Below are 144,179 nucleotides of genomic sequence, written 5' to 3'. Positions count from 1 at the left end.
GCTGAACAGGAGGGAGGCTCTTGTCCCGATCTTCACCCGGGGAGCCCATTCGGCCAGGGCGAGGGGCGGCGTGCTTTGAGCCCCTCCCACGCAGCCTCGGGGGCGAGGAGCTACTGCGCATGTGCGCATATTCTAGCGCGCATGTGCAGAGGCCCCGACTCCTTGTGCTGCGCCACGCCGAGCACAAAGACGTCTCGAGGAGACCGGAGAATCACAAGGTAAGTCTTCGGCGCCCTTTTTATTCCAGAATATGGAGGTGCACCATTTTTCCAGAGGGTGGAAACTTAGGCCCATACATCCCAGGCTCTGTTGCAATATAGGGAAATACAGTAGCCAATATGCACGCAACAAGGTACCGCACAAAGGAAGGTCCCATAAACAGTAATGAGATAAATGATTTGATAATCTATATTTGGTGATGTTGGTTGAGGGATAAATGCTAAAGCACTTGGAGTACAACCTGCTCTTTTTTGAATAGTGCATGGGATATTTTACATCCATCTGAGCATTTGAAAGGTGGCATCTTGGACAAGACTGCACTTCCTCAGTACTGCACTTAAGTATCAGCCTAGATTTGGTACTCAAGTTACTGGAGTGGGGTTTGTATTATTCACTATTCTTCTTCTTCTTAGGCTGTCCCTTGGAGTTGAGGATGACTTGCTTCCACACTAACGTGAGTTGTAAGGTGGCTGATGAGTCCAATGCGGTATAAACAGATTCTGTCACAGGTGGGGCAGGTGGTGGTTGAATGGACGGGTGGGTGGGGTACTTGCTTTGTCGCGCTCCTTCCGCTGTTTGTACTTGATTACTGCGAGCTCCCGATGAAAAGACTCAAAGTGTTCAACATCTTCCCGAATGCTTCTTCTCCACTTTCAGCGGTCGTAGGCCAGGGATTCCCAAGATTCAGTGGAGATGTTACATTTTTTCAGGGAGGCTTTGAGGGTGGCCTTGAAGCGTTTTCTCTGCAATCCTGGGGCTTGTTTGCTGTGACGGAACTTGTAGTAGAGTGCCTGTTTCGGGAGCCTTGTATCAGGCATGCGGACTACGTGGCCAGCCCATCACAGCTGATTGAGCGTGATCAATGCTTCGATGCTGGAGTTGCTGGCCTGAGAGAGAATACTGACGTTGGTACGCTTATCCTACCAATGGATTTGCAAGATTTTACGGAGACAACATTGGTGGTACTTCTCTAGTGCTGTGAAGTGCTTACTGTACATTGTCCATGTCTCTGAAGCATAAAGGAGGGCAGGAATCATTACTGCTCTGAGACCATGAGCTTGATGCCGGGTTTGAAATCTTGGTCTTCAAACACTCTTTTCCTCAGGCGACCAAAGGCTGCACTGGCATACTGAAGGCAGTGTTGGGTTCGTCATCAATGTCTGCCCTCGCTGCCCAAGTACGGAAAGTGGTACATGCTGTCCAAGGTCTTGTCGTGGATCTTGATGATCGGGGGCAGTACTGTGGGAGCATGTTGGTAGAGAACCTTTGTTTTACGGATGTTTAATGTAAGGCCCAGACTCTCGTACTTTATATGCTGCCTGATGTTGCATCCTGACTCTTACGGTTATTATTCATGCTACTTAGTGTTATAATTATGTCTTTTTCCCAATACCTTTATCATGTTTGTGGTTAGACTATTATTTCTATAAGCAGACCTAGTCCTTTCCAAACCTAAACCTGCAGCTTTATTCTCTACTGTATATAGCTTAGTGTAGCCAAGATCTAACATGTTAATCTAGAATGCGGTAAATCGCTTACTACAGAATAGTTGCAATGTCCAATATGTTCTCCCATCACACAGGACTAATCTGACAGCAGAATAACTGAACTTGCACTGAATAAAACTGGGTCAGGTCTTTCAAATAAAGATAGTGACTGTAATTCTTATAACTCCTTTCAGCAGGTTTTGAGAAAAATGGGCCCTGATTTTCACCTTCTTTGTAGCCCTGGGATTGCACAGTCACTGGGCCCACAGCAGACAAAAAAGCACAGAGACCCATTACCCTGAGTCTCCATCCCTTTCATGTTTCCATGAGAATGTGAGTGGGGGGCGGGGGGGTGGGGTGGGTGGAGGGGTGAGAGAGACCAGTTATATTCCAAGCAAGTACAGTCATGTAAATGAGGAAGGAGGCCTCGATGGGACCTCACACCTCATTTTCCTCGAGGTACACTGGAGTGGGAGCTGGTTTGAATGGCCTTCCAGAAGAAAATGGCAGGTCATCGAGGCCTAAAAACTGTCTTATTTTATTTTGCAGCTTCTCCGGAGATCATCAGGCTTGCAGCAGTGATTGGATTTCTGCCTCCAATTCTGGGTGTAAGCCCATGTCAAGAAACAAGCCTGAAGCTATTGTGCACTGAGCTTGTGAAAATGAAGTGAACCCACAAATACAGGCGGGGTCAGTTCAGGTCGAGTGCACTTCAGATGCACTCTGCCTGACTTGTGCCCAATTTCACTAGGGGAGGAGTTAAATCAAGGGCCATGATCTGTTGAAGGTACATAGGGAGAAAAATTCGGTCGCGCCTCATTTGGGGCGGTAACCCAGGCGGAGTGATAATTTTACCATCTTGAAAAGGTTTGCGCCCTCCGCCCAGAAATTCGTCAGGATCGGTTGAAGAGCTGACAGAGGCGCTAAATCTGCCATTTCACACTACAGCTGGGGATGCCATAACGAAAGTTTGGTCGGTAAATTTGGCAGACCCATTGCGCATGCGCCGAACTCCAATTCAGATCCCAAGAAAAGCCGAGTCTTAAAGGCACGTTTTCAAATCTTATTTCTGTCTGCCACTGCAAACTTGGAGGCTCACACACCGTGTTCTGTATAAACATTGCACTGACTGTGACCTCCGAGGGAAGCGCTTCCTCATTTCTTTAAGTAGCCACCAGTTAACGACTCTGCAAGCCTGTACCGACTGTTTTTCCAGACGTTATTCTTCGCGGTAACTAAACGAGGCAGCCGTACCTAATTTACCAACTGGTATGCAAACATGGGCGTTGCACCAGGACTGGCGTCAGGACGTACTGATTGTCAGCAGCCAGGCACTACTGGCTTGCTCCCCCGGTGAGCCTCTAATGAATTTTCGGTCAGGGCACTAAAAGCTGCGCTCCTGGTCAGTAACCTCTTACACTCCCATTAAAGCCCCCTCTGGCCGTTAACTGAGGCGTTAGACAACCGAAAATCTAGCCCATATTGTTTATGACAGTGTTCCTATTGTATGCTACACATATGGAAGCTAGGCAAGTAGAAGCCTTGAGACCCGAAGAAGATTCCTGGATTACATTTTACTTTTATGTAGAAGGAGTCCCTTTGAATATTATCTTTAACAAAGATATTCTAGTAGACACATATCAGAGTAAAGAATGAGTTAAAGGCCTTCTTGTTGATGCTCATACCTTCCAAGCTCAACCAGTTTTTGATATCCAACAGAAGAAATTACATTTCGAGTCAGCTATTGCCAAGAGGAACACATAATAGCAATGCCGAGAAACCCATATAAACAAAGAGTCATGTTTAGCCAGCTAGATATGAATTGAAGCAACAATTTAAATCCATGTATGATAGACGTTCCCATTAAATAACTTGAGCATAATTGAACTCCAGATATCCATGTAATGACTCCCTATGTACAAACTTTCTCATAAGATCAAGTATTTTTCACACAGGCATACCAGAGACACTGCTGGATTTGAATACTTATAGAGTACCCAAACAAATCAAGTTATGTATTTAATGTGTCTCAGCCAAGTGAAAGTTTTTCCCATCCCAAGTATAGTAAGGAAAAAGTAGACTCAATGGCATCTTAGCCTTATGCAAGCCGTTACTTAAACAAAATACCTTGCCCACTGGGACCAGACCCTGAGTCACAATGCCTGCCTTCAATAATATGATTCAATTATTGAAATGTTTGACTTTTACAGACCTCATTTCACTATGGGCTAGAACCTCCACTTTTGTGCTTATCACCCAAAAATGGGCGTTATTTCCAGCGTGGGCGGTAAGAAAGGGTTTTCAGATCACCGGCTTCTCACCCATTCTCAAAGCACCTAGTCTCCATTTTTGAAAATGAGCGCTACCGCGATCGATATGAAATGGGCGATAGTGTTAAATTTTTTTGATCTTCTGCCGTAAAGTGTGGCCGTCCTTAGCAACAACATGGCAATGTTCGATTCCTGCGATTCAGGAGGTCAAGGGTCATCATGACATGCGCAGAAGAGGAGACAGAGAGAGTGAGAGCTCAGAGCCACTGAAAGCGTGTGTGGCTGTGGTGCGTGCTTATCTAGCTGTTGTGGGAGGCATGAGGGAGATTCACCAGTAGCAAAAAGCCTACTAAGCACCAAGAACATAGTTGGCATCGAGTTTTTATCCAACAAATAAGATATAACATGGAAGGGATAGAGGAGGCCCTGGAGCTAGTAGCCAGGAACACTGGTGGCAGAGGGCTCCAAGTGGTCCCGGAGCGCGGCACTGCACCCCAACGTGCCGCACCCCCATTGTCAACCACACATGAGAGCCAGCAGCAACATCTTGCTTGTGGCTCGGAGTACGTTCCCACCTCGGGACCATCCTCTCCCGTATCCGTCCAAGCAGCGTTTCAGCTGTCATCCCCCCCACCTCCTCCCAATGAAGCATCACCTGAGGAGCTCTTCGGGCAGGCGGCTTGGAGTCAGGAGGGGAAGGGGAAGAGGGATAGAGGTGGGGAGGAGAAGCGGGGCGGGGGGGAGGGGAGGGCTAGTTTGTACAGAAATACTGATGATTTCAGACTAATGTTCAGTGTAAATGTTTTTTATTTAACAAAACCTTGTAGCGCATTGGCTCAGATAGCTGCACCGATACACGATGGTGATTCCTTAACATCAAAGGGTATAATGACATTTAACTTCAATCAACTTAAAGGTGATGACCACTATTGATGTATGACCTGCACATCCAGCAGTGTGTCAGCCTTGTAAATAACACCAACATTCTTTCAGGCAAAGCAATCATTGATGAGCTCCTAATGTAAGGCTCTTGCAGCTATGATGCCACCACGAGCCCTTTCATGCAGTCTACAGGGGGGGACGGGGGCATGGCTTTAGCGTCAGCCTGATTGTCTGGGCCGATGTCAGTGTCCGTCTCCTTGTCCTCCTTTTCCTCTCTCTGGTGAGGTAGACTGTCAGACTTATCAGACAATTCTTGTCCCCTCCTGATAGCCAAGTTGTGCAGCAATGGAGCACACCACCACGAATTGAGCTACCTGCTCAGGGCGGTATTGGAGCTCGCCTCCTGAGTGGTCCAGGCATCTAAAGCGCTGCTTCAGCACTCCAATAGTTTTCTCCACAATATTGTGAGTTGCTCTGTGGCTCTCATTGTATCGCCTCTCAGCTTCGGTGTGGGTGACACGCAGGGGGGTCATCAGCCAGGTGGCGAGGCCATATCCTTTGTCACCAAGCATCCAGCATTGACCTTGTGGCTGATTGTTAAACAAGTCAGATACAGTGCTCTCACGCAGGATGTGAGCATCATGGATGCTGCCCGGAAATTGAGCATTCACTGCCAGTGTAATTTGCTGGTGATCGACAATCAGTTGGACATTCAGGGAGTGGAATCCCTTGCGATTCCTGAAAACCTCTGCATCCTGAAAAGGTGCCTGCATCGCGATGTGCGTACAGTCTATTGCTCCCTGCATCTTGGGGAAGTTCGCAATTCTGGAGAATCCTAGAGCCCTCTCACTCTGTGCCTCCCTATTCATAGGGCAGCTGATCAAGTCCCTCCTGCGTGTGTACAGGGCTTCAGTGACCTGTCTAATGCAGCGATGTGTGGCATGCTGAGAAAGTCCGCAAATTTCTCCAGCTGTGGCCTGAAAAGGACCCGAGGCGTAGAACAACAGTGCTGCGGTGACTTTGACAGTGCAGTACTGATGGTGCTGGCAGGCTGCAGATATGTCCTTATCACTGGCATAACCTCTTTGTGGAAGCGCAGTCTCTGAAGGCAGGTGGTGTCGGACAAGTCGAGATAAGAATGCTTCTCCTTGTACTTGCAGCGGGTGTAATGTCTGGTCCTCCTCATCAGTCTGTCACGTCTTACATTGGGCACGTAATGCAGTGGAGCGTTCCTTCGGCGACGTCGAGATTGCTGCATGTAATTGGTCACCAAGAGGCCTATAAAGGCCCATCAGTCGTCGGAGAGGCGGGAGTTCGGAGCAGTGCGAGTCCGGGGAGTTCGTGAGGCCTATAAAGTCCCATCATTCATTGGAGAGGCCAGCCGGTGCAGCTGCAGGGCAGAAGGTAAAAAAAGAAGTAGAAAGAAATCGAAAGGTGATGTCACTGGCAAGGAGGTAAGTGATTAGCTGGTGATTGGTGAGTAGTTTTTCTTTTTCTTTTCCCTATCAGTAGGTAACCTTTAGCATTGTTGTTGCCAAATGAAGTTAATCTAGGGGTTAAGTCATGGTAGGAGAGCTCAGACATGTGTTATGCTCCTCCTGTGCTATGTGGGAACTCAGGGAAGCGTTCAGTGTCCCTGACGACTACATGTGCGGGAAGTGTATCTGCCTGCAGTACCTGACAGACTGCATTGCAGCACTGGAGCTGCAGGTGGATTTACTCTGGAGCATCCACGATGCTGAGGATGTCGTGAATAGCACGTTTAGTGAGTTGGCCACACCACAGGTAAAGGGTACACAGCCAGATAGGGGATGGGTGACCAACAGGAAGAGCGTTGAAAGGTGGGCAGTGCAGGGTCCTCTGCAGTCATCCCCCTGCAAAACAAATACACCGCTTTGGGTACTGTCGAAGGGGATGACTTATCAGGGGAGAGCAGCAGCAGCCAAGTTCATGGCACCGTAGGTAGCTCTGTTGCACAAGAGGGGAGGAAAAAGAGTGGGAGTGATAGGGGATTCTATTGTAAGGGGAATAGATAGATGTTTCTGCGGCTGCAATCAAGACTCCAGGATGGTATGTTGCCTCCCTGGTGCAAGGGTCAAGGATGTGTCGGAGCAGGTGCAGGTGAAAAGGGAGGGTGAACAGCCAGTTGCCGTGGTGCAGATAGGTACCAACGATATAGGTAAAAAATGGGATGTGGTCCTACAAGCTGAATTTAGGAAGCTAGGAGTTAAATTAAAAAGTAGGACCTCAAAAGTAGTAATCTCAGGATTGCTACCAGTTCCACGTGCTAGTCAGAGTAGGAATCGCAGGATAGCTCAGATGAATACATGACTTGAGGAGTGGTGCAGAAGGGAGGGATTCAAATTCCTGGGACATTGGGACCGGTTCTGGGGGAGGTGGGACCAGTACAAACCAGATGGTCTGTACCTGGGCAGGACCGGAACCAATGTCCTAGGGGGAGTGTTTGCTAGTGCTGTTGGGGAGGGGTTAAACTAATATGGCAGGGGGATGGGAACCTATGCAGGGACACAGAGGGAAGTAAAATAGGGGCAGAAGCAAAAGATAGAAAGAAGAAAAGTAAAAGTGGAGGGCAGAGAAACCCAAGGCAAAAATCAAAAAGGGCAACATTGCAGCAAAATTCTAAAAGGGCAAAGTATGTTAAGGTGACCAAGGCTGGGAACTCAACATCCAGGGATATTCAACATTCAGGAAAGATAGACAGAAAGGAAAAGGAGGCGGGGTAGCGTTGCTGGTTCAAGAGGAAATTGACGCAATATTAAGGAAAGACATTAGCTTAGATGATGTGGAATTTGTATGGGTGGAGCTGCGGAATATCAAAAGGCAGAAAATGCTAGTGGGAGTTATGTATAGACCACCAAACAGTAGTAGTGAGGTTGGGGACAGCATCTAACAAGAAATTAGGGATGTGTGCAATAAAGGTACAGCAGTTAGCATGGGTGACTTTAATCTACATATAGATTGGGCTAACCAAACTGGTAACAATATGATGGAGGAGGATTTCCTGGAGTGCATTAGGGATGGTTTTCTGGACTAATATGTCGAGGAACCAACTATAGGGCTGGCCATCCTAGACTGGGTGATGTGTAATGAGAGAGGACTAATTAACATTGTTGTTGTGCGAGGCCCCTTGGGGAAGAGTGACCATAATATGGTAGAATTCTTTATTAAGATGGAGAGTGACACAGTTAATTCAGAGACTAAAGTCCTGAACATAAGGAAAGGTAACTTCAATGGTATGAGACGTGAATTGGCTAGAATAGACTGGCAAATGATACTTAGAGGGTTGACGGTGGATAGGCAATGGCAAACATTTAAAGATCACATGGATGAACTTCAACAATTGTACATCCCTGACTGGAGTAAAAATAAAATGGGGAAGATGGCTCAACCGTGGCTAACAAGGGAAATCAAGGATAGTGTTAAATCCAAGGAAGAGGCATATAAATTGGCCAGAAAATGCAGCAAACCTGAGGACTGGGAGAAATTTAGAATTTAGCAGAGGAAGACAAAGGGTTTAATTAGGAGGGGTAAAATAGAGTATGAGAGGAAGCTTGCTGGGAACATAAAAACTGACTGCAAAAGCTTCTATAGATATGTGAAGAGAAAACGATTAGTGAAGACAAACATAGGTCCCTTGCAGTCAGATTCAGATGAATTTATAATGCGGAACAAAGAAATGGCAGACCAGTTGAACAAATACTTTGGTTCTGTCTTCACGAAGGAAGACACAAATAACCTTCCGGAAGTACTAGGGGACCGAGGGTCTAGTGAGAAGGAGGAACTGAAGGAAATCCTTATTAGGCGGGAAATTGTGTTAGGGAAATTGATGGGATTGAAGGCCGATAAATCCCCGGGGCCTGATAGTCTGCATCCCAGAGTACTTAAGAAAGTGGCCCCAGAAATAGTGGATGCATTGGTGATCATTTTCCAACAGTCTATCGACTCTGGATCAGTTCCTATGGACTGGAGGGTAGCTAATGTAACACCACTTTTTTAAAAAGGAGGGAGAGTGAAAGTGGGTAATTACAGACCAGTTAGCCTGACATCAGTAGTGGGGAAAATGTTGGAATCAATTATTAAAGATGAAATAGCAGCACATTTGGAAAGCAGTGACAGGATCAGTCCAAGTCAGCATGGATTTATGAAATGGAAATGATGCTTGACAAATCTTCTGGAATTTTTTGAGGATGTAACTAGTAGAGTGGACAAGGGAGAACCAGTGGATGTGGTGTACTTCGACTTTCAAAAGGCTTTTGACAAGGTCCCAAACAAGAGATTGGTGTGCAAAATTAAAGCACATGGTACGGTGGGTAATGTACTGAAGTGGATAGAGAACTGGTTGGCAGACAGGAAGCAGAGAGTCGGGATAAACGGGTCCTTTTCAGAATGGCAGGCAGTAACTAATGGGGTGCCGTAGGGCTCAGTGCTGGGACCCCAGCTATTTACAATATATATTAATGATTTAGATGAAGGAATTGAGTGTAATATCTCCAAGTTTTCAGATAACACTAAACTGGGTGGCGGTGTGAGCGGTGAGGAGGACGCTAAGAGGCTGCAGGGTGATTTGGACAGGTTAGGTGAGTGGGAAAATGCATGGCAGATGCAGTATAATGTGGATAAATGTGAGGTTATCCACTTTGCTGGCAAAAACAGGAAGGCAGAATATTATCTGAATGGCGGCAGATTCGGAAAAGGGGAGGTGCAACGAGACCTGGCTGTCATGGTACATCAGTCATTGAAAGTTGGCATGCAGGTACAGCAGGCAGTGAAGAAGGCAAATGGTATGTTGGCCTTCATAGCTAGGGGTTTTGAGTATAGGAGCAGGAAGGGCTTACTGAAGTTGTACAGGGCCTTGGTGAGGCCTCACCTGGAATATTGTGTTCAGTTTGGTCTCTTAATCTGAGGAAGGACGTTCTTGCTATTGAGGGAGTGCAGCAAAGGTTCACCAGACTGATTCTCGGGATGTCTGGATGGACACATAAGGAGAGACTGGATCGACTGGGCCTTTATTCACTGGAGTTTAGAAGGATGAGAGGGGATCTCATAGAAACATATAAAATTCAGACGGGACTGCACAGGTTAAATGCAAGAAGAATGTTCCTGATGTTGGGGAAGTCCAGAACCAGGGACACAGCCTAAGGATAAGGGGTAGGCCATTTAGGGCTGAGATGAGGAGAAACTTCTTCACTCAGAGAGGTGTTAACCTGTGGAATTCCCTACCGCAGAGAGTTGTTGATGCCAGTTCGTTGGATATATTCAAGAGGGAGTTAGATGTGGCCCTTACAGCTAAAGGGATCAAGGGGTATGGAGAGAAAGCAGGAAAGGGGTACTGAGGTGAATAATCAGCCATGATCTTATTGAATGGTGGTGCAGGCTCGAAGGGCCGAATGGCCTACTCCTGCACCTATTTTCTATGTTTCTATGTTTCTAAGAGAGGGTGAGAAAGGACAGGCCCCATTGCAGTAGCTTTCCACCGATTGGTCACAAACAAGGAATGTCCCGACGAAGACAACTATTCAATTCCAATCGGTCACTGTATGGTCAAGATGTTTTTAGAGATGTTCACATCAACTGCAACGACCTGCAGAGTACATCCAAACTCCACCGAGGTTGAAGCACAGCAGCCTTTTAAAAGATGCGACGTGATGTAGAACATGGCGTCCATAACGCTGTGATTAGTTCCGGTTAGTTCCACTTTTTCTGGGCATTTTTTTGGGCGAGCGATATTGTGGGCGATATGTGTGTGAGGTGGTGAAAGTGACGCTGGGCGATCTCATGGCTGCTAGTTTCGGTAACTATGTTCTTTACGACAAAATAAGTGGGCAAGCGTTAATATTGAATCTCGGTGTTAAATCAGTGCGGAAAGTAACGATTGCCGATATTATGGGTGTTGATTTCGCCCATTCCGATGATTCCGCCCAAAAAAAGGGGCCGGGCGGTAATATTTTTTCCCGCCGTTAAGCACATAGGGAAAGTAAAGCTTGGCGATAAGTTTCTTAAAAATGCCCGTCAGTTTCCATTTTGTGCTAAAATGGGCGATATATTGGCGTTATGTGTCATTTCGGCGGTAAAATGGGTGTTAAGTGAGCGTTAAGTATACAAAAAAAGTGGAGGTTCTAGCCCTTAATCTTTTGTATATAATAACCATAAATAAAAAGAACAAAAACATAGCTAAATGGGTAAATGCACCGTATGGTGTAGCACTGAGTCCTACAGACAAGGATCTAGGGTCCGAAAATCCACCAGAAGACAAGCAAGCCAACCTTTCTGAAAATGAAGAATTTATTCAAATTCCCTCTCATCTTGAGAATGCAAGTTGAACTGTAGAAAGTGTTCCCCTAGTTAATTTATTCAATTACTGTGTCTACATCTTAGTTGGGACAGAATGACTTCTGAGCAGCATTATCCTGAATTTCTGCAAGCACTGGATTCTTCTATGACTCTCCTCCCACAAAACCAGATGAGTTAACTCCTAATTGAAAGTATTAAAAAGGGGGAGGCTCTCAAAGAGCTTAAGATTTTGAAAGTAGATACAATTGCATATCTACTTGATGAATGGAAATTAAGGTGACCAATCATTTTCCTGTCCAACAAGGACAAAAACCATCGTGCTATCCCAATTTATTATGTGTTGCTGGGATTAGTGGAGCAGAGGTCATCATGCTCTAGGTTTAGAAATACTAAAACCAAACTATTAATATCATATCATACTGATATGAGACTGATCCTCTATTGATTTCAGTCATGTCTACTTGATTTCATAATCTGAAAGTAGACTGCCCAATAGATTTTATTCAGTTTTTGTAATATTGCAGCTCCTCCATCTTGGAAAGAATGCATCCTCATTATTTATACAATGCCAAATGATATCATACTCTCCCCAGAATAATTCAAGCAAACTTACAAAAAGCATATTGGGCATTTAAAAAAAATACTAAACAATTTTATTTTTTCCCCGCAGAACTTAGGCCTTGGTGAATTCAGCAGATTTACTTTGGAGGTTTTGCTGATGTGCAAATCCTGCTAGTTAGGAGCTATGAGCACAAACACTCCTCTAAAGCCAGTGTAAAACTCGTGTTAGAGGGATGATAACAGAAGGAGTGATCCACGGAAATGAAGAGAGAACCATCAATCAGAAGGTGGTTCCTTCAAATGCTCAGATCTGGATTCCAACTTGGTCTGAACATAATCAGACTATATCTGCGGTTGTCTCCTAAAAATGCTTTCTAGGTCAGGGCTAAGCCTGCAGATACCAATTGGTGGCTAGGTTTGGCTGCAGCATTGAGAAACAACATGTTCAGAATACACTTCATGAACTGCAGGAATAAAGGAGTCTTTTCACTATCAGCTGGAGAATTTAATCAAATTACAATATTAGAAGACCTGCTTTTGGTTGAAGGTAGATGTGACATAGATGTTCTTTTAAGTAAAAGAGGTGACACATCTCTCAGAAATGTAATTTTTTTAATACTACCTACCTATTTGATGGTGTGTTGTTCCATGTAAGAATCTTCAAGCATAAAGCACCTTGAATCGTGCAACTTAAAGTAAGGTGCACTCTTGCTTTGGCACTGAGGTCAATTGCAACTACTACCCACCTGAGATTAGCCAATTCACCATGGAGTAGGAATTGAACATGGGATTATCTTGGTCTGTATGTCTCAGTACCAGACTTGAGTACATTTAACCATTAAAACATTAGATAATACCAGAAATAAAGTAACCGAATGAAATTCACTTACACATTGGCACATGATTATGACAATGGACATAACCCTACATAAAAAACATAATGCTGATTACAGTTTACTATAAATTAATAGCTAGCAACAATTGTTCTTAAAGAAGTGCACACAGACTTGAGGAAAGGGAGGTGAGATGGAGAGAAGGAAGAAGGTGAGAGGAGGAACGGGGAGTATAGGAGAAGGACAAAAAGAGAGAGGAGGGTTGGGGAGAAAAGCGGAGGGAAGGATGGGGAGGTTGTTGGAGAGAAGGAAGGGGAGATTATGGGAGAGAAGGAAGGGATGGGAAGGAGAGCGAGAGGCAAGGAACAACAACTTGAAATTGAGCAGCGCCTTTAACGTAGAAAAAAGTTCCAAGGCACTTCATGGAAGTGTAAGGAAAATAGATGATGAGCTAATGAACAAGATCAAGAGAGCCGAGCAAAGTTTGGTCAAAGCAGAAGGTGTAAAGGAGACTTTTAAAGGAGGAGAAGGTGAGGAGGCAAAGGAATTTAGTGAGGGAATTCCAGAGAGTGGGACTTAGGTGTCTGAAGGCATAGCTACCAATGGGGGTGGGGGTGTGGGGGGGGCGGGGTGAAGGGTGAGGTGGAATACAGAAAAGGCTGGAGTTAGAGAGTATGTTGAGAGCTGTATGGTTGGATGATGTTACAGAGGTAGGGAGAGGTGGAGGGATTTTAACACATGGGTGAAAATTTTAAATTTGAGGTGCTGGGGGACTGGCAGCTAATATAGGTCGATGAGGGCAAGGGTGATAGTGTGGGATAAGATAAGGGCAGCAGGGATCTGGATACGGTGACATTTATGGAAGATGGGAGGTTGACCAGGAGAGTACTGGAGTACTTGGAGCATTGGAATCATTGAGTTTGGAGGTGACAAAGGCACGAATGAGGGATTCAGCTGGATATGCACTGAGGTAGGAGCAGAGGTGGGTGATGCTAGAGGTGGAAGAAGGCAACCTTTGTAATAGAGAGGATGTGGGGTCAGAAACCTAGCACGGGGTCAAAGAGGACGCCTAGAGTGCAAAGTGTTTGGTTCGTCCTGAGGCAACGACCAGAGAGGTCAGTGACGAGGGTACAGAAGGAAGGAAATGGGGGTGGGAGAAATTCATTTCTTGACCATTGTTCTGGTGGGCTGTGATTCCTACCTCCCAGCTGCTAAATAGCCTGCTGATACTCACTGTCTGGGGTCATGCATTTGAAAAATCACTATTTAAGCAAGATGGCAGAGGGGTTGCTGGTGCCTGTGGAGCTGTACCTCAAATTACATTAGTGCTTTCTTAAGATAGGAGAAAATTGAACACCAGTAACCCTGGGAACTGGCTGTTGTAATGACTTTGTATATTTTCTTCCCTTTTTTATCCTGCAAGATTTAACCTGAGTATCAAATCTTTTTTTTTTGCATGTTCCATATATGCAATTCCTTCACAAAGAAAAAAAGATTTATAGTTACATGCCTCCAAACTATTTGCATCATAGTGTCTGGACCCAGTTAATGTACATCAATGAGCTTCATTAGATCTTTTCCAGACTCTGAAGTATCTCTAGGCTTTGATGTCTGTTGCTGCTCATTTATTTGCTGCCATTCAAGAGGGTCTGTGTGCTAGTGGGAGAATGTATTTCTGAATCATAGCATCTTTAACATTTCAGAAAAAGGAATTCATCATAGAGACGGTCAGCTTGATTGAACCTGTGGGAACAAGTTAATTCTGGTTAATTATAGTGTTTTGTATGGGGAAGCAACATCAGGTTTGGAGTTGGAATATATAATGTTGGTCAACGTGCAGAAGCTGATTTGTCTAAATGGAAATTAGTAGAAGAGTGATTTATACAGTACCACATCATACATCACAAATGCTTCAAACAGTGAATTACTTTGAAAGGCAATGACTAGTGTTATGGAGGCAAATGAGGAGATTGTTTGTGCACAGCAACTTCTTACAAACAGCAAACGAGATTACTGACTAGTTAACCTATTTTTGGTGGTGCTGGCAGAGAGAAGAATGTTGGCCAGGACAGAAGGTGATCTCTCTGCTTCTATTCAAACCATGTGACATGAATAGATAGATGTTGGGGGAGCGGGGGGGGGGGGGGCTTTAGTTTAATGTCTCATACAAAGGATGACACCTCCATCAATGCAGCCTTTCCTCAGTAGTGCACTGAAGTATCAACCTAGATTATGAGCTTACATCTTGAGTAGGGCTCAAATGCTAAACCTTCTGACTCAGCTGACTCAGGAGCAAAAGTTTTACTAACTGAGCCAAGCTGATACTATGAGTGGTATGCACAATTTCTTTGTGCCAGTGGGAGGAGTAAAATAATGGACCAGATTTTGCAGTCAAAATAATGGTGAGGCTAATGGTGCTCGCCGATTTTTTATGCGCAAATGTTAGAGCTACTTCAGGCGAGGGCAGATGCGTGGTTAAAATTGAATATCCAAAGGTTGCTGTCTGAGTTGCGCCACTGTGCCGATAGCTTTGAGAAAATGGCATTCCGTTGTCTGCCTCACCATTGATATGCATTAAATGTTGTGAAGATGCTGTATTTGCTTGGTAGATATGAACTAAACCCGCCACAGATATTTAGGACTACTATTTACCAGGGTAAGTACCTTTATAACAACGTGATAAGTATTAATGACTGCCAATCAACCTCTTTGGGACCAAAAATAACTATTATAAGTGTGGAGTCTCATTCTTTCAGGTTGTGAATTGTTTTAGCAGATTTTAAAAATGTTAAATTTAAAATGTATGTACTTTTTCTTAATTTTCCTTTGTCTCTTTTTCTCTCCCTCTCTTAATCCAGTCTTTCTCTCCTTTTATTTATCGTTCTGTACGTGATTTGACATTGAATTCACCCCCTTTAATTCCACCTGCTCTTTATTTCCCAGTCTTTTATTCTCATTGGTTGAGGAGATACCCTGTTGGATGCCCTGTTTCCCTCACTGCACTGTTATCAGCTGGCACTTTCAGCAACTTAGTGGGCAAAACCTTTTGAGCTGAAGGGTGCAGGGGCAAATCTAACTAGCGGCAGGCACTGTTAGATGCCCCGCTACAGCAAAATCTGTGCCGCTATATATAACTTGTGTGTATTGACTTAAACCTGGCAGCCTCTAGCTAGGCAAGTTGTTTCACTTTGCTGACTGAAATCTTCTTCCTCCACAATCACTTTGTAAAATTAACTGATTGCTTTCCATAGGTAACTGGCAGCAGAGGGTTCCTTCAAATGCTATTAACAAATGCTCACAAGACAACAATAAAGGCACTTTTTTATTTTAAAAGTGCAACTCAAGGCACACAAACACTGTTCTCCCAATGTTGGATGCACTGGGAAATAGAAGGCACTTTTACTCTGCAGTTTCAATTATGGGATAGTGGCAGTATGCTGGCTTTTTGGCATCTCTCCTCCGGTTTATATTTCCACCTGGCGCTGTTCTCTATCAGGAGCTGGGGAGAAAGGGAGTTGAGGAATCTGGTGGCTGCACACAAGACCAGGTAACTCAGTATTTTTATACTGCTAGTGCAGCCAACAGCAACACAGTGGCATAGGTGATGTCGGCTACAAATTTATAACGCAAAAGAGCTGACTTATCTTGCTCTGGCTGTAGCAAAAAAGCCTTTTCATGGGTTTCTGCTTCTGCTTAGCATCTGATTGACAACAGTGCCAGGTGAGAATGCAAATGGGGGAAGAACAGTTCCAGGAGATTAGTATAGTATTCCTATGTTTCTAAATGTTTCAAAGAGTGTTATGTATGCAATAAAGGCTCAAACGGAGTACTGTTTAACTAAGCAAGGTACAACCTTGGCTGCGCTTTATCTGGTCCCAAAGTGTCTGACTCACAAAATGGCTGGCCTTTTATACCAGAGCAGCACCATGTGCGTGCTGCTCAGTGGCCTCTAACAATGACACCATCTGATGGCTACAAGCAGCTTGTACATACATGACAATACCCTCCTTTGAAATTTTATCACAGTCTTTCTTTCACAGGTTGAGACAGTCTGGTGCTTTATGCTCCCCGGTTGACCGCCTCAGTTCGATTCCGGCCTTGGGTGAATGTGCGGAGTCTGTTGTGGCTGGTGGCTGGATGGCTGACTTGTTGGGGGTGGCAGTGGCCATGTCAGGAATCGCAAGTCCATTTTTATTGAATAAGTCCGTGATGGAAATTCCAGGTTCACTGATGACCCTTGAGTCCACTGAAAGCTGCTGGTAGGTTGGTTGGTCGTCGACGGTTTCTTCGTCCGACTGCTCTGGCTCGTCTGTGTGCCTCAGCTTTGTCTGATCCCTGTGTTTCCTGCAAGTTTGCCCATTCTTGAGCTTAATAACAAATACACTGTTGCCCTCCTTGGCCATGACCGTGCCAGCGATCCATTTGGGACCCTGACCATAATTCAACATATATACAGGATCATTAACAGAAAACTTGCATGACACAGTTGCGCGATTGTGGTACACTTGTTGACTCTGTCTTCTGTATTCAACATGATTACTTAAATCCGGGTGTGCAAGTGATAACTTGGTCTTAAGACCTCTTTTCATCATGAGTTCAGCAGGCGAGACCCCTGTGAGTGTGTGGGGTCTTGTCCTGTAATTCAGCATTATGCAAGACAAGCGGGTCTGCAGTGACCCTTGGGTTACTCTCCTCATGCTTTGCTTGATAATTTGTACTACACGTTCTGCTTGCCCGTTGGATGCAGGCTTGAATGGTGCTGACCTTACATGTTTTATGCTGTTAAATTTTACAAACTCCTGAAACTCCTGACTGGTGAAGCACGAGCAACTCCTGCATCATATAGGCCGACGTCAAGTCCAGTTTTGTGAACAACTTCCATCCGGCTAGCGTCGCAAACAAGTCATCAGCCTTCGGTAATGGGTACTGATCTTGTTTCGAAACCCTGTTGATCGTAGTCTTATAGTCTCCACAGATTCTGACTGTACCATCACTTTACAATACAGGAACAATGGGGCTGGCCCATTCATTAAATTCGACCGGTGATATGATCCCTTCACACTGGAGTCTGTCCAGTTCAAATTCGACCTTCTCCCTCATCATATATGGCACTGTCCGAGATTTATGATGGACGGGTCTTGCATCTGAGTTCACGTGGACCTTTACCTTGGCTCCCATGAAGTTGCTGATACCCGGTTCGAACAGCGAGGGGAACTTGTTCAATACTTGGGCACATGTATCTTCCTCCGTCGACAATGCCTTTATGTCGTTCCAGTTGCATCTGATTTTCTCCAACCAGCTCCTGCGAGCAGCGTTGGGCCATTGCCTGGAACAATCCATAGCGGTAACTCGTGAACCGCACCATTATACGACACATTAATTTGTGCACTGCCAATCACCTTTATCAGTTCTTTGGTGTAGTTGCGCAGTTTGGCGTTAACAGGACTCAGCTTGGGCCTTGCAGTCTTAGTATCCCACAGCTTATTAAATGCCCTCTCATTCATGATCGATTGACTCGCCCCTGTGTCCAGTTTCATTGATACCGGTATCCCGTTAAACTTCACATTAATCAAAATTGATTTACTCTTGGTTATGAAAGAGTACAGTCCATACACTTCCTCCTCTGGCACTCTGGCATCTCGGATTGCATATCTGGATCTGTGCTAGTCTGACTCTCATCCTCCACGTGGTGTGTCACAGCTCGCTTGCTCATCTGCGGACACTTGCGCTGGAGATGCCCCACTCTCAGACCGCCTTTGCAACTATTTTGCTTAAATCGGACTGCCGGTGCTGATGATTTCCCCCACAACGCCAACACGGAGAAGTCGGATACATTCCCGCTGGCGGACTTTGGGCAGCCACAGGTTTCGCGAACGCAGCCGGATAGGCCCTGCCATGTGTCGCTCTGCCTAATGCCGAGTCATTTGTGAATGTAGCCGGATAGGCCTTGTCATGTGCTGCTCTGCTGAACGCCGAATCAATTGCATTTACGCTACTTGCCGAGGTTCGGTTCTTCACCGACATTTGCTTTAAACTCCTGTCCGTCGTCATACATGATTGAGCGATCTGGATGTCCCTTTTTAAATCCAACTCCTCCACCGCCAGAAGTTTGCACAGGATCACCTTGTGGTTGATACCGATAACAAAGAAGTCCCGCAGCATGTCTGCCAACCCCGTCTCGAACTTGCACGGTCCCGCTAGACGCCTCAGGTTGGCAACGAATTCCGCCGCGCTCTGGCCCTCTGATCGAACGTGTGTATAAAACCTGTATCTCGAGATGATGATACCATCATCTCGCTTGAGGTGCTCCTGTACCAATGTACACAACTCCTTGTACGTTTTCTCTGTTGGATCACTAGGCATGAGTAGACTCTTTATCAGACCGTAGATCTTTGAACCGCACACAGTGAGGAATACGACCCGGTGCCAATCTGCATCGTCGGCCCCCTTCATTTTGTTGGCCATGAAGTACTGGTTCAAATGGCAAACAAAGTCTGTCCAATCTTCTCCCTCCATGAATCGCTCTAAAAATCCAATCATGCTCATTTTGCAAACAAAGGTTCTTGTATTCTCGTCGCCAAATGTTATATGTGCAATAAAGGTTCAAACTGAGTACTGTTTAACTTAGCAAGGTACAACCTTGGCTGTGCTTTATTTAGTCCCAAAGTGTCTGACTCACAAAATAGCTGGCCTTTTATACCAGAGCAGCACCAGGTGCTCAGTGGCCTCCAACAATGACGCCATCTGGTGGCTACAAACAGCTTGTACATACATGACAAAGAGCTGGGGGCTGAAATTGCCCACCGCTGGAAATGGGGCACACCTATCCAGTTTCTGTTGATTTTACTGGCGTGGTGGATGCGGTGGCCTCTTGAGCGAAATTCCGCTCTTTGGCTTTTTTTCCCCGGTAGACCAGAAGTCAATCATATGGGAGCGGATGTGCAGTGGTAAGCGGACATTCGCAGTCTAGAGGGGCGGAAGTTGGGGGCAGGCAGAGTGTCTGCCGCTGTCAGTCATCACGGTGCCTCGTCACCACGGCTCTCTCCTTCACTTAAAGGGAAGAGCCTACGTGATTCGTTAAATTTGGTCCTCTGGGCCACCAGGGAGGGTTTCGGCTGGGCCAGCGCTGGACATGCAAGAGAGGGTGCCAGGCTGCCTGTTAACGGACCTGCCGAACCCGGGGGCATAATTGTCGGCCTGACATGGCAGTTGGTCGACAAAAAAAATCATAGTGGCAGCGGCAGTAGGTTCTCCCCTTTAATGGGAGCCGCACTGCCATTTTAGAAGGACTACAGTCTCACTGCACCGGCAGAAAAAGCAGCTTTTGGCACCGTGCAGCGGGAGCAAGATTTTTTCGGCGTAATTTCACTATCGGGGGGTGGAACATCAGTGGTGTGCGCTCTGCTGATGCATTTAGGATGGATCGGCAGCCGCACTGCGGTAGTGGGGGTAATGGGTCACTGCCCGGATCCTGCAGGAGTGGAATTTCCAAAATGGCGGCCATTACACGAGAAATTGGCGGCCATTGCACTCCGCAGCGTGGCCGCCGATTTCGGTAAGGGAAGGAGCAATTTCGGCCCTCTCAACTTTAATTTTTAAAGGGATGCTTATTGTGCAACCTGTAGTTTACCAATTTTAATCATTTAAAAACAAGGCTACACTAACTGAAACAATTGGGTAATTTGAATGAGATGTCAGTTACTCAGTCCATTTTGAGTTTGGTGCTCTGCCAATCACAGCTGTGTGTAGAATAATTTGCTTGCACAGGCAGAGATCTGTCTGGAGATCAGTAAACAAACTTAACAAATTATTGAGGAATGCCACTTGTCCGTAATGAGTTAAGCTCTTCCAAACATCTCTTGTAAACACTATCTGCCACTAGCGAGTACAGTTTATGGAAATTCAAATGTTGGCGGCAGCAACTTTTCCAGCAGTTTAAGAATAGATGACATTTGGGTTCATCCATATTTAACTGACCATCACAGCCCCAAATGCCATTTGAAAAATTACTTTTCCCCCAACCCACCGTTCAGAGAGGATTTTTCTGCCATAATCACAAGCTCTCTCCTTCCCCTCCCCACCTACAGTTTGTAAAAGCACTATTTTTCTCTTCTCACCGCAGCCAAGTTTATAGAGATACTCTCCCATCCCCCCCACCCCACCCCACACTACACTACAGTTCACCAAGGCACTGTAATTCCAAAACTGTCACTTCTAGGGGGAAATACAATCATCATAGGCAGTCCCTCGAAATCGAGGAAGACTTGCTTCCACTCCTAAACTGAGTTCTTTGGTGGCTGTACAGTCCAACATGAGAGCCACAGACCCTGTCACAGGTGGGACAGATATTCATCGGGGGAAGGGGGGGTGGCACTGATTTACCACATGCTCCTTCCGCTGCCTGCGCCTGGTCTCTTCACGTTCGCAGCGTTGAGATTCGAAGAGCTCAACGCCCTCCCGAATGCACTTTCTCCACCTCGGGTCTCCCAGGCGTCAGTGGTGATGTTGAACTTCGCCAGGGAGGCTTTGAGGGGTGTCCTTGTAATGTTTCCGCTGCCCACCTTTGGCTCGTTTGCCATGAAGGAGCTCCGCATATAGCAGTTGTTTAGGAAGTCTCGTGTCTGGCATGCGAACTAAGTGGCCTGTCCAGCGAAGCTGATCTAGCGTAATCAGTGCTTCAATGCTGGGGATGTTGGTGCGTCTGTCCTCCCAGAGGATTTGCAGGAACTTGCGGAGGCATCGTTGGTGATATATCTACAGCGACTTGATGTGTCTTCTGTAAGTCGTCCATGTCTCTGACCCATATAGGAGAGCGGGAATTACTATAGCCCTGTAGACCATGAGCTTGCTGGTAGGTTTGAGGGCTTGGTCTTCGAACACTCTTTTCCTCAGGTGGCCAAAGGCTGCACTGATGCACTGGAGGCGATGTTGAATCTCTGCATCAATGTCTGCCTTTTTGACAAGAGGCTCCCAAGGTATGGGAAGTGGTCAACGTTGTCGAGAGTCGCGCCGTGGTTCTTGTTGACTGGGGGGGGTAGTGCTGTGCGGCGAGGACAGGTTGGTGTAGGACCTTTGTCTTACGGATGTTAAGCGTAAGGCCCATGCTTTCATATGCCTCTTGAATACATTGACTATATCCTGGAGTTCAGTCTCCGAATGTGCGCAGACGCAGGTTTCATCCGCGTACTGCAGTTCAACGACAGATGCTTGGGTGGTCTTGGACCTGGCCTGGAGGTGGCGTAGGTTTAACAGCTTCCCACTGGTTCTGTAGTTTAGTTCCACTCTGGCGGGGAGATTGTTGACAGTGAGGTGGAGCATGGCAGCGAGGACCCTTGAAAAGAGGGTTGGAGCGATGACGCGGCCCTGTTTGACCCCGGTTCGGACGTAGAATGGGTCTGTAATAGATCCGCTGGTAAGGATCACGGCCTGCATGTCGTCATTGAGCAGGCGAAGGACGTTGACAAACTTTTGGGGGCACCCAAAACAGAGGAGGACGCTTCATAAGCCCTCACGGTCGACAGCATCAAAGGCCTTTGTAAGGTCGAAAAAGGCCATGTATAAGAGCTGGCGCTGCTCCCTGCATTTTTCCTGTAGTTGTCGTGCTACAAAGATCATGTCCGTTGTTCCCCGTAGGGGACGAAATCCACACTGTGACTCCGGGAGGAGCTCCTCGGCCACAGGGAGAAGACGGTTGAGGAGGACTCTAGCGACAACCTTCCCAGTGGTTGATAGTAGGGAGATTCCCAGTACGTTTGCCTCAATGCATTTACTGCCTTAATCAGCTTAGCTGTCTGCAGAGCTCTTCACAGTTGTGCAGTTTGATGTACAGCACTGTCATAATTTATGCTTTTTAAAACAAAATTAAAGAAATGTAGAAAATTAACTAAATTCACTGGTGAAATATCCTTATAAGTGTATTAAACAAACACATGTAATATCCACAGATATTTTGACTTTTATTCCATGGATGTTTTTATTAAAAAACTGGTGTTCTGGCTTTGTATGACCTGAATTATGGAACCTTGAAATCTGAATGTAAAGTCCAAATTTATACTAAAGCCAACTCCTCATACATATTAGCCATGCGCACAGAATTGCACTGTACACAACTTGGGCAACAGCTAAAAGTTGGTTAATTCTGCGTGCATGACCATAATTGGTTCTATGTTTTAGAAAATACAGTTCTGCTGTTAAAAATAGCTGAGACCCCAAGCAAGCTTTCCTGCTCAGACTAAGAAGCAATTCCAGTGAGCCAGACATCTCTGCAATATGGATATGATTCACCTGGCACATCCAGAAACTAGTAAAACTATAGAATAGGATAATTTCATCTCTGCAAACAAGTCTGACTATTACTTTTCCAATAGATACTATGGAAATTGTTACTTATGGAAAGTGCTTCTACAGCAGACATGAATACACTTCAATCCTCAAGCCTTCAATTCAAAAACCTATTGAGACACTACAGATCTACTTCCAAGTCAGGATGGTGTGTGACTTGGAGGGGAACTTGGAGGTGATGGTGTTCACATGCGCCTGCTACCCTTGTCCTTCTAGGTGGTAAAGGTTGTGGGTTTGGGAGGTCCTGCCAAAGAAGCCTTGGCGAGTTGGTGCAGTGCGTCTTGTAGATGGCACACACTGCAGCCACGATGAGCCGGTGGTGGATGTTTAAGGTGGTGAATGGGGTGCCAATCAAGCTGGCTGCTTTGTCTTGGATGGTGTAGAGCTTCTTGAGTGTTGTTGGAGCTGCACTCATCCAGGCAAGTGGAGAGTACTCCATCACATTCCTGACTTGTGCCTTGTGGATGGTGGAAAGGCTGTGGGGAATCAGGAGGTGAGACACTCGCCGCAGAATACCCAGCCTGTGACCTGCTCTTGTAGCCACGGAACTTGTGTGTCTAGTCCAGTAAGATTTCTGGTCAATGGTGACCCCAAGATGTTGATGGTGCGGTTGTCAAGGAGTGATGGCTAGTCTCTCTCTTGATGAAGATAGTCACTGCCTGGCACTTGTGTGGTGCGAATGTTACTTGCCACTCATCAGCCCATTCCTGAATGATGTCCAGGTCTTGCTGCATTCGGACATGAACTGCTTCATTATCTGGGGAGTTGCGAAGGGCACTGAACACTGTGCAATCATCAGCGAACATCCCCACATCTGATCTGATGATGGAGGGTCATTGATGAAGCAGCTGAAGATGGTTGGGGCTAGGATACTGCCCTGAGGAAATCCTGCAGTGATGTCCTGGGGCTGTGAAGATTGGCCTCCAACAACCACTTCTTCCTTTGTGCTAGGTATGACTCCAGCCAGTGGAGAGTTTTCCCCCCTGATTCCTATTGACTTCAGTTTTACTAGAGCTCCTTGATGCCACACTTGGTTAAATGCTGCCTTGATGTCGAGGGCAGTCACTCTCACCTCATCTCTGGAATTCAGCTCTTTTGTCCATGTTTGGACCAAGGCTATAATGAGGTCTGGAGCTGAGTGGTCCTGGCAGAACGCAAACTGAGCATTGGTGAGCAGGTTATTGGTGAGCATGCTGATGAATGAGAGTAGACTGATGGGGCGGTAATTGGCTGGATTGGATTTGTCCTACCTTTTGTGAACAGGATATACCTGAGCAGTTTTCTACATTGTCGGGTAGATGCCAGCATTGTGGCTGTACTGCAACAGCTTGGCTAGAGGTTGTGGCTAATTGTGGAGCACAAGTCTTAGTGCTAGTCTGTGGGACAATTTTGGCACAAGTCCCCAGTGGGGAGGACTTTGCAGGGTTGACTAGACTGGGTATGCCTTTGTCAACAACAACAACTTTTATTGATATAGCACTTTTAACATAGTAAAACGTATCAAGGCACTTCACAGGAGTGTTATAAGACAAAGATTTGACACCGAACCACGTAAGAAGAAATTAGGGCAGATGACGGGTAAAGAGCAATTTAAAGATGAGACTGCACACAGGGAGGTTAAAGTAACAATGACCTCAGTCTTTATTAAGATACTCCAGAGTGAGTAACAGGCCTTAGGGGCCGGCTTATATACAGTGCTCCCAAGGGATGCTGGGATCCCTTGGGACTTCAGGGGATGTGCTCCCTGGTGACGGAACATGGGAGTGCATGCTTTACAGATACACAACATCACTCCCACCAAAATCAAAATGAAAACTATTTACAAGGTGAGGCAGTCGGGAGCCTTTCTTTCCCTGGTGGACCGCCTCGGTACAAATGTCTGTTCTGGTGTATTGGCTGTGCCCTCACTGGGCTGGCGTGTTGTTGGCCCTGCAGGGCTGCTAGGTGAGCCTGGCCTTGCTGGGCTGTTGGGCGTAATGGGTTCGATTTCCTGGTCCGGCGTGGTGTCGTTGATCCTTTGGGTGTGTGTTGTGGGCTCGAAAAAGGTGGTGTCTGCTGTGGGTTGTTCAGGGCAGTCTGTGAACCGCAGCCTCGTTTGGTTCAGGTGCTTTCTGCAAATTTGTCCACTGTCTAGTTGGACTAAAAACACCCTATTCCCTTCTTTAGTTATCACCGTGCCCGCGATCCACTTGGGACCATGTTCATAGTTTAGCACATACACAGGGTCATTCAGATCAATTTCCCGTGACACAGTGGCGCGACCATCATTTACATTTTGTTGCTGCCGCCTGCTCTCTACCTGATCATGCAGGTTGGGGTGAACCAGCGAGAGTCTGGTTTTTAGTGTCCTTTTCATGAGTAGCTCAGCCGGGGGCACCCCTGTGAGCAAGTGGGTTCTCGTGTGGTAGCTGAACAGTACTCAGGACAGGCGGGTTTGGAGTGTGCCATCTGTGACTCGTTTGAGGCACTGTTTGATTGTTTGTACTGCCCACTCTGCCTGTCCATTGGAGGCTGGTTTAAACGGGGCCGAGGTGACATGTTTGATCCTATTGCGGATCATGAATTCTTTAAAGTTGGCACTGATGAAACATGGCATATTGTCACTGACCAGTAGGTCAGGCAGGCCGTGGGTGGCAAACATGGCCCTCAGGCTTTCAATGGTGGCGGTGGTGGTGCTTCCCGACATTATTTCACATTCAATCCATTTTGAAAAAGCATCCACCACCACCAGGAACAATTTACCGAGAAACGAGCCCGCATAGTCGTCATGGATCCTCGACCATGGTCTGGTGGTGCCTCTCTGGGCACGTTGGTCAACTAAGCATACACGCTGCATTGCCGTACACAGGACTCGAAGTCAGAGTCGATACCAGGCCACCACATATGGGATCTGGCTATCGCTTTCATCATTACTATACCCGGATGTGTGCTGTGGAGATCCGAGATAAATGTCTCCCTGCCCTTTTTGGGTAGCACTACGCGGTTACCCCACAACAGTCAGTCTGCCTGAATGGACAGTTCGTCCTTTCGCCGCTGGAACGGCTTGATTAGCTCTTGCATTTAAACAGGGATGCTGGCCCAGCTCCCATGCAGTACACAGTTTTTTACTAGGGATAGCAGAGGATCTTGGCTGGTCCAAGTCCTAATCTGGCGGGCCGTGACAGGTGATTTATCATTTTCAAACATTTCCATGACCATCAACAAGTCTGCGAGCTGCGCCATTTCCACCCCCGTGGTGGGCAATGGTAGCCGACTGAGAGCATCCACAGAGTTCTCGGTGCCTGGCTCGTGGCGGATGGTATAGTTATACGCTGATAGCGCGAATGCCCACCTCTGTATGCGGGCTGAGGCATTAGTATTTATCCCCTTGTTTTCAGCAAACAGGGATATGAGGGCCTTGTGATCAGTTTCCAGCTCAAATTTGAGGCCAAACAGGTACTGATGCATTTTCTTTACCCCGAACACACATGCTAATGCTTCTTTCTAATACATGCTATAGGCCCTCTCGGCTTTAGACAAGCTTCTGGAAGCATAGGCGTCAGGTTGCAACTTCCCTGCAACGTTAGCTTGTTGTAATACACACCCGACTCCATACGACGACACATCACATGCTAGCACGAGTCTTTTACACGGGTTATACAATACAAGCAGCTTGTTGGAGCATAAAATGTTTCTGACTTTCTCAAATGCAATTACTTGGTTTTTTTCCCCATACCCAGTTCTCACCTTTACGCAATAACACATATAGGGGCTCTAAGAGGGTGCTTAACCCTGTCAGGAAGTTACCAAAATAGTTGAGGAGTCCCAGAAACGACCGCAGCTCCGTGACGTTCTGTGACCTGGGCGCATTCCTGATGGCCTCGGTCTTGGCGCCTGTGGGCCGAATGCCGTCCGCTGCGATCTTTCTCCCCAAAAACTCCACTTCTGTTGCCATGAAGACGCATTGTGACCTCTTCAGCCGCAGCCCTACGCGATCCAGTTGCTGAAGGACCTCCTCCAGGTTTTGTAGGTGCTCGATGGTGTCCCGACCCGTGACCAATATGTCGTCCTGAAAAACCACCGTGCGTGGTACCGACTTGAGTAGGCTCTCCATGTTTCTCTGGAAGATCGCTGCAGCCAACCGAATTCCAAACGGGCATCTGTTGTAGATGAACAGTTCCTTGTGCGTGTTGATGCAGGTGAGGCCTTTTGAAGACTCCTCCGGCTCCTGCGTCATGTAGGCCGAAGTCAGGTCGAGCTTGGTGAACGTCTTGCCTCCTGATAGTGTTGCGAACAGGTCGTCTGCCTTAGGTAGCGGGTATTGGTCCTGTAGCAAGAAACGATTAATAGTTACTTCATAATCGCCGCAAATCCTGACCGTGACATCACTTTTGAGTACTGGAACAATCGGGCTGGCCCACTCGCTGAATTCCACTGGGGAGATGATGCCCTCGCGTTGCAGCCTGTCCAGCTTGATTTCCACTCACTCCCTCATCATGTGAGGTACCGCTCGCGCCTTGTGGTGAATGGGTCATGCCTCTGGGACCAAGTGGATCCGCAACTTCGCCCCGGAAAAGTTTCCAATGCCTGACTCAAAAAAGGAAGGAAATTTGTTAAGAACCTGGGTACATGAGGCCTCATCGACATGTGATAGCGTTCGGATGTCATCCCAGTTCCAGCGGATTTTGCCCAGCCAGCTCCTTCCAAGCAGTGTGGGGCCATCGCCCGGGACAATCCAGAGCGGCAGTTTGTGCACCGTGCCCTCGTAGGTGACCTTGACCATGGTGCTACCCAGGACAGTGATAAGCTCTTTGGTGTATGTTCTCAGTTTCGTGTGTATGGGGCTCAGGGCTGGTCTGAGTGCCTTGTTGCACCACAGTTTCTCAAACATCTTTTTACTCATGATGGATTGGCTAGCGCCAGTGTCTTGTTCGATGGCTACGGGTAAGCCATTCACTTTTACGTTTAGCATTATAGATGGACATTTTGTCAAAACTGTGTGCACCCCATGTACTTCATCATCTCTCTCCTCTCTCTGAGGCTCAAAATTGCTTAGTTCCACCATGGACCGATCTTCCTCAGCCACGTGGTGGTTATCAGGTTTTGCAGAGCTTGCAGCTCGTTGTTCCACAGCTCTTGCAAACATACCCTTTGAAGCGGCATGAATAGGCTGAATGGAAGCCTCCACAACGCCAACAAGGTGTGAATTGCCTTGCATTCATCCTTTGTTGCGGACTCTGAGTCATCTGGGTCACCTGAGGCCTGCTGGCAGTTGCAGACTCGTGATTTCTGCCCTGTACATTTCTGCTCGCAAACACAGTTCCAGTTAATTTAGGAACATTGCTAGCACTTGTGTGCTGAGAGATTTGTTTGGTGTTATCACTGGTGGACATAAACGCCTGTGCTATCGCAATGGCCTTACTGAGGGTCGGTGTCTCTACAGTCAAAAGTTTTCGTAGGATGGTCTCGTGGCCAATACCCAGTACAAAAAGTCTCTGAGCATTTGCTCCAGGTAGCCATCAAACTCACATTGTCCTGCAAATCACCTTAGCTCAGCGATGTAACTTGCCATTTCATGACCTTCAGATCGCTAGTACGTATAGAACCGATACCTCACCATCAGCATGCTCTCTCGGGTTAAGATGCTCCCGAACCAGTGTACACAGCTCCTCATACGACTTATCTGTGGGTTTCACCGGAGCCAGAAGATTCTTCATGAGGCTGTAGGTCGGTGTCCCGCAGACTGTGAGGAGGACCGCTCTCCGTTTTGCAGCGCTTCCTTCTCCGTCCAGCTCGTTGGCTACAACGTACTGGTCTAACCATTCGACATAGGCTTCCCAGTCCTCACCCTCCGAGAACTTCTCCAGGATGTCTACAGTTTGCTGCATCTTTGCGTTGGATTCATGTACTCGTCGCCAGTTGTTGTGTTCCTAAGACAGATGAGATGGCACACAGGGAGGTTAAAGTAACAGTGACCTCTGTCTTTATTAAGACACTCCAGAGTGAGTAACAGGCCTTAGGGGCCGGCTTATATACAGTGCTCCCAAGGGATGCTGGGATCCCTTGAGACTTCAGGGGATGCACTCCCTGGTGGCGGAACATGGGAGTGCATGCTTTACAGATACACAACAATTATAATCAATCGTGCTCAAGAGGACAGAATTTTAGGAGCGCAGACATCTCAGGTGGATGTTGGGCTGAAAGAGATTGCAGAGATAGGGAGGGGCGAGGCAATTGGAGGGATTTAAAAAGAAGGATGAGAATGTTGTCGTGTCCAAAGCTGGTGCCTCGGTCAATGCCAGGTGGTCCATCCGGTTTTATTCTTACTATTGTTTTCTGTCACGGTTTGGTACCGATTTGAAGTGGCCCTGGGAGTTTCAACAATGACTCCGGACCCCACGAAGTCTCATGGCTATTTCAGAGGACAGTTAAGAGTCAACCACTTTGTTGTGGGTCTGGAGTCACGTGTAGGCCAGGTAAGGATGGAAAATTTCCTTCCCTAAAGGGCATTAGTAAACTATAAGGGTTTTTACAACAGTCCGGTAGTTTCATGGTCACCATTACTGATACAAGCTTTTTATTAAGTTAACTGAATTTAAATTCCCCAGCTGCAGTGGTGGAATTTGAACTCACATCTCTGGATGATTAATCCAAGTCTCTGGATTCTCTAGATTACTAGTTCAGTAACCCAACCACTATGCTATCGTATCATTAACGTGTGAACCTTGGTTAGTGTCAGCATGCTATATGACTGTGGAGGGCAACACACCTAAGCCCAATGCTAGCTTTGGCCAACATCCACATATGCACTTAAGGTTCCTGGATCAATCCGTCTTCTGAAACTGTAATCTTGCCCTGAGTGAAATTGTCTTCACAGTTCCCAAGTTAAGGTGGGGAAAGTCGGCCAGGGTTCCCATGACTAATTATCCAGTGGTCCTGATGAAAGTGTATGGAACTCAGAGGGAGAGGGAGAGCAGAAGCAGGTATAGTGGAATAGCCTGACAAGGCTCGCAGGCAAATAATGGCTCGCCACTTACAGAGACAACATCATATCGAGGAAGGGGGACACAACAAGGACAATTCCAGAATCAAGGAGGGAAGAGGAGACATAACCCATTTCTTCACTCAGTGGGTGGTGAATCTTTGGAATTCTCTACTGCAGAGGGCTGTGAAGGCACAGTGCTTGAGTATATTCAAGACAGAGATAGATTTGTGAATATTGAGGGAATCAAGGGATATGGGGATAGTGCAGGAAAGTGGAGTTGAGGTAGAAGAGGTCATGATCTTATTGAATGGCCTGCTCCTGCTCCTAATTCTTATGTTTGTGGGAGCTTACTGTGTGTGCAAATTGGTTGCCGCAATTCCTACATTACACTTCCAAAAAAAAAGTTCTTCATTGACTGCATAGCGCTTTGGGTCGTCCTGTCTTGAAAGGTGCTATATAAATGCAAGTCTTTCTTTTCTTTCATACCAAAAAAATTGGGGGAAGGAAGGGGAGAAACCTGCTTCCCCCTCCTCCAACCAATGCAAGTTACAGTATTCCAGCAAGGAGGCAACGGTTTTAGGAGAGGAAGTGAAGTGCGAAAATTGCAAACAGAGATGAAAAAATATACTCCTGTAAGATCTGGCACTCGTAGCGTTGTCCTGCCAGGATCCAGCTGAGGAAATAGCCCCGCCTCTATCCAAACCCAGCATTTCGGACAAGGCAGCCACCGGATTTTTGATTGGCCAATTAGCATGTCCATCAAAGCACAAAACGTGACGCTGGCTCCAGCTCGCCGTTTTTAATTGGTGAGCATTGTTGCCCGTCAAGCGACGTCAACACTGGCCGTTGCTTCCCGCCCTCATCCCGTTGCTCCTCAGTCTCGCGATCGGAGGTTGTACAGTTGGAGGCGCCGAATTTCAAATCCTGAACGGTTTGGCGCAGCTCGCGGGTGTGGAGGCAGAAGCGCGAAAAGAACCAAAGGAACGGACCGATTTTTACAGGGGCTCATCGGCTGGCGCGGCACTCGTGCAACATGGACCCGTTCACGGAGGTAGGGTCCCGTGTGCCTGCGGTGGGGTGTCCTCACGGGTCACTTGCGGTTGTTGTGTGTGTGAGAGAGAGAGGGGCTGAGGGGAATGGAATTGAATGGCATGGCGGGGAGTGGTGGTGAAACTGTCCCTGTGAGTCCCGGAAATGCTGGTATCCCGACAGCGCCGGGTCTGTCACTCGGTGTTGACGCCGAGGCTCGCCAGAAACGTGCTGCCCGCATCTCTCCAGCTCTGCGGTTCAAGGAGCGCGTTTCCTTCTTACTCAGACTACTGTTTATAACCCAGGCCATCGGTTTGTGGGCGGAATGGGCAGAATTGTAAAATAAGATCTACCAAAACAGGGATTGGAAGCTCCTAATCATGCAGAATAGGACCCCCCCCCCAAAAAAAAAGGTTATACCCCCCTAGTCAAGAAAGAAAGACTTGGATTTATATAGCGCTTTTCACAGCCAATTACGCACTTTTGGAGTGTAGTCACTAGGAATCAAGCAATAAAAACAGATTTTTACTTCACACAATAAACCCGTGACCCAGATTACAGTGTATTTATGGGTGAGATGGCCATTCTGTTGTGTTAAATGCAAAATATTTTCCTGTGGATTTGGTTTCAACTTTTTTTGCTCTGGGAGAAACCCAAAATGATGAGAGACACCGTTTGTCTCAGTCCTGCTCACAGCGTTACGAGATTGTGATGGTGTGGGGATGAAGTGGTTGATGGTCATCTCTAGGCAATGCAGAGCATTACTTCAGGAGACAGGGAGCAGAGACACCCAATGCCTGTAAACTGAAATGACAAGTACACACCCAAGATGTCATAATCTGTCATCAGGACTGAACACACCCAAATGTCATCTGTTTTTTTTTGTCATTGTAGCTGCTGACTGACATGTCAGTTTCTAGCATTTTCAGTATTTTTTTTTTTCAATTCTACTTTATCTGAAATGCTCGTTGAGATAATATGTTGTGGAGTGCTACCCATTGAGGTCATCATCCTGATTTCTGCCACATTGCCTGCCTTTTCATTAGGTGCTGGGGGAATCAGGGATTGTTGAGTTAGGATCACTAAGAATGGTTTACCTCCTGAAATATTTTGTAATTAAGAATTGTTGGGGACAATTTTTTAAAAATTGATTCTATAATATAAAGTTATTAATTTGTTTCAGTCTTAATTGAACTCTCAGTACCTGATCTGGGGTGAGAGAAATTCAAATTCTGACTTGACAAGTGACTAGCTAACTATGTTGTCAGCAGACACTTTGAGGTTGAGTCATATTTCCTTAAATGGACACACAGCATGTTTGTTGCATCACAGTTTGATTTACACTCTGGCTCAAACTGAAATTTCAGTTATGTCTTGTGTCTGCTGGAAGACTGGGATCTTATCCAAAAGGTGTAATTGGAAAAACTATTGGTAGGGCACTTTTGCATTACAATATCTAACTGACTCTGACTCACTGACAAACTCTTACTGTAGGAATGCAGTTTGAATGTAAATGATTCATTTGACTGTCATTGTGCTAATATAACAAATTTGTTAATTTACTGCAAGACATGTGACATGCACCAGAACAATTACAAATAAAATACAGATATTCTAAAAGGTAGAGAACCTGTTCACAGATTTGGCAAATAAACTTATCAGTGTTCAGTGCTCTATTCTAGCTGTAGCGATCCATGATATTGACTGAACCAAATCAACTGTTTTACTGCTTGTATTTGCAAGATTGTGTTTCCAGTTAGTGTTTTGTTTCTCTTTATTCACTTGTACTTTCATTGCCGTTTGTACAATAATGGTTGGCAATGCTTACAGGAGTGTTTTCTCAGTAAACTTCTTTGCCTCCAGCAACTCTTGCAACTTTGATGTAAAGCTACATATCAAAGCTTTTACTGGATGATGAACGCTTCAAATATCATAATTGGGTTAATAAAAGGCCCAAAGCTGGAGATTCGTGGGAGTATCATAGCTGGGTCGAGTCTATGTTGTGTTAATCTATTTAAACAATTGCTTTGGAAATCTATAACCTTAAATATCTAGAAATATGCTAAGCATCACATTTGTAGCTATTTCTACAGTAATAGTAAACTGCTAAGTATAGATATAAGTATATATGCTAGTCATAGTGGAATATTACAGTTAAACATCTGATAATTTGTTTATGTCTTGTCATTCTTGAGTTCCTATTGGGCTCATTCGTTTGTGAAGGTATTTGCTATATTTTGGTATTGGATATAGAGCATTCTATTGAGATTATAAATCTTCCCTTTTAAGTCCCCACAGTTCTCAAACCATATGTGGTATAAAGAGAAATCAAAACCAGCAAGTTTTCACATTAGAGTTAGGGAAGCTCGGATAGTTTAAAGTTGTGAGTTACCAACATTTTTCTCGTATGATTCAGTGTTTGCTCCTAGGCTTAGTGTGTTGGTACCAATACGCGAGAGAAAAATAATTATCCTCGTGTTAACTATAAATTATCTTAATTTTTCACTTCAATTTACTCCCACCACTAGTACCTCACTCTGTGTTAAATAGCTCAAAAAAAACTCTACAGAAGCAACCCAATTTTGGAAAGACAAAAATCTATAATTCAATTTTTTTCAAGTAGATATAGTATGAATGGTTTATACACACACACCTTTACACTCCTGAATGCCTAGTGATACTGATTGAGTTAAACAATTTGTGTTTCTGTACACAGACTTGCAATGTATATAAATGAATAATTTAGTCTGTACGCCAGAGGGGAAAAAGATATATATCCTCGTATGCCATATATCTTCAACTCTTACATAAGGACTTTTTATTACTTCTTTTTCACCTGTCAGCCTCTACCCCATATTTAATCTTGTTTAATATTGACTCTAATAAATTAGTATGACCAAGAAAACTCTAACTGTAACCTATTGGTCAAAATGTATTATTTTTTCTGGCCCTGATTTTTATTTCAGTTCAGATTGAGTCCTGACTGAAAGCTATACAGTCCGAAGCATGTCAGTGTTTCCATTTCATTTCTACCCTCTGCTGTTTCCTCTAAACCAGCTTTTGACCAACACTCTGAGTTTGCTGTTTCCTGATAGTTTCACTGTCCAGATGTGGAGAACAGATAATTTCTTGTATAGATAAGTTTAGTTTTGAGAAGCCTTGTAATGGGGTTGGGTGTTGTGAATACAGTATTGTGGCTAACATGATCTTCCCCTTGTCTCAGACCAGGTCATTGATAGTATTTCTAGATGGACAAAATATATTAAATTTTTTTATAGGTGTGTGGAAAACCATTCTAATTAAATTTTCACTACACAATCTAGTTATGTTTTGTTTGCTACTGTAATAAAATTCTACTCTCCACCCTTCCCGACTAAAGGTGCTAACTTGTGATGAGGTATGGTTCAATGGTCACATTCTATTGCATTACTGAATTTTCCTCTCTAGGCTATTTTGCTTGAAGGAATCCTAGCTGATGCTAATCTGTCTTCACCTCATCTATACACTTTCTAGTAAGGGTCAGTAGATAGTGGGGAAGAGAGGGAATGCTCTCTGACTTTGATGTTGTTCACTGGCATTGAGCTGAATTATAATTGTTGTACTGCCACGCCAACTGAGACTAGCTACCAGCACGGATATGAATCAAATATACAACCTTCTAGACTGTATGGTATAGTTGTACATTGGGTGGAATTTTATTGGGTAAAGCCAATGATTAATCATTCATTATACTGAGGTACAATTTTAAATTTTTACAGGAATGTTCTCCCTTTCCTCTTTTTGTTCCAACTTTTTTTGATTAAAGAGCAAGCAGTAACTTTGCTTCAAGATTTTTTTTTACTATTTCCAGTGCTTTTAATGAAATATAGCTGTCGACTGCACCTAAAAGACTAATGTACATCGCAGGTATTTAAGGGATTAGAAAACGCTGCAGTGAATGGAACTTTTCAAATGTTGCATATTGCCCAATGTGTTTGAAGTAGTGGTACAGTATGTGAGTTGCTCCAATAGGATTTGAATTTTTTAGTCACGTGTCAAACTGTACATTCTTGGGGAATGAGATCCAGCTGTTTCAACAAAAATATTCTGGTGCAGTGTTGGCTAACAGACCTGGTATGTGTTTCAACATATTCAAACGGTGTCAATGCAGCTGATTGTTGGCTATCCTCCTGAATGAGTGGAAAGTGGTGTGTGCCAAATTGTAGAGTTGGAAAATGAATGTTTCAAACTGAAGTTTCTTTCAAATATCAGGTTGGACTTTACAGAAATGTTTAGTGTAGTTCCCTGTGTGTCCCCATTTGGCGGGAGTCCAAAACTAGGGGCCATAAATACAAAATAGTCACGCATAAATCCAATAAAGAATTCAGGAGAAACTTCTTTACTTGGAGAGTGGTGAAAATCTGGAACTCACTACTGCACTGAGTGGTTGAGATGAATAGGAGAAGCTAGATAAGTACATGAGGGAGAAAAGAACAGTATATGTTGAAAGGTTGAGAGGAAGTAAGGTGGGAGAAGGCTCGTTTGGAATATTTCTGTGTTGTAATTTCAACTACCTCGATATTAATTGAACAGAAAAGGTAGATAAAGGGGATAAGGGAATGGATTTCCTACAATGTGTACAGGACTCCTTTCTAACCCAAATATGTAAAAAGCCCAACAAGGGAGGATTCACTATTGGATCTAGTAATGGAGAATGAAGCAAACCAGGTTAGAAAAGTAAAAGTAGGGGATCATCTAGGCAATCGTGACCATAATATAATATGCTTTAAGATGATAATTGAGAAGGACATAAGTATGATGAAAACCAGGATAATAGATTGGAGAAAAGCTGATTTTTGAGGGGCTGAGAATAGAACTTGGGGAAAATAAAACGGGCAACAATGATGTAGCACAGCAATGGGAAACATTTCAAACGGTGTTCAACAGAATGCAGAAAAAATATATTCTGCTAAAAGGAAAGAACAAACTAAACACTAATGAGACTCCATGGATGAATAAAGCCATAAGGGAACAATTGAGGGCAAAGAAAGAGGCATATATTAAGTACATAGACAGCAGAGGAGTGCATGATAAGGGAGAATACGAAGAGATTAGGAGATAAGTCAAAAAAACAATTAGGAAGGTAAAGAGGAACTATGAAATTATTGAGGAACTATGAAATTATTAAGGAACATAAAAAAAAAAGTCAATTTTTTTTACAGGCACATCAATAAAAAAGGAAGGTTGAGATGGGAATAGAGCCATTAAGGGATTGACAGGATAATACCACGGGTAGCGATAGAGATGGAAGAAATATTAAATAATTATTTAGCTTCAATATTTAGCAAGGAGATAAACAGGTGGACATGACATTGGATGATGAGATAAGTGCATTTAAAATAAAAAGAGTGATAAATTAAATAAACTAATCAAATGCAAAGACAATAAAACCCCTGATCCGCATCCTCACATTTTAAAAGAATCTAGGGCAGAGATAGTGTTGATTTCTGGATTCTTTTCCCTCAATCTGTTTCAGCAAATACACTGAGGCGAACACCAAAGAAGCTTATAACAAAGCAGTCTTTATTATAAAAATTTATCGGCCGGGACTTTATCAGACAGAAGGAATGCTCTCTTGATAGAGCGCACCCACTTCCTACGGACAAAGTGCAGTTACATTGTGAAGGCACAACAGTTATACATTTTCGGTACAAGATAACAAGATACAATTAGAGTGACATCCTAGTTCAGCCTATTCTTTTTGATCCCTCCTTCCCTTTGTCCACTCATGAGCTGACATCTATATGAGCTGTTTTTCCCAAAGAACTTTCTCACACTTGGCTCAAAGAACTTTCTCCGGCATTGCTTCTAAATGTTACAATTTTACTGGTGTGACGATCGCCCCACGATTGGATCTAGCCCTATCTAACCCTACCTTCCTTGTCGCCGCGCGGTTTAAATCCAATCAGTGCCTAGACGGGCCAAGTGATATACAAGGTCGACATCGCACCTGACTTGGACACTTATTTCCTAAGTTTAGAAGGTATTCGCCAGATTGACCTGGATCTCGTTCAGACACTACCTGAGAACCAGCGAGTGGCCAAACTTTTCTCAGACATTTTAAACTGAAGGAAACTGCAGTGGTATTTTAAAATATACTCACTACAGTGGCCACTTTCCTCCCGTCTCGTCCAAGGCTAGTCTGGCTCTTAGTTCGCAAGTTTTCGGCAGTCATCCGTTGAGATCCCACTTCTGACACCAAATGTTGATTTCTGGATTCTTTTCCCTCAATCTGTTTCAGCAAATACACTGAGGCGAACACCAAAGAAGCTTATAACAAAGCAGTCTTTATTATAAAAATTTACCGGCCGGGACTTTATCAGACAGAAGGAATGCTCTCTTGATAGAGCGCACCCACTTCCTACGGACAAAATGCCGTTACATTGTGAAGGCACAACAGTTATACATTTTCGGTACAAGATAACAAGATACAATTAGAGTGACATCCTAGTTCAGCCTATCCCTTTTGATCCCTCCTTCCCTTTGTCCACTCATGAGCTGTTTTTCCCAAAGAACTTTCTCACACTTGGCTCAAAGAACTTTCTCCGGCATTGCTTCTAAATGTTACAATTTTACTGGCGTGACTAGTAACTTAGACCTTGCAAATCTGTTAATTGTGCTGATGTAATATTTGCAGACTGACATTCTTTTAGTTATTCTCCCATGATTTCTTTGTTCAATTTCACTTTCTTTATACATTTTCCCACATTCTCAACTTCAATGTCTCTATACATTTTCAAACATTCATATTCTATACATTTTCAAACATTCACAATAGCAGAGGCTTTACTACACATATTTAATAATTCGTTAGAAAAAGATGTAGCGCCTGAGAACTGGCGGATAGGTAACATAATACCTATATTTAAGGAGGGGGATCGAACATGTCCAGGGAATCATAGACCAGTCAGCTTAACGTCAGTGGTAGGAAAACTAATGGAATCCCTACTAAAGGAGAAAATAGAAGAACATCTAGAAACAAAAAATATAGTAATAGTCGGTATGCATTTCAAAAGGGAAAGACTTGCTTGATCAACCTCATTGATTTATTTTGAAGAGATAACAGAGAGTAGAAAATGGTAATGCAGTAGATGTAATTTATCTAGATTTTCAAAGGGCCTTCGATAAAGTAGCCCATAATAGATTGATGAACAAGGTCAGAGAATGCGGAGTCAGGGGACATGCAGTGGAATGGATAGCTAGCTGGCTTCAAGACAAAGCCGAGAGTAGGGGTAAAAGGTAGCTATTCACAGTCGCAGAAGGTGGGTAGTGGTGTTCCACAAGGATCAGTGCTGGGACCACTGTTGTTCACAAGTTATATTAACGATTTAGACTTTGGAATCCAAAACACAATGTTTAAATTTACAGATGTCATGTTTGTAACCTTCACATAACTGTAACCAATATGTAACAACACTGTACACTGTACACAACTGTGAAATACACACCTTGACCACAGGGGGTGAACTTGTGGGAGACACTCCTCACCTGGTCAGCCAGGCACTTAAAGGGAGGTTCCACGCAGGCTCAGCACTCCTTGGTCCTGGGAATAAAGGTGCAGGTCATGAGTGACCTTGTCTGCAGTATATGCCTTGTGTGACTTTATAATACAGTGCAGAGACACTACATTTGGCGATGGGAATCAACGACTCACGAGAATGGCCACCGGTAGTACAGATGAAAGGTACTGTGTTGGTGAGGACTGGGACGATTTCGTTGAGAGGCTTCAGCAGAGCTTTGTCACGAAGGACTGACTGGAGAGGCAGCAGCCGACAAGCAAAAGGCGCACCTGCTGACCAGCTGTGGGCATAAGACGTACGCGCTGATGAAAGACCTGCTCGCACCTGAGAAGCCGGCGGACAAAACCTTTGAGGAGCTCAGTAAACTGATCGGTGAGCACCTTAAACCGGCGAGCAGCATACACATGGCCTGACACCGATTCTATTCACACAGACGTCAGGAGGGACAAAGCATAGCGGACTTCGTTGCGGACCGTCGGCCTTTGGCCAGCCTCTAAGTTCACAGATGCCTGCAGGAGGGAGATATTAAGGGATTTCTTCATTGAGGGCATTGGTCATGCCGGGATTTTCAGGAAGCTTATTGAGACCAAGGACTTGACTTTGGAAAGGGCAGCATTGATAGCTCTCACCTTCTTGGCAGGGGAAGAGGAGACCAAGATAATTTACGCACGCAGCCCTGGTTTTAACGTGGCGATGAACCAGGGAGTTAATGTTGTAAAAGTGATACAGAACCCCGCAGGCAGGCAAGGGTAATTCGACACTATCCAGGCAGCAACAGATTCCAGGGTGGGACAGCAACAGAGACAATGGCAGGAGGATTGGCAATTCACATCATCACAAGGGACAATGCATCCTGGGATGGGACCATTGATATACAGCAACAGAGTGATCAGGAGTAATCAAAGAGACAATCAGAGAGGAATGCCTGGTAACAGTCTCTTTATCCACAACAATCTCCGCTCATGCTGGAGATGCTGGGGAAGACACAATGCGAAAACCTGCCGGGTTCAACAATTTCAAGGGACATTTGGCCAGAATGTGCAGAAAACCTATAGCGAGGTTAGTTTACGAGGCAGAGGAACCAGATGAAGAGTCTGCAAGGCAGTTGGATGCTTGGGGCACAGCCATGGACGCTGAAGTCCAGCGGGTTCACGTGGCAGACATCCATAGCTCATACACTAAAACGGTGCCTATGATGAAAATTCTATTAAATGGCATCCCGGTACGCATGGAGCTGGACACTGGAGCTAGCCAGTCACTTATGAGTGTTCCAACAATTTGAAAGACTATGGCCACTCAAAGCTAACGGGCCCAAACTAGAACGCATTGAGACGCAATTACGAACATACACCAAAGAGATCATCCCAGTGCTCGGTAGTGCAAATTTGGTGGTCACACATAATGGATCGGAGAACCGGCTGCCACTCTGGATTGTCCCGTGGAATGGTCCTGCGCTTTTGGGGAGGAGCTGGCTAGCCGAGATGAACTGGAAATGGGGGGGATGTGCACGCCGTTTCATCTGTGGAGCGAAGTTCATGTTCACAGGTCCTACAGAAATTTGAATCACTATTTCAATCTGGAGTCGGGACTTTCAAGGGCACCAAAGTAGTGATACGCATCACTCCGGACGCCAGACCAGTGCACCACAAAGCCAGAGCCGTACCGTATGTGATGCGTGAGAAAATTGAGAGTGAGTTGGACAGGCTGCTAAGAGAGGGCATAATATCATCTGTTGAATTCAGTGACTGGGCAAGCCCCATCGTTCCTGTCCTTAAAGCGGATGGCTCGGTCAGGATTTGTGGCGACTAAAAGGCCACCAGCAACCGAGTATCACTACAGGACCAAACCCGCTTCCGAGAGCGGAGGACCTTTTTGCCACGCTGGCAGGTGGCAAGCTATTCACCAAGTTGGACCTCACTTCAGCCTACATGACCCAAGAACTGGCCGAAGAATCCAAGCTACTAACCACCATCACTACGCACAAAGGGCTATTCGTTTACAACAGGTGTCCGTTTGACAATCGTTCAGCGGCCGCTATCTTCCAGAGGAACATGGAAAGCTTGCTTAAATCCATTCCTGGCACAATCGTATTCCAAGATGACTTCCTAATCACGGGTCGAGACACCGAGGAACACCTCCACAACCTGGAGGAGGTGATACGCCGACTGGACCGAGTAGGTTTGCGACTAAAGAAGCCCAAGTGTGTGTTTTTGGGCAGGAGGGTTGCCGCAGACAGGATCCAGCCTACCGAATCCAAAACTGAGGCGATCCGTCGTGTGCCCCCGCCCGGCAACACACCAGAGTTGCGGTCATTCCTGGGACTCTTAAACTACTTCGGGAACATTCTGCCGAACTTAAGTACATCGTTGGAGCCACTACACATGTTCTTGCGTAAGGGTTGCGAATGGTTTTGGGGGGACTGTCAAGAACGGGCTTTCAATCGGGCGCGGAACCTACTTTGTTCTAATAAGCTGTTGACCTTGTACAACCCCTGTAAGAAACTGGTTTTAACGTGTGATGCATCATCCTATGGGGTTGGGTGTGTGTTGCAGCAGAGTACTGATGAGGGCCAACTTCAACCTGTGGCCTATGCCTCCAGGTCGCTCTCCCAGGCAGAACGGGGATATGGGATGATTGAAAAGGAAGCACTCGCATGTGTCTGTGGGGTAAAAAAGATGTACCAGTACCTTTTTTGGCAGAAGGTTCGAGTTAGAAACGGACAACATCCCTGTTGTCCGACAGCAAGGCTGTCAATGCCAATGCGTCAGCTCGCATACAGCGATGGGCTCTCACGCTGGCTGCGTATGATTACACCATACGGCACCGGCCAGGCACTGAAAATTGCGCTGATGCGCTCAGCAGGCTCCCACTGGTGACCACTGAGGGGGCGTTGGAGCAAAGCGCGGAGATGGTCATGGCCGTTGAGGCTTTCGACACCGGAGGCTCCCCAATCACAGCCAGCCAGATCAAAATCTGAACCAACAGAGATCCCCTCCTGTCACTGATAAAGAAATGTGTCCTAAATGGGGATTGGGCGCCCGCACATGGAGCGTGCCCTGAGGAGGCCAGACCGTTTCACAGACGGATGGACGAGCTCTCTATCCAAGCCAACTGCCTACTATGGGGCAGCCGGGTAGTCATGCCCCAGAAAGGAAGGGAAGCTTTCATCAGGGAACTCCACAGCGAGCACCCAGGCATCGTGCTAATGAAGGCCATTGACGGTCACATGTATGGTGGCCGGGAAATGACTCAGACCTGGAACACTGTTCGCAGGTGCACGACGTGTGCTCAGCCCGTGGCCCTGGCTCACCAAGCCATGGTCACGCATTCATGTAGGCTACGCGGGCCCGTTTATGGGAAAAATGTTCTTGATTGTTGTCGATGCATACTTGAAACGGATCGAGTGCATCATATTGAATTCGTGCACGACATCCACCACTGTGGAGAGTCTGCGCACTATTTGCGACCCACGGCTTGCCAGACATCCTAGTTAGCGACAATGGCCCGTGTCTTACTAGCTATGAATTTCAGGAGTTTATGTTGGGTAATGGTATCAAACACGTCAGGACAGCGCCGTTCAAGCTGGCTTCCAATGGCCAGGCGGAACGTGCGGTTCAAATCATAAAACAGGGCATACTCCGGATTTAAGGACCCTCTCTTCAGTACCGCCTATCGTGCCTCCTGCTGGTCTATAGGTCCCGCCCGCATTCGCTCACGGGAGCCCCGCCCGCCGAACTATTCATGAAATGCACGATTAAAATGCGGCTGTCCCTCATTCATCCTGCTCTGTCGGACATTGTTGAGGGCAAGCGCCAGTCCCAAATCGAGTGCCATGATCGCAACTCAGTGGGGAGATGCATAGAAATCAATGACCCTGTATTCGTTCTCAATCACGCATTGGGACCCAAGTGGCTTGAGGGCACTGTAATAGGCAAAAAGGGGAATCGGGTCATAGTGGTCAGACTAAACAATGGGCAGATATGCTGCAAACATCTGGACCAGGTAAAGAAAAGGTTCAGCATGAACACTGAGGAACCTGAAATAAACCATGGAATGTCAACCACACCACTGCCAGTGAACGAGCAACAAGGACATTCAACAGCATGTACAGTCAACTCAGGCGACAGAGACACATGCCACGGCTCAACCACCAGAGCCACAACTGCGACGCTCCACGAGAGAGTGTCAACCGTCTGAAAGACTCAATCTTTGACCCAAAGACATTAGGGAGGAAGTGATGTCATGTTTGTAACCTTCACATAACTGTAACCAATATGTAACAACACTGTACACTGTATACAACTGTGAAATACACACCTTGACCACAGGGGGTGAACTTGTGAGAGACACTTCTCACCTGGTCAGCCAGGTACTTAAAGGGAGGCTCCACGCAGACTCAGCCCTCCTTTGTCCTGTGAACAAAGGTGCAGGTCATGAGTGACCTTGTCTGCAGTATATGCCTTGTGTGACTTTATAATACAGTGCAGAGACACTACAGCAGATGACACCAAATTGGGACAATAGTCAATACTGAAGAGGCCTGGAACAAATTACAGGAGGACATTAATAAACTTGCAGAATGGGCATATAATTACCAAATGAAGTCCAACACAGATAAATGTGAGGTATTACATTTTGGTAGAAAGAATAGGAAGGCCACTTATTACTTGGGTGCGAGTCTAGGTGTGGTAGAGGAATAAAGGGATCTCTGAGTTCAAATACACATCACTCAAAGTTGCATCCACAGATTATCAAGGCCATCAAAAAGCAAAATAGGATTTATTTCTAGAGGTATAGAATTGAAAAGTAGGGAAGTTATGGTAAACCTGTATCGAACCTTGGTTAGACCACGCTTAAAGTACGGTGTACAGTTCTGGTCGGCATATTATAGAAAGGATATAGAGGCACCGGAGAGGGTGCAGAGAAGATTTACAAGGATGATACCAGAAATACGAGGATGTACACATCAGGAAAGGACGAACAGGCTGAGGGGTGACCTAACAGAGGTCTTTAAAATTATGAAAATTTTTGATTGAGTGGATGGAGAGAGAATGGGCCCAAGTTTCAGCCTGAGTTGCTCCTGTTTTTTTGGAGCAACTGGTTTAGAATGGAGTATCTTAGAAATTGCAATTCTCGCCATTTAGTTTGCTCCAGTTCTAGTCAGTTAGAACAGTTTCAGTTTGGAACAGATTTTTTTTTTCAAAAGGGGGCATGTCCAGCCACTTACGCCTGTTTTGAAAGTTTAGGCAGTGAAAACTTACTCCAAACTAACTTGGAATGGAGTAAGTGTAGATTTTTGTACGCTCAGAAAAACCTTGCCTACACTTAGAAAATCAGGCATAGGGAATGGAGAGGGGGAGGTTTAAAGGGAAGTTTACAAACATTAAACACTTCAGTTTTACAACTAAAGAGCCATCATCAATAATAAATGATAAATCAATCAAAAAAAATTAATAAAAAAATTTAAAAAATCAATAACTAAAAAAATCTCTACTCAACCGACTGCAGCACCGGCCGGGAGCCCTCCAACAGCGTGCTGGGACGGGGCCCCCCCAGTGTGTGTGTATGTCTCTCTCTCTCTCTCTCTCTCTCTCTCTCTCTCTCTCTCTCTCTCTCTCTCTCTCTGAGTGTCAGTCTCTTTGTCTATGTGTTTCTGACAGCGAGGGGAGAGAGAAGGGGGAGGGCTGAACGGGTCCGGCTGACGTGAAGAAGCCGGGCCCAAGACTTCGGGCGGGGCCCGCCTCCAGCAAGATGCTGGGCGGGCCCCGCCGAAGGAGTTAAAGGTAGGTGGCTGGGGGGAGCGGTCGTCGGAGCTGGGGGGGTGGGGGGGGGTCGTCTGAGCGGGAGCTGGATGGGGGATTGGGGGGGGGGGTCGTCGGAGCGAGAGCTGGGGGCATTGAGAGAGCCAGCTGGAGCTGGACGAGGGAGGTGCAGCCTGATCCTCACAGCCCCAGTGAGGCCATTCGGCCAGGGCTAGGGGCTGCGTGCTTCGGGCCCCTCCCACACAGTTTTGGGCGCCTGGAGCTACTGCACATGCGCGTCCACTGTATCGCGCCTGTGTTGAGGTCCCGGCACTGATTTCAGCGCAGGGACCTGGCTCCGCCCCCCACAGCTCGTGCTGCGCTGAGCTCCAAACGACCTACAGGGAGCCAGAGAATCTGCAGGTATATTTTAGGCGCACTTTCGGGCGCGAAAAATGGGCATCCAGGTCGGGGCTGCGCCGTTTTAGGCGCGGCCCGAAACTTGGGCCCAATATTTCCAGTTGTGGGGAAGAGTGTAACTAGAAGCCATCAATGTAAGAGTCACCAAGAAATTCAATAGGGAATTCAGAAAAAGCTGCTTTGGTGAGAATGTGGAAGTCGCTACCACAGTGAGTGGTTGAAGCGAATAGCATAGATGCATTTAAGGGGAGGCGAGACAAGCATATGAGGGAGTAGTGGGGAATAGAGAGCAATGCTTAGAAGAGGAAAGACTGCAGGAGGCTGGAGTGGATCATGAACGCCGGCAAGGACTGGTTGAGCTGAATAACTGTTTCTGTGGCGTATATCCTATCTTTTGTAAATTTTGCATAATTGCTTTCCTGTTGAATCTCCTTTAAGCACCATATTTACTTTAGACCACGAGAATATATTTAACTTGCTTAGCAATTATCCAAGTGAAGAGTTGCCGTCATGCATTTAAAACACATCAGACCACATGCACTTGGTGGAGATAAGGGGGAACCAGTGGATGTAGTGTATTTGGATTTTCCAAAAGGATTCGATAAGGTACCAGACAAGAGGTTATTACACAAAATTAGGACTCATTGGATTGGGGGTAATATATTAGCATGGATTAACGATTTGCTAATGGACAGAACAACAGAGTAGGAATAAACGGGACTTTTTCGGGTTGGCAGGCTGTAACTCGTGGGGTGCCGCAAGGATCAGTGCTTTGGGCCTCAGCTATGTATAATCTATGTCTAATTAATGACTTGGATGAAAGACTGCGTGTAATGTATCCAAGTTTGCTGATGATACAAAGTTAGTTGGGAATGTAAGCTGTGAGGAGGCTGCAGAGAGAAAAAGACAGGTTGATTGAGTGTATTCCATTTGCCATGTTCTTGCACAATGTGGGAAAGTATGATATCTATTTTGGTAGGAAAAGCATAATATTTTTTGAATGGTGAGAGACTGGGAAATGTTTGCATTCAGAAGGACCTGGGTGTCCTTGTACATGAATCACAGAAAGTTAACATGCAAGTACACCATGCAATTAGGAAAGCAAATGGTATGGTCATTTTTGTTACAAAGGGATTAGCATATAAGAGTGAAGGATTCTTGCTACAATTATACAGGGCATTGGTGAGGCCACACTTGGAGTACTGTGTACAGTTCTGGTCTCCTTACCCCCATGGAAAGATATACTTGGAGGGTGTGCATCAAAGGTTCACTAGACTGGTTCCTGGGATGAGATGATTGCCCTATGACAAGAGATTGAATAGACTAGGTCTATATTCCCTAGAGTTTAGAAGAATGAGCGGTGATCTAATTGAAATGTGTAAAATTCTTAAGGAGCTTGACCGGGTTAATGCTGAGAAAATGTTTCCCTTGGCCACGGAATCTAGAACACGCGGTTACAGTCTCAGAATAAGGGGTTGGCTTTTAGGACTGAGAAGAGAAGACATTTTTTCACTCGAAGGGTTGTGAATCTTTGGAATTTTCTACCCCAAAGAGCTGTGAATGCTCAGTCGTTGAGTACATTCCAGACAGAGGTTGATAAATTTTTGGGATCTAAGGGATATGGGGATAGTGTGGGAAGATGGTGGAATTGAGGTAGAAGATCAGCCATGATCTTGTTGAAAGGCGGAGCAGGCTTGACGAGCCAGATGGCCAACTCCAGCTTTTTGTTCTTATGAGATGAAAGGTAGCCCATTATGCTTTAAATGCACTTCACTTGAGTTAACACTTTGAGTTAATTTGTTTAAACCTCAGATCAAACTAAAATTGGAGGTTCCAGATGTCTTCCCTTTTAGCATTGATAATCAAGGATCTCTGTTACTTGATTGGGAGAGGTGATGGGGAGAAAAGCAAATGGAGAGATGGATGCAGGATGGTCATGGCCCTCTTGAGCTTTACTTTCCTCCAGATCCATTTTATCTACAGCCTCTGTTCTTCGCCAACCTCCATTGTCTTCCCAATATTACATTTCACTGAAATCCTAGTGACCACCTTGACATGATATAGCATCATCATTTTTTTTCATCTCCCTAATTAAGAGCTTTGGGATGCCCTGAGACATAAAAGGTGCTACATAAATGTAAGTCTTTCCTTTCTTTTGTTAAAGTATGGTTTTTATTTATGATTAGATGTTCTACCTATTCCTCAAAATCAATAAGGTTCTTTAAACATTTGAGGTCAAACGTTCATGGGTTTATTAAATTGCAATAATACTGAAACATACTTTAAAATATGTACTTACAACCACACCTGATGGTTGGAGGTTTAAATGCTTTACCAGCTCTGAGCACTGCATACAAGTTGATCAAATCATTATGAATCCAAATACACATTACAGTCTACTACTTGTTATACATTTCTCTCTCCTCGACTGCATGACAATTTGAACATTTCTGCATTATCGATGATTATACCAAAAGTTAAAATAGAACTTCATATAAGGAGAACCTAATTGAACCTATACACTCAGTAATTTCAGTTAATAAGATGGTTTCTTTACTAACGGCCTATTTTTTCCGATAGGCTAACATGATCCGAGTAACTGTCTTACTTTGTTATCTTATAAATAATTTTACTCTTTTATATATATATATATATATATATATATAATTGCTGTTCCACCAAGTAAAACCTTTATGTCTTTGATTCTGTACGATCCAAAGCCAAATCTTTAGAAACCTGAATTAAAAAGATAATATTTACCCAGAGGCTTTCTAAAGGAAAACATATCCGTGGGCGCAAGGACTGCAGCTCCAGAAGCTTAGGAACCAGTATGCAATGGCACATCTTTAAGTTCCATCATTAAACTCATCATACTGAAACTTACCAGAGTGGTATGGACAATCTTAGTTCAAAAGTTCAGTAGTCACTACTTTAAAATTGAATCATTTTCTCCTCATATTTTCTTTTTTCATTCCCTTTCTTATTTTAAAGATAATGTGACAAATGGTAGTGATGTATTCATGCTGCATCCCCTATGGATGAATACTGGAAGGCACCCCTGGATGTACACAAAATCCAATTCTACAGGCAGAATGTCATCACGATAATAAAATATGTTGCTCAAATCCAATCAAACCAGACTCGGCAAATTCCTTCTTGGACAAGCCCATACTAAACCCCAACATGGTACAGCTTCTGTGTTTCTACCTCAACACAATTCAGCAATGCATCCTGTGGAAATGAACAGACCCCTCTCTTCACTCATTAAGAGTCAAAATTCACTTACTCAACCAGGAGAAATTGAAGACCAGGTCCCTGTTGCTGAGGACCAAATGACATACACCTCCCACAGTTATAAATACTAAACCTGAAAGGTCTACCCTATCCAAACCATTTGAAAGAAACCAAAGTTTCAGTTGTTACCTAAGCAACTGTTACAGCAATTTTGTAACTGTTCATTAGATAGTGCCACTGACAAAAGTTGCAGATTGTCTGCAAGGAATGTACATGACATTGTATCAATAAGACTTATTTAAATAAAAAAATACGTTTTGGGAAACTTTTGGTGACCTCCTGTATTGCTATTCACTTTATAATGAATGGGGAGAGGGAGAAAGAGAAGAGGGAGTATTGGTAGATTCAGCAGTTACCTACTGTGCTCATTCAAGGGACTGCCTATGATGATGATGATGATGACTCTGCTCATTGCTGATGAGTAAAACAAATGAAATGCTGAGCTATCATGCCAAATCAGTAGAGTGCAAGATTTAGGCCATTCTGTTCAAACTAGAGTTTTCTGGTACGAATATACCTTGGAAAACTGCTTGCTGCTGGTGACCAAGGCAGTTGGGAAAATTCCAAAACAAAAGCAGAAAATGCTGGAATCACTTGGGCGAGTTCTCGCCACAGATGCTGACTGGCCTGAGTGTTTCTAGTGTTTTCTATCTTTGTTTGATTTCCAACATCTGCAGCTATCTTTGCATTTTTTTGTAAAAAGCCTAGCCCTAATACTGGTGCTGAGAAGGCCCTGAAGCTGATTCTCTGTATCATAGGACTAAAATATTAAGGGAAGATGAGAAAAACTCTTTTGTTTGAAAGGACGTGGATGAGAAAGAACTTTTTACAGCGATAGAATATACTGCAGATAATAGGTTAATTTAGAGCACTATTTCAAGTTAAAACACGTTGGTCGGACATGGGGGCCATAGATACAAACTGTTAAAAGGCAAGTTCAGGACTGATGATGGAAGCATACCTTTGCATGCATACCTGGAATAATGATCTGGGTTGGATAGTGGAAGCATATGCTCTGAAATAATTCAAGATGCAGTTCGATGTTGTAATGGAGTCCATATGTGGCAGGATGGACTGAATTGCTTCTCATCTGTACTTTTGTGAAAATGAAAAGCTTGTGAGTTGTCATAGCCTGACATCTGGCGAATTTTGTAACCAACGGTAACTGGCGTGGTAGTGACCCGAATTATCGTGATTTTCAGGTACATTTCCAACAGGTACAGTGTCGAAAATCTGGAAGCCTCGGGACTGAGGCTGCTCTGGATGTTGGGTATTTCCTGACTTCGGAAGGTCTTTCTGACGTCCCCAATCCGGAAATGCCCGAGTCCAGGTTTGTGTATTTCTGGACTTCAGAACGTCTTTCCGACGTCACGTCCGGAAATGCCTGGGTCAGGGGCGGGTGGGGGGAGGTAAGGAGCGGGGGGTCGGGTGGGGGGGGAAGGTAAGGAGTGGGCGAGGGAAGGAGCGGGGGGGCGGGGTGGAGGGAAGGAACAACGGGCTGAGGTAAGGAGCGTGGTGGGAAGTAAGGTCAGGAGAGTCCGGCGGGCCGAGATAAGGAGTGGGGTGTCCGGCGGGCAGCGTGGCCTGTGGAGTCAGCGGCGACCTGAGGCGGGGGAGTCCAGCGGGTAGTGGCGGTGGGTCGGGATTCCGGAACATTTTCTGGATTCCGATGACCCTGCCACGGATTGTCCCGGATTCCGGAACACTATGGATTCCGGAACTCCGAATTTTCGACACTGTACCTGTATAAAAAAAATAGCCTTAATGAACGGAGAGTACCAAGTATTCTGTCAGCTCTTAAAGTTACTAAAAATCGGGCATTAGAGGATATTATGTACTTTGCTCTGTGCATAAATGTGCAGAGATTTGCCATTCCCGATTCCCATATCTGCTGCCATCTGCTTGTGATGCTTAATAGTGTCCTTACTGTGGCATTTGAACTTTACTTTTGTCCTTTTGTATTGGAATTATAACCCATTTAACTTTTTATTGTCATAATCTGTGAAGTGCAAATTGTAAAAGTTTCCTTCCCATTTATATTTCAGCATTCTTGAATCTTTCCTTCTTTCACATTCGGATATTTTGCTCTAAATGCTGGGACAGGATATTTTAAGTCCTATAATAATGACATTAGTGACAACACAGGGTATTGTAGAAAAGTAGCTGCATACATTGAGCAATATTTTTATGGAAAAAAACTGATCAGATCATCAGGCAGCAGCTGAAAGGGAAAATAGGTTAATATATTGGACGGTGCTCTTCGTTGGAACATACATGTATCCAGTGTTGCCACCTAGCTTATCTAGGAGTTTAGTGCCAGTATGCTATGCGAAAAATGGCATTGAAGCCAACCCGGTTAACATGTGATCCTCTTTAACTCATCGCCTCAAATTTATTAATGACTGCACTGCTGGTGGTTCACTCAAGGTTTAGATTGTGTCTGGAGAGGGCACTTTGACCCTGGAAGTTCAGAAAGCCAAAACCTATAATTGTTGCTTCACATGAGCATAGAATGGAAATGTCCTACACGCCTTTGCCGTTTAAGGAATTTCCAGTGACAATGCTGAATGAACTGTTGTTTCATTTTTGTGTTCAGGAAAAGTAGAGACCTATTCTACTTGTGCCATAGCTGTAATACTGTGCTTTTTCTTGACACGGCTACAAGGGTGCTACTAAGAGTAATCTGAATGCTCTAGCAGAGCATGACGTGCATTGATGCTTATTAGAATTTTCTGCCTCTTTCTCTTGTACTTTGTAATAATTCAGTTTTGCAGAGGTGAACAAATGAGTAAGACTGTTCGATTATCTACCCATTGGTATGGTTAATCATTTTCTAAAATTGCAGTTGCATGTCTCATTCACTTTTTCACTCCTCGTGTCTACTGCAGGTAGAAGAAATTAAGTTTAATAAGTCATTTGAAGTGTAAGATATCTCAAACCTAATGTTTTTGATGATTTTGTTAGAGTTGCTGCTTTTTACAAATTACAAGATTAATAGCAAGGCTTGTAGTCTCCAAGGCCTGTGAAACAGTTCATGTTTCCCAGCAGAAGTGTATTAATCTAGGAGTAAAGCTTTCCCTGCAATATTAATTAACATGTTGGGAACACATTAAATAAGGAACTGCTATAGACCCATATGCTAAAAACCATTTTAAATCCTAAGATTGCACACTTTTCTGCACTAATACAACATTAATATTAACATTAACATTAATACAGCAGTGAAATCTATGTGTAATTTTTTTCAGTATATACAAATTCTAATCAAGCTGAAAGGCAATAAGTAGCCTGACTCATCACATAATCGATAATTCTATACTTTGCAATTCTTGATGCGCTTGAAGAATTTAATTTTCCAAACAATATCCATGCTTCAGCCTAGTACATCTTGGCTTTAGTAGTGATAGTTTTTGTGCTCCACTTGTCTTCCCCTAATAAAAGCTTATTGTTTTAATTGAATGAAATGATGTAATTTGCTTAGTGTTTGTATTATGTAATCTGTGATTTTATATGAGGCTGTGAACAATACACTGAATTGTTACCTATTCTAGAAACTACTTGAACGAACTCGGGCTCGGCGAGAGAATCTGCAGAAGAAGATGGCTGAGAGGCCCACAGCAGCTGCTCGACAAATTGCAAAAAGATCCAGGGAACCTTTGTCTGAGGCCAGCAACCAGCCATTGGAAGCCACCGATGAAGGTAAGAGCATCCTTACTATGTGCTTGATTCTGAGAAAAGATGTCTTGTAGTCCACAAATGAATTACAACCGTAAATAGTTTGTTCTGAAGTAGCAGTAGTCTTTCTTGGTGTTTACATGTCCCATATACAGGGAGTCTATACTTGCAACTTTAAACGCAAAATTTGAAGGTGCTCTCTATTATACTATGTACATCCTATTGGCTGAAATGCTGAACAGTGGCGCTGTTTAACACACTTGGCTAGAGGTAGCGCTCATCTTCACCTGGTATTTATATTTTCTGAATAATTTGCAGAGAAAATTGAAGTTGCACACATGAAGGACTGTGACCACAGAACAATGAAGTTCATTCAATATGAGTTGGGAATCAGAATTACCAAAGAGCTGGGTAGATAACATTAAAAGGGCTAAAGTACTTGAATATTGGAGCAACTTAAACATGTTGGGATCAAGTTTCTGCTCCTTTACATCATCAATATTGGTGAAATCCAGGTGGTATCGGGGAGTTTAAAACTTACGTGAGTTACCCCCAAAAACACATGTACTCAACCACCCGCAATCTTTGACGCTGGTTCAAGATTCAATTCACTTGGATCAGGCCCTGCCCACAAAATTGGCAGTGCCCCATATCGATATTGCGAGTTTCTGCTGATTGTGCTGGTTAGGGCAGGCTTTTCAAATTGCGCTCATTTTCTTAGATGCGCAGACACTAGTAGGCACGTCGTTAAAGATATTTTAATAATAAAAAAAATTAATTTACTAAGAACGTGACTAATGAACACCAATGAAAGTTGTAAATGGTTCAGTGTAGTTTGTTTTGTGATTTTTAAATTGGGTTACTCACAGGTGGAGAACTGGACACGTAAAAATGTTTATTTTTAATGATAAACCCATTTTCAGCTGTATTAATAAAACAGCCTCTGGTTACCACTCTTGAATACATCAAGGAATACTTTTTAATGGAGGGGGGGGGGGGTGGGGAATTGCATTCTATTACACTGTCCAATTGCACTAGCTTATGGAAAATTCTACATTTTTAGTGGAAACTTGAACTGTGACCTAACCAACGCATTTTGAGCGCAATTTCCCGATTGTGGCCAAAGCGGAAACTCTACCCCAATTGATCAGGTCAGGTTGTTCAGTGATGGCTTCAGTAGAAAACAAGCGGAACACTTTAAAGCTATGTTGAGCATACAGGATAAATATGTACCTAAAAGCAGCAAGGTAAGACTAATGGGTATGATTCTAAATGGACTAATAAACAAATCAAAAATTAGTGAAAAGCCACCTTAAAATCCTCCAGGGAGAAAGGGGGTGGTGTTCTCGGATGTGCAAGAATATGTCAGAGAGTGATTGCAGAGACAAAGGGCTGAAGTTTCGGCTCGAGTTGCTCCTATTTTTTTGGAGCAACTAGTTTAGAATGGAGTATCTTAGAAATTGCAATTCTCGGCATTTAGTTTGCTCCAATTCTAGTGAGTTAGAATAGTTTCGTTTTAGAACAGTTTTTTTTTCAAAAGGAGGTGTTACCAGTCACTTATGCCTGTTTTGCAAGTTTAACGTAATAAAAGAGCCATCATCATTAATAAATGATAAATAAATCAATCAATCAATCAATCAATCAATAAAAAATTAAGTTTCTACTCACCTACTGCAGCACCGGGAGCCCTCCAACAGCGTGCTGGGACAGGACCCCCCCACCCAGTGTGTTTCTCTCTCTCGGTTTCTGACAGCGGAGAGGGGGAGAGGGGGAGAGGCAGGGAGCGAGGGGGAGGGGCTGAGCGGGAGGGAGAGGGGCTGAGCGGGAGGGAGGGAGTGGGGGGGGGGGCTGAGCGGGAGGGTGTGGGGGGGGGTGGGGGCTGAGCGGGAGGGAGGGTGTGGGGGGGGGTGGAGGCTGAGCGGGAGGGAGGGAGTGGCGGGGGGGGGGGGAGGAGGCTGAGCGGAAGGGAAAGAGTTGGGGAGGGGGGGGAAGGCTGAGTGGGAGGGAAGGGGGGGGGAAGGCTGAGGGGGGGGGAGGCTGAGCGGGAAGGAGGGAGGGGGGGGAGGCTGAGCGGGAGGGGGGGAGGCGGGAGGATGCGTCGGGCTGCGAGGAGCTACTGCACATGCGCGCACACTCTACCGCGCATGTGCAGAGGTCCCGGCCCTGTTTTCAGCGCCGGGACCTGGCTCCAGCCCCGACCCCTTGTGCTGCGCCACGCCGAGGCCAATGACGTCCTAAGGAGCTCTGAGAATCCCAAGGTAAGTTTTCGGCGCCCTTTTTATTCCAGAAAGTCGGTGCACCTTATGGAGGTGCGCCGTTTTTACAGAGGCAGGAAACTTGGGCCCAACACAAGAAGGTAGTCAGAGAAGTGAGAACCATAAAAGATGGCTTGAAACAGCAGAAAACGGGGTAAAAATTCTCAACAACCACTTGCTTTGAGTACTCCTGAGGGAAGAAATGAGCAACATGCCCTCCCCAAATGGAGTTAATCCGGGAAGAATTTCTGATGTTGATATAAATGAGCAGAAGTCTGAGACCAGTTGAAAGGGCTAAAATGCAATGGCCTAGAATTTGTGGTCAGCGGCGAAGCAAAGGCGTTCGTTGCTGGCCCCGAAGAAAGCTGCCCACAAAGATCTTGAGATCTCTGTGGCAAGAAGTAGTGGAGATCCCTAATACAATGTCAGTAAGCTGTCTGAGCAGCCAATCAAAATGCAGAATTCTCGGAGACAGCGAACTAGGAAGTGAAAAAATTGCTTTTATTCTGACTTTTTAAAACGGAGTGACTCCGGTCAACGACCAGAGGCTGCAAAAACATACTGTGCATTAATCTGAAACCGGCAGCGCTTTTTTTTCCCCACTGAGCATTTTTGACTGGCATTTTTCCTCACAGCCCGCTCTCTCCCGGCCCACTCCCTTCTGGCATTTTTGAAGCAGCCCGCTCCCTCCCGACATTTGTTCCGCTCCCTCCCGGCAATATTGAAGCAGCCCGCTTCCTCCTGACATTTTTCCTACTCCCTCTTGGCAGTTTTGAAGTAGCCTGCTCCCACCCGACATTTTTCCTGCTTCCTCCCGGCATTTCTGAAGCAGTCCGCTCCCTCCCAACATTTTTGAACCAGCTCGATCCCGTGATGATCTGGCAGCACGCATGAGCAGTTGGCTTCCGGTTCGTTGCGTCCTTTTTAAAAGTGTTACATAGTACAAAACAAAGATTGGGCTTTTGCATGGAGAGAAGGTAAACCAGAAATAAATATGAACAAACTTATAAAAAAAAATACAATATTCTTTTAAGTTTCTTATTTTAATTTTTATCATAATGGAGAAATTTGACAATCCACAAAATTAAAATTAGTTTTTCAGGGCCATAATGTCTGTTTCGCTGTCATATACGCTGTTAAAACCCCAATGACGCCTAATCCAACAAGGTCTAACTTTTAATGAGATATTTAACAGAGATGTTACTGTGGAAAAGTCCAAGTTTCACTGATTTCACTGATTGCCGGTTATGGGGATGGGTCCGCAGCACAGTCAGTGTTGGAGCAGTGAATGACTGACCCCAACTTCAGGACTTTCACGTTTAAATGCACATGCGTTACATCATGAAGTTGTAGTCAGTTTCAAAGTGATAATAACAGTGAACGCTGTTAGTTCACTATTATTCCACTGCAAATTTCGGGCCAAAAATTCCCTAGGGATCGATGATATTTATCCCAGAATGATAAAGGAAACGAGGACAGGGACTTCTGAGGCATTGATTATGATTGAGGAAGTCATTGGACACTAGGGAGGTAGCAGTAGATTGAAAATGGGTCAAAGTGGTACAGGTACAATGTGCCAAATCTGGAATTCCGAAAACTGGAATTGTCCAAAAACCGGACAATTTTGAGGTGGCCAAGATGGCGCCATCGGGCAGCGAGAGACGAGAAAACCAGTTTAAAAAATAACTGGGGGCCGTGGGTGGCAAGGAATGGTGGATCAGCAAGTGGCGGGCGGCGAGGAGTGCCAACAGTGAGGTCCGAAATCCGGCACAACCTAAAAAACCAGTACGGATTCGGTCCAGAGGTTGCCGGATTTCAGATGTTGTACCTGTACCTATATTTAAAAAGGATGAAGACTCAGCCACTGGCAACTACAGACCTTTTAATTTTATTTCAATCCCATCTTAAATAATCTAATTGATTATTAATTGTAAAATTAAAGGTTATTAGTGCAATCGTCATCATCATAATCGGTCCCTTGAAACAAGGATGACAAAAAAGGATAAGTTCACCGGTGTTCCAGTGAAGGACCTAAAATTCCAGGTCCTGAACTACATCCTGACGGGTGGAAGATGCCTGTGCCTGGATTTTTTTTTTAACGTGTGGTGGCCGTTGCATACCAGCCACCACACGGGCTTGACAAAGCTAGGTCTTGGTCCAGTGGCAAGGACCAAGACGACGAGAGACCAGCTCTGCTGCACGGACCTAGTGTGCACACATATCGCAGTGTGGGCTGGCCTGTGCTGCCTCTGGACCCCTGGCCCTGAACTCGTGCCTGCCCTGGGCCCCAATCACATACCTCCAAAGTCTCTCGCCGCTCCTTCGCCCGGATCTCGCCGCTCCTGCTGTATCTGCCCACGCTGCAATCACCAACCTGGACCTTGATGACGTCACTCTTCGCTGCCGTCGCAGCTTGTACTGCTCCCTGTAATGGCCTCCATGCTGCTCCCAGGCCGCCGCTCGCCGCTCCTTTTATGGCTCCGACCTGCCGCTGATGGTCTCTCACAGGTCGGAGCCACTTGGTTAATAGCACCCAACCTGAATTACGAAAGGAGAGGTCTTGCCTGACCAACCTCCTTCACTGCTTTGAGGAAGTGACATTGTAGTGAACTGTGGCAAGCCCTACAACGGGTTGTACTTATACTTCCAAAATTTTTGTCAAAGTTCTACATGAAAGGCTTTTAAGGCTAAAGCTGTGGGGATTCAGGATAAACCTTGTGTATGGTTAGGAAATTGGCTGGCAGGTAGAGAATAGTTGGTACTTGCTATAGGAGTTGAGTCAGAGAGGGAGAAGTGGGGAACCCTAGGGATCAATGTTGGGCCGCTACTGTTTCTAAATTATATTAGTGACTTGGACTCAGAAACCAAATACAATTTGGGCATTAAATCTCCCCAAGTGTCAATCTGGATTAAACAAAGTGCCCTATTGCAGCCCCACACATATGTATCTTTCTAGTTGAAATTGTGGGTTTTGAGCTCTGAGCCAGGATTAGTGTTTGAGGCAGAAACTCTCAACATTTATGATTTAGATTGGATAGGCGGCTGAAAGATAAGGGGTTGAAGGACGATGTAGAGTTATTTGCTGGGGCGGAGGGTAAATGCTGATATGAACTGGTTGGGCCAAATGACCTGTTTCTGTGGTATAACATCTAGGTATTTAAGCACCATTTAAAGGCAGCTCAGTCTTTGATAGGGGTTGGAAGGAGGAGCGAACCAAAGCTTTTTTGTAGGTATGGGGAATGATATCCATGCTCGAAGTAAAACACAGACTGAGTGATTGCATTCAAACTATTGCCAGTATTGACAGCTCCTGCATTAAACATGAAACTCCTTTTGCACAATATTTATAATTATAGAAATTGTGTTCAGACAAATGATGCTGCACTGTGCGTGGTAAGATTACAAAGGATGGACAATTCCCCACCGGGAGGGAAAGTTCATTGGAGGCATTTGTAGGTGGAGAAGAAGATCGTAAGGTGAAGGTTTTGTGAAGAGAATCACAGAGGCCAAGGGCACATTGACTGAAAGAATGTCCTGAGAGTGGGTGAAAAACAGTAAATAAACAAATGAGTATTCAAGCACATAAGTATAAATTATAATTTTAAATCCCTAAATTTATGCCATATTTATAATTCCTCTCCTCTTGCCCACCCCTCAATTTATTGTATATATTCTCTACTTGAGTGGCAACATTCTTCAATGTTATTTTGCAGACATACTAAGAGTCTGTTTGTTGTATGTAGTGAAAATATCGACCAAGCCTTCTCCATCTAAAAGACGCTGTTCAGATAAAATGGAAAACTCGGACCCTGGGATGGAGAATAAAGCGTTTGCTCCTGTTGCACAACCTCCTCCAAGTCAACCTGTCCAATTAGTTGGGCAGCAGGAAGAGCAAAAGATGAACCAAGATAAGCTCCCAATTACCTCTGTGAAGAATCGGATGCAAAGGCTGGCAGAGCAACTACGCCAATGGGACTCTAATGGTATGATCTAATTGTGTGTTAGAATGTGATTGTATATTTCAATGTGATTTGTTTCTTGCTTTCTCTTTTAAAACAATGTTTCATTCTGATATTCAGAATTGCTCTAATGCAGCAGAAGTGGAGAGCAATTGGCCTTTCTGTCTTGATGTCCCAACAACAACTTGGATTTATTTAGTGCCTTTAATGTAGTGAATCATCCCAAGCTGCTTCACAGAAGTTTTATCAAACAAAATTTGACACTGAGCTACATAAGGAGATAATGGCACAGGTGACCAAAAGCTTGGTCAAAGAGGTAGGCTTTAAGGAGCATCTTAAAGGAGGACAGAGACGTTAGGAGATTTAAGGAGGGAATTCCAGGGTTTAGGGCCTAGGCAACTGAAGGCACGGCCGCCAATGGTAGAGCGAACAAAATCGGGAATGCGCAAGAAGCCTAAATTGAATTTCAGTTTGGCTAGTAGCAAGGCTTGCAGGGTGATGGAAAGTCATTGATGGCTATTTGAATTTCAGAGCTGCATAGTACATTAGTTATGTTTAAAGTGACGAGAGTGTACTTACCTTTGAAATTCTATCCAAGTAGTCCAGACTTCCATGTTCAAATTTAGTGGTCTAAGAATTAATTTGAAGGGAAGTACTTAATTGTCCCATAATCTTAAATATTATTAAAGGAATATATCTATACTGTTATTGGTGTGTCCTGGTCCCATGTTAAAGGAAGAAAGAACTTGTATTGATATAGCACCTTTCACAATCTCAGGATGTTCCAAAGCGCTTAACAAGTAAATTAAGTACTTTTGAAGTGTAGTCACTGTTGTAATGTAGGAAATGAAGGTTCCATAACCGACAATGAAATCTATATGTTTTTATAGGCGTTGGTTGAGGGATAAATGTTGGCCAGGACACCAGGAGAATGCCCCTGCTCTACTTCAAAATAGTGCCGTGAGATCTTTTGTGTTCGCCAGAGACGGCAGAAGGGAATCTTGGTTTAATGTCTCATAAAAGACACCTCCGACAGTGCAGCACTTCTTCAGTATTGTACTGAAGTGCCAGACTGGAAGATGTGTTCAAGGCTCGAGTCGGGCTTGAACTCTCATGACCTTCTGACTGGGTTAAAACCCCATATTGATCAGTTATGATATAATAATTGCAAGTTTATTGATTCAAAATATACATCTGATTCCCTCCAAATAACACAACGGAAGAAAAGTCATTGGATGCAAAACTCTTTTTTTGATGTATGATATGTGAAGCTTGCATGACTGATTATTGGGAATTGTGAGCAAAAAAGATAAATGATGAATGGCTCAAACGGAAGCAACTTTAGAAGTTTCTGACTTCGAAGTCGACATGGACATAATACAAAATCCTTTTTTTTTAAAAAGGTAGCAATGCACCATTTTGGCCATTAGAGGACTCTGTACACTATTGCTACCACTAACATCGACAACCATTTACTCTTTTTAATGGTATCCCTCAAGTAGGAGAATATTGAAATGTTTACAAAGAGAAACACTGGGTGCTCTCCTTCGATAAAGCTGGGGGGGGGGGGAGCTGGGAGGTCCACAAAGAACACAGTAAAAGGGAAAGAGTTAAAATGACCATTTAAGGGATCGTTCTGAAGAACAAGAGCACAATGACAGAAGGAATGATCATTACTTGGATAGGGGGCAAGCAAAGGGTATGCAACAGTAACCTGGTGAGGATTTTCTCCTGGTTTGCGTCCCCAGATAATTCACATCTGACTGAGGATTAAGCTTGTATCTTGGCACACTCTGTTTATGCTCCACAGTGGAACATCATGATACCATCTGCAAACCGGTTAAGCTCATCATTAACTTGGGCAGAATTAGCAGGAACTTGAAGGAATATTCCTGTTAAAACTGTTACTTCTATTTGATAATGGTAACTAACGTGTACTGTAGTAAATGGTCTCATCAATCAATGTAAAAATGTCTAGTCGCCTTTTTATGAAAGCAGCAGAACAACGTGCATTAATAGGGTGCCTTTTAATATAGCAAGACCTCCCAAAGCATTTCATACTTGAGGACCCAGACTTGAAATGGAGGAGGAGACTAATAGAGAGAGATTTTTGAAGGTTCCATTTGAGGTAAGTTTTAAGGATGATTTTGAAAAAAGGTGGGGGGTGTTGGGAGAATGTAGCAACTTTTCAGGGAGTGTTTCAAGAGCAAAATGGCTGAAGGCTTTGGCGCGTGGCAGAGCGGAAGGTGGCAGAATGCACAGGCCAGCATTAGAAGGGCAGAGGGTGGCAAGCAGTGGCACAGGGTTGGAGGAGATCGCCGAGGTAGGAGCGAGAGGGCTTAAAGGGATTTGTAGACTGTGATTAGGATATTGACGTCAAAGCGCTGGGGGCAGCATCACAGGTCGTCAGTAGAAGTTGGTAAGGATGGATGATGTGTAAGCGGGACTTTACGCATATTCATTTTTTGTTAATTCATTCTTGTGATATAAGCTAGTTGCCCTTGAGAAGGTGGTGGTGAGCTGCTGCCTTGAACTGCTGCAATCTGTGTTGTGAAGGTACTCCCACAGTGCTGTTAGGTCGGGAGTTGCAGGATTTTGATCAAGTGATGATGAGCGTCCAAGTTAGGATGGTGTGCAATCTGTAGTAGAATGTGAAAATGATAGTGTTCCCATAAACTAGGCAGGAGAATTCTGGTTGCATTATAGTTCATGTAGATTTGGTTCTCACTAGGATGCTGAAGAGGGAGGCTAGAAAAGTTGAATCTGGAGTTAACAAACAGAATGCTTATTTCAGTGGCTGCTGGGGTAAGGTCGGCATGGACACGGGTGATATTTCAGAGGTGTAAGTAAAACTGGGTGAGGGGTTTAAAGATCAGCTTCAATCAAACAAGGCTCTGTCATGCAGCTTGAGCACACAACCATGGAGGAGTTGGGATCGGGGGCTAAAGCACAGAGTTTCTGATGGTAGCCAAACAAGATGGCATTGGACTTTGCGGTGTTGTGCTACAGAAAGTTTTGTAGTGGCCATGACTTGATGTCAGGCAGTCAGATAATACAGCAGCTGTTCTGAAATTGAGATTTGAGAATGGAGAGGTAAAATTGGGTATAATTAGCACACACATGGAAGCTAATCCCCTGCTTCTAGATCAATTGTAAGTCAAAGCCTTGTGTTTTAACCTCCTGGATGTGAATGAAAGCCTGGCATTCTCCTTACACACTTTTAACCCCTCTCCGCCCCTCTCTCCCCACCTGCTTTTTTTGATGCTACAGCAAAAATCAGTTTGAGGAATATATCACTAAAGCATTTAAAAGATAGACTGATTTTAGTGTTTTTATGAAGAGAAGACTTTGGATTAAATATTTTGAAGAATATGTTTGTGTATATTTGTCATGGAACTTTATTGGACATGCTATTTGCTTCATGCCAAATAATGTAGTGGATGTGCTCAGGTGACATTGGTGTTGGTGCTATTGGACTGGAGGATCTCAATTTTTAAAATGAAAAAAAAAATATTGAATAACAAACCTTGTGTTGGTTGGGCCTGCAGATACAACAAACCAGTCAGTGGAGTGGATGTGCTCCAAAGTTTTTCACTGAGCAAGTTGATTACTTGTAGAACTCCACAGAGGATTTATTACATCATATTTGTAGGTGGGATTTTTATGGGAGGGGGCATAAATTGTATCATATCTACAGGCAAGTACTTAATTTGAGCAGTGCTTCTACAGTCTGCTCTTTAACCCTTGGGTCACTTAGTGAGATAATGTAGGTTGCTGTGCCAGCTCCCCATAGCAATTGGCAGCCTGAGAAACTTCAAAAGTTTGATTTGGTGACTGGTTTAATTTTAATTGGACAGAAAATTTTCCTTTTGGAACTAATTTTTTAAATGATCAGAACTGAATTTTACTTGTGTAGGTGCATTGTTTAGAAGAGGTGGCAGATTTATTAAAAGCAAAGAAAAATGTGTTGGCTTTTTAAAATTGAAGAACTATGCTTAAATAAAAGTTCAAACAGAAATACAGTACAAATATATTGGGAGTGAAAGAACAGCTTTTAAAATGTAATTTCTTTTCATTTTTTGCAATAACATGAATGGCTTTCAGTGATATTTCTATAATGGGAGATATTCTGGTTTTGTGGTGTATGAACTAATTAATAATAATGCTGGCTTGAGGAGAGCAGAATTCCCTGGAGGTGCTGGCACTGTAATGGTTAAAGGAAAAAGTAATTACTGGGAGAGTACTTGCAGCTTAAAACGGAACCGCTCCCTCATTGGAGACCTGAAATGACAGGTCTCTGTGGAACTAAGGAAATTATTTTAAATTGCAAATATTTCCTGATCTAGAGGACTTGGCTTTTTAATTGGATGGGAATGGTTTACGTTACAAACATTCTTCCCTCTTTTTAAGTATTTTGAACACTGGTAGTGTGGTAATATTTTAGAATAATACCAATGTACTGTCAATATATTTGAATATCTAGTCTTCCAAGCATAAAGGAGATTCAGTATAAACTGTGGTGATAATATTGCCATTTATTTTGCCAACTTGGCATTGCTAGAATATCTTTATTTATCATTTATTAAATGCTGATTGTGAGCACTACTGCTTGGATAAACTATCTGCCAAGAACAAAATGATCAGTAATTGCATATATTTTAAAACAGAATTTGAACTTCCAAAGCAATTCTGTTTGTCATGGTTTGTGTTTTCTTCATAAACAGATAATGACATTGATTCGCCTGTATCGCCCGAGCAGTCATGGAAGCCAGCTTCTCCTTCACCTCCGCAGACAGTGAGCACTAACGAGTCTAAAACCCCAACTGGAAGGAGAGGACGCTTTGCGAACCTTGCCGCAACAATTAACTCCTGGGACGACGACTTGAGTCACCCGACTATAAAGCGAAACAAGTCACCAGGACAGCCTGGTACTGCTTGTTTACCAGTTTCCCCCACAGTAGACAAAGCAACAGCTACTGTCGACAGTAGCAGTGTTAAACAGCAAGCTGCAAAGTGCCCTAAAGGGTCTGTAGAAAGCACAGTTAATAAAACGGCCTCTACTGTTTCACAGGTAGGTGAAGACCTTAAAAAAAAAAAAGAACTCAAAAATTCTAAGTGAATTGTGATTCTTGGTACCTTTTTAAAAAAGTTATGTCTCTTACCCGATCAGATTTTCTTGTTTTCCTCTAACTTACTTATCCTATGGAGTTTGCCTTAACTGCTGTCGTATTGAACCGAAGTACTTTGCTGTATGATTAAGAAAAGGTATGGGCTTATTAACTAATGTCCATGTGAGAAATTTTTTTTTTCTTCTGTTCAAATTTTTTTTTGAATTAGACGGGTCGCCTCTTCGTCTTTTTGGATGGGAAACATTTTTTCACAGTCTCTTCAATTTTCTGCGATGAATACCATGCCTCATGTTGAGGTACAGTTCTATTGGCACCGACTGCCTTCCAGTTCATTGCCCCAAATGGTCAAAGCTATTTGTTAAAAATGCCCGAGCCTAAAAAGTGAGTGTTGGCAGAGTATTCGACTATGGATGAGTGGGATTGGGTTACTCACCGCAGTTGAACCTGTATTTATTCTCACCGGATGGCCACATATGCACTTTCTGACCGGAAACATTTGATAGTGATCAAGAAGGACAATCCCTAGCTTTTTTTTAAATGTTTAACTAGGAAGCTGGCCATTTGTAGCTCCCTGGTTTAGATCCAATAACTTAACAAACCTGGGACCTTAGGCTGAGTTATATGGTGACTTTGGTAAATCGGCCACTGACTGAGCTCTGCTGCAATGTTCAAAGAATATAATTACTTGGGGACATTACAGTGCATTGGGAATATGACTTGCTATCCACTAGAGTGGTAAAGTACAGTTAATGCCCAGCAATCCCCAAGTGGTCAGCTCCTAGTTGCCTCTTTACTGATGAGCAAAGCACGGGTCCTTTATCACAGGAAGGGAAAATTAGAGACTTCTTCGCTAAAGAGTGCCATATTCAGAGACTGATAACAGGTCTCCAGACACTGCTGTGGTATGGGAGACTTCATTTAAGTGAAAAAGAAAGAGAAAATCAATCTACCAACAAACACAGAAAAACTTGAGATTTCTAGAAGTAACAAGTGTAGCATTATTTGGATGGAATAGCAATTTAAATCTGTCTTCCAAATTTGAATTAAAATTCTGATAGCTTTTGCAGTATCAGATTTGTGGATGTACATAAATTCTTCTGGCCTTAATTGTCCTGGTTTACCTATTTTGTCAGGGAACAGTTCAGTTTGCAGTTCATTCACCCAAAGTGATCCCACCCAGTCCAAAGAAAACTGAAGGGCCCAAGTCACCGCTACCTAACAGGACACTTGCCCAGGATCAAGTCCAGCCTAGTCCAAAGAAAACTGAGGAGGCCAAACCATTGCCAGCAAAAGGGGCTTTTGCCCAGGATCAGACCCAGTCTAGAGATCAACTAACCAAAGGGTCGGTGCCCCAGGTTCAGCCGAGAGACAATATCACTAATCCAGGTAAGCTGTTTCCCAAACAATATTAGGATGTGGGTGATGAGGACAAAGTTACTGAATCTTTTGCTAATGCAATGCAAAGAACAGCAACATGAGGAGTCTTTATTATTTTGACCTTTTTACATTTGAGTACTTAAAACTGATTTTCTGGCATTATATTTTGTTGTACTTTAACTATGACCTTCAAACTTTTTTCCCATCTCGGGTAAAGTTTGAAGTGCTGCAATTGCTTCTGTGGCTGAGATAAGTTATCTTGGCGTAGACTAGAGATCACATCTGAGACCTTCCAATCTGTAGGACACTGGATAATGACTGCCTACTGTCCAACATAGTTCTGTGCAATACAGACTATTGAGGAAAAGGGCAAGAAAGCTACAATACCTGATTTAAATAAAATAATTTTCTTTTTTATGTAGTTCCACACATAGTTAACTTCAGGATCGATGCTACAAATTTCTAAAATGTCATCAATTACTTTTAAGCAAATGTATGATGGGCAACCATAGAATTTTTTCTTTTTAAAAAAAAAAGAAAAAACTTCAGTAGTTTCTATAAATTATACTTTAATTCCTGCACTTGCTGTTAAATTATTTCTGTTTAAAATTACTATTTAGAAAGCTAAGCTTGGAATCAAGCAAAGTATTTGGAATATCGCACACACTTGGACAATTGAGTGAGATGACTCCTTTAATGCTCAAATATTTTGTAGGTGGTACAGGAGTCAAATCTTTCCTGGAACGCTTTGGTGAGCGTTGCCAACAGCACGGTGTTTCGAGCCCTGCTCCATCCACTCCTGGACAAAAAACTTGCAGCATTACTCCCAGCACAAAAGCAATCCAGGAGCGGCTTTTTAAACAGCAGGAACCTTCAGCTACAGCAAATCTAACCCAGCAACTTAAACAGGTCTGGACTTGAACTTTATACCCCAGGATCCATTCTGGGCTCCTTGATAGACAACACATTTTTTGATTTGTCTCTGACTCTGCTTATGCTGATCCTTAAGAAGAAAGACTTGCATTTATATTATGCCTTTCATAACCTTGGGTCATCCTAAAGCACTTTACAGCCAATGAAGTACTTTTTGAAGTTTAGTCACCATTGTTAAGTAGGATCCCACAAACAGCAATGTGATAATGAGCAGTTAATCTATTTTCGTGATGTTAGTTGAGGCATAAATGTTGATCAAGATACATGGGAGAACTCCCCGCTTTTCGAGTGCCATGGGATCTTTTGCATCCACCTGAGAGCGCAGATGGGGTCTCGGTTTAATGTCTTGTCTGAAACATGTCACCTCTGATAATGCAGCCCCCCCCCCCCCCCTCAGTACTGCACTGGAGTGTCGGCCTAGATTATGTGTTCAAGACTTTGGAGTGGGACTTGAACCCACATCCTTGTGACTCAGAAGCTGATAAGTGTATGAACAACCCCACAGTAAATTATTTTACGCTACCCTTCCATTTCTGTGGGAAAGTTCCAATTCTCCCCTTGTTGAACAGAGTCACAGGTGCCAACCTGTGCTACTCTAGCGGGCTTTGCTAGTGTCATATCTTAAGCTGGAGTAATTATATTAACTAATTTCATGCTTCTGGTTCTGTTAATACAGACTGCCACTTATATTAAGCATAGAGTAGCTGCAACTTATTTGCACCACAACTACATTTTGAATTAATTAATTTATTTTAAACCAGATCATTATATCCTGTCTAGCTTGTATTTGTTCCTGAACTTAGAGGACCATTTAAAAAAAAAAATCTACATCAGGTTTATGTATTGACATTCTCACATTATCTGATACTATTTGAAACCAAAACATTGAATTTCTTGACTCACTGATTTCCCCCTTCTTCCTTACCTTCAGCCTTGCGTTATTTTCCTGTTGTGATGAGCTTCTCAATTGCACTTGCATTTTGAATAATTACTTCTTTTAGAAGTTCAATTTCTAAGTAGACAAATTTAATAGTGCAATGCCAGGCATGTTCATGTGCTAGAAGGGAAATAATGGATTTAACATGTTAATGGGAGATTGATGAAGCTTTTTTCCTCTACTTTCAATGTAGATTCTGTACTTGCAGTGTAAATTTGGGAATTTAAGATTGAAGATTGCATTAGTTGATAGAATTTTAAAATATACCACTTTAAAAAAAAAAATAAAATAAAAAATAATTCTACTTTCTTAACTCATGAATAACTCAAACTTGTGTTAAGTTGTATGAATTCTGGCTGTATAAGTAGTTGCGATTTCCTTAACCTTGGGCATATTATTCAGAAACGGTTTTCAGTTCAGTACACAGCATATTAAATATACCTTTCGTCAAGCCAGAATAATCTCTTTTCAGAATTTTGCTGTTGTAATTGAGTTTCAGGAGCGTGAAAGAGAGCTGGCTAATATTCGCAATCGTTTTCAGAAGGGCAACTTGTGGAGTGCTGATAAAAAAGAAAATTGCTCCTCCAAGCTGTCTGAGGTATGTATTTCTCCCTAATAAACTGTAATAATGTAAACTAGTGACACTTCTTTAGAAACCTGCACAGTGATGAGAAATGTGCTGAATCTTGTTTTGTTCCACTCCCTCCACCTCCCCTAGAATAGAAAAACTACATCCTGTAACCCCTGATGTAATTTTAAGTTAATGGGAAGAGTTTGTACAAGTTAAGTAAGAGGGGCTAATTTTTTTTTTTTAAACAGCATAAGTTGTTCAATTGAGGCACTTACACAATTAAATTAGTCTTGGTAATCACATCTAGGCATTTGATGCTTGTTGGGCTACTGTAATGCTGGTTTGCAATGCTCATGGATGCTTGTTTTCAATATAAGATAAAGGGATTGTTATCTCAAGAAATTTGTGTATATGCTTAGAAACTTGTTCAAATCCAAGATCAGGACTTTAAGGGCTCAATTTTGGCCAGGTGTTGCTCCGTTTTTTTTTGGAGTAAGCTGCTTTTTCTGGCGTAACTTAAAAATCCCCAGTTTCCCCAATCAATTTGCACCAGCGTAACTCACTTAGTTACGTTTTTTTTGAGTTTTTTTTTTCCACGAAAGGGGGTGTTACATAGAAACTAGGCGCAGGAGTAGGCCATTCGGCCCTTCTAGGCTGCACCGCTATTCAATGAGTTCATGGCTGAACATGCAACTTCAGTACCCCATTCCTGCTTTCTCACCATACCCTTTGATTCCCCTAGTAGTAAGGACTTCATCTAACTCCTTTTTGAATATATTTAGTGAATTGGCCTCAACAACTTTCTGTGGTAGAGAATTCCACAGGTTCACCACTCTCTGGGTGAAGAAGTTTCTCCTCATCTCGGTCCTAAATGGCTTGCCCCTTATCCTTAGACTGTGACCCTTGGTTCTGGACTTCCCCAACATTGGGAACATTCTTCCTGCATCTAACCTGTCTAACCCCGTCAGAATTTTAAACGTTTCTATGAGGTCCCCTCTCATTCTTCTGAACTCCAGTGAATACAAGCCCAGTTGATCCAGTCTTTCTTGATAGGTCAGTCCCGCCATCTTGGGAATCAGTCTGGTGAACCTTCGCTGCACTCCCTCAATAGCAAGAATGTCCTTCCTCAGGTTAGGAGACCAAAACTGTACACAATACTCCAGGTGTGGCCTCACCAAGGCCCTGTACAATTGTAGCAACACCTCCCTGCCCCTGTACTTAAATCCCCTCGCTATGAAGGCCAACATGCCATTTGCTTTCTTAACCGCCTGCTGTACCTGCATGCCAACCTTCAATGACTGATGTACCATGACACCCAGGTCTCTTTGCACCTCCCCTTTTCCTAATCTGTCACCATTCAGGTAATAGTCTGTCTCTCTGTTTTTACCACCAAAGTGGATAACCTCACATTTATCCACATTATACTTCATCTGCCATGCATTTGCCCACTCACCTAACCTATCCAAGTCGCTCTGCAGCCTCACAGCATCCTCCTCGCAGCTCACACTGCCACCCAACTTAGTGTCATCCGCAAATTTGGAGATACTACATTTAATCCCCTCGTCTAAAACATTAATGTACAGTGTAAACAGCTGGGGCCCCAGCACAGAATCTTGCGGTACCCCACTAGTCACTGCCTGCCATTCTGAAAAGTCCCCATTTACTCCTACTCTTTGCTTCCTGTCTGACAGCCAGTTCTCAATCCATGTCAGCACACTACCCCCAATCCCATGTGCTTTAACTTTGCACATTAATCTCTTGTGTGGGACCTTGTCGAAAGCCTTCTGAAAGTCCAAATATACCACATCAACTGGTTCTCCCTTGTCCACTCTACTGGAAACATCCTCAAAAAATTACAGAAGATTTGTCAAGCATGATTTCCCTTTCACAAATCCATGCTGACTTGGACCTATCATATTACCTCTTTCCAAATGCACTGCTATGACATCCTTAATAATTGATTCCATCATTTTACCCACTATCGATGTCAGGCTGACCGGTCTATAATTCCCTGTTTTCTCTCTCCCTTCTTTTTTAAAAAGTGGGGTTACATTGGCTACCCTCCATTCCATAGGAACTGATCCAGAGTCAATGGAATGTTGGAAAATGACTGTCAATGCATCCACTATTTCCAAGGCCACCTCCTTAAGTACTCTGGGATGCAGTCCATCAGGCCCTGGGGATTTATCGGCCTTCAATCCCATCAATTTCCCCAACACAATTTCCCGACTAATAAGGATTTCCCTCAGTTCCTCCTCCTTACTAGACCCTCTGACCCCTTTTATATCCGGAAGGTTGTTTGTGTCCTCCTCCGTGAATACCGAACCAAAGTACTTGTTCAATTGGTCCGCCATTTCTTTGTTCCCCGTTATGACTTCCCCTGATTCTGACTGCAGGGGACCTACGTTTGTCTTTACTAACCTTTTTCTCTTTACATATCGATAGAAACTTTTGCAATCCGTCTTAATGTTCCCTGCAAGCTTCTTCTCGTACTCCATTTTCCCTGCCCTAATAAAACCCTTTGTCCTCCTCTGCTGAGTTCTAAATTTCTCCCAGTCCCCGGGTTCGCTGCTATTTCTGGCCAATTTGTATGCCACTTCCTTGGCTTTAATGCTATCCCTGATTTCCCTTGATAGCCACGGTTGAGCCACCTTCCCTTTTTTATTTTTACGCCAGACAGGAATGTACAATTGTTGTAGTTCATCCATGCGGTCTCTAAATGTCTGCCATTGCCCATCCACCGTCAACCCCTTCAGCATCATTCGCCAATCTATCCTAGCCAATTCATGCCTCATACCTTCAAAGTTACCCTTCTTTAAGTTCTGGACCATGGTCTCTGAATTAACTGTTTCATTCTCCATCCTAATGCAGAATTCCACCATATTATGGTCACTCTTCCCCAAGGGGCCTCGCACAACGAGATTGCTAATTAATCCTCTCTCATTACACAACACCCAGTCTAAGATGGCCTCCCCCCTAGTTGGTTCCTCGACATATTGGTCTAAAAAACCATCCCTTATGCACTCCAGGAAATCCTCCTCCACCGTATTGCTTCCAGTTTGGTTAACCCAATCTATGTTACCAGCCACCTACGCCAGTTCTGCCCATTTAGGCAACTTTGGCCAGTTAATAGTCACTCCATTTGTACTTAGGCCAGCATATGTGACCACTTCAGAAAACCCTTGCGGCGAGATAAAGAGATCGGCGCAGGGAGGTACATTGGAGGCCATTCGGCCTGGGATAAGGGCGGGAAGCGGAGAGGACCTGGATCTGAGCTAACCAAGCCTTACCCTTAGCAATGTTTGCAAACAAAAACTACTAAGAATTCTATAAGAAATAAAAAAATTAAAGTCCTACCTTTCTGCACTCTGCCTGGGAAGGCAGCGGGCCGATGCGGGAGGCCACTCTGCCTGGGCTAGGGGCGGGACAACGCACTGGGAGGCCACTCGGCCTGAGTTAGGGGCGGGAGCGAGTGAACTGGCCGGCATCAGGATTCAACAGAGAGGCTGGGGGCGAGGAGCGATTGAACTGGCCGGCATCGGGATTCAATGGAGAGACTGCAAGCAAAAGGGGCTAAAATTGAGCCCATAGTTTCATGATTCCAAAAAAAGTCTGCGTAATGACACTGAAGGATTTTATACTTGTACGACAATAACAACAACTTGCATTTATATAGTACCTTTAGCGTAGTAAAACGTCCCAAGATACTTCAAGAGTGTTATCAAATGAAATTTGACACCAAGCCACATAAGCAGATGTTAGGACAGGTGATAATAAACTTGGTCAAAGAGGTAGGTTTTAAGGAGTGTCACAAATGAAGCGCGAGGCAGAGAGGATTAAGGAGGTAATTCTAGAGTCTAGGGCCTAGCCAGCTGAAGCACAGCTGCTAATGGTGGAGCAATTAACATCAGGGATACGCTAGAGACCAGAATTGGAGGAGGGTAGGACTCGGAGGGTACAGAGATAGGGAGGGCCGAGGGCAAGCAGGTATTCGAAAACAAGGATGAAAATTTTAAAATCAAGGCGTACTGATGTAGGTTAATAAGCACAGGGTTGATGGTGAACAGGACTTGGTGCGAGTTGTGTGAATTAAGATATGGGCAGCAGAATTTTTGTTGAATTCAAGTTTACGGATAACAATGTAGATTTGTGAATATTCTTTATTTACTTTCACTAGCTGAAGGTAATAATAACTTCCAAGTGAGTTTTCATTATTATTGGTGTCTCATCACTTCATCCTGCATAACTTGCATTTCAAAAAAATTAACTACCAGCTGTGGATTTAATAGTAACTTTTATTAAAATCTAAAATTAACAGGATCCCTGTTCAATTTTCATTGGTTAACCAATCATCTGCTTGGTGACGTCTGACTTTTGCTTTTAACTTCAGGCTTATCCTAGGCAGATATCATCTGATGTAGTCAAAGCTCTAAAAACCCGTTGTAGTCCTCTAGCAAAACAGTCACATGAATATTGCCATTCTTAACTCCTTTTCCCAGCACAATTAATCCACCATATTTCATGGTTTAAATAAATGAGCCAGTAGAAACATACATCACATGGTTTCAGGTGGGATGGGGAAGGGGAAGTATATATATTGTGATGCACAAGGTATCACAATTGTGTGGGATAGGCTGGATGGAGCAGAGAAGAGAGTCTTTTCCTGTCCGTCATAGTTCATAGCAATGATCTGTTTTGAGAAGTTGTCATGTGTTCTTCACAATTGGAATAAACTTGAATTTCATTACTTCTCACATTATGTTCCTAATCTTTGTCATACAGATAATAGAAATGTACAAAGAAGCTAATTGCCCATCTATTTTTTAACTTCAAAATAGAATTCTAGTGATCATATCCTTAGGACCTCTGAGCAAAGGAGTGCAGAAGTTGACAGATCCCAGATGAGTGCTCCACAACGCCAGCCTCAATCAACATCAGAACCAAACACAAAATCACCACTGAAATCTGCATTAAGAGAGGCGCTTGAACCTTCGTCTGTGAAAATATCTAGCACAGAATCTGCAGGTACAAAGGTCTTACTTAAAGAAATTGGTTGTTTTACTACATAATTTATGCTGAGAACTGGCCAGTGAAACTATTGGGCGCAAGGAACCAAATCCCAATCATGTCCTCTTGCTTACCCCAGGATTTCTACCACTTATAAAAACACAAGGCTACGAAATCTGGGAAAAACAAATGCAGGACTTGGTGATTGTAGACAGGGTGTTTTTAGAAGATAAAGAGACCACTGTGGTCCATCTGGCCAGTCCCAGTGTCTAGGGAGTATCATATCCCATGATGACCCTCAAATTTTTCGCCAGCTAGTTATCCAATTTTGCCGAATCCTATCAGACCCCACTGCCTCCTTGGGCAGTTCATTTCATGCATTCACCACTCTCTGTATAAAGCTAAATCTAAACTGTCTTTTCACCATTCTTTGAAGTTTGAGGCTAGCCACTCTTGTAGAATCTGTGACTGTGCTAAACTTAAGGACATTTATCTTGCCTTTAGGATCTTGAAAATGTTCAATAAGATCACCAATGAGCTTTCTCTTTTCTAGTGTAAACATTCCCAGCTTCTCCAGCATCTTTTGTAACTTTGGCGCCTGACAAATCACCATCATTTTACTTGTCATTTGCTGCACTCTGTCCAGTGTCTGGATGTTTTTCTCAAAGTATGGTGACCAAAATTGTTGTGCGAGGCCCCTTGGGGAAGGTCGACCATAATATGGTAGAATTCTTTATTAAGATGGAGAGTGACATAGTTAATTCAGAGACTAGGGTCCTGAACTTAAGGAAAGTTAAGTTTGATGGTATGAGATGTGAATTGGCTAGAATAGACTGGCGAATGATGCTTGAAGGATTGACAGTGGATAGGTAATGGCAAACATTTAAAGATCACATGGATGAACTTCAACAATTGTACATCGCTGTCTGGAAGGTGGCTCAACTGTGGCTAACAAGGGAAATTAAGGATAGTATTAAATCCAAGGAAGAGGCATATAAATTGGCCAGAAAAAGCAGCAAACCTGAGGACTGGGAGAAATTTAGAATTCAGCAGAGGAGGACAAAGGGTTTAATTAGGAGGGGGAAAATAGAGAATGAGAGGAAGCTTGCTGGGAACATAAAAACTGACTGCAAAAGCTTTGATAGATATGTGAAGAGAAAAAGATTAGTGAAGACAAACGTAGGTCCCTTGCAGTCAGATTCAGGTAAATTTATAATGGGGAACAAAGAAATGGCAGACCAGTTGAACAAATACTTTGGTTTTGTCGTCACGAAGGAAGACACAATTAACCTTCCGCAAATACTAGGACCGAGGGTCTAGTGAGAAGGAGGAACTGAAGAAAATCCTTATTAGGCGGCAAATTGTGTAATGGAAATTGATGGGATTGAAGGCCGATAAATCCCCGGGGCCTGATGGTCTGCATCCCAGAGTACTTAAGGAAGTGGCCCTAGAAATAGTGGATGCATTGGTGATCATTTTCCAACAGTCTATCGACTCTGGATCAGTTCCTATGGACTGGAGGGTAGCTAATGTAACACCACTTTTTTAAAAAGGAGTGAGAGAGAAAATGGGGAATTACAGACCGGTTAACCTGACATCAGTAGTGGGGAAAATGTTGGAATCAATTAATAAAGATGAAATAGCAGCACATTTGGAAAGCAGTGACTGGATTGGTCCAAGTCAGCACAGATTTATGAAAGGGAAATGATACTTGACAAATCTTCTAGAATTTTTTGAGGATATAACCAGTAGAGTGGACAAGGGAGAACCAGTGGATGTGGTGTATTTGGACTTTCAAAAGGCTTTTGAGAAGGTCCCACTCAAGAGATTGATGTACAAAATCAAAGCACATGTATTGGGGGTAATATACTGACGTGGATAGAGAACTGGTTGGCAGACAGGAAGCAGAGAGTCGGGATAAACGGTTCCTTTTCAAAATGGCAGGCACTGACTAGTGGAGTGCCGCAGGGCTCAATGCTGGGACCCCAGCTCTTTACAATATACATCAATGATTTGGATGAAGGAATTGAGTGTAATATCTCCAAGTTTGCAGATGGCACTAAACTGGGTGGCGGTGTGAGCTGTGAGGAGAACGCTAGGCGGCTGCAGGGTGACTTGGACGGGTTAGGTGAGTGGGCCACTGCATGGCAGATGCAGTATAATGTGGATAAATGTGAGGTTATCCACTTTGAGGGCAAAAACGCGAAGACTGAATATTATCTGAATGGCGGCAGATTTGGAAAAGGGGAGGTGCAACGAGACATGGGTGTTATGGTTCATTAGTTATTGAAAGTTGGCATACAGGTACAGTAGGCGGTGAAGAAGGCAAATGGTATGTTGGCCTTCATAGCTCGGGGAATTTGAGTATAGGAGCAGGGAGGTCTAACTGCAGTTGTACAGGGCCTTGGTGAGGCCTCGCCTGGAATATTGTGTTCAGTTTTGGCCTCCTAATCTGAGGAAGGACATTCTTGCTATTGAGGGAGTGCAGCGAAGGTTCACCAGACTGATTCCCGGGATGGCAGGACTGACATATGAGGAGAGACTGGATCGACTGGGTCTGTATTCACTTGAGCTCAGAAGGATGAGAGGAGATCTCATAGAAACATATAAAATTCTGATGGGGCTGGACAGGTTAAATGCAAGAAGAATGTTCCCGATGTTGGGGAAGTCCAGAACAGGGGACACAGTCTAAGGATAAGGGGTAAGCCATTTAGGACTTAGAATGAGGAGAAACGTCTTCACTGAGTTGTTAACTTGTGGAATTCTCTACCGCAGAGAGTAGTTGATGCCAGCTCATTGGATATATTCAAGACGGAGTTAGATATGGCCCTTATTGCTAAAGGGATCAAGGGGTATGGAGAGAAAGCAGGAAAGGGATACTGAGGTGAATGATCAGCCATGATCTTATTGAATGGTGGTGCAGGCTCGAAGGGCCGAATGGCCTACTCCTGCACCTATTTTCTATGTTTCTACTCCAGGTGTGCTATGCAGCCCAAGTTCCTGTTTGCTTTCTTTACTGCTACCTAACATTGTGCTGATAGCTTTAGAGATCTGTTCATCAGGACCTTCAAATCTGTCTCCGGTCATGTCCTGGAGAACAATTCCATGTAGATTACATGGCCACTCATTACTTTGCATTTTCCAACATTGAATGAAATCACTCGCTTGTCAGCCCACCTCCCTAAGATATCCAGATGTCAGTATTTGATCAACCTGGTCCCTGTTGTTTGCAGTTCTTCCTGGTTTGGTACCTTCTGCAACTCTGTAGAATTTTGTTTTCGCATTCACTTCCAAGTCACTTGTTTATATTTTAAACAGCAAGGGCCCCAGTCGTGACACCTGAGGCACTCCACTAGTTAACCTCTTCATGGATCCAGATATTTAACCACTCTTTGCTTCCTCTACTTCAACCAATTATCAGTGCACTTCAGAGGCACTCAACTTATCCTATGCCTTCTAACCTCTGGTCCAACAATTATCCCGACCTCTACCTTCTTTTGATTCCTTTTCAGTTGAAGATTTGAGAACTTTAATAAATATAAATTTTATACTTTCACACAATATTTTTTTAAGTTTTAGCAAAAATTACATCCAGTTGTAGTTACTATTTTTACACTCTTTTTTTTTGAAGTTTAGATGCTGAAGTGACATTTTCATACTTCTTGCTGCTCAGAGATGAATGGGGCATTTCTTGTTCACTGCTCAGGCATAAAGTGATTTTTATGAACTTGGAAAGTATATTCATTAGCATTTTCAAGGTGATGATTCCCCTTTATAGCTAGTGATTTTAAAACTTGTGTCTATATGTTATAAAATAAATGTAAAGTGACTGCATTTAGATCTGGATAACAATTAAACCATTTAATGTACAGAGAAATGGAATTCCCTTTGTGTTGTTTTTTTTTCAAAGAATGATGAAACGTGGATATGTGCCCACATTACTGTGGACACATTTTAACATATGCGCTCACCCAATTCCCAGTCTTTGGGAGGTGTTGAGCAAAAGGGTTAGTGCTTCTTTGCATGGATATAAATTGATGAATAAGGCTTCATACTTGCCAGAGCATCATTGACAGAGCACAGACAAAGGTTATTTGGCCCATCCTGTCTGTGCTGGCTCTTTTTAAAGAGCTATCCAATTAGTTCCACTCTCGTCCTCTTTCCCCATAGCCCTGCAAAACTTTTCTTTTCAAGTATATATCCAATTCCCTTTTGAAAGTTACTGTAGAATCTGCTTCCACTACCCTTTATACAGTGCATTCCATATTATAACAACTCACTGGGTGTAAAAAAGAAAGGACCATTTTTTATATGGACTTCCAGAAAGCATTTGATAAAGTCCCCCATAAGAGACTAAGGTTGAAGCCCATGGAATTGAAGGCAAATTATTGAGCAGCAGGAGACTGAATAGGGATAATGGACAGATACTGTAATTGGCAGGATGTGACTAGTGGTGTCCCACAGGGATCTGTATTGGGGCCTCAACTATTCACTGTATTTATTAATGATTTAGATGATGGGATAGAAAGCCATATATACAAATTTGCCAATGACACAAAGATGGGCGTCATTGTCAGCAGCATAGATGAAAGAATAAAATTAGAAAGTTATTGATAGTTTGAATGGGAAAAACTGTGGCAAATGGATTTCAATGTCGGCACATTTGAGGTCATTCACTTTGGACCTAAAAAGTATTTTCTAAATGGTGAAAAGCTAAAAACACTGGAAATCCATAGAGACTTGGGTTTCCAGGTCCATAGATCATTAAAATGTCATGAACAGGTACAGAAAATAACAACTACTTTTATTTATATAGCGCCTTTAACGTAGTAAAACGTCCCAAGGCACTTCACAGCAGTGTTATAAGACACAGCAGATAATTTTGACACCGAGCCACGTAAGAGATTACGGCAAATGACCAAAAGCCTGGTTATAGAGGTAGGTTTTAAGGAATGCCTTGAGGAAAGAGAAGTGGAGAGGTATTTAGGGAGGGAGTTCCAGAGCTTGGGGCCCAAGCAGCTGAAGGCACGGCCACTGATGGTTGAGCAGTTATAATCAGGGATGCTCAAGAGGGCAGAATTTAAGGAGGGCAAACATCTTGTGGGGTGGTGAGGCTGAAATAGATTACAGAGATAGGGAGGGGTAAGGGCATTTTTAAACAAGGATGAGAATTTTGCAATCGGCGTGTTGTTCAACCGGGAGCCAATGTAGGTGGGCGAGCACAGGGATGATGGGTGATCGTGATTTGGTGCGAGTTAGGACACGGGCTGCTGAGTTTTGGATGACCTCAAGTTTACGCAGTATAGAATGTGGGAGGCCAGCCAGGAATGCGTTGGAGTAGTCAAGTCTAGAGGTAACAAAGGCATGCATGAGGGTTTCAGCAGCAGAAGAGCTGAGGCAGGGACGGAGGTGGGCATTGTTACGGAGGTGGAAATAGGCGGTTTTAGTTATACCGCGGATATGTGGCCGGAAGCTCATTCAGGGTCAAATATGACGCCTAGGTTGCAAACAGTCTGGTTCAGCCTCCGATAAATGCTCGGGAGAGGGATGGAGTCAGTGGCTAGGGAATGCAGTTTGTAGTGAGGACCAAAGACAATGGCTTCGATCTTCCCAATATTCAATTGGAGAAAATTTCTGCTCATCCAATACTGGATGTCGGACAAGACAGGGGTCGAGAGAAATGGGTGGAGAGGTAGAGCTAGGTGTCGTCAGCATACATGTGGAAACTGACTCTGTTTTTGGATGATATTACCAAGGGGCAGCATATAGATGAGAAATAAGAGGAGGCCAAGTATAGATCCTTGGGGGACACCAGAGGTAACTGCAGGAGTGGGAAGAGAAGCCATTGCAGGAAATGTTCTTGCTACGAATAGATAGTTAAGAATAGAACCAGGTGCGTGCATTCCCACCCAGCTGGACCATGGTGGAGAGGCCGTGGAGGATGGAGTAGTCAGTTGTGTCAAAGGCTGCAGACCGGTCCAGGAGGATGAGGAGGGATAGTTTACCTTAGTCTTTGTGACTGTGACAGTCATTTGTGACTTTGATGAGAGCCGTTTCGGTACAGTGGCAGGGGCGAAAACCAGATTGAAGGGATTCAAACATTGAGTTCCGGGAAAGATGGCCATGGATTTGGGAGGCGAAACCATGTTCACGGACTTTGGAGATGGGGCGGTAGCTAGCAAGCACAGTGGGTCAAGGATTGTTTCTTTGAGGAGAGGAGTGATGACTGCAGATTTGAAGGAGAGCAGTATCTGAGGAGAGAGAACCATTAATGATGTCGGCTAACATGGGAGCCAGAAAAGGAAGTGGGTGGTCAGCAGTTTAGTGGAATAGGGTCAAGAGAGCAGGAAGTGGGTCTCATGGACAAAATGAGCTTGGAGAGGTCAAGAGAGGAGATCAAAGAAAAACTAGAGAAAGATGCAAGTTTAGGGCTAGGGCACGAGGAAGTCTCAGAAAGTTTGGCCCGGTGGGCTAGGGGAAGGAAGGGAACTCGCAGAGGCAGCTGATCGGATGGTCTCAATCTTTGAGACAAAGATGTCCATGAGCTCCTCGCACTTGTTATTGGAGGTGAGTGTGGTGGAGACAGGTGAGAGGGGTTTAAGAAGATGGTTAGCAGTAGAGAATAGTAGCCTGGTGTTATCATTGCATTCCAGAATGATCCTGGAATAGCGAGCTGTTTTGGAAGACAAGTGTAGGACCCGATAATGCTTTGTGTTTGAACCAGATCTGGCGTGAATGGCTAAACCACATCCGTTCAAATCTGTGCTCCTTAGACTTGAGGGAGCGAAGATGAGGGCTGTACTGGGGGGAAGGCCAGCATGAGCGAGAGTAATGGTTTTAATAGGGATTAGGGCATCAAAGGTGGTGGTGAGAGTGTGGTTGAGCGGATAATAACAATAAAATAATCAAAAAGGATAATGGAATACTGGCTTTTGTATCCAGGGAATAGAATACAAGGGGGTAGAAGTTATGCTACAGCTATACAATGCTCTGGTTAGACCACACCTGGGGTTCAGTGAGGACTTTTGGGCATCACACCTTAGGAAGGATATATTGGCCTTGAAAGCAGTGCATCATGGGTTTATCGGAATGATACCCAAACTCCAGAGATTAAAATACAAGGAAGATTACATAAAGTAGGGTTGTATTCCCTGGAATTTAGAAGGTTAAGGAGTGAGATTTTATTTAAAGTTTAAGATATTAAGGGGAACAGATAGGGTAGATAGAGAGAAACTATTTCTGCTGTTTGGGGAGCCTAGGACTAGGAGGCATAGTCTAAAAATTGGAGCCAGACGTTTCAGGAGTGAAATTAAGAACATAAGAAATAGGAGCAGGAGTAGGCCATACTCCTGCTCCGCCATTTAATACGATCATGGCTGATCTGATCATGGACTCGGGCCCACTTCCCTGCCTGCTCCCCATAACCCCTTATTCCCTTATCGGTTAAGAAGCTGTCTATCTCTGTCTTAAATTTATTCAATGTCCAGGCTTCCACAGCTCTCTGAGGCAGTGAATTCCACAGATTTACAACCCTCAGAAGAAATTCTTCTTCATCTCAGTTTTAAGTGGGTGGCCCCTTATTCTAAGATTATGCCCCCTGGTTCTAGTCTCCCCCATCAGTGGAAACATCTTCTCTGCATCCACCTTGTCAAGTCCCCTCATAATCTTATACGTTTCGATACGATCACCTCTCATTCTTCTGAATTCCAGTGAGTAGAGGCCCAACCTACTCAACCTTTCCTCATAAGTCAACCCCCTCATCTCCGGAATCAACCTAGTGAACCTTCTCTGAACTGCCTCCAAAGCAAGTATATCCTTTTGTAAATATGGAAACCAAAACTACACACAGTATTCCAGGTGTGGCCTCACCAATACCCTGTATAACTGTACCAAGACTTCCCTGCTTTTATACTCCATCCCCTTTGCAATAAAAACCAAGATTCCATTAGCCTACCTGATCACTTGCTGTACCTGCATACTATCCTTTTGTGTTTCATGCACATGTCCTGCTACTCCTTCTTCAATAATGGACTCCAATATTTTTCCAACCACAGATGTTAGGCTAACTGGTCTATAGTTTCCTGCTTTTTGTCTGCCTCCTTTTTTAAATAGGCGTGTTAGATTTGCAGTTTTCCAATCTGCTGGGATCTCTCCAGAATCCAGGGAATTTTGGTAAATTACAACCAATGCATCCACTATCCCTGCTGCTACTTCTCTTAAGATCCTAGGATGCAAGCCATCAGATCCAGGGGATTTATCCATCTTTAGTCCCATTATGTTACTGAGCACCGCGTCCTTAGTGACTGTGATTGTGTTAAGTTCCTCCCCCGCCCCCCCATAGCCCCTTGACTATTCACTGTTGGAATATTGTTAGTGTCCTCTACCGTAAAGACTGATATAACATATTTGTTCAGAGTTTCTGCCATCTCCATGTTCTCCATTATTAATTCCCTGGTCTTGTCCTCTAAGGGACCAACATTTACTTTAGCCACTCTTTTCCTTTTTATATACCTTTCGAAACTCTTGCTATCTGTTTTTATATTTCGTGCTAGTTTACTTTCATAGTTTATCTTCTCTTTCTTAATCATTTATTTAGTCATTTTTTGCTGGCTTTTAAAAGCTTCCCAATCCTCTGTCCTCCCACTAGTTTTGGCCACTTTGTATGCCCTTGTTTTTAATTGGATACCATCCTTTATTTCTTTAGTTAGCCACGGATGGCTATCTTTTCTTTTATACCCCTTTCTCCTCACTGGAATATATTTTTCTTGAGTTGTGAAATATCTCCTTTAAATGTATGCCACTGTTAATCAACTGTCCTACACTTTAATATATTTTCCCAGTCCACTTTAGCCAACTCTGCCCTCAAACCTTCATAGTCTCCTTTATTTAAGCTTCATACGCTGGTTTGAGATCCAAGGGGATCCTTTACTTGGAGGTTGTTTATTAATCCTGTCTCATTACACAGGACCACATCTAAGATAGCTTGCCCGCTGGTTGGTTCCGTTACATACTGCTCAAGGAACCCATCCCTTATGCACTCTATGAACTCTTCCTCAAGGCTACCATGACCAATTTGAATTGTCTAATCAATATGGAGGTTAAAATCGCCCATGATTATTGCTGTTCCCTTTTTACAAGCCCCCACTATTTCCTGGTTTATATTCCGACCAACAGAGTTGCTACTGTTAGGGGGCCTATAGACTACGCCCACCAGTGACTTTTTCCCCATATTATTCCTTATCTCTACCCAAACTGTTTCAACATCCTGATCATTTTAGCCAATATCGTTTCTCACTATTGCAGTGATTCCATCCTTTATCAATGGAGCTACCCCATCTCCTTTTCCTTTCTGTCTGTCTGTTCCGGATTGTCAAATACCCCATAATATTTAATTCTCAGTCTTGGTCACCTTACAACCACGTCTCTGTGATGGCTATCAGATCATACACATTTGTATCTATTTGTGCCGTCAACTCATCTATTTTGTTACGAATGCTACGTGCATTTAGACAAAGTGCCTTTAAATTTGTTTTTTACCCTTTTGTCCTACTTGTTTCCTCTCTCTTTCAAACTCACTTTCTTTATTTTATCTTTCTAATTCCAAGGAAATTAGGAAACACCTCTATACACACAAAGGGTGGTTGAAGTTTGGAACACTCTTCCACAAATGGCAATTGATGCTAGATCAATTGTTAATTTTAAATCTGAGGTTGATAGATTTTTGTTAACCAAAGGTATTAATAGATATGGGGCAAAAGTGGGTATAGGTCACAGGTCAGCCATGATCTATCTCATTGAATGATGGAACAGGCTCGAGGGGCTCAGTGACTTACTCCTGTGCCTATGTTCATCTCTCCACTGGTTTTGCCAATCTTAAATCTGCAAGAATTTTCCTTCCCCATCTCCTTTGATATGGATAGTCCATGATGTAAGAGACATGGGGAAGGAGATATTGTGGAAAAATCAGTAGAGCTTGTTACTTAACTTAAATAGTTGAGGAACCCTTGTAGGGTTTTACTCACTGATATTTCAACTTTCCTAAGATTTTGTGCCTTATTTGGATCTCAATATATATTTTATTTAATTCTAATAGTTGCTTCCAGTGAACGAAACGTGAAGGAGGTTCCACGTAGTCCTACCAAATTAAGCCCTTTCAAAAAGGTGACCGTTGTCTCTGAACGACTGAATGTCACAGAGAGTACCTCAGTTAAGAGAGAAAAGAGGGGCGATGGTGAAAGATATACCGGTAAGGAGCTACCATCTCTTCATTACTGTTTATGGTTGTAGTAATTTGCTTGCTGATTGTTAAAAATGACTTCTGGGATTTTGAGTAAAAACAGTTCCTAGAAATCCGTTGCACTGACCCATATTTTGATAGTGAGCTGTTAGTACCAGTTATTGAAATACTTAGATTGTCTGTAAAACATAAAAATATTGCTATAATGAATAGTGGGGTGATAAGGAAAGAAAAAGACTTGCACTTATATAGCACATTTCATGACATTAGGATGTCCAAAAGCTTTACAGTCAATAGAAGTATTTTTAAAGTGTAGTTGTATTGTAGCCAATATGGTAGCCCATTTGTGAACAGCAAGGTCCCACAAACAGCAATGAGATAATGATCAGCTAATCTGTTTTTAGTTGTTGGCTGAGGGATAAATATTAGCCAGGACACCAGAAACTCCCCTGCTCTTCTTCAAAACAGTGCCATGGATCATTGACATTCATCCGAGAGGTTAGACATGGCCTCAGTTTAACATCTCAGCTGATACTCCAGTGCCGTACTGAGGGAGGTGTTGTCTGTCAGCCTAGATTTTGTGCTCAAGCCCTGGAGTGGGTATTGAATCCACAACCACCTGACTCAGGCGAGAGTGCTACCACTGTGCCACAGCTGACTCACACTTGAATAGATACTTTCAGGAACTGATCTTGGCTGCTCAGTATGTTTCTGGCCAGACAACACCATAGTAGTCTTGTAGAAAATTAGATAAGCTTGAGCACTTTTACCTACAAAGGAAATCCTCATCAAGGTAAATAAAATATTTTAAATGCCACAGATAAGATCAATCCAGAGTATTAAGTAAGTAGGACCAGATGACTAAAGTTAAACAAGTATCGGGAAGAATTTCTTCATTCAGTTTTAACTATTTGGAATAATCTGTAAGGCATGGTTATCGAGGTAAAAGTTCAAAATATGATGGATACTATGATGTGAGAGTTAGTCAGGCACTGTTACGGAGCTGGAAGTAGGCTGTCTTTGTGATGTGTTTTGATGGGCTTTAATTTTTCTTTATTCTGTGTTTCTTTACAAAACACTGATGAATATCAGAACATGATACTGATTGCTTGTTGGCTTAAAATGTTCTTAAATTAAAGGCGCTAAATGTGCATGTTGGTGTGGGAACTTTACCAGTACAATTATGCAATAGCTGATGGCTTAAATGGAGATTATGTCCTCGCTTGCCTATTCACTTATTTTTCTTTCATAAAAACATTGACTCAACTGGCCTCCTGTAATTTGCTCCAAGTAGCAATTCTTTACATGTGAACCTAGTGACTGTTAGAGCCGAGCCATATCCAGTTTGGCTGACGTCTTCAAAAACATGCTTTTCGGCACATGCATGCTTTTCCTCAGTGGTCACTGGATAGCAATTGGGATTGGAAACCTTGTGAGTTCCCCATCCTGTCCCAAATCCATGCCCATCTTTCCCGGAACTCCATGTTTGAATCCCTCCAATCAGGTTGCTGTCTCCTCCACTGAAACAGCTCTTATCAAAGTCATAAATAACATTCTACGTGACTTAGAAAACTATCCTTCCTCATCCATCTCAACCTATCTGCAACCTTTGACACAGTTGACAACACCATTCTCCTCCAACACCTCTCCTCCACCGTCCAGTTGGGTGGCACTGCACTTGCCTGGTTCCATTCTTCTCCATCAAATTGTAGCCAGAGAATCACCTGAAATGGTTTTTCTTGCCCCTCTCGCACCGTTACCTCTGGTGTTCTCCAAGGATCTATCATTGGCCCATTTTTATTTCTCACTTACGTTTTGCCCCTTGGAGACATCATCCGAAAACACAGTCTCCACATGTACAGTAATGACACTCGGCTCTAACTCATCACCACCTCTCTTAACCCCTCCACTGTCTCCAATTTGTCACACTGCTTGTTTGATATCCAGTATTGGATGAGCAGAAATTTCATCCACCTAAATATCGGGAAGACTGAAGGCATTGTCTTTGGTTCCGCCACAAACTCTGTTCCCTGACCACTGTTTCCATCACTCTCCCTGGCAACTGTCTGAAGCGGAACCAGCCTGGTCGCAACTTTGGTATTGTGTGTTTGACCCCGAGATGAACTTCCAACCACATATCCGCTCCCATCACGCAGACAGCCCATTTCCACCTCCGTAACATTGCCTGACTCTGTCCGTACCTTAGTTCATCCCTCATCCATGCCTTTGTGGGGAGGAGGGGCGAGGAGATCATATTGGGGGCGTGGGGGGGATCGGAGCAGGGAAGAGGGGGTCTCCGAGGTGAGAGAGAAGAGGGGGAGAAAGGTCAGGAACTTGGCAGTTGGGGGGAAGGTGGTCAAGAGCTCACTGGGAGAGGTGGTCAGGAACATGGGGGTGTGGGCCAAGGAGGAAGAGAACCATGGGGATGGGAGTAAAATGTGATCCAGGTCTAAAGTGGCGGGGTGGGGTGGAATGAGAGTGTAGACGTAATCCAGATGCGATGGCAGATCATGATCGCTTTCTCTCCCCTCTCTTTCCCCCCCCGGGTTAGATATGGATCACATCACATTCTTCCAACAAACACACACCCCTTTACACTCACCACGTTCTCCCTCTCCTCCCACCTAGACCTGGTTTATTGCTCGGAAAGCCCAGCGTGTGCGCGGCAAGTGACATCATTGGACTGGACGAACTCTGGCAGAGAAAAGATTGGGGGGTGGGGAGGAGGAAAGGAGAGAGAGAGAGAGAGAGAGAGAGAGAGAAAATTGGGTTGGGGGGGCGGGCGGGAGAGCTCGGGGACTGGGGGCGGAGCTGGGAGAAGCTCAGGGACTGTGGGGGGGGTGCGGGGAGAGAAGCTCGGGGGGTGGGGGGTAGGAGCTCGAGGACTGGGGGGGTGGGGGGAGACCTCAGACTGGGGAGGTGTGAGGGGAGAAGCCCAGGGACTGGAGGCGGTGGTGTGGGGGGAGAAGCTCGGGGGTTGGAGGGGTGGAGAAGCTCGGGGACTGGGGGGGGGAGGGGTGGGGGGAGAAGCTCGGACTGGGGGGAGTGAGAAGCTCAGAGACTTGCAGGGGGGGAACAGCAACAGGAAACTGTGCGGGGAGGTTTGGTGAGGATCTCGGGGACTTGTTTGGGGAAGGTGGGGCGGGGTGGGGGAGAGCTAAGGGACGGAGGGGGAGGGGGAGGTGGGTGGAGAAGCTCGGGGGGGGGGGGTGGAGGGGAGAAGTGGGGGGGTGGAGGGGAGAAGCTCGGGGGGGCGGGGTGGGGAGGTTGGAGGGGAGAAGCACGGAGGGGTGGAGGGGAGAAGCTCGGGGGGGGGGGGGTGGAGGGGAGAAGCTCGGGGGGGGGGGGGTGGTGGAGGGGAGAAGCTCGGGGGGTGGAGGGGAGAAGCTCGGGGGGGGTCGAGGGGAGAAGGTGGAGGGGAGAAGCTCGGGGGGGGGGTTGGAGGGGAGAAGCTCGGGGGTGTGGGGGGTGGAGGGGAGAAGCTCGGGGGGTGGGGGGTGGAGGGGAGAAGCTTGTTGGGGGGAGTGTGGGGGGTGGAGGGGAGAAGCTCGGTGGGGGGGGTGGGTGGGGTGGAGGGGAGAAGCTCGGGGGGTGGGTGGGGTGGAGAGGAGAAGCTCGGGGGGTGGGTGGGATGGAGGGGAGAAGCTCGGGGGGGGGGTGGGGAGAAGCACGGGGGCTGGGGGGGGTGGGTGGGGGTGGTGGAGGGGAGAAGCTTGGGGGGTGGGGGGGTGGAGGGGAGAAGCTCATGGATGGGGGTGGAGGGGAGAAGCTCGGGGGGGGTGGAGGGGAGAAGCTCGGGGGGGTGGAGGGGAGAAGCTCGGGGGGTGGGTGGGGTGGAGGGGAGAAGCTCGGGGGGTGGGTGGGGTGGAGGGGGGGAAGCTCGGGGGGGGGGTTGTGGGGGGTGGAGGGGGGAAGCTCGGGGGGGGGGGGGTTGTGGGGGGTGGAGGGGAGAAGCTCGGGGGGGGGGGGTGTGGAGGGGAGAAGCTCGGTGGGGGGGGTGGAGGGGAGAAGCTCGGGGGGTGGGTGGGGGTGGTGGAGGGGAGAAGCTTGGGGGGTGGGGGGGTGGAGGGGAGAAGCTCTAGGAAGGGGGTGGAGGGGAGAAGCTCGGGGGGGTGAGGGGTGGAGGGGAGAAGCTCGGGGGGGTGGAGGGGAGAAGCTCGGGGGGGTGGAGGGGAGAAGCTCGGGGGGGTGGAGGGGAGAAGTTCGGGGGGTGGGGGGTGGAGGGGAGAAGCTCGGAGGGTGGGGGAGAGAAGCGTGGGGGGGTGGAGGGGAGAAGCTCGGGGGGAGGGGGGGAGAAGCTCATGGAAGGGGGTGGAGGGGAGAAGCTCGGGTGGGGGGTGGAGGGGAGAAGTTCGGGGGGTGGGGTGTGGAGGGGAGAAGCTCGGGGTTGGGGTGTGGAGGGGAGAAGCTCGGGGGGGGGGGTGGTGGGGAGAAGCTCGGGGGGGTGGGGGAAGTCGAGGGGAGAAGCTCGGGGGGTGGGGGAAGTGGAGGGGAGAAGCTCGGGGGGTGGGGGGGTGGAGGGGAGAAGCTCTGACTGGGTGGGGGAAAAGAGAAGCTCGCGACTTGGTGGTGGGGGGGTGGAGAAGAAGCTCGGATGGTGGGGGGGTGGGGAGAGGGAGAAAGAGAGAGGATTGGGGGAGGGGCAGGCGAAGAGAGGGGAAGGGGACTGAGTGAGGGGGGCAGGAAGGAATCGGAGCAGGGAAGAGAGGGCGTTGGGATGGGTGGCAGAGAGGAGAGGGGATCTCCAAGGTGAGGGAGAAGAGTGGGTGAAAGGTAAGAGCTCGAGGTGGGAGAGAGGTCAGGAACTCGGCAGTTGGGGGGGAAGGTGGTCAAGAGCTCACTGGGAGAGAAGGTCAGGAACATGGAGGTGTGGACCAGGGAGGAAGAGCATGGAGAGAACCATGGGGATGGGAGAAAAATGTGATCCAGGTCTAAAGTGGCGTGGTGGGGGTGGAATGAGAGCTTAGACATGATCCAGATGCGATGGCAGATCACGATCTCTTTCTCCACCCCCACCCCCTTTACATTCACCACATTCTCTCTCTCTCTCTCTCCTCACACCTAGACCTAGTTTATTGCTTGGAAAGCCCAGCACATGTGCAGCAAGTGACATCACTGGACTGGACGAACTCTGGCAGAGAGAAGATTGGGAGGGGTGGGGCGGAGGGGAAGAGCGAGAGAAGATTGGGTTGGGGATGGGGGGGGAGGAGAGAAGATTGGCGGGGGAGAAGGAGAGAAGAAGGGGGGTGGGGGAAAGAGAAGCTTGGGGACCTGTTTGGGGGGAGGGGGGGGTGTGAAGAGAGAAGCTCCGGAACAGGTTGGGGTGGCGGGGGGAAAGCTCAGGGGCTGGGATGTGGGAGGGGGGGAAGCTCAGGGACTGGAGGGGAGAGGGGAAAGCTCAGGGACTGGGAGTGGGTGGGGCAGCTCAGGGACTGGGGGCGGGGGGGAAGCTCAGGGACTGGTGGGGGGGCGAGGTGGGGGAGAGCTCGGGGACTGGGGCGGGGGGAGCTCGGAGACTGGGGGTGTGGAACTCCGGGACTGGGGGTGGAGAGGGGGGTGCTCAGGGACTGGGGGGGTGGGGGGCGAGGTGGGGGAATGCTTAGGAACTGGGGGCAGCTCGGACTGGGAGGGAAGCGGGGGAAGCTCAGGGACGGGGAGGGGGGAGAAGCTCAGGGGCTGGCGGGGGGAAGCTCAGTGACTGGGAGGGGCGGTAGCTCAGGGGCGGGGGAGGACTCTGAAAGTAGTAATGTTAACATTGTGAGCTCTGTCTGGAGTCTGGCTGTCGAAATGAATGGATCAAATTACACATTGAAAAGACATTGATTACTCGGGCAGGCAGGATCTAATTGCACATTCTAGAAAAACTACGAGGTGTGTCTTATCCTCCAAGGGGACCAATCAGAAATCTGGTCTTGTCATCTCAGGGGATCAATTAGAACTGTGGAGTTGCAAATTCACGCTGCCCTACATAAATGCAAATTGTTGTTGGAAGGAAGAAACTGAGATAAATCAATGGAAGATTCCATTTATATTTTGTGAATTCTGAAAAATAATTGTAAAACTGATGCATTCAGAATTTTGAATACTCTTTCATGCATAGCAAACTGCATAATGTAATTGCATATGCCTGATTAATATACAGGTGCAGCGTCCAAAATCTGGGGTACCAGACTCCGGACCAATTGGTGGCAGAGCCGTCCGGAATCTGTAAAATGTTCCGGAATCCGGACCCTGCCAACCTCGAGGTGCCGCCGCTGCCTGACCTCGGGCCTCACCACACCACCTCTCACCGCTGCCTGACCTCGGACCTCGCCATACTGCCCCTCGCCGCTGCCCGACCTCGATCCTCACCGCCGCGCAACCTCGGATCGCCGCTGCCCCGCCCGACCTTGGGCCTCACCTCGCCAGCCTGCCCAAATGCCACCTCCGCGACGGGGCCCCGCCCGAACACTTCCATGGCGGCGGGGCCCCGCCCAGCGACCCAAATAACTCATCGACGAGCACCCCCCCCCCCCCCCTCCCTTTCTGACGTTCCGAAATCCGGAAAAACTGAACCTGGGCTCTGGTGTTTCCGGATTCGTGTCGTCAGAAAGACGTTCCAAAATCTGGCAAAATCCGGAACGGCCTCGGTCCCGAGGGTTCCAGATTTGGGACGCTGCACCTATATGTATTCCTGTTGGGTGGAGTAGGAACTGGATAGTAGAGTGGGTTAGTCTACCATTATTTCACCCTTGGATGTAGATTTGAATTTAGGCAGGCGATAGAACTAGACAGTCCTCTGTCTGCTGGTTGTAAGGTTTAAGAATCTTCACAGTACACATCTGTCCACAATTTGACACGGCACTGGCAACTCCACTCCAAACATAATGTTGGGTTGAATGAAACGAGGAGAAATATGTTCTTGTGGTGGTGGTCATCAGAGACTGTTTGAAGCATTTTGTTGGAGCAGAATAGAGGGAGCTTATTTTTCCATAATCTCATTATTACAAAATAAATTCTCCAACTTTCATCCACCATGACAGTTCCCCACCCAGCCCATTATTTACCCCGAAAAATATTTCTCACTTAATAAACACAAAGAAATTCACATTTCACTATTTAAAAAAAATGGCAAATTTACCTATAATTGTGACCCATCCTATCATCTAATTGCTCCAATAATTTTCTCTTCTTCCATGTGATGCCGAATGCACCCTGTCATCAACAAACCTGATGCTGAATACCTCCCCCTGCCCCCCACTAGCAGGTAGCATTGCACCTGGCCTTTACTGTACGTCTTAGCACACTTAACGGCAACTCTCTTTCGGCCCAGTGTGACGTATGCATACACATGGACAGAAAACCAAGCCGTGATACATTAGCAGTGGCCTCGTAATATCCCGGCTTCATCACTCTCAGTCCTTCAACATATGAGGAACTACATTGAAATCAGTAGTATTACTAAAAGAAATAAAGATTTTCATTTAAATAGTGCCTTTCAAGACCTCAGAACACTCATAAGTGGTTTACAGCCAATGTAGTCTCTGTTGTAATGTGGGAAATGCAGCAGTCAAATTTATGCTCAACAAACAGCAGTGTGATAAATGATCAGATAATCTGTTTTTTAGTGATGTTGGTTGAGGGATAATTATTGGCCAGGATACTGGGGAGAATGCCCCTGCTCTTCCTAAAATAGTGCCATGGGATCTTTTACGTCCACATAAGAGGGCAGACAGGCCCTCGAATTAACATCTTATCCACAACACGACAGTGCAGCACTCCCTCGAAGAGACAGATGTTAGTGTATACAGCTCGTCCTGGCCGGGACGAGAGGGAATCTCGAGCTTTATACCCTAACTGATCGTTCAACCATGAACTCATTGAATGGTGGTGCAGGCTCGAAGGGCCGAATGGCCTACTCCTGCACCTATTTTCTATGTTTCTATGTTTACCCTGCATCTGGTTATTATGTGTGAAATTGTTTCAGTCAGTAACTATTTTCAATGTTCAAAGACCAAGGGGTGTTTAAAATGTTTCTTTTTAATCTTGCATCTGCCAGATAAAGTTAAGACGTGTATGATCGAGATGAGTGTCGATAATGATGAAATTAACAGTTCTGAGGTCATTGATGAACTGTTTGATGGCGTCCTGGAAGAGGAGGAATATGGAGATGATGAGTTGGATGAGAGAAATGTGTACAGTAAAGAAGCTGAAAGTGAAGTGGAGGAGAAAAATGATGAACTGAACATATCTTCAATGTCGCTGCTTGTTCCTTTGGTAGAAACAGTTGACGTCACAAAAACAGAGGTGGGGATTAGTTTTGTAGAATCCTGTCCGTTTATGTATACAGAATTTTTTTTCACTCTTCTGGTGAACTTGTATACTCATCAAGGTAATGATTGTTACTGCTGGAAACTGGAATATTGCCATTTTTTGTATTCGGTGTCTGCATGTAATAAACATAGGAGCACTCAGTACTGCTTAACTCCCCTCCCCACCCCCCCCCCCCCGCTCTGCTCCACCCCATTAATGTACCTTAGTCCCAGCTTCAGAAGAGCACCCCAAATGCATTAGTGTGACATTTCCATTTCTCGCTGCACCTACCCATGTAACCTCTGATTGTCACTGTCACTTTAGCATCAAATCATCTTAGCATCCTAGAATTGTACCATACAATGTAGAAAGAGGCCATTTGGCACTTGCTTGTGATTGCTCTCTGGCAGCTATACACTTAGTCATGTTCACCTGCCTTCTCCCAATATTTTTAAAATTTTTCTTTGCCAAATATTTATCCATTTCTCTTTTAAAAGCTGTTATGCTTCCACCACTGATTTCTGGTAGGACATCCCAAGTTCTAACAGTCCTCTGCATTAAAAAAATCCTAACCTCTCCATTTTATTGGGATGATCTTAAATTCATGCCCTGTAGTTACGAACTCACCAACCAGTAGAAACAGTTTTTCCCGATTTACTTAATGAAAACCTCTTGAGGATTTTGCGCCCCTGTTATTAGATCTCTTTTTAACCACCCTGTTCCAAAGAAAAGATCCCTATTTTCTCTACTTTATTATAAATAAAGTAGCTTGTCCTTGGGATTATTTTCATGTCAACCTTGTTTTCGTGGTAGCACACTCGCTTAAGTCAGAAGGTTGTGGATTCAAGCACCACTCTAGTGATTTAAATACACATCATCTACGTTGACGTCCAATGTTCCCTCTAATTTATTTTTGGGTGCACGGCCCATTCAAATTTCCGCACATGCTCGATTTTTCAATTTAAAAGTGGTGAATCAGTTGGCGGGACCCACAGACTGCTGCGCAGCTTAACAGAAACATTGATGACATCTCGGTGCAGTACTGAGGGAATGCTGCAGTGTCAAAGGTGCCGTCATGTAGATGAGAGGTTAAACCGAGACCCCGTCTGACTGTGCCACTGGATGTAAAAGATCCAACGGCGCTGTTCAAAGAGCAGGAAAGTTCTCCTGGTGTACTGGCCAATATTTATTCATCAACCAACATGACCAAAGATACCTGGTCATTTATCTTATTGTCGTGAGTGGGTCCTTGCTGTGGATAAATTAGCTGCTTATTTCCTTACATTACAACTAATTAAACTTTTAAAAAAAATACTTAATTGTTGTCCTTCTAACTCTTTCTTTTTCCTTCGAACTCTTTTTTTGTCCTCCCCTTTTCATTCTCCCCCTGTCTGTTGGTCTCGCCTCTCTTTTTCTGTCTGTCTTTTCTTTTTTTTCCCTTTGTTTCCTTACCCCCCCCCCCCCCCCAATTTTTGCGCTCCACCTTTCTCTATCACTCCTGCTCTTGTTTTCACTCTCTTCAGCATACAATCTAATTTATATGCAAACTTGTTCAAAACTTCGCCTCTTCCTCTTTGTCACTATAGTAGTGATTGAAGTCTTCAGCTTTAAGCAGTCACTTTGGTAACAATAGGTCCTGTAAGACGAACATCAAACTGTCGCCTTTTCCCAGTGTATGTAGCTCAACGTATTGACTAATATTTTGAGAGTCTCTTAACAATGGCAAAATGTTTGTGTAATCTAAAGGGATGCAAAGGCATAGAATTTTTTCTTATTCCCAACAGTTGATCTACTACTAGATTGTTTCATGCTCCTACCTGTGGGAAGCACAGTGCCTTTGCTTGTATGTTTTGAACAGATATGTTAATCGGTTTTTTAAGTCAGATTTCATAAGTGCCAATTTAGACAAAAATGCAATTGTTCAATTAAGTACATATTAAGGAATCAATTTGGCTCAATGAAATCTTAAAAAAGGTTTTTGAGAAAATTAAATTATATTTTGCCTTTTTTTATACAAAAGCCTATTTCTACAAATACTGCAATGCATCCTGCCACACACAAGTACAGTAATACTTCAGACAACATGAAGAGCAAATTCCAGCGGGCACGCATAACCACTGAGAGTATAGGATTCTCAACGGATGACCAAAGCTTGTTATACAGGTATAACAAAGATACTATAGTTGTTTTTGAGGATGCTTTCAAATGAAATAGGACAATAGCATTTTTTTTTAAAAGTACTCATTTACTGACTTCCATTTAAGCGCGTGCCTTTATTTACTCAAGTTTTTCACCTCTAGTTTGATGGTTTGATATGTCTTGAATATATAATGATGCGTTTGTTTTTTTGGGTGCAGTTATATTTTGCTTTCCCTCTCTTTCTCGCCACTTCTTTGCTTGGGTGGGCGGGAATGTTTATTTAAAAATGTGCTTCCTTGCAGGCGATGAACCTTAAGTTTAACCTTATTCAGATAGGAGTAGGAAAGAGAATATCTTTAGGGAGAGGGTGGAGTGGACAGGAAGCAGGAATAATCTTGCACACAAAGAGCAAATTGTCCTAACATAAGTGTGGAGACAGTAGATGGGAATGTAAGGAAAATAATGAAATTTGTAACTAGTCAATTAGTCTTGAAATTCATTTGTTCAGCAATCTGCCTTGTACGGCTGTGGATTTTGAACCAGCAGGATTGTCTACTCCTATTGGTTGCTAAGTCAGAAGAAACACCGTTGGGGTTTGGTTTTAATCAGCTTTGCGTCATCGTAATTTGGATTTTAAGTTAACTTTTGTCCCCCTTTTTCACAGCATTGATGCCTACAGGTCTCAAAGAGTTAAGAATACTGAGCGCCCTTCGGTGAAACAAGTCATTGTCCGTAAAGAAGATGTTTCTCAAAGATTTGAGGAAAAAAATAGTGCAACTCCAAGTTCCGTTAACATAAAACAGAAGATGAAGGTAAAGTCTTCACTGCAAGAGGACTATAGCATACTGGATGTTACATCAATCTGATTGCCTTCACAATTATGCATTTTGAAATAAGAACATTAAAATTCAGGTGCAAGAAAATAAATTGAGTTTCATTTGTATTTGTCAAAAGCAGAAACTGAACTTGGTTTTAGGTTGTGTGGTATAGTTTGGATTTTTTTTTGAGGCAGCAGATTCTTTGTCGGCTCGAACAGTAAAATCCACCAATTTTATATTTATATACCGTCTTTCTCTCGTGTTAATTGGTTTCACTTTATCATTCCAAGAACCTGAACAATGAGATAAATATCCAGCAGAGTGTTATCCACCAAGCAAGTCAAGCTTTAAACTGCTGTACAGATGAAGATCATGGAAAAGGATCTCAGCAGGAAGCTGAAGCTGAGAGGCTGCTACTGATTGCCAGTAAGAAACACAGATGCAGTATCATTTATAAATGTACAATTTTCTCAAGTGCAAAATAGTCACGCAGTGGTGTTCAGAAAAGCCAGTGAGTATTTAAAGAAGCAAATGGGTGAGCACTAATTTCTCAACAAACAGTTGTGCTTTGTTCATGTCTGGTGTTTTGAAGTTGGGAATTCAAAATATCTAATTTAAACCTACTTACCTGAATTCACCGGCGTTACTTTTTGTTGAATGTATTGAACATTGAAATAACAGTAAATTCTGTTAAAAGCTAAAATGAAGTACTTGGATGTTCTGGATCAATTGTGCCCTTATCCAGCCTGAATCATCAACACACCATTGAAAGAGCAGAAATTTTCATCATTTTAATTTTGATCCTGCTTATCGGAATAATACGATCAGGCCAGCCTGTTTTTGTTTAAACCCTCTGACTATATGTTTTGGAGAGATCAGAGTGCTTAGTCAGCGAAGGGCTTGATATTCAAACAATGTTTATAGAACTAGTGTGTGTGGCTGTCAAAAGCATGAGGGGTCTAGACAGAGTAGATAGATAGAAACTGTTCCCATTGGCAGAATGGTTGAGAACCAGAGGACGCAGATTTAAGGTGATTGGCAGAAGAACCAAAGGTGACATGAAAAAAATCGTTTTTACGCAGCGAGTGGTTAGGATCTGGAAGGGTGGTGGAGGCAGATTCAATCGTGGCTTTCAAAAGGGAATTGGATAAGTACCTGAAGGGGAAAAATAATTGCAGGGCTACGGGGAAAGGGTGGAGGAGTGGGACTAGCTGTGAGGTGCTCTTGTAAAGAGCTGGCATGGGCTCGATGGGCCGAATGGCCTCCTTCTGTGCTGTAACCGTTCTATGATTCTATGTACATTTGACAGGCATAGATGTTAATGAAGTGAACCACCCTCGAGCTCAAATGCAGTTCAAAGTTGACAGCTGTCGGACAAGAATGTTGAGTAAAATGAGCATGACACATTGCACCATAAAATATGCTCGTACAGTTAAAAGAATAATATGCAGAAATAACTGGTTTATGGAAGTCTTATTTTTTGCTTTTTTTTGCATTTAGGCGAAAAGAGATTGGCACTTCTTACTGAACTGAACAAACTAAAGAGCGAGGGAGTGCCTGTCCATAAGAAGGGAGACCACACAGCGAAAGCAGCTTGCGAATTTGCTCCATCTAGAGGCTGTATTGCACTTGCAGAAATCCGCCTTCCTTTAAAAGCTGAATTCATCTGCTCAACAGCTCAAAAACTCGGTACGCCTAATTGTAAAGTGGGAAACGATATTTAAAGTTAACCTGGAACTGAAAATGCAGGGCCAGGAAAACTGATCAGTTCTACCCTAAAGCTGAACCAGTTAATGAAGATGTTAATAGATAATTGCTCATTTGTCCCTTCTGTCATACCATCATAGGCAATCCCTCGAATCGAGGATGACTTGCTTCCACGTCAAAAAGTTCACAGGAGTTTCAATGAAGGCCCTAAAATTCCAGGTCCCGAACTAAATCTTGAAGGGTGGAAGATCCCTTCTGTACTGTGGTATTGATCCACACAGTAACGAGCTATAAAGTGTGATCGTTTGCAATTGCAGCTAGATTTGTAGTTTGTTTTAAAACTCACCATGTTGCATGGTTTAAATTTTGATATAGCAAATGCATGTTAAACATGGTCCCACGTGGCCTGAATTGGTTTTGACCAAAGTACATAGGATAGTGTTAAAAGACAATTTATTTTGGATGTACAGATTTAATTAATTGAAACTATGCTCTTTGTGGTTTTATGCTTTTTATTTAAATATCGGCAGTTAATGGAATGCAATATAAAATTTAGAAGAAATAGGCAAAATGCAAAAGGAGGAGGGGTAGCCCTGATAAAGGATAAGATAAAGACAGTAGAGAGAAAGGATCTTAGCTCTGAAACTGAAGAAGTAGAATCCATTTGGGGAGAACTAAGGAACAGCAAGGGTTAATTAATAACCTTGTAGTAATGGGGCCTTTAAGGCAGAGTGACCATAATATGATAGAATTTTATATTGAGTTTGAAAATGATTTAGTTAAATCATAAACTAGGATCTAAACAAAGCAAACTACATAGGTATGAGGGGCGAGTTGGCTAAGGTAGATTAGGGAACTACATTAAAAGATATAAGGGTAGACGAACAATGGCTATCATTTAAAGAATTAATACATAATTTACAACAAATATACATTCCTTTAAGGCACAAAAACCCCACAGGAAAAGTGGCCCAACCGTGGCTAACAAGAGAAGTTAAAGATGGTATTAGATCAAAGGAAGAGGCTTATAATGATGCCAAAAAAGCAGTAAGCCTGAGCATTTTAGAATTCAGCAAAGGAGGACCAAGAAATTGATAAAGATAGGGAAAATAGAATATGAGAGTGAACAGGCAAGATATGTAAAAGTTTCTATAGGTATATAAAAAGGAAAAGATTAGCGAAAGTAAATGTGGCTGAGACAAGAGAAATTATAATGGGAATAAGGAAATGGCAGAGAAATTAAACACATACTTTGTGTCTGTCTTCACAGAAGAAGACACAAAAAACCTCCCGGAAATAGTGGAGAATGAGGAACTGAAAGAAATTAGTATTAGTAAAAAAAATAGTACTGGAGAAATTAATGGGACTGAAAGCCGATAAATCCCTTGGACCTGATGGCCTACATCCTAGCGTTTTGAAAGAGGTGGCTATAGAGATAGTGGATGCATTGGTTGTCCTCTTCCAAAGTTCCATAGATTCTAGAATGGTTCCAGCAGATTTGCAGGTAACAAATGTAACCCCGCTATTTAAGAAAGGAAGGAGAGAGAAAACGGGGAATTACTGACCAGTTAGCCTGACGTCAGTAGGAGGGAAAATGCGAGAATGTATTATTAAGGACGTGGTAACAGGGCACTTAGAAAATAATAATAGGATTGGGCAAAGCCAACACAGATTTTTGAAAGGGAAATCATGTTTGACAAATCTTATTTATTCTACTAGTTACAACCTCAATAAAACTAAGAGGGTACCAGTGGATGTGGTGTATTTTGATTTTCAGAAGGCATTTGATAAGGTGCCACAGAATAGGTTATTAAACAAAATTAAGGCACATGGAGTTGGGGGTAATACACTAGCATGGATTGAGGATTGATTAACGGACAGAAAACCGAGTAGAAATAAACAGGTCATTTTCGGGTTGGCAGGCTGTAACTTAATGGGGTGCCGCAAGGATCGGTGCTTAGGCCCAGTTATTCACAATCTATGTCAATGATTGGATGAGGGGACCAAATATAATATATCCAAGTTTGCTGATGATTCAAAGCTAAGTGGGGATTCAAGTTGTGAGGAGGATGCAAAGAGGCTTCAAGGGGATATAGACCGGCTAAGTGAATGGGCAAGAACACGGCAAATGGAATATCGGACTCAATTTTGGTCCACCCCTTTTTTTCGGCGCACTTACCGGAGATGCGCTGCTTTTCTCCGTTCAGAAGTGCACTGAAAAAATTTCTCCCCACTTTGGCTGCTGTCCGGCATCTCCCCGGTCGTCGTGCAGCATGGCCAGTCGAGTCGGGGGGGTGGAGTCAGCATCCTGCGCTGAAAACAGTGCCGGGACATCTGCACATGCTCATTGTAGTCGGGTCGTGATGTTCGCGCATGCGCAGTAGCACTGAAATTCGGCAGTCGGCCCAGCCTCTCTCCCCACAGATGCTGAGTTGACTTGCTCTCCTCCTCCTCTCACCGTTCATTTGTAGCCCCTCCCCTCTCCCCTCTCCCCTCTCCCCTCTCCCCTCTCCCCTCTCCCCTCTCCCCTCTCCCCTCTCCCCTCTCCCCTCTCCCCTCTCCCCTCTCCCCTCTCCCCTCTCCTCTCTCCCCCCGTGGAATACAAATGCCGGTTGAATCCCAATGCTGATCGCTCCCGCCCCTAGCTCAGGCCGAGTGGCCTCCTGGTGCACATTGTCGTGTTGCCTCTAGCCCAAGCCAAGTGGCCTCCCGCACAGGCCGTCGAGCCCAGCCTTTCCTTCCCCCACCCCCGATGCTGTCGAGCCCTGCCTTTCCTCTCCCTCCCTCCCGATGCTGTGGAGCCCAGCCTTTCCTCTCCCTCTCTCTCGATGCTGTCGAGCCCTGCCCTTCCTCTCCTTCCCCCCCCCCCCCACCCCCGCCAGCCTCCCTATGCGTCTTTGCCGGCCACCCCATCCCACGCCGAATGGCCTCCCGTACAGGCTGGCCCGCTGTCTTCCCCTGCCCAAGATAGGATTTACTTCAAATATTTAATTGTTAATCAATTGTTTACCTGAGCTCTTTATTTTTATTTAGTTATTTTAACTTTTATTTGGAATGTTTGGTGCTTGAATGCAAGTCCTTACTTACCTGTGCCGATTTCTTAACTGCCCACTTTTTTCAGAACTGGCCACATACGCTGACCTAAGTCGATTTGGTGTAAGTGTTAGCTGGCTAAAGTGGCATAAATGGCCAAAACTGGCGTAAGTGTCTGGGAACGCCCCACTTTGGGGGAAAAAAAACTGAACAAAAAAAAATCATACTTAACTAAGTTACTCTGGAGCAAGTTTATTGGGGAAAATGGGATTTTTTAACTTGCATCAGAAAAAACAACTTACTCCAAAAAAATTGATGCAAGTCATGGCCAAAATTAGGCCCAACATATGGAGAAATGTGAAGTTATCCGCTTTGGTAGGAAAAATAGAAAAGCAGAGTATTTTTTAAATGGTGAGAGATTGGAAAATGTTGGTGTTCAGGGGACCTGGGTGTCATTGTATATGAGTCACTGAAAGTTAATATGCAGGTACAGCAAGCAATTAAAAAAGCAAATGATATGTTGGCCTTTATTACAAGTATGAGTAAAGACATCTTACTACAATTATATAGGGCCCTAGTGAGAGTGCACCTGGAGTATTGTGTACAGCTTTGGTCTCCTTACCCAAGGAAGGATATACTTGCCATAGAGGAAGTGAACGAAGGTTCACCAGACTGATTCCTGGGATGGGGAGAGAGATTGAGTCAACTAGGCCTATACAAAATTCTTACAGGGCTTGACAGGGTAGATGCAGGAAGGATGTTTCGTCTGGCTGTGGAGTCTAGAACCAGGGGTCAAAGTCTCAGAATAAGGGGTCGGCCATTTAGGACTGAGATGAGGAGAAATGTTTTCACTCAGAGGGTGGTGAATCTTTGGAATTCTCTACCCCAGAGGGCTGTGAAGGCTCAGTCTTTGAGAATATTCACAGAAGAGATCGATACATTTTTGGATATTAAGGGAATCAAGGGATATGGGGACAGTGCAGGAAAGTAGAGTTGAGGTAGGAGATCAGCCATAATCTTATTGAATGGCGGAGCAGGCTCAAGGGGCCAAAAGCCCTGCTCCTAATTCTTATGTTATGTCTGTGCTGCATCTAGCTTTATAATACCATCTTTTAATCAGTTATATGCGAGTTACTTGTCGGGTCTATCTATCTGTTAAATAAGTCATATTGTAAATACCGAATCTTTATTGCTAACATAATTATTCAGTTGAAAGGAGAATATAGTAAAACTACTTTTACACCAGTCTTTTTTAAATTACGCATATGGCTCATTGCATTATTTATCTCTTACAGATGCTACCAGCTGTTATTTCTTTGTGTTGATTAAAGCAGGAGCTTTAAATATGGTGGCCACGCCTCTGGCTTCCACCCAGAATGCGCTCAGTGGCGATGCTATTAGTTTCCCCACAAAATTTACACTGTAAGTAACAAATGTGGCAACAATATTCAAAAGGCTACTTTCAACTTGCATATTTGCAGCCTGACTCCAAACTATTTTGCGCATTGTTAGCAACTCATTTGCTTTCACATTACCAGGTAACCTGTATGTAGGACAGCATGCATCCCTGAACAAAATGACCAGTTCAAAGTTATACTTTTTTAAATCAAAGAAACTGTGTTACTTGTATAGCTGGCTTACATTATACTTTTTATTGGTTAATTGCCAAACCATAGTACTCATTTGTTTTCATCCTGTAATCACTTGCTCTAGTAGTTGTGATGAAGGGCTTTGATCCTATTAACTGTTAGTTCATACCAATAAGGATCTGAAAAGCAGTGAAACAAATGCACTCTCCCCTCTTGAGTCGAAAGGTCGTCTGTTCAAGCTCCGCTCCAGAACTTTAGCACATCAGCTAGGCTAACACATCAGTGCAATACTGAGGGAGTGCTGTAGTGCTATAGTTTTATCAGTTTCGTGTTTGCAAAAGCTGGACATTAATTTTGCCTCTTTACATGGAGAAAATATTCTTAAACTTTTGCTTTTTTTAAATTTTAGGCAAGATGTTTCGAATGATTTTGAAATTGAAATAGAAGTTTATAATCTAGTAAGTATGCAATAAAATTATTCCACAGGTACAATGCTGTCTTTTCAGCATGTTATCTCGCGATAATATTGTCATTTTTATTTTTAGGCACTGAACCGGGAGAGCAGTACTATGGACAAGAAGAAGAAACCTAATAAATCTAAGGTAAAGGGCAAGTTTCAGATTAAATGGTGTTTCTTGAATGATTTTATAATCCATCTTTAATATTGCTACAGTAGGTTGATGGGGAGTGGTTGTATGTAAAGTTACCCAGTGCAATTTAACTGAGGATAAAATTAGATCAAATCACCACATTGAGACTTGGCTGAATGTGGAAAAGAAACAAAATAACTTGAAAGAGCCAAGACTTTGGTGTGGTATGCAATACTTGAGGGTCTTCTTTCCTATTCCCACCACATCATGAAATTGATCCAACGTTTTAAAACATATCTAATCAATTGGTCACACCATGAGTTTGTACAGACGCATTGTGACAGCACAAAATATTAAAGTGAGGAAGTAAGGAAAAATTGAAGCTGTCGTTAAAACACTACAATTAAAATATGCTTTTTCTAGAAAAAAGACACAAACATTCTGATTTTTCTGATACTGGTTTATGTTTCCTAATGAAATGCTCTAGGTCAGTGAGAGATTTTGCTCAGATTTTATGTACAATATATATTTTCCAGCAGTATAATATTTAGATCTCTACACCTTTATGGTTTGACATAGGCTAATGCGAAGAAGTCATTTTTAGTTTTTGTGTAGTCTCTTCCCTTCCCTTCAAGTGACTTGTTCTTGAAACCCGATTGTAGGCTTTGAAACTTTGCTAGTTGTTCTACAGTTTTTCATTCTAAGAACGACCAAATGGCTAAATATATTTTCTTTTTGTAGTTACTGTGCAAAATGTCTGCACTTCATCTGGGAGTATTTCATTACTTTCGAGAACTGATTTGCTCTTTGGTATGATTCACATTTTCAGTATAACAATATTCATTCACCTTCTGTGCTCACACTCCAATAACCAACCCTGATATCCCTTAATTTCTGACTGGCCCAAATTTGAAGATGTATTGGATTTGTTCCAGAAATGCATTTCATGTGAAGTGAATGAATGGGTGCAATTTACACATCACGGTGTTGATGGGTTCTGCACAAGAATTGTAAATGTGTTTGATTCATCATAAAGTGAACTCTGCCTCCTCGTCTGATTTAAATTGCCCTATTTATGATATGGGAGGTGAGCATCAAGATTAAAAAGTCAAAAACCATGGTTCTTATCAAACTGACTGGCCAAAGACTCCTGATACCCCTTAATCCTTTTCCTCCTGAGTGCAGGTAGCAGAGTTGTTTTACTTACCAATAAATAGCATGTCTTTGAACTTAATATTTTGAGATCAATCTGTGGTCTCTGGTTGTGGAACATTGCAAATTGGCCTAGGTATCCCTGGGATAGTTATGGGGAATTGGGAAGAAAAATAAGCAAGGCTATTAACTCTTAAGTCTCATCCTTTACAAAATGTGCATGTCCGGGTGTTTGTTGAGGACAGGGCTTAGTTCAGCTGAGAGTGACGCTCAAGCAAGACAGTTTTGTCCAGAGGTTTTGCAATACTGGTCGATTACCAATATTTGACTGCTAGGTTATTGTTATTAACTAAAGTTTTGTACAAATGTCACAATTTCAAACTGCCTTGCTTAAGTGCTATTGCATAGAATATACAGCACAGAAACAGGCCATTCGGCCCAATCAGTCCATGCTGATGTTTATGCTCCATTTGAGCCTCCTCTCATATTTCCTCGTCTAACTCTTATCAGCATAACTATATGCAAGAATGGTCGGTTGCACATCTGTGCCTGATTTTAATCGTACCACTCCAGGCAGCTGGAGGGCAAACCTGTGGCAGTAATTTTACGACACTGCACGTGTGGGGAGGATGGAGCAGGGCGAAGGTGGGAACGAGATATTGGAAGGGGAAGCTTTAGAGAGGAGGGATCAGAGCAAGGGCAAGAACAGGATAATGGGAGGAAAAGCCCGGGAGAAGACTAAGCAGGTGTAGGTGGGAATGGAATACTGGGAGAAATAGTCTGAGAGGAGGCTGCAGGACAAGAACAGAAACGCTTCAACCATTTGGCAGCAGAGTTCAAGGTCGAGCAGGATGCCATTCACTCAGTTAGACTGAACATTTTAGTAAGCAACTCATTACCTTTATTAAAGGTTGGGAGTGACTTGAAAAGTAAGAGATTTTTGAGTACCTCTGACCATCTGTGTACTATGCTGCTAATTCTAACATGTATAACCACCAATGCACCTTGTACTAATTTATCCAGGTTATAAACCATCTTTGTCATGGCAGACAAATCACCCCATGGTAACAGTAAAGACAAGGGTGACATATTGGCACACAGGCAAAACAGACAGCAGTATAACCAACATGGCAATCAGAAACTAATAGTAAAGCTGGCTTGTAAAATATGCTGGTGACAGCAGTACCAATATGCAATTAAAACCAAGATCAACTGGATTGAACATTTTTAGTTGGGAGTTTAATCCAGAAAATTTCTTTCATCGCTTGACAGCCCTAGGTTAAATAAATGCTGTTGGAACAGAGGAAATGGGGCTTTGGCCAGTCAGTTAGATCGTGGATGTCTTTTTGGCTCTAGGGTCTATAGCGAGAGCAAAAGGAATTGGGAATTGCATCTGGCACTTCTGAAAATTTGTGCTGTAATACAAGTTGCATTGTTTATAATGGAAAGCAGAAACTGAATCAAACAGTGCTGCTCTAACCCGGATATAATGCAGATATCCGAGTTAGAGCAGCACTTTTCCCCTCAACATTATGTCCATGACTAGAAGGCAGTGTCCATGACTAGAAGGCAGTTTCCATAAGCAGATTTAGTCTCCTGTGAATAGGGAAACCTGCACTGCTGTATGGGTTAGTGCGCCAAGGTGTAACATTTAATCTCTAATTGCGGGATATTGCACACTGGAAGAAGGTCCATCACTTTCCCTGTCCCTTCTGAAAGATGAAAAATAACATTTTAACAAAACGTTTTGCACTAACAACAGAAATGTTCATATTGTTAGACACCTCGGATGCTATCGTGGTTACAGGAGAATAATTTTAACCTACATGATTGCCTGTTTCAATAACAAAATTATTTATTCTTTCTTAGGCCATTACTCCAAAGAGACTATTGACTTCAATCACAGTGAGTTAAATGAGTATGTTACCACAGCATATATAATGTTGCATTAAATAATATGCTACCAATGGTGTACATTTTTGTTGAGATTTACAAGTTTTTATGCCCTCCAGTAAAAGTGACACCATGATCATCTCATTTCAATAATAGCCGTGAATGGAATAATTTATCACTGAATTTGTGTCTCTGAAATGTATGGTCCTGAATATTTTGTGTCTGTACTATAACATGCTACAATTTGAAATGCAAGTTTAGCGGTTCGATACATCTCCCAGTATTTCAAGCATTTAATTACCTGTAGTGTTGTAACTGTCAATGTTCCATAATGAGCAATGAGATAAATGATCAATCAATCTGAGGTTATATTGGTGGACTTGTTTAAAGGAGGAATGTTGACTGAGACGCTGAGAGAGCATTGCTTTTTTTAAATAGAGCTATGGAATCTTTAACATCCACAGGAACAGTCAGATGATGGCTTCTCCCCTCAACTGGACCTTTATGTTCTATCCTTCAATACAACTATCTTGAGTGGCCTGTTAATTATGGACTTGCATTCTATGCCTGGTTGAACTTTAGCATTTCTCCTGTAGTATAAGGACATGAATGGGCACGTCCCTATATTACAGGAGAATTGTTAACATTCAACCAGGATAAAGCATCATGATCTAATTGTAGGGAGAAGCTATCATATGACTCGGTCATTGTAGACTTTTCTATAAAAGGAAAATTTAAGAAAGAATAAAGAGAAAAAAAACTTACATTTATATAAGTCTTTCACGATCCCGGGACACCTCAAAGTGCTTTACAGCCAATGAAATACTTTTGGAGTATAGTCATTGTTGTAATATGGGAAACGTGGCAGCCAATGTGCGTACAGCAAGCTCCCACAAACAGCAATGTGATAATGACCAGATAAACTGTTTTTGTTATATTGATTTGAGGGATAAATATTGGCCAGGACACCAGGGATAACGCCCCTGTTCTTCTTCGAAATAGTGCCAAGGGATCGTTTATGTCCATCTGAGAGAGCAGACAAGGCCTCGGTTTAACAACTCATCCGAAAGACGGCACCTCTGACAGTGCAGCATTCCCTTAGCACAGCGCTGGAGTGTCAGCCTAGATTTATGTGCTCAAGCCCTTGGAGTGGGACTTGAACCCACAACCTTCTGACTCCGAGGCGAGTGTGCCACTCACTGAGCTGCAGCTGACACTAAGAAAATAATTAAAGAAAACTCACCCCTAGAAAAGTCTAACTGCAATGTGACAGACCTAATCTATAAAATCCTTCTCAAATTCACATTGAGAATTATGAAAAGTACAGGAAGAGTGCCTCATTGAGGTTTGTTTTCTGAGCAGGCATCCTCAACCACCTCGTGATGAGCATGTCTTTCCAGGAAATTTTACTGTACTCTCTTCCTCTGTTTTGGCATGGTTCCTATTCCACCCTGATGTGCTGGTTTCTTTGACACCATACTGTGATCTTTTGTGATTCACTCTTCTGAAGCACCTCTTGCCTTGTCTCAAACAAAATCTTTCTTTTCTTCCATTTGCTTTTGTCACCAAAAGGAAAGTGAGCGAAGCCATGGAAGAAAGACTACAGATCCTGTTGCTTGGGGAGTGTAGGGAAGGAGCTCCAGATTGAGTGAGATTGCATGTGTGTATGTTACGTGTGTGATGTAGGGATCGCTGGGGATGCCGAACGCTGAAGTTTCAGAATGCCTGAATTAATTAGTGAAACGTCTGATTGTAAATCCCAACTATCTGTTCAGGAGGAGTAGAAAGAGGCCTGTGAATAGGGTACTTGGCTGTTCTCTTGTTTGGGAATGGTGTAAGGTCTAGGGAGGACTAACGAATTGAAATTACTTTTTAAAAATTTAAAAACTGAACATTTCCTTTTACTGCAGTTGTATTTTAATTTAATTAAATGATTAGAACATTTATATAGATTGCACTGTACTTAATTGTGATTTTAGATTCAGTATTTTAAGTTTTCTGTAAATAGATCGTATGAATAAAATTTAATGTTAAATATTGATCTCTCTCTTCATTCCAAACAGAAAAGCAACTTGCATATGCCAGGTAAGTTGAATGCTATCTTAATATTAGCTGAGGTATCTTGTAGTTGTCTCTTGTGCTAAAATACCCTGACTGACCCAAATCACGGTCTCCAATGTGAATACATTTCTCAATTTTATCTTTTTCTCCATGCTAGCTGAAAACACTGCCAACATTTTTCTACGGATATATGCTATCGGAGCAACTTAATAGCTTTAATTTGGTACTGAACACATGAGCTCCTGCATACTTTAGTTGATGTTTATTAAAAAAAAAATCTGAACTCTTGGATGGGCTTATCTTAAAAATAAATTTTGTATTCATGATGTTGGCAGTTCATTTTCACTTGTAGGATGGACTGATTCCTCTGGAATTTACTTTTGTTTTGGTTTCGTTCATGCATCCAAAAACTGAGTATGAATATGCGTTTGCATGATCAGTACCAGTGCAAGTCTCACATCTTTTAAGCCTTGATAGGCTTGTATTCGTAGAGACCGCCCAAAGTGGAGGAAGAGCACCGAGCACTTTGAGTCTCGTCGCCGAGAGCATGCAGAAATCAAGCGCGGAGCGAGCATGCGGCGGGCCAGGCTCCCCACCCACCCTTTCCTTCGACCACTGTCTGCCCCACCTGTGGCAGGGACTGTGGTTCCCACATTTGTCTGTACAGCTACCTGAGAACTCGCTTTTAGAGTAGAAGCAAATCTTCCTCAATTCCGAGGGACTGCCTATGAACGAATGATGCACTTGAAGCTATTCTGTTGTCTGAAACTTGGAGTGTCACTGCACATACTTTTTTGACATCAGCAGGGAGGCATTTGAACTAGGGAAGAAATAGGTCATCGTTGCGCCTGTTTTCCAGAAATTTACCGATTTCACAGGATTATGCCCTGTGCTCCAAGGACGCCTGAAAAACACCCAATACCACATTGGCCGTGGACGAATTCAGGTGTCTCTGGGGGACGCTGCCTAAAAGAGGTGTTAAGCCCCTTTGAATATGCATTGAGCTTGCTCCATTCAGGTTTTCCAGGTGTGGATTTGGCCTATCCAGGGCAGCCACCAAAAAGGTAAGTTTAGTCTTTTTTTTTTTGTTTACATTCATGTGGAGCCAGGGCACACGATTGTCCCTGCCCTGCCCACCCGCTGTCCTTCACTAGTAATTTTCTGAAGGTGACTAGAAAAAAAAAATTCTGTCAGTATTTCTCAATGTTCTGTTTTCATTTGTAGCTTTGGCAAGTCCTGGAGGCCCCAATGCAGTGCGCACCAGTAATTTCACTATGGTTGGATCCCACAAGTTCTCACTCGCTTCTGTAGGAAATGCAAAATTTCAACTAGATAAGGTTAGCAGACTGGAGTACTTTAGTCCGATTAATCTTCTGTCTGACCGTGTATAGTTTTAGCAGATCAAGTGTCACCTTTGTTTAAAATGTTTTGTGATATTCTGTGAAAATGCTTCAATCATAAAGGTGCCTTCAATGCTTTTCCTATCTATTGAATCTCTGGTGTGTTTAATTCTGAGAGCTAAATTTGAGATTACATTGTTCAGGGAAGTTTATTTTCTGTTCAGTAGCATGTCTTTGGATGCACATTTCTCTTTCTAAAAATAAAACTAAGTTTAAAAGCATTAAACCTGAAATGGTTATAATTGCAAGCAATATTTGATTAGAGTTATGACATGATTTGTATATTTAATTAAAACTACACGATTAAGACAGTTTACACTCTGCAGATACTTACTGATAGGAATTTTTTTCATTTAGTTTTCAATTATTCGTTGAATTGTAGTTCATTATGCTACCAGTCACAACATTTCTGCATTATAGGTTCTGACACCAAATTTATTTGGTTGGGATCACAGTACACCATTACCAAGACATATTTGGCCGATGCACCTGCCAACCATACAAATCTTGTATTTTTGTGGATTATTTTTTTAAGAACAAGCTACGCTGAGGTAACTGAGCTGTAGAGTCTGAAGTGAGGTACAAAGCCCCAGGAAAAGGTGACTTTATTAAAATATCTTGGATCACCTTCCTCACGAACTGAAGTGCTTTGCTGATGCCTTCCAGATTTGTCCTATATAAGTGTTCGGGATACATTCTCAACATAATGCTTCATTAAGCAATTGTTATAAAGTTCAAACATGAGTGTTTACTTCATATAGTTTTTATTTTGGCAGCACTGGCATCCTGTTCGATGGTGTCATGGTCTAAACTAAACAGTATCTGGACTTGACAGATTATATAGGAACAGGAGTAGGCATTCAGCCCCTCAAACCTGTTCTGCCATTCAGTTAGATCATGGCTGATCTGTACCTCAACTCCATTTGGGCCATGTATACTATATTTTAAGAATGTATCCTACGTCAAAGTGTTATAACTAATGACATAGAAACATATGAAGGGAGGAACAAGAGTAGGCCATTCAGCCCCTCAATTAGATCATGGCTGCTAGGCATCTTGCCACCATCTATCCATCTTGGTTCCATAACCTTTATTACCCTTTCCTAACAAAATCTATCAATCTCAGATTAGATGTAAACTGTACATTTAGTATTATTCAAGGTGCAGGTGAGTAGAAGAACATAAGGAATAGGAGCAGGAGTAGGCCATTTGGCCCCTCAAGCCTGCTCCGCCATTCAATAAGAACATGGCTTATCTGATCTTGGCCTCAACTCCACTATCTTGCCCATTCCCCATAACCCTTGACTCCCTTATCGTTCAAAAATCTGTCTATCTACACCTTAAATATATTTAATGACCCAGCCTCCACAGCTCTCTGGGGTAGAGAATTCCAAAGATTCACGACCTTCTGAGAGAAGAAATTCCTCATCTCCATTTTTAAATGGGCGACCCCTTATTCTGAAACTATGTCCCCTAGTTCTAGATGTCCCCTAGTTCTAGATACATCCTCTCTGCATGTACCCTGTCAAGCCCTCTCATAATCTTATGTTTCAATAAAATCACCTCTCATTCTTCTAAACTCCAATGAGTATAGGCCCAACCTGCTCAACCTTTCTTCGTAAAACAACTCGTTCATCTCAGGAATCATCCTAGTGAACCTTCTCTGAACTGTCTCCAATGAAAGTATATCCCTCCTTAAATAAGGAGACCAAAACTGTATGCAGTACTCCAGATGTGATCCCATCAATGCCCTGTACAGTTGTAGCAAGACTTCCCTACTTTTATACTCCATCCCCCTTGTAATAAAGGCCAACATTCCATGTGCCTTCCTAATTACTTGCTGTACCTGCATGCCTACTTTTTGTGTTTCATGTACAAAAACCCCCAGATTGCTCTATACCACAGCATTTAGTAACCTCTTTCTATTTAAATAATAATTTGCTTTTTTATTTTTCCTACCAAAGTGGATAACCTTACATTTTCCCACATTATACTCCATCTAATAGGTCTTGGCAAAGTGTCTTATTGGCCTATTCTAACTTGCAATTATTGAATTAAGCTTTTTGCATTCTATTTAAAAAAAAAAATATATATGTATATTGCCACATCTTGAGCAATGTTTTGCCAATGCCTTGTTTTACCTCTTGCTTTTATTATGCACAATAACACAACCAGCATATAGAAGCTTTCGCTTTTGTGAATGATGCTGGTATTCCTATTTTCTCGATAAAATTTGATGACCAGGACAAGTAGTTTCTGGGCGATATGTTCCAGGAAAAAGTTGCTATGCTTGTCTTCGTGGATCATTACTTGTCAGCACAGTCAATTTGTCTGCTGACATTTGCATGCTGCATGGCTCATTCCTTCTAATCAATAATGCAGCTTTTATCAAAACAAAATACTGCGGATGCTGGAAAGCTGAAATAAAAACAAAGTGCTGGAAATACTCCATGTCAGGTAGCGTCTTGGGAGAGAGAGAAACAGAGTTAATGTTTCGGGTCAATGACCGTTCGTAAGTGGTGACTGGTAAAAATTCAAGATATAACAAGTTTTAAGCCAATGCAGAAGGAGCGGAGGAAAGAACAAAAGGGAATGTTTGATCGGTTGGAAGGTAGGAGAGATTAAATGATAAAAGGTATGGTTGTACAAAGCAAAAGGAGATGGTAATGGGACAAATAAAGAAACAAAAGATGGGTCTAGAAGAGGTGTAAATGGGAATAGCTGAATCATCAATATCTGCCGTCTGAAGAAAATGGAGGGGGGTGGGGGCAGAGGTTATGATCTGAAATTGTTGTACTCTATGTTGAGTCCAGAAGGATGCAAAGTGCCCCATCGAAAAATGAGGTGCTGTTCCTTGAGCTTATGTTGAGCTTAGTTGGAACAGTGTAAGAGGCCAAGGAGAGAAGTCAGAGTGGGAGTGGAGCAGAGAATTAAAGTGACAGGCGACTGGAAGCTCAAGATCATGCTTACAGACTGAACGGAGGTGTTCCGCAAATCGGGCAACCAATCTGCATTTGGTCTCCCCAATGTAGAGGAGACTGCATCATGAGCAGCAAATGCAATATACTAAATTAGAAATGCAAGTAAATCGGTGTTTCACCTGGAAGGAGTATTTGCGGCTCTGGATGGTGGGAAGGGAGGAGCTAAAAGAGCAACTGTTGCATCTCCTGTGCTTGCACGGGAGTGTGTTGGGGATGAATGAGGGGTGGACCAGGGTGTCACGGAGGGAAAGGTCCCTTCGGAATACTGAAATGGGAGGGGAGGGGAGGTGAAGATGTTTAGTGGTGAGATCATGCTGGAAATGGTGGAGGCTGATTTGTTGAATGTGGAGGCTGGTGGAGTTTGAGGTGGTTCTGGGAGGATGGAGAAGGGGTGAGAGCAGAAGTGCAAGAAATGGAACGGACGAGGGCCCTTTCAACCATGGTAGAGGGGACTCCTCGGCTGAGGAAAAAGGAAGACATGTCGGAAGCACGAGCATGAAAGGCGGCATCATCAGAACAGATGCGACGGAGACAGAGAAACTGGGAGAATGGAAGTGGGGTGTAGTCAAGTTAGCTGAGGGAGTTGGGCTTAAAGTGGATGTTTGTCAATAGCCTATTCCCCAGAAATGGAGACAGTCGGGGAAGGGAAGGGAAGAGTCTGAAATGGACCATGTGAAGGTGGGGAAAAGTGTAAATTGAAAGCAAAAGTGAATGAAATTTTCCAGTTCAGGGCGAGAGCAAGAAACTACACCGATTCAGTCATCAATGTACCGGAAAAAGAGGCAAGGAAGAGGACCTGAGTAGGACTGGAACAAAGAATGTTCCACATATCCCACGAAAAGGCATGCACAGCTGGGACCCACGTATATTCCTACAGTAACAGCTTTTTGGAGGAAGTGTATGGAGTCAAAGGAGAAGTTGTTTAATGTGAGAACAAGATCAGCCAGGAGGAGGAGGGGTGGATGGGGACTGGTTGGACCTCTCTTCAATGAAGAGCGGAGCCCCCTCAGGCTGATGGGGGATGATGGTATAGAAGGATCAGATGTCCATGGTGAAATGGAGATGGTTAAGGATACTGGAAACTGTTAGTGGTGGAGGGAGTCGGAAGAGTTGTGGATGTAGGTGGGAAGAGACTGGACAAGGAGAGAAAAATAGAGTCAAAATGGGAAAAAATTAGTTCTGTGCAGCAAGAACAGGCTGCAAATTTGAGTCTGCATAAGAACATAAGAAAACGGAGCAGGTGTAGGCCCCTTGGGCCTGCTCCGCAATTCAATGAAATCATGGTTGATCTTCTACCTCAACTCCACTTGCCTGCACTATCTCCATATCCCTTGGTTCCCTTTATATCCAAAAATCTGTCGATCTCTGTCTTGAATATACTCAACGACTCAGCCTCCACAGCACTCTGGAGTAGAGAATTCCAAAGATTCGCAACCATCTGAGTGAAATTTTTCCTCATCTCGGTCTTAAATGGCCGACCCCTTATTCTGAGACTGTGGCCCCTGGTTCTAGATTTCCCAGCCAAGGGAAACATCCTCCCTGCATCTAACCTGTCGAGCCCTGTAAGAATTTTGTATGTTTCAATGAGATCACCTCTCATTCTTCTAAACTCTAGAGACTATAGTCTTAGTCTACTCAATTTCTCCTCTTCGAACAATACTCCCATCCCAGAAATCAGTCTGGTGAATCTTTGTTGCACTCCCTCTATGATAAGTATATCCTTCCTTAGGTAAGGAGACCAGTTGTAACAGCTGTCTTGCTCTTTTTCGCTTTGTTGCTTTAAACGTTGAATTACGCACACACTCAGTTGTAGTAAAGGCAGGATCGGGTCTTTTATTTAGACATTCATACTAAACAAACTCTCTGCTTGCAGTGACTTTTTTTATTTCAAAATATACTTTATTCATATAAAAATTTGCACAATACATTCGAAAGCAGTTCAGTACATTTGGATGCGGTCAGCAAATCCATACATTACATTTGGATGCTGACCGCAGTTCCGTTCAATACATTTCTTTACTTTACATTTCAAGGTACAATTCATACAATCCAGGATACATTGTGGTACGTTCATCAAGTTACATTAAATGTGTCACTATACGGTACACAGTGAGGGTACAGTTACATTTGTTTCCAACATGCATTACGCAACAGAACTTGCATTATACATGGCACTTCATAGGTGTTTGCAGATCATGGTGCTCTATGTATACAAAAGGTTTACCATTGCAGCCTGAGGGGAGTTTTATACTGATACCAGCCCCTGGGTTTACCGTGACAGAAGGGCTTTAAACTGTGGCTCTTCCCCACCGTGCCTTTGCGGCGGCTGCAGAGACGCATCTTTCGAGATTCCAATGTCACTGGTGTCCGTGTGTGTGTGTGTGTGACAAAAGCCAGTTCCATCTCTTTTATATCTAAAAAGCCTTTGAACTCTTATTTCTTTGCATTTAGACAATCACGGCTAACTGCTTTCTGAATTACTTTACACAAAACAGATTATTTAACATACAGATGTCATCAAATAGTAACAAGGTACTCAAATACAGACAGTCATGAATTACTATTCTAGTAACAAGGTATACTCAAATACTTAACATCGTTTAACATACAGACAATGACCAGCTACTCATTTCAATGGCTAAAAGGCACCATATCATCTGGCAGCCTGTTTCGATCCAAACTTCCAATCTTCGGTTTTTTAATCCAAACTTCAATCTTCCAACTTTCAACCCTTTCGATCTCCAGACCGCAGCCGAAGCAAAGCGTTCAGAAATGCGGGACTGCGCTCCCACACCCCGCGCCCCCACACCCCGCGCCAGGTTTGGGGCGCAAAATTCGAATTAAATAATTTAGTGCCCGGAGAGATAGGGTCTTTGAATCAAAAAAATCTGTGGGGCGGTATCAGAGGTGTAATTCACCTCCACGGGACGGAGGCGCAATGCTCAGTGTTGCGCTAATGTGTCCCAACATCCTTCTACTTCAAACTCTGCAGCTGCTTTCCTGGCACCCACTGGGCCATCAGAGAGGGTTTTGGCCGGGCCAGTGGCCGCCATTGTTGGGCCGACTACAAAGTCAGCCGACAAAAAAAAAACATTTCCCAAACTCTCACCATTTAAATAAAATACTCTGCTTTTCTATTTTTTCCTACCAAAGTGGATAGCTTCACATTTCTCCATATTATATTCTATTTGCCATGTTCTTGCTGACTCAGCCTGTCCATATCCCCTTGAAGCCTCTTGCATCCTCCTCACAACTTGCATTTCCGCCTAGCTTTGTGTCATCAGCAAACGTGGATAATATATTGGGGCTGAAATTCTGGTCGGAGGCTTCCCGCGGGCAATTGCTTCCGACCTGAAACATTTCTACGAAAGTACCTGGTAGTCTGGAAGGAGCATGGGATTCCATTAGGGAGGCCTTCTCTACCCGTGCTGCGAAGTGTGCTCCCGTCCTCCAGGTTCCCATGCAGAAGGTGCAGTCACGTGTGACTGCTCAGCCAATCACCTTTCTCATTAATAGCAATGAGAACTCCGTATCTACAAGTTCTCATTGCTATTAATGAGGGAAAAAAAACACAACGCATAAAATTTAAAAAAATAAACACGTCTCACATAATTAAAATTAAAGTTAATAAATATCTTCTATAATTTTTTTTCCTCGTTTTTAAAATTTTTTAAATTATGGTTAAAAATAAATGTAACTTAGTGAGCAGGGTTTTTAAAAATGTGTTTTTTAAATTTAATTATATCTTTGTATGTTTTTAAACTCCTACGCCTGTAAAAGTAGGCTATGCGTCTGCTTTTATCAGGCGCAAGAATTTTGAGGACATTTGCTGGGCAAGATATGGATAAATCTTGCCCTTGCAAATGTCCTCGCACCCGATAGGCGTTGGATCTGTCAAGCTCCAGCTTTACAGATCAGAAAAGCTGGTTTTCAACGCTTGCGCATTGTGTGCTGAAAACCGGCTTTTGCGATGCCTTCCTGGGTCCGTAGACACTCTGTACACACCCGTGGAGACTGGAATTTCCAGCCCATTACATTTGGTCCCCTCATCCAACTCATTGATATATATTGTGAATAGCTGAGGCCCAAGCATCGATCCTTGCGGTACCCCTCTAGTTACAGCCTGCCAACCCGAAAATGACCCTTTTATTCCTACTCTCTGTTTTCTGTCCGTTAACCAATCCTCAATCCATGCTAGTATATTACCCCCAACCCCATGAGCCCTAATTTTGTTTAATAACCTCTTGTTTAATAACCTTATCGAATGCCTTCTGAAAATCCCAACATACCACATCCACTGGTACCCTCTTAGTTTATTGAGGTTGTAACTAGTAGAATAAATAAGATTTGTCAAACATATTTCCCTTTCATAAATCTGTGTTGACTCTGCCCAAACTACTACTTCTTTTCTGAGTGCCATGTTACCACATCCTTAATAATAGATTTTAGCATTTTCCCTACTACTGATGTCAGGCTAACTGGTCTGTAGTTCCCTGTTTGTGGATCTTGGGAAGGATGTAGAAGCGGGCTGTGTGGGGTTGAGGGACTATGAGGTTTGCGGCCATGGGGTGAAGATCTTAGAGGAGATGAGGTCAGTGACGGTCTTGAAAACGATGGCTTGATGTTCGGTAGTGGGGTCATGGTCTGAGGGAGGTAGGAGGAGGTGTTCGAGAGTTGTCGTTCAGCCTCCTCAAGGTTGAGGTCGGCCCACAAAACAACAATGCCGCCCTTGTCAGCAGATTTAATGACAATGTTAGGGTTGGTTCTGAGGGAACTGAGTGTCATGTATGTAACAATACTGTATATACGTAAGAAATGCACACATTGACCACAGAGGGTGAACTTGTGGGGGAGACACTCCTCACCTGGTCATCCAGGTATATAAAGGGAGGTCCCATGCAGAGTCATCACTTCTTGGTCCTGTGAATAAAGGTTCAGACCTTGTCCTGTGAATAAAGGTTCAGACCTTGTCCATAGAATGTGCCTCATGTGGATTTGTGGTATTGTGCAAGGACTTTACATTGGCGATGAGAAACGGGAATCAATGACCCACGAGAATGGCCACCGCCAGCACAGATGAACGGTACTGTGTTGGTGAGGACTGGGACGATTTCATTGAGAGGCTTCAGCAGAGTTTTGTAATGAAGGACTGGCTGGGAGATGCAGCGGCTGACAAGCGAAGAGCTCATCTGCTGACCAGCTGTGGACCTAAGACTTACGAGCTCATGAAAGACCTGCTAGCACCTGAGAAGCCGGCGGACAAAACCTTTGAAGAGCTCAGCAAACTAATCGGTGAGCACTTCAAACCGGCGAGCAGCGTACACGTGGCCTGACACGGATTCTATGTCCACCGCCATTGGGAATAACAGAGCACACCGGATGTCATTGTGGACCTCAGGAGCTTGGCCAGCCTCTAAGTTCACAGACGCCTGCAGGGGGGAGAATGCTAGGGATTTCTTTATTGAGGGCATCGGTCATGCTGGGATTTTCAGAAAGCTAATTGAGACCAAGGACTTGACCTTGGAAGCGGCGGCGTTGATGGCTCAGACTTTTATGGTGTGGGAGGAGGAACTCGAGATAATATACGCGCGCAATTCTGCCTCCAACGTGGCGATGGATCAGGGAGTCAAGATCATAAACGCGACACAGAACCCCGCAGGCAGGCAAGGGCAGTTCGACGCACCCCAGGCAGCAATAGACCCAAGAGTAAGTCTCCAACAGAGACGATGGCAGGCTGAACGGACATTTACGCCCCTCCAGTGGACAGTGCGGCCCAGGATGGGGCCATTGACACCCACTAACAGGGTGCACAAGAGCAGTCAAAGGGACAATCAGCGAGGAATGCCTTGCAACAGCTCTTTTGTTCACAACAATGGGAATCTCAGTTCATGCTGGAGGTGTGGGGGCAGACATGCTGCCAGGGTTTGCAGGTTTCAACAGTTCGTCTGCAGAAATTGTAACCTCACTGGCCATATAGCCAGAATGTGCAGAAAGCCTGGATGAATCAGATGAGGGGTCTGCGAGGCAGGATGACGCTTTGGGCAAATCAGTGGATGCTGAAGGTCAGCGGGTTCATGTGGCAAACATTCACAGCTCATATACCAAAACGCCACCCATGATGATGAAAGTCCTATTAAACGGCATCCCTGTACGCATGGAGCTGGACACGGGGGCCAGCCAGTCACTCATGAGTGTTCAACAATTCGAAAAGCTGTGGCCGCTCAAAGCCAGCAGACCCAAACTGGAACGCATTGAGATGCAATTACGGACGTACACCAAAGAAATCATTCCAGTGCAATGTTGGTGGTCACACACAATGGATCGGTGAACCGGCTGCCGCTTTGGATTATCCCGGGCAATGGTCCCGCACTGTTGGGGAGGAGCTGGTTAGCTGAGATGAACTGGAAATGGGAGGGGATGCTCGCCATGTCATCTGTGGAGCGAAGTTCACGCTCACGGGTCCTACAGCAATTTGAATCACTATTTCAACCTGGCGTCGGGACGTTCAAAGGTACCAAAGTAGTGATACGCATCACCCTGGACGCCAGACCAGTGCACCACAAAGCCAGAGCTGTGCCGTATGTGATGCGGGAGAAAATTGAGAGCGAATTGGACCGTTTGCTGAGAGAGGGCATCATCTCGCCCGTTGAATTTAGTGACTGGGCGAGCCCCATCGTTCCCATCCAAAAAGCGGATGGCTTGGTCAGGATCTGTGGCGAATACAAGGCCACTATCAACCGGGTTGTCAGACAGCAAGGCTGTCAATGTCAATGCGTCAGCTCGCATACAGTGATGGGCTCTCGCGCTCGCATACAGCGATGGGCTATCGCGCTCGCTGCGTATGACTGCACCATCCGGCACTGGCCCAGCACCGAAAACTGCGCTGACGCGCTCAGCAGGCTTCCACTGGCCACCACTGAGGGGGCAGCGGAGCAAAGCGCTGAGATGGTCGTGGCCGTTGATGCCTTTGACAGCGCAGGCTCCCCCGACAGCGCAAGCTCCCCCATCACAGCCCGCCAGATCAAAATCTGGACCAACAGAGATCCCATCCTATCCTTGATTAAGAAATGTGTCCTGACTGGGGATTGGGCACCCGCACACTGAGCATGCCCTGAGGAGGTCAGACCGTTTCACAGACGGATGGACGAGCTCTCCATCCAAGCCGACTGCCTGCTATGGGGCAGCCGGGTAGTCATGCCCCAGAGGGGCAGGGAAGCATTCATCAGGGAACTCCACAGCGAGCACCCAGGCATCGTGCTGATGAAGGCCATTGCCCGGTTACGTGTGGTGGCCAGGAATTGATTCAGACCTGGAAACTGTGTTCGCAGGTGCATGGCATGTGCCCAGGGAGGCCCCGCTCAGCCCGTGGCCCTGGCCCACCAGGCCATGATCACGTATTCATGTAGACTACGTGGGCCCGTTCATGGGAAAAATGTTTCTCATTGTGATTGATGCGTACTCGTAATGGATCGAGTGCATCATTTTGAATTCGTGCACGACATCCACCACGGTGGAGAGTCTGCATGCGGTCTTTGCGACCCACGGCTTGGTAGCGATAATGGCCCATGATTCACAAGCTACAAATTCCGGGAGTTCATGTCGGGTAATGGCATTAACCATGTCAGGACAGCACCGTTCAAGCCGGCCTCCAATGGCCAGGCGGAACGTGCGGTCCAAATCATAAAACAAGGCATGTTCCGGATTCAAGGACCCACCCTTCAATGCCGCCTATCGCGCCTCCTGCTGGCCTATAGGTCTCGACCGCATTAGCTCACGGGGGTCCCGCTCGCGGAGCTACTCATGAAACGAACACTCAAAACTCAGCTGTCCCTCATTCATCCAATCCTGTCCGACATTGTTGAGGGCAAGCGCCAGTCCCAAAACGAGTACCATGACCAAAATTCAAGGGGGAGATGTATAGAAATTGATTACCCCGTATTTGTTCTCAATCACGCTTTGGGGACCAAATGACTTGAGGGTACTGTAATCGACAAAGAGGGGAATAGGGTCACAGTGGTTAAACTTAACAATGGGCAGATACGCCGCAAGCATCTGGACCAAGTGTAAAAAAAAAAAGGTTCAGCATGGACACTGAGGAACCTGAGGAAGATCATGAGATGGTATTCACGCCACAGCCAGTGAATGAGCAACAAGAACATTCAGCAGCATGCACAGTCCCTGCGGTCAGCCCAGATGGGCCGGAATCACCTCAGGTGACAGACACGCATACCAAGGCTCAACAACCAGAGCCCCAACTGCGGCGCTCCACAAGAGAGCGCAGACCACCCGAGAGACTTAACCTATGATCCCAATAAGATGTTGAGGGGGAGGTGATGTCATGTATGTAACATTTATGTAACAACACAGCAATACTGTATATACGTAAGAAATGCACACCTTGACCACGGGGCGAACTTGTGGGAGACACTCCTCACCTGGTCATCCAGGTATATAAAGGGAGGTACCACGCAGGGACATCACTTCTTGGGCCTGTGAATAAAGGTTCAGATCATGGAGTGACCTTGTCCATAGAATGTGCCTCGTGTGGATTTGTGGTATTGTGTAAGGACTTTACACTGAGTGCTGCAAGTTCAGAGGGAGGTAGGTTGGAATGAGTGAGAGGAGCAGAGAAATTGAGATGGATGATGTCACGCCGGCAGTTCCAATGAAAAGATCGAGGGTAAGAGGCCAGTGGGAGGAGTCCAGACAACGATAATTCTGAAAACGAGAGAAAGGGTCTACTGTGGTGGGGTTGGAGTCCTGGCCAAAGAAGTGGGCGTGGAGATGAAAGCGATGGAAAAAGAAATTCATTGAGGTGGTGGCGTAAAGGGATGAAGCTCAGGCCTTTGCTGAGGATTGATCATTCGGGGTCAGAGAGGGGAAGGTCAGAGCAGCTTTTACTGCTTGTTGCATCTCATGCTATTGCTTTAATGTATTTAATGAAAGAGTGAGTTTTAGCATATGCTTTTAAATGTCTGGAACAGGTGACTTGCTAAAAAGGAATACATTGTATGATGACATTAAACTTGAGTAATTGAAGAAAAAATTTAATTACAAAGTATCTGGGCTCTTGTTTAAAGCTGTAGTTTTTGCATATCGAGGCTGAGTGAGAATAGCAGATATGATTAGGTGGCCAATCACTGTGGTAAAAGCTTTTTCAACTTCAAGCTGGGGGTGGGGGTGGGATTGTTGAATGAATACTCGATACGACAAGACCATTGTATATCCTATACTTGGGAGTAGTTTACACTCTGTCCATGTACTTGTAATGGTTATACAATCAGTCACCTGATTCACTGCTCTATTTTATGTAATTGCCTTACTACTGCTGTTTCCACAGCACAGATTCTTCAAGTGCTCAATTGAAGTGTTTCCATCTGTGCACAATAGTAACTTTTTTGCAGGGCTGTGTTTACTCGATAGCATAATTATTTATTCTTGTTGTTGAAAGTGCAGAATCAGGGATCACTAATGCTGCTTTGAAGCATCAAAACAAGATTCATTATAACAAATACTATTTGTGAAGCCCCAAATCTCCTTCGTTTCACCTGACCTAATTGATCCAAAATGTAAATTTGATAACCCCTACCGCAGACAGTTGTTGATGCTAGTCCGTTGGATATATTCAAGAGGGAGTTAGATGCGGCCCTTATGGTTAAATGGATCAAGGGGTATGGAGAGAAAGCAGGAAAGGGGTACCGAGGTGAAAGATCAGCCATGATCTTATTGAATGGTGGTGCAGGCTCGAAGGGCCAAATGGCCTACACCTGCACCTATTTTCTATGTTTCAATGTTTGATTTACCTGAAATCATATTAGCATTGAACTTTGCACTTGGTGTTGCTTTTTAACATTATGGTATAAATAGTCTGTTTCATTGTTTGGCCAGAAAATTAGAAATTTGCCAACTTTTTTGTGTAGCTTTAATTTGCTTTTTAAGGACCTGGAGAAGAAATTTCTGCAAGGTTAACAAAGTGTGCAGTGCACTGTCTAAATATCAAAGTAAAGAATCATGTAAGGAGGTTAGTAACTTGGGAACCCACAAAATAGAAATCTTGTGATAAATACAATGACACAGCTGTGCTAACTCGTATGATCGGATGTGGAGTGTTTGGCATAACTATGATGCAGCTGGATTTGCAAATGAATTGTTCCATTTTCGTAACCAGCTCAATCCCTGTTCTGCCTTGTGAACATCAAATGTGCAACATAATAACCATAGGATGAATGAAGCCTTGGTACTGTCTTTTTGTGAAGTCTTTGTTTGTAATATCACATGGGCCCTTAGTGGTGTTGGAATATGTGCATATTTTAGTGGTAGTCAGTGGCTATTAACCTCCTTCAGGGAAGTTAATATTTATGAAACCGTGCTAAATGGTAAATTTTTTGTGTTTTGTTACTGACTTTTTCTTCACGTTTTTGTAGACGGCATTATCGCCTTCGGGTAGCCGTAAGGTCGCAATTCTATTCTGGAAAATAAAATAACAGACTGATGTGTTGTGTTTGTATCCATAATAAACTGAATCAAGTGAGAATACTGATTAAAAGCAATAACCAAAATGTAATATGCACGTCTTTTGGTTCTTTGCAGGTTCCATTCTTGTCTCCTCTTGAAGGTCACATTTACGTAAAACTGCAGTGCCAGGTTGATTCCACAATTGAGGAACGTGGATTTTTGGTAAGTTTTCTTTGATTATCACAGTAGAGGTTCTGATTAGAAACAATTCCTGCTGATTGCTCTTTGCTTTGAGGAACTAATGATTTATTTGAAAAGGAAGTTTAAAAAAACGAGCTTGAATTTGGTTACCTTAGGACAGCACAACTGTTTCACAGCCAGTTACTTATTTTGAAGTATAGTCACGAACAACAGTGAGATGAATGATCCACCAGTTAATCTGTTTTGGTAGTACAGGTTTTGGTTGAAGGATACATCTTGGCCAGGACACTGGGAGAATGTCCTGCTCTTCTTTGTAGAATCCCATGGGATCTTTTACATCCACCTGAGAAGGCAGACGGGAGCTCGGTTTAACATCTCATTCAGAAGATGGCAGCTCTAACAGTACAGCGGCCCCTCAGTAATGCACTGGACTGGCACAGTCTCTGGAGTGGGACTGGTACCTGTGACCCTCTGACTCCAAGGAAAGAGTGTTTCCATTGAGCCAAATTGACCTATTGGCCAAGTTGCTACAAAAGCTCCCTGATGATCATTGCATGGTATGGCTGGATAGTTTATGTCCTGTTTAGTGGATAGAATTTGACTTAGACTTTTTTTCTGTGTTAGTATTGGACTATCGCCCATCATTTATTTCAATTTCAAAAATTCTTCATACTGTAATTAATCTAATCGCACCATCTAGTGGAATATTAAATAATGTGGTTACAGATCAATGAGAACCCTGGAATTAAATACAGGTAATTATCCTGATGGCTACACATAGTACTTTAGAGACAATTTGCTCTTCTGAATCCACTGATATTCTCAACCGTCTTCATATTGCCTCCAATTTAGTTCAACCAACGCTGAATATCAAATATTCTTTATTCTTTACATTGCACAGGAATAAACTTGGTTGCCCATGAATTTTGGGGAGTGGGAATTATTTTTCAGTATATAAATCACATCACCTACATGACTATCTTTCTCCTGCTTAATATAAAAACATAATCTGAAGACAGTCCACTCCGTCACTGTGCACTCCCTGTTCATTTACCACACCATTTGAAAAGATTGGAATTCCCTTTTGTGTTTGTATGAGATTTTTTTTAATTAGAAAGGAGGCAACTGAGTCAGATTTGAGCTTTAAACACTGCGTTGAATGTATTCGAAACTATGGCGCCCCGAACTTGGTGCACTCACTGCCTGCTGCTACCGGGTTTTTTGGGCGGTCTCTCCTCGGTGCCAGTTTCGTGAAGGCCTCCCGCCGGCAGGAGGGGAGGACCGCTGGGAATCGCCCGCTTACGCGCAATGCGTAAGTGTTCTCCCGCCCGCCGAGCTGCCAGTTGCTCCGGGCGAAAGTTGGCGGCAGCAGGGGGAAGGACCGCTGTGTGGAGGCAGCTCTAACCCCAACAGTAAGTATGAAGACCTGCAAAAAGAAGTTAGTAAACTTTTATATTTATATATTTATTTATTTATTTATTTTTACAGTGATTCAGGTGGATGGGGTCCCCTGAAGGTTTTCCGGTGTTTTTTTTTGTGTAAATTTTTATTTTTAATGCGTGTCTTTCCCCCCCCCCCCCCCCAATCACGGTCCGATTCAATTCTCGTCGGCACTTTGGCGAGAATTGCATTTGCTGCCGAGATTGGGAGCTCCCGCCCACTGCTGCCAACGTTCAGGTAATCAGATATAAAGGTTTGGACCCTTTATATCTGATCACCATACTTGATGCCCATTACCTCTGAGTACCACTGCAAGCTTTTGAACTTGAAGATCGTTTACTTGGCTCTTCAGCCAGTGCATTCTGGAAGATTGAGGAGGAAATGATCTGCTTTAGCCCTGAATGCAAACTCAATTCCTCCATCAAATTTTTCATCCTTTCAGTTGTAGAATGGCCTGGCTCCTTTCAGTTGTTTGGAGACCCCCCACCCGACCCAAGAATAGAGATTTTTGCTCCAGCTCTTGAAGAATTCAACAACATTATGTCATCCTTTCCGATCTCTGGAGCATATCTGAGGGGAGTTGTCAATGATGTATGAAAGTCTCTTTCCTTCCAATTACCAATTTCGAGTCTGCACTAGATATTCTTTAAAGTTCCGTGTCACTGCTCATTCCCATAAGTGGACTTTGTGTCTCTTACGATTTGCAGTGTGCCTGTCCTGTTTAATATTTTAAAAATCGATAACGTATCCTGGGAATCATAATTATAAGACCGTTTGTGTGTACAAGGTACTGTGATCTTGCAGGTACCCGTGGGTTTTATCCAATCTTTCAGAAGGTGGATTGATGAGCACTCTAATGAGCCAAAGCCGATTATAAACATATAACATATGAATGAACGGAACATAATTTTCACAGCGCGATTTGCCTATTTTCTACTGTTCGTTGTAACATTAAAATAAACTACACAAGCTTTTCCTTTTTGAAGTGAGTTTATCTCACTTTACAAGTTGGCATCGCTGAATTGTCCAGCACTACCTCTGGAAAATAAGACCTCCATGTCAGTCTTATTGTTCCTGTCTTTTTTTCCCCATAGACAGAAAGGAAGCCAAAAGCTTAACCTCTCTTTCCCCCCCCCGCCGCCCCCCCAACTCTCTGCCAAGGATAGGTCTGCTGAGGTGGCAATCAAGGTGCCACCTTAAGCAGGACTGGATAAAACATCAGTTAAAAGATAGCTGACTGGAAATGTTCAAATGTAGTGTTAAAATTGGAGTGTGGGGGAGGGAGTGTTGTGTCTGACTCATTTTACGTAAATGTCGTGGTTGCTGAAATCAATTGCAAGCTTCCTGAATCTGAAATAGGAAGGTAGCTAGGAGGATTTAGATCTGTTATGCAAATTGGAAAACAAATGGGGAACCAAATGGCCAATGAAAATTTACTGCCAAGATGTAAAGTATAGCATATTAATAGCAAAATGTGTGATGCAAGTATGCAATGATCAGAATAGAATTAAGATGGAGACTTTGGAAGTGACCTGGATAGTAGAGTTGTCTTTTTCCTTGAGTAGCTGGCTCTTAAGGAGGTGGCCCTAGAAATAGTGGATGCATTGGTGATCATTTTCCAACAGTCTATCGACTCTGGATCAGTTCCTATGGACTGGAGGGTAGCAAATGTAACACCCCTTTTTAAAAAAGGAGAGAGAGAGAAAACGGGTAATTATCGACCGGTTAGTCTGACATCAGTAGTGGGGAAAATGTTGGAATCAATTATTAAAGATAAAATAACAGCACATTTGGAGAGCAGTGACAGGATCAGTCCAAGTCAGCATGGATTTGTGAAAGGGAAATCATGCTTGACAAATCTTCTGGAATTTTTTGAGGATGTAACGTAACGTGGACAAGGGAGAACCAGTGGATGTGGTGTATTTGGACTTTCAAAAGGCATTGACAAGGTCCCACATAAGAGATTGGTGTGCAAAATCAAAGCACATGGTATTGGGGGTAATGTACTGACATGGATAGAGAATTGGTTGGCAGACAGGAAGTAGAGAGTCGGGATAAATGGGTCCTTTTCGGAATGGGAGGCAGTGACTAGTGGAGTGCCGCAGGGCTCTGCTGGGACCCCAGCTCTTTACATTATACATTAATGATTTGGATGAAGGAATTGAGTGTAATATCTCCAAGTTTGCAGATGACACTAAGCTGGGTAGTGGTGTGAGCTGTGAGGAGGATGCTAAGAGGCTGCAGGGTGATTTGGACAGGTTGGGTGAGTGGGCAAATGCATGGTAGATGCAGTACAATATGGATAAATGTGAGGTTATCCACTTTGGTGGCAGAAACACGAGGGCAGAGTATTATCTGAATGGTGGCAGATTAGGAAAAGGGGAAGTGCAACGAGACTTGGGTGTCATGGTTCATCAGTCATTGAAAGTTGGCATGCAGGCGCAGCAGGCGGTGAAGAAAGCAAATGGCATGTTGGCCTTCATAGCTAGGGGATTTGAGTATAGGAGCAGGGAGGTCTTACTGCAATTGTACAGGACCTTGGTGAGGCCTCAACTGGAATATTGTGTTCAGTTTTGGTCTCCTAATCTGAGGAAGGGCGTTCTTGCTATTGAGGGAGTGTAGCGAAGGTTCACCAGGCTGATTCCAGGGATGGCTGGACTGTCATATGAGGAGAGACTGGATCAACTGGACCTTTATACAGTGGAGTTTAGAAGGATGAGAGGGGATCTCACAGAAACGTGTAAGATTCTGACGGGACGGGACAGGTTAGATGCGGGAAGAATGTTCCCGATGTTGGGGAAGTCCAGAACCAGGGGACACAGTCTTAGAATAAGGGGTAGGCCATTTAGGACTGAGATGAGGAGGAACTTCTTCACTCAGAGTTATTAACCTGTGGAATTCCCTGCCGCAGAGAGTCGTTGATGCCAGTTCATTGGATATATTCAAGAGAGAGTTAGATATGGCCCTTATGGCTAAAGGGATCAAGGGGTATGGAGAGAAAGCAGGAAAGGGGCATTGAGGTGAATGATCAGCCATGATCATATTGAATGGTGGTGCAGGCTCGAAGGGCCGAATGGCCTACTCCTGCACCTATTTTCTATGTTTCTATGTAGACAAAGTCATAAATGCATGCTTCCACAGCTTATCCAATGTTACATGGGTGGTGATAGAACTTCCTTACTTCTGACCAATTGAATGCGTTTCTTTTCCTTGCAGACCATGTTTGATGATGTCAGTGGCTTTGGAGCTTGGCACCGACGCTGGTGTGTCTTATCAGGGAACTGCATCTCGTACTGGACCTATCCAGATGATGAAAAATGCAAGGTTTGTAGTCATACAAGAGCTATCACTGCAATGTTATAAAATAACAACTGAAGTTAATTATCAGCAATGGAATTCAAATATCCTTTTGCTGTTGGTGCTTATCTCCAAATATAATTTTGTTAAGTTTTCTTGCAATGCATACATTACATATCTTATTTGTGCTTGAAATGCCCAACCTGTAAATGCGTAAGCATCAGAGACAGCTTCTGATCCTGGATGTTGTTAGCAAGGGAGGAGGTAAACTTTTTGTGTGTTAAATGTTGAATGGGAATGGGAAGGCTAATAGCTTGACATTCTAAACAAAGGAGGCTTAAATGCCTGGCTGCACGGCATTTCCAAGTCTTTACACTCCTTTTGTGCCGAGTCTCATCTGTAAAGGTAGAAGTCTTTTTGATAGCGCAGCACATCATTGACACTAGTGGGGGCAAATTGTCCATCTCGTTCAAATACGAGGTGCCCTTTCTTTCAGCTAATTCCACAGTGGAATTGGATCCTTTACTTCTGACATTCAGTCCTTTACAGATCAGCCATTTTGATCTCATTGAATGAGAGAACACGCTTAAGGCGTTGAATGACCCCTTCCAGTTCCTAGTAACACTTGGACAAATAGCAGTATTTCAGAGATTTATATATTAGTATTGAATATAAATGACGCTATCTTGTATATAGTTCCACAGTGCGTATCCTGCTTGCTTGTAAGATTTGTTGAGATAACATTTTCTCTCTCAATTCCCAAGTGGTGTAATTTAAGAACTTCTGAACACTTTTCTTTGGAAAAAGAATTGGGCCAAAGCACCATCAATGCACATTTCTTGTAAAATTAGTGTTTCCCCACTGCATCCCTTGTATCCCTCTGTCAGTTTCCTCGTGTCCTGCAAAATTCAGAAACTATTGATTAGGCCAGAAATTCAGGTCGGGGGCTTCCTTCGGATGGACGCCTCCAACCCAAGAATTTTTTACAAATTTACCTGGTGGTCCCGGAGGTGCCTGTGATTCCGGTGGGGAGGCCTTCTCTTCCCGATCTTCGGAGCACGCTCCTGTCCTCTAGGTTCGGACGCAGCAGGTGCAGTCACATGCGACTGCACTGCCAATCAGATACAGTATTCTCATTAATAGCAATGAGAACTCAGTACCTATGAGTTCTTATACTATTGAGAGAAAAAAATATTAAAAAATAAAAAACACACCACATAATTAAAATTAATTGAATTTGAAGTTAATTAAAGGTTCTAGAGGGAAAAAAACAATTTTTTTGATTTTTTTTTGGTTAGTGTTTTAATAGGGTTTAAAATAAACATTCCTTAGTGGACAGGGTTTTTACCATAAAACTGTTTTTAATTTTAATTTTTATGTGTTTTAAAACTCTTACGCTGGTAAAAGTAGGCTATGCACCTGCTTTTACCCGACGCAAGAGTTTTAAGGACATTCGGTGGGCAATAGTTGGGCAAATAGCCCAATCTCACCCGCACAAATGTCCCTGCTGCAGGGGACAGATCGGAAAAGCCGCTTTTTGGTGCATGCGCATTGCGCGCCGAAAACCAGCTTTTGCGGGGCCTCACCAGGTCCGTACGTATTCCGTATGGATCCAGTGAGGCTGGAATTTTAGCTCCACTTCCTTGTAAAATCAGTTTTTCCCCACAGCTTCCCTTGTATCCCTCTGTCAGTTTCCTCGAGTCCTGCAAAATTCAGAAACTACTGATGTCACTATTTGAATCTTGGGTGCCTGTCGGTTAGACTGAAATAGTACCAGCAAAAACCTTATCTAACAGGTGGTGAGCAGCTGTAAACGTATGCATAAGCAATAAAAAAGCACTATCGTTTTGCTTTTTTGCCTTCCTGTTTCAGTACAGTTTAATCTTGTTGGGTAATTTAATGCAACAGCAAACTAAATTTTACATATATCCCTTTTAGGTATCTCTTTAGTTTTAAGCTTTGCATTTATCCTTCGCTGCCCTTTTTCAGAAGAATATATCTATTTCTACTTGAGCTATTTCAAATTTGAAGATTCCCCACTGCTAATCAGTTAATCTGTTTGCTAACTTTTTTGCCCAATTAATTTGGATGCACATGATAAAGTTAGGACTAATAATAATGTAAATCACAATAAGGAGATTGGAAAGGTTCGGCAATGCCTCAATTTTAAAATTCTCCAACCTTGTTTTCAAATAGCTCCAAGGCCTCGCCCCTCCCCATCTCTGAAATCTCCTCCAGCACTACAACTCTCCCAGATCTCTGCGCTCCTTTAATTCTGGTCTTTTGTGCATCCCCTATTTCTTCCGTTCCACCATTGGTGGCTATGCCTTCAGCTGTCTAGGTCCTAAGTTCTGGAATGCTCTCCCTAAACTTCTACACCTCTACCTCTTTCTCCTTTTAAACAGAGAAAATAGGTGCAGGAGTAGGCCATTCGGCCCTTCGAGCCTGCACCACCATTCAATAAGATCATGGCTGATCATGCACTTCAGTACTCCAATCCTGCTTTCTCTCCATACCCCTTGTTCCTTTAGCCGTAAGGGCCACATCTAACTCCCTTTTGAATATATCTAACGAACTGGCCTCAGTAGCAAATTCCACAGGTCCACAATTCTGAGTGAAGAAGTTTCTCCTCATCTCTGTCCTAAATGGCTTACCCCTTATCCTTAGACTCTGACCCCTGGTTCTGGACTTCCCCAACATTGGGAACATTCTTTCTGCATCTAACCTGTCCAATTCCGTCAGAATTTTATTTGTTTTTATACGATCCCCTCTCATTCTTCTAAATTCCAGTGAATATAAGCCTAGTTGATCCAGTCTTTCTTCATATGTCAATCCTGCCATCCCGGGAATCAGTCTGGTGAACCTTCGCTGCACTCCCTCAATAGCAAGAATGTCCTTCCTCAGATTAGGAGACCAAAACTCTATACAATATTCAAGGTGTGGCCTCACCAAGGCCCTGTACAACTGCAGTAAGACCTCCCTGCTCCTATACTCCAATCCCCTAGCTATGAAGGCCAACATGCCATTTGCCTCCTTCACCGCCTGCTGTACCTGCATAAGAAGCTCCTTAAAACTTATGGGCTCGACTTTTCACTTCACATCACCACATATCGCCCAAAACGGCCTTTCATCACCCATTTTGACAAAAAAGTGGAAATTCAGGCTGGATCTTGCTGAAAAATTATCCCCCTGACTTTCGATTCACATCGCCGAGGTGATTGCCCACACATCGCCCAGTCTAACTTTCAGCACATCGCTGGGCTGATCACTCGCTGACGACATTACCGGGAAATAGTTGCTTTTGCCGGGCTTTACTCGGAGCTGGGCACTATGGACGCCATTTTGAATATCGGAGGAAAGGAGGGAGGCTGCAAAAACAAGAGTGCTCTAATAATTTGAGAGTTACAAGTGTATTTGACAGATATATCTAGTCAAATTTAAACTTATATTATAATATTTTCATTTATTTTCGTAAAAAGGTCAGTTTAGTAGTAGAAAAGGCATTTATATAAACAGTGAAAGAATAGGGGCTGCATCTTCTCTGCCATTACTTGTAAGTGCAGAACTGCTGGCATCTGAGCTTGAGTTAAGTGAAGGGATCAATCGTAGAGGTCGCAGACTAATGCGTGGACGTATGAAGAGACCTTACAGCCGAAGAACTTGCAAGAAAAAGCAATCTTACCTGAACTTGTCTGATAACGCATGCCTTCGGAGGTTGCGCTTCCGAAAGGAGGTCATCGATGAGATTTGTCAGCTCATCGAGGGGGATCTGCAAACTGCCAGCACCATCAGGACCGCACTTTCCATTGAGGTAAAAATTACTGCGGCACTATCCTTCTACGCATCGGGCTCCTTTCAGGCTTCAGCTGGCGACATCTGCCGTATCTCTCAGCACACCGCACACTGCTCCATTCGACAGGTGACTCAAGCCCTTAACTCTCGCAGGATGGACTTTATAAACTTCCCTATGACCAGGGAGGCACAAACCAGGAGGGCTTTGGGGTTCTCGAATAGCAAACTTCCCCAAGGTGCAGGGAGCAATAGTCTGCACGCACATTTCCCTTAAATCACCTTTACAGAATGTGGAGGTGTTTCGTAACAGAAAGGGATTTCAGTCGCTAAATGTGCAACTCGTTGTCGACCAAATCTAGATTATCATGGCAGTTAATGCTAATTTTCCAAGCAGCATCCACGATGCACACATCCTGCGTGAGAGTGCTGTCTCTGACCTGTTTGCCAATCAGCCACAAGGTCACGGTTGTATGCTGGGGGATAAAGGATATGGCCTTGCCAGCTGGCTCATGATAGGGCTGACGGTCCACCTCAAGAAGGATTGGAGACTGAAGAGGGAGATAACGAGGAGCAGTAGGAGGCCGATTAGCACCTCTGGGAGGACATTCAACCTGGCGATGAACTCATGGCCCCACGCCCACCCGCAAGACTGGAAAAACCCCGTGGGAGTTACGCTGTTGCGTGAGCAGCTCATAAATGAATGTTTTGCATGAACTTTAATAGTGGACAGTCAGAGTCAGACGTTTATCACAAAACAACGGTTGCGTTAGCGTTGAGCAGTCTGGTCGGCCATTGTTTACATTAATATGTTATTACGTTATAAGAAAATGCACAACAATTGTAAATTGTAAAATGTAATAAAGTATTACTCAAACAAAATTTAAATTTCAACTGCAACAGGAGCAACTCCAACAACCCACCCAACCTCCCCAAACAACACCCCAGCAGTAAACCATTAATAGAAAGAACAAACAATATTCATACATCACCTGCAGTCATGTTTCCCTCCCCGTACTCTAGCCCCACCCGCCCAATTTAGTCCCCGAGTGGCACCGAGATGTCACTCGTGTGCAACTGCCAACGGCAAGACTTCCTTCCATGGTGGGGGAACTGCTGGTGTGATCGCCTGTTTGGTGGGGGGGGGGGGGGGCGAGGTGTAGGAGGGAAAGTCGAAAGCATGGGGATTGCCTTCCGAGTCAGAAGGAATTGCTTCCTCCTAACCTGCTTGTGCGCTGGTGTTTGTGGTCTACGACATCACGTCATGTTCAAGTGCAGCGCCGTGTCCCGCCGACAATGCACGCCGTAAGGCATTTGTGGCGACGGTCTGCTGAATCAGCTGCTCGAGTGTCTGTTGTGACATCCGGGAGAAGGTCTCCGTGAAGTCCAGAAACACCTGGAGATGGTCGCGACTTAACACGATGGTCTCCTTGCACATTTGAGCCAAGCCATCCATGCAATCGGCCAGGGTAGGCGTGTGCTCTACTCGCTGACTCAACCTCCGTGGGGTCTGCGTGGGCACTAATGTGCGCCTTGGCGTCGACAGTTGCACGCCGCTTGGTCCCGCTGCTTCTACCTTCAAAGATGCCGACATAATGGCCACAGGTCCCACAGGTGATTCCACCACATGATGAGGGATGCTAGGGGCATCTTCCTCCGAATCCACTTCCTCCTCCTCCGGCTCCGTGGTATCTTCCTCTTCCTCCCAACCCGTGGTGAGGACCACCTGTAATGGAACCGCAGGCTGCAGCTCTGATCTGCACACTTGTGTTGTGGGCCCTGCAAAACACAACTGAGCTTATTGAGTTTATTATAGCAGAGGGGGTACACATTGCAGAGGAGCATCACTACTACAATAAATGAGACCAGGGGACGTTACATAATAATGCATCATATGTTTGTACATATGGTAGTACATCTATACGGAATTGAATAACAGAGTTGCGGAGGCAGGATTAGTCTGAGGGTCGTACATTCGTATATGGTCATGAAACACATCAGAGGGCTTGGCAGATCCACAGGAGGTGGCTGCTCGACTGTGGCTCCCCACCAGAGCCGCAGCATGCTCCTCAATGTCGGTCAGCGGTTATAAGGCAGCTGTGCCCCCTCCAGTGTGCCTCTGCTGGGCTCGGTTGTTCGATATCTTCTGCAAAATTGGAAAAGTGCATAGCATAAGCTGTGTGGTATGTGTACTATCGTGGAAAGACATTTAACAGTTATAACACATCGGGAATACGAGGTGATGATTGACAAACATCTCTCTCTCTAATACAATCTCCATTGAGGTCTTCAATGTCAGAAGCTAATGTACAAAAGTGTCTCGCTGTGTACAAAATATATTTCAATGCAGGCGATTTAATATTAAAATTACAATAATATACAATATAAAATATGTACTTCCTCTTGCTGACGCGACCAGGCTGTTCCAACGCTTGCGGCTTGGTCGGACCCCCTCACTTCATTAGACGCCGCCAAGACGACGTCCGAAATCTCGGCCCATGTCTTCCTGTACTTCTAGGGTGGGGGTTTCCCACTGCCACCCCGGGTTTACTCGCCCCACCTTGTGTGCACCTCCTGAATGAGGACCTCGTTTGTCTCATCTGAGACGGGCTTGGCCCTTTTGCGAGCCTCCTCCACATCCGATGTTGATGCTGACATATTCATTTTAAAACGTGAATTCGATATATATCTCTCGCGCTCTCTCTCCCTCGCTCTCTTTCCCCCCCCACCCCCAACAATCGGGCTTCACATGTGTGGATGACCCGTGACCTCCCGAAATGCGCAAAATGCTGTCAACCGGGAAAAAAATTTAAATTGCATGCGCAGAAGGCTGTTGCTAGGGAAACTTTTTTGCCTTCCACATCGCTGGCCATTCATTGGGTGAACGTTACCTCGCTGACCTTTTGCATCGCCCATTTGACATCGCTGGCCTATTGCCGAGTGGAAAATCGGCATCCAAAAAATGGGCGATGAGCCAGTAATCGGTAAGGCTGGATAGACAGCAAAGTGGAAAGTCTAGCCCTATCTCTTTGATCAAGCTTTTGGTCACCTGTCCGAATATCTCCTTGTGTGGCTCAGTGTCAAATTTTATCTGATTACGCTCCTGTGAAGCGTCTTGGGATGTTTTACTTTGAGGAAGGCACTATATAAGTGCAAGTTATTATTGAAAAGGAATGATGTAAAAGGAAATGTAAGGAATTTTATAAGCATATTAAAAGGATAGCTAAAGAGATCATAGGACTGCTTAGGGATGAAATCTAGTTGTGGAGTTTGAAAGTATGGAGAGAGATTAAATATTTTTCATCAGTTTTTACAAATGATAGTGGAAGTGTGATAGAGGAGGAGGATGTGGAACAATTCATATCTCATTGAACTCTACCTAGTACCTTTATGTTTGACTCTTCATTATACTTTTCTATTTTGCATTGAATCTAACTGTGTTGTGGTCACTTTCCCAATTGTTCTACTTTTTCATTTGCCCCACTTCATTTTGCAAAACTAAATTAGCAATACTTATTTTCTTCTTGATCTAGGATGCAGTCATGGATGCATACTGGAAAAAAATGTTCCCCACTTTGTCCAAATACATTACCTAGTTAAAAATCACCCATCGTTATTGTCCTGTTATCCCTGAACTGTCTACGAATGCCCCCATCCATCATCTCCACTGATGGCCTAAATTAAGAACATAAGAAATAGGAACAGGAATAGGCCCTACAGCCCATCGAGCCTGCTCCGCCATTCAGTAAGATCATAGCTGATCATCGACCTCAACTCCACTTTCCTGTTCTATCTCCATATCCCTTGATTCCCCTAGACTCCAAAAATCTATCTAAATTGTACACCAATAATTCATAGATTCCTTCTCTGCTGTATGATTCTATTTGGTCGTCGTGTCCGTGCTGGCTCTTTGAAAGAGCTATCCAATTGGTCCCACTCCCTTGCTCTTTCACTGGCCCTGCAAATTTTTCCTTTTTAAGTAAATATCCAGTTCCCTTTGAAGGTTACTATTGAATCTATTTCCACCACCCTTTCAAGCAGTGCATTACAGATCACAGCAACATGCTGTCTTTTAAAAAAAATCTCCTCTCTGGTTCTTTTGCCAATGACTTTAAATCTGTGTTCTCTTGTTACCGATCCTCCTACCAGTGGATGTCGTTTCTCCTTATTTACTCTATCAAAACCTTTCTTAATTTTGAATACCTCTATTAAATCTCTCCTTAACCTTCTCTGCTCTAAGGAGCACAATCTCAGCTTCTCTAGTCTCTTCACATAACTGAAGTCTCACATCCCTGATAGTATTCTAGTAAATCTCCTCTACCTCTTCTCCAAGGCCTTGACAAACTTCTTAGTGTGGTGCCCAGAGTTGGATACAATACTTCAGCTGAAGCCTAACCAGTGTTTTATAAAGGTTTAACATAACTTCCTTGCTTTTGTACTCTGCCTCAGTTTTAAAAAGCCAAGGATTCCATATACTACTTTAACAGCCTTCTCAACTTGTCCTGCCACCTTCAAAGATTTATGTATGTACACCCCAGGTCTCTGTTCCTGCACCCCTTTTAAAATTGTAGCATTTAGTTTATATTGCCCCTCATTATTCCTACAAAATGCATCAACTCAGCATTAAATTACCTCTGCTATGTGTCCATTTCACCAGTCTATGTCTTCCTGAAGTCTGTTCTCCTCGACACTGTTTACTATATTTATGAGGTTTATTTCATCTATAAACTTTGAAATGATGCCCTGTATACTCAAACCCACATCATTATTATATATCAAAAAGAGCAGTAGTCCTAATGCCGATCCCTGGGGTACACTCATTCACCTCTACTCTTTGCTTTCTGTCCCTTAGCCAATTTTGTATCCATGTTGCCACTGCCTCTTTAATCCCATGGGCTTCGGGCTTCACTTTTGCTAACAAGTCTATTATATGGCACTTTATCAAATGCCTTTTTGAAAGTTCATATACACCAATCAACCACTTTACCCTCATCAACCCTCTCTGTTATGTCATCAAAGAACTCAAATCAAGTTTGTCAGACACAATTTGCCTTTAACAAATCCATGCACCTATGTCATTTATTAATCTATGTTTTTCCAAGTGACAATTAGTTTTGTCCTGGATTATTGTCTAAAAATTTGCCCACCACTGACATTAAGCTGATGGGCCTGTAGTTACCGGATTTATCCCTCTTCCTGTTTTTTGAACATAGGTGCAATGCTTGCACTACTCCCATTTCAAGGAAGATTGTAAGATTGTGGCCAGAGCCTCTGCTATTTCCACCCTTACTTTCTTCCCTCGGCAAGCTAGGAGGCATCCCATCTGGACCAGGTGATACCAACCTTTTAAGTATCTTTTTATTTTTACCGTGTCCAATTTTTCTATCTTCTCCTTTTACTGTGACATTGGCAGCAACCTCTTCTGAAAACAGATGCAAAGTGCTCATTTAGTACCTCAGCCATGTCCTACCTCCATAAGAAGATTTTCTTTTTGGTCCCTAATTTTCCTTCCCACCCTTTCACTCTATAAAAGACTTGAGTGATTCATTTTATGTTACCTGATAATCTTTACTCTCTTTGCCTCTCTTATTTCCTTTTTCAATTCTCCTCTGCACTTCTGCATTCTTCTTGATTCTTTACTGTATTATGAGCCTGACGTTTATCATAAGTTTCCTTATTCTGTTTCATTTTAATCTCTTATCTTTAGTCATCCATGGAACTCTAGCTTTTGATGCTCTTTCTTTCCCCCTCATAGGAATGTGTTTAGTCTTTACGCGAACTATCTTCCTCCTTGAAGGCCTCCCATTGCTCATTTAGTGTTTTATCTTCCAATCTTTGATTCCAATCCACCTGGGCCTTTACAACTCACTGAAATTAGCCCTCTTCTAGTTGAGTATTTTCACCTTTGATTGTTCCTTGTCTTTTAAGTTTTACTCTTTATAAAAGACTTTAGCGATTCCTTTTATATTGCCTGATCATACACACTCTTTGCCTCTCATTTCCTTTTTCAATTCTCCTGAACTACAAGTTCCAAGCTTTCACTTTATAAAAAAAAGATTGATTTGCATTTTCTGATTCCATCTTTAGTAAATTTTAGATTGAATTTAAATATTCTGGTAAATAGTAACAGAAAACACCAGAAATTGCCGCAATCGTTTGAATTAGCTAACACCCAGATTAGTGCATTGCATAAAATGTGCAATTTGAAGTGTATGCTCCAATGAAACACTGCCACACTTACCATTGTATTGCAGTGTGCAATAAAATTAACTTGAGCAAAATACTGCAGATTCTGTAAATCTGAAATAAAAACAAAGTGCTGAAAATATTCAGCAGATCAGGCCATGTCTGTGGAGCGAGAAACAGAGTTAACGTTTCAGGTCGATGATCTTTAGTCAGAACTGATGAAAGGTCGTCGACCTGAAACATTCTGTTTCTCTCTCCACAGATGCTGCCTGACCTGAGTATTTACAAATTTAACTTGGTCAATTTTGAAGATATGATTACATTTATGGTGTGGAAATGTATTAGAAAAGTGAAATTACTTATGTAATTTAAGATTACAACACATATTTTCAAATATTGATCAGATATGGTATTGAGCAGAAATGTGTCTTAAATTTTAAGTTCTGTCCAGATTTTTACTGATCTTGCTTGGAGATTTGGTTTTAAGATTTATTGAGCACTAATGTATGTGTATATGTAGATGTGATTAAGCAGCTCTTTATTTACTTGCAGCACCCACTTGGCCGTGTAAACCTGGCTAATTGTACGAGCAGAAAAATAGAGCCAGCTAACCGTGAGTTCTGTGCTCGACCCCACACTTTGGAACTCATCACTGTAAGACCTCAGCGAGAAGATGACCGAGAGACTCTCGTCAGTCAGTGCAAGAACACACTCTGTGTTACCAAGTAAGCAACAGGGTCAACCATTTTGATGGGCAGAGTTCTGTATGAAATTTCTGTGCCTTGGTATTGCATTGTCCGAATTATACCTGGGCTTAAAAGGTTAAATTATGAGGAAATGTTGCATAAAACTGGTTTGCATTCCTTTCAGTTTAGAAAGTTGATTGGTGATTTAATCAAGAAGTTCAAAATGTTGAAGGCTATTTAATCGGGAAGTTACAGAGACATTATTTCCTCTGGTGGGAGAATGCAGAACAAGGGACAAAGGGGGAGAAATTCGGGAGCGCCCCATTTGGGGCTAAATCAAGCGCTCCACTTCCTTCCTGGAGCACAAAAGGCAACAAGCGGGACGGTAGCTGTGCAATGCTGCACAATGGGCTGTGCAGTGCTGCCGTGTTGAAAGGCCATGCCCAGCCGCCCCCGGGAGGCGCAAAGGAGCCCAATTTCTCCCCCATAAACGTTTAAAATTAGAGCTTGGCCATTTAGGAGGCAAATCAGGAAGCACTTTTTCACACAGTAGTAGAAATCCAGAAATCTCTTTCCCTAAAAGGCTGTGGATATTGGGACAATTAGAGCTTTCAAGACAGATCGCTAGATTTTTGTTAGGTAAGCATATCAAGTGATCTGAAGTTATGGTGGATAAATGGAGTTGAGGCATAGATCAACCATGATCTAATTAAATGGCGGAGCAGGTTAAAGGTGCTGAATGGCCTACTCGTCCTATTACTAACTTTTGTTCCGGTCACGATCCAACCTGTCTTTCTTCAGGGCTTCTATCAGGAATGCTACACCATTGAGTGATGGGGCATTGGTCTGCATTTGTCTGTCCTGTCTTGAACAGTGAGCTTCTGAGTTCACTCATTCTGCTGTGGGCCATGGAAGAGGAAACAAAAATTAGGACTAATCGTTCTACTAAATACTTCTATTTTAATAGAACCCTTTCACTTGCAGTGTGGAAGCTGGGATAACCCCATCTTTTAATACTATTCCCTTCCTTTTACTGGAGAACAAGAGAAGGAGAGGGAACATCACTCGATCCCAGCTCTGCCAACATTATGTGTATATGACGGGAAATCAAATGCACATGATGCAGCAAATCTGCTGTGAGCCACAGTCGAAGAGATGTGGAGCAAATAGCAGTATTGAGTATCGATGGTGTGTGGTTTCAAATTGGACTCATTCCTTACCGCAAAATTTGCAACAAAGAAAATTGAGTTTTACATAACATTGTTTTGTGTAATATTATATAGCCCATAAGCTGTCAGGAGGATGCAAAGAGCCTGCAAAGGGATATAGCATGTTAAGTGAGTGGGCAATAAGGTCGCAGTTGGATTATAATGTGGGGAAATGTGAGGTTATTAACTTTAATAGGCAGAATATAAAAACAATATTTTTTTAAATGGTGAGCAACGATTAAATGTTGGTGTTCAGAGAGACTTGGGTCTCCTAGTACAAGAAACACAGAGTTAGCATGCAGGTACAGCAAGCACTTAGGAAGGCAAATAGCATGTTGGCCTTTATTGCTAGAATGTTGGAGTACAAGAGTAAGGAAGTCTTGCTCCAATTATACAGGGCTTTGGTGAGACCACACCTGGAGTACTGTGTACAGTTTTGGTCTCATTATATAACGAAGGATATACTTGCCTTAGAGGCAGTTCAACAAAGGTTCACTAGATTGATCCCTGAGGTGAGAGGGTTGTCCTATGAGAAGAGATTAAGTAGATAGGGCTTATACTCTCGAGTTTAGAAGCATAAGAGGTGATCTCATTGAAACATGTAAAATTCTTAGAGGGCTTGACAGGGTAGATGCTGAGAGGTTAAAGAGTTTAGAACTAGGGGCAGAGTCTCAGGATAAGGAATCGATTTAAGACTGAGATGAGGAGGAATTTCTTCACTCAGGGTTGTGAATCTTTGGAATTCTCTACCCGAAAGGGCTATGGATGCTGAGTCGTTGAGTATATTCAAGGCTGAGATGGATAGATTTTTGGACCTTAGGGAAATTGAGGGATATGGGGACCGGGCTTGCTAAACTTGTACTTGTATTGTGCATAGTTTTGATCTCCTTATCTGAGGAAGGATATACTTGCCTTAGAGGCAGTGCAATGAAGGTTCATTAGACAAATCCCTGGGATGCGAGGGTTGTCATATGAGGAGAGATTGGGTAGATTAGGCCGACACTCTTTGGAATTTAGAAGAATGAAAAGAGATCTCATTGAAACATATAAAATTCTGAGGGGGATTGACAGTGTTGTGTATCTGTAAAGCATGCACTTGAGAAAGCCAGAAACATTTTATGCTCCAACAAGCTGCTCGTATAACCCGTGTAAAAGACTTGTGCTAGCATGTGACACGTTGTCGTACGGAGTCAGGTGTGTATTACAACAAGCTAACGTTACGGGGAAGTTGCAACCTGTCTCCTATGCTTCCAGAAGCTTGTCTAAGGCCGAGAGGGCTTACAGCATGATTGAGAAAGAGGCATTAGCGTGTGTGTTCGGGGTAAAGAAAATGCATCAGTACCTGTTTGGCCTCAAATTTGAGCTGGAAACCGATCACAGGCCCCTCACATACCTGTTCGCTGAAAACAAGGGGATAAATACTAATGCCTCAGCCTGCTTACAAAGGTGGGCACTCGTGCTATCAGCGTACAACCATCTGCCACAGGCCAGGCACCGAGAACTGTGTGGATTCTCTCAAGTCGGCTACCATTGCCCACCACGGGGGTAGAAATGGTGCAGCCTGCAAACTTGTTGATGGTGGCGCAGCCCGCAGACTTGATGGTCATGAAAGCATTTGAAAATGATAAATTCACCTGTCACGGCCCGCCAGATTAGGATTTGGACCAGCCAAGATCCTCTGCTGTCCCTAGTAAAAAAAACTGTGTACTGCATGGGAGCTGGGCCAGCATCCCCGTTGAAATGCAAAAGCCAATCAAGCCGTTCCAGCGGCGAAAGGACGAGCTGTCCATTCAGGCAGACTGCCTGTTGTGGGGTAACCGCGTGGTGCTACCAAAAAAGGGCAGGAAGACTGTCATCTCGGATCTTCACAGCACACACCCGGGTATAGTAATGATGAAAGCGATAGCCAGATCCCAGGTGTGGTGGCCCGGTATCGACTCTGACTTAGAGTCCTGTGTATGGCAATGCAGCGTATGTGCTCAGTTGAGCAACGCGCCCAGAGAGGCACCACTAAGTTTGTGGTCCTGGCCCTCCAGACCATGGTCGAAGATCCATGTCGACTATGAGGGCCCGTTTCTCGGTAAAATGTTCCTGGTGGTGGTGGATGCTTTTTCAAAATGGATTGAATGGGAAATAATGTCGGGAAGCACCGCCACCGCCACCATTGAAAGCCTGAGGGCCATGTTTGCCACCCACAGCCTGCCTGACATACTGGTCAGTGACAACGGCCACGTTTCACCAGTGCCGAATTTAAAGAATTCATGATCTGCAATGGGATCAAACATGTCACCTCGGCACCGTTTAAACCAGCCTCCAATGGGCAGGCAGAGCGGGCAGTACAAACCATCAAACAGAGCCTTAAACGAGTCACAGAAGGCTCACTCCAAACCTGCCTGTCCCGAGTACTGCTCAGCTACCGCACAAGATCCCACTCGCTCACGGGTGCCCCCGGCTGAGCTACTCATGAAAAGGACACTTAAAACCAGACTCTCGCTGGTTCACCCCAACCTGCATGATCAGGTAGAGAGCAGGCGGCAGCATCAAAATGTAAACGATGGTCGTGCCACTGTGTCACGGGAAATTGATCTGAATTACCCTGTGTATGTGCTAAACTATGGACATGGTCCCAAGTGGATTGCAGGCACGGTGATAGCTAAAGAAGGGAATAGGATGTTTGTAGTCAAACTAGACAATAGACAAATTTGCACAAAGCACCTGGCCCAAACGAGGCTGCGGTTCACAGACTGCCCTGAACAACCCACAGCAGACACCACCTTTTTCGAGCCCACAACACACCCCCAAAGTATGAACGACCACGTCGGACCAGAAAATTGAACCCATCACGCCCAACAGCCCAGCAAGGCCAGGCTCACCTAGCAGCCCTACAGGGCCAACAACACACCAGCCCAGCGAGGACACAGCCAACACACCAGAAGAGTCATTTGTACCAAGGCTGTCCCCCAGGGAAAGAAAGGCTCCCGACTGCCTCACCTTGTAAATAGTTTTCACTTTTACTTTGGTGGGGGGCGGGGAGGAGAGAGAGAGTGATGTGTATCTGTAAAGCATGCACTCCCATGTTCCGCCACCAGGAAGCTCATCCCCTGAAGTCCCAAGGGATCCCAGCACCCCTTGGGAGCACTGTATATAAGCCGGCCTCTAAGGCTTGTTCCTCACTCCTTATTAAAGACTGAGGTCACTGTTATTTTAGCCTCCCTGTGTGCAGCCTCATCTGTGTTAGGAACACAAAAGACAGGATACATGCTGAGAGGTTGTTTCCCCTGGTGGGAGAATCTAGAACTAGGGGGCATAGTCTCAGGATAAGGGCCTGGTCTTTTAAGACTGAGATGAGGAGGAATTTCTTCATTGAGGGTTGTGAATCCTTGTAATTCTCTATCCCAAAGGGCTATGGATGCTGAATTGTTGAGTATATTCAAGACTGAGATAGATTTTTGGACTCGAATCGAGGGATATGGTGGTAGGGCAGGAAAGTAGAGTTGGGGTTGAAGATCAGCCATAATCTTATTGAATGGCAGAGCAGGCTCGATGGGCAATATGCATTGCCGACTCCTTCTCCTAATTCTTATGTTCTTATAGGCTGTTGCAATCATTAACTTCCAGGTATCATGCTAACAACATTGTGCTATATGCTTTACTAACATGTTGTATTTGTACTCCGTCGTACTCTGCTTTATATTTATATTGATGCTACAATTAAGCATATTTTCCATAATCCATTTACTATGACTCCTGTTGGTTAAGCATTTTCCCTATGTCGGAAATTGGGGGGGGGGGGGTGATTTTCGTATTTGGAGGTAGCTAAAGCACTAAGTGGATAGGGTGAGGGAAAATTGACTAGATCTGCTGAGAGAAACGAAGGCAAAGCTAAAAGTGATTGAATGTAAACTTGTTTGAATTACAATAAAAGAATGGAATAATGATGTGCAGTTTAAATATTTCATTATGACTTTATTAACACAATCTTAACAATTTTTCCCCCAACTCCAGGAACTGGCTGTCTGCTGACACCAAGGATGAACGCAACCTTTGGATGCAGAAGTTGAATCGGGTCCTAGTTGACCTGCGGACCTGGCAACCAGATGCCTGCTACAGGCCTCATGTCCTGTTGAAGGAGATTGAACACCATTATTAATCAGGTTGATTTACTATTTAGGAACACATTAAGTGGAACTGAAACATTGAGCTTGAGCAAGTGCAAATACTTGTGGCATTTTGTACATTAAATGTTACTGAACAGTCAGTACACTGGCAAAAACCAATACACAGCAGTGGCTGAAGAAAATGTGTTTATAGCAGAAAAGATGTATAGATTGATCCAACATTATTAGGTGAAGCAGGGATGATAAATCATTTTGGATAACCTTGATTATATTATATAATGTTTTATAGAAAACGGCTTTGCCTTGAGCTTAGAGTTACAGCTGTTCTTTCACAATTTAAAAAGATGCCACAGATCGAAGTACTCAAGACTGATCTTAAGTCAGATCAGCTGTAACTTTCATGGGTGGGACTTTATTCGTAAAATAATATTTGTAGCTTTGAGGTAATTTTTAAGGAACTGCAGATAGCAACTACTTGCTGATGAGAGGAGCTGAATTTATAAACCATACCTATAAAAAATATTGTTAATTGTGCTGATGTCCTTCAGCCATGACTAAGAGCCAGCTGGATCCAGAATGACAACAGAACCACCAATTATGTTGGTGCACATCAGCCAACCTGTGCTTTTAAGGGTGGGCTACGTCTCAGTCCATCCCCTCCACCATAGGGTGCAACTCTCATTTAGTAGGCCAACCAAGAACCAGCAAAATTTGCACACAAGGGCAACTGACTTACAAATGAGTGGGATTGTGTACTGAGAGCTCTGGATAAGAGTTCTGCACACTACCCAGTCTATTGGGCCATTATTCCAAGAATCCTAAGATTGTTGACCTGGCTCATGGACTGATTCCAGAAAATATCACGTTGATAAATGCGAAATCGCAGTTTGAAGTACTGGATCTTTTGAGGTACCAGAACACACTATGCAATATTTCAAATGTATTTTTAATTATGCTGCTATATATTACCTGCTTGATGCTTGCAGGCTGTGACATTTAACTTTAGCAAACAGCAATTTAATAAGATACTACACTGTCAACGGATGTGCACAGACCCTTTTTTGAGAAATTTATTAAACACCGCCAATTGTATCTTTTTTTGTGAACATCATTGTAAGTTATTTAATCTAATCCTACTTAAAATATGTTCAGGCCTGATTTTTTTCCCCTCTGTGCATTAAGCTACTTTGTACTACAATAATTTGTGAACCCCAGTTGTAAGAATTTTAAGATGGATAATTTTTGATTATGCTGATAACTGGCATGCAATGATTTTGAACCCAAATTCACGATGCTATCATAGAATGTATTGAAAAGGGTTCACATCATAGTTATTGCCCCAGCTGTAGTTTTTACAGCTATTAAAATGTATGTGCCAAATAAGTACTGTATTGACACACTAACAAACTTGTAAAGTATTAAATGCAAAATTATTGTACTGTTTCTATTGCCAGTAGGATTACTTTCTCCTTTTGTCCCCATCTTTGTCCTGTCTTCCTTCAATCTGTCCATTTTATCTAGTTTCATTTCTTAAAATGTTTTATTATATTATGCACATTGTTTAAAAATAAACAACTTCAAAATAAAAAAACACCTGAAAGATGATATTCTCATGGGTTGATTTAACTTGTATTAAATTCAATTTCTTTTGAAAACTGGTTTCAAACCAACTTAACCCTTTTAACATAGCAGTCCTATTCCCATCTGACCAATGTAAGAATTGCAGAAGCAATGCCCTTTTAAGATCTTTTGGACATGCTGTTGTGCCCATATAAAATGCATGCATGGATTAGAAATCGGTCTTTTGGAGATGGTATTTTTTTGGCATTTTTCATTAAAAATACCACTTTTTTTTTTAAAGGCCTAAAATTGGCCAAAAAAATGCGGCCGACGGTAAAAATCAGCGTTGCACAAGGATTCGCGGTTGAAACCGCGGACCTCGCCAACTTTAGTCCGAGGCCGATTACCGCTAAAAAGGGGAAATCAACCCCAAAAATTGCAAAACAAAAATTTTTTTAAATCGCAAAACATTCGTGACACTTAACTAGCAAATCGCTGAAAGAATTTTAAAAATAAAAACTTTAAGTTTCTTTTTTGCAGATCTTCATACTACTTGCTGTTTCTGGGGCTGCAACGCAGGCTTTCCTCAGGCGGTTTTTTTTTCACCCAGAATACGGGTACGGCGAATGGCCAATTTAAAGCGATAGCACTTTTTTCATCTTGCACGACGGCGGTCGCTTTTCAGCGGTATTTCAAAACCGTTGGCGCAAACTTTGGCCAATTTAGGTGAACGCCTTTTTCCGTCAAAAAAGGCGAATTATCGCCGAAAAAACGTGTGCAAAGCTGGCCAATTTCTAGCTCGACAGCGTTGCTAATGATCTGTTCTTTTTCCCTGCCAATATAAACCGTGTGTACCCAGCATCCCATGTTAGTGCAAGTTGCCCAAGTTCAGCTCTTTGTAGTTTGGTGTCGCCCCCAAAGGCCCAGGTTGAGTCACTTTGAAGAATAAGAGATCTGGGGATTCTGACTGACAATCAGCTGAAGCTATCGTAATGAAGTTTGAAAGTGAGTAAAGCAAATTAGATATCGAGATGCAGTTGGCGACAGGTGGGAGCAGCGTCGGAGCGGCCTATAAAAGGCCCAGCGGGAGCTCGAGTACCAGCGGCAGTTCGCGAGAGGTGGGAGCAGCGTCGGAGCAGCCTATAAAAGGCCCAGCGGGAGCTCGAGTACCAGCGACAGTTGGCGAGAGGTGGGAGCAGCGTCGGAGCGGCCTATAAAAGGCCCAGCGGGAGCTCGAGTACCAGCGGCAGTTGGCAAGAGGTGGGAGCAGCATCGGAGCGGCCTATAAAAGGTGTACCGGTGCAGCTACAGCGGGAGAGAAAGCAAAATAGAAGTAGAAAGGAATCAAAAGGTGACGTCACAGCCAATGGGGTAAGTGATTGGCTGGTGATTGGTGAGTAGCTTTTCTTTTCATTTTTTATATCAGTAAGTGAACTGTAACATTATTATTACCAATTTAAGGGTATCTAAGGGTTAAGGCATGGCAGGAGAGCTCGGTCACGTGATATGCTCCTCCTGCCATGTGGGAACTCGGGGACACTTCCAGTGTCCCTGACGACTACGTGTGTGAGAAGTGTATCCGCCTCGAGCTC

The 144,179-nt window shown here is 44.0% G+C and overlaps 1 protein-coding gene across 2 annotated transcripts; it reads left to right on the top strand.

Moving 5' to 3' along the window:
* The first annotated feature begins 30,764 nt into the window (after positions 1-30,764).
* anln (anillin, actin binding protein) lies at positions 30,765-142,630 on the top strand. Of its 2 annotated transcripts, none has more exons than XM_070880601.1 (24): positions 30,765-30,920; positions 51,464-51,611; positions 57,586-57,825; positions 62,526-62,872; positions 64,064-64,316; positions 65,023-65,216; positions 66,719-66,775; positions 71,587-71,773; positions 81,849-82,001; positions 90,031-90,278; positions 92,305-92,447; positions 93,088-93,235; positions 93,532-93,667; positions 94,742-94,930; positions 99,277-99,403; positions 99,980-100,028; positions 100,116-100,172; positions 103,182-103,217; positions 105,269-105,290; positions 106,491-106,603; positions 120,238-120,324; positions 124,960-125,067; positions 135,568-135,740; positions 140,915-142,630. In XM_070880601.1, exons 1-24 carry the CDS (start codon positions 30,903-30,905, stop codon positions 141,057-141,059), a joined length of 3,378 nt encoding a protein of 1,125 aa, XP_070736702.1. In that variant the 5' UTR covers positions 30,765-30,902; the 3' UTR covers positions 141,060-142,630. The 2 variants fall into 2 exon arrangements, with proteins under 2 accessions (XP_070736702.1, XP_070736701.1); XM_070880600.1 differs by having other exon boundaries at positions 66,677-66,775.
* The last annotated feature ends 1,549 nt before the right edge of the window (positions 142,631-144,179 follow it).

The sequence above is a fragment of the Pristiophorus japonicus genome, chromosome 5, assembly GCF_044704955.1.
Source record: "Pristiophorus japonicus isolate sPriJap1 chromosome 5, sPriJap1.hap1, whole genome shotgun sequence".
Taxonomy (NCBI): Eukaryota; Metazoa; Chordata; class Chondrichthyes; family Pristiophoridae; genus Pristiophorus; species Pristiophorus japonicus.
Note: the sequence above shows the minus strand (reverse complement) of the source record. Positions and strands in the feature narration are given on the sequence as shown.

Excerpts from the sequence above, each read along its gene's own strand:
- anln (XM_070880600.1), top strand. Across the intron at positions 62,873-64,063 it reads CGGCCTCTACTGTTTCACAG|GGAACAGTTCAGTTTGCAGT; the intron begins GTAGGTGAAGAC and ends CTATTTTGTCAG. Across the intron at positions 100,173-103,181 it reads AGAAACCTAATAAATCTAAG|GCCATTACTCCAAAGAGACT; the intron begins GTAAAGGGCAAG and ends ATTCTTTCTTAG.